Source organism: Pristis pectinata, chromosome 8 (genome assembly GCF_009764475.1).
Source record: "Pristis pectinata isolate sPriPec2 chromosome 8, sPriPec2.1.pri, whole genome shotgun sequence".
In the NCBI taxonomy this organism is placed as follows: Eukaryota; Metazoa; Chordata; class Chondrichthyes; order Rhinopristiformes; family Pristidae; genus Pristis; species Pristis pectinata.
This window is the reverse complement of record NC_067412.1, coordinates 12,179,444-12,286,006: the sequence shown is the minus strand read 5'-3', so window position 1 is coordinate 12,286,006 and position 106,563 is coordinate 12,179,444. Positions and strand designations below refer to the sequence as shown.

The following is a 106,563-nucleotide window of genomic DNA, read 5'->3' as shown; positions in this document are numbered from 1 at the left end:
TCTGCACCTGAAGAAGCCCCCAGTCTTTGCAAACTTAGCATGCATATTGCAAACATCTCCCGGATGTGTGCAGAGCAGGCAGATCATGCTATCAATTATCATGTAACACTGATTTCAGAATAGTGTTATAAATTTGGGGAGAGGTACATGCAGGAATTTAAATCTGATCACTCTTGATGGAGCACATCAAACAGAAGAGTATTTTCGGCCTACTTGCTTTCTTTGCCAGCTGGATTCTGGCAAATGAGAATGGATGAATGAGCAATGTCAGTAATGTACATTTATAACAGGGGATGGCAAGTTGTGAGATATTGAAAATCTCCAGTTCCATTTTGTTAAGAGCTAGGCTATTAAAAATTCAACGCCCCATACTCTGCAACTGGTACTGGCAATGCAATCCTTGCCCTGCTCCAAAGTTATGGCTGTGGCTGCAGCACATCAACGTAATAACTCTCCGTGAATTATCTCCATTGCAAGTATATTAAGAAATTGACCAAAGAATTGATTGTGGACTTCAGGAAGGGGAAGTGAGGAGAACACACACCAGTCCGCAAGTTCCAACATCTCAGAGGATCTATCCTGGGCCCAACGCACTGATGCAATCATGAAGAAGGCACACCAGCGGCTCTACTTTGTTAGGAGTTTGAGGAGATTTGGTACGTCACCAAAGACTCTTGCAGATTTCTACAGATGTACGGTGGAGAGCATTCTGACTGGTTGCATCACCGCCTGGTATGGAGGCTCCAATGGGCAGAATTGAAAGAGGCTGCAGAAGGTTGTAGACTCAGCCAGCTCCATCACGGACACCATCCTCCCCACCATTAAGGACATCAACACAGGCGCACCTCAAGGATGTGTGCTTAGCCCACTGCTCTACTCTCTCTACACTCATGACTGTGTGGCTGGGCACAGCTCAAATGCCATCTATAAATTCGCCAATGACACCACTGTTGTTGGCAGAATCTCAGGTGGCGATGAGGAGGCGTACAGGAGTGAGATAGATCAGCTGGTCGAGTGGTGTCACAACAACAACCTCACACTCAATATCAGCAAGACCAAGGAAATGATTGTGGTCTTCAGGAAGGGGAAGTCAGGAGAACACACACCAGTCCTCATTGAGGGGTCAGCGGTGGAAAGGGTGAGCACTTCATGTCCCTGGGTGTCAACATCTCAGAGGACCTATCTTGGGCCCAACACATTGATGTAATCATGAAGAAGGCACGTCAGCGGATCTACTTCACTGGGAGTTTGAGGAGATTTGGTATGTCACCAAAGTCTCTTGCAAATTTTTACAGCTATATGCTAGCGAGCATCCTGACTGGTTGCATCACCACCTGGTATGGAGGCTCCAATGAGCAGGATTGAAAGGGGCTGCAGAGGGTTGTAGACTCAGCCAGCTCTATCACAGGCACAACCCCCCGCCCCCGCACCCCCCGCTGTTGAGGACATTTTCAAGAGGCGGTGCCTCAAGAAGGCAGCGTCCATCATTAAGGACCCTCACCACCTGGGACATGCCCTTTTCACATTACTACCATTGGGGAGGAGGTACAGGAGCCTGAAGACCCACACTCAATGTTTCAGGAACAGCTTTTTCCCCTCTGCCATCAGATTTCTGAACGGTCCATGAACCCATGAACATGACCTCATTAATCCTCTTTTGCACTATATATTTATTTTTGTAACTTATAGTAATTTTTACATCTTTATGCCTTGCACTGTACTGCTGCCACAAAACAACAAATTTCATGACATATGTCAGTGATCATAAACCTGATTCTGATTCTATCCCTCCTTAACTAAGACTAAAATTGTCTGTATCCATTACACCTGATGCAGTCTCTCCGACGTCCTGTACAGCTGCAACAAGGCTCACCTAGTTTTATTCTCCTTCCACTTTCCAATATCTGTCAATACTTGTCGCTTCAAGTTGGCTGCGACCTCCTGACTGTAATTTCAATTATTAGTCCAACTAAGAATTGACAATTTCCCTGAATAAACCCCAAAACTTGGAGAATCACGAAGTGTGGAGGAACAGAGGGATCTTGGGGTCCACATCCATAGATCCCTCAAGGTTGCCATGCAGGTTGATAGGGTTGTTCAGAAGGCATATGGTGTGTTGGCCTTCATTAGTCGGGGTATTGAGTTCAAGAGCCACGAGGTGATGTTGCAGCTCTATAGAACTCTGATTAGGCCACACTTGGTATATTGTGTTCAGTTCTGGTCGCCTCATTATAGGAAGGATGTAGAAGCCTCAGAGAGGGTGCAGAGGAGATTTACCAGGATGCTGCTTGGATTGGAGAGCATGTCTTATGAGCATAGGTTGAGTGAGCTAGGGCTTTTCTCTTTAGAGAGAAGGAGGATGAGAGGTGACTTGATAGAGGTGTACAAGATGATAAGAGGCATAGATCGAGTGGACAGTCAGAGACTTTTTCCCAGGGTTAAAATGGCTAACACAAGGGTAATTTTATGGTGATTGGAGGAAGGTATAAGGGGGATGTCAGGGGTAAGTTTTTTACACAGAGAGTGGTGGGTGCATGGAATGCACTGCCGGAAGAGGTTGTGGGGGCAGATACATTAGGGATATTTAAGACTCTTAGATAGACACATGAATGATAGAGAAATGGAGGGGCTATGTGGTTGGGAAGGGTTATATAGATCTTAGAGCAGGATAAAATGTCAGCACTACATTGTGGGCTGAAGGGCCTGTACTGTGCTGTAATGTTTTATGTTCTATGATATTATCTATTAACAAACATTTTTCCCTCTATGGCAAGAGTAGCTTCTGCATTGTTTCATCTTTTAAGGGGAAACATAGAGAAAGGCGTGTACTGTCCTTGTCTGGAGCCCACCCTGACGTATGCACTATCTTTCCTCCAAGTTGCAGAGGGACTGGTCAGAATCGTCCCAGTCAGTTCCGTACTTGCAGATGTTCAACGTAATGTTAACTTAACGCAAACCATTTCTGGACAGTTATTGTTTTCCTTTCGTGGAGACTTGGGTGGCTTACATCCCCTTAACAATGAGGCATCGGTGATAATTCTCCACCTCCACCGCCCCCCCCCCCCCCCCACTTCGGTGTCACTCCACTCAATGGCCTGAGAGATTAGATTAGAGTATGGTCATATACACCAGAGTGCAATGAAATTCCTTGCTAGCATGAAGCTCACAGAGTAAACAGTATTCATGGTGATAATAAATAGAACAATAAATGCAACAATGAGCATTAAGCAGCAGAATGGTGCAACTGAACCCGGCTTTCTCGCAAACCTGGACATCACAGTTCAGATCAGGTTCCCAACTGGCAGTGTCCCGTGTCAGCTGAGCAGCAGACAGGACCTTGCGTTCGATGTCCACAACCCAGAAGATCCTGACATCACACAACATCGCCATGTGACCTCAGGAGAGAGTCACCAGCAGGTAAGGTCCACCACGCCCTCCCCCTCCCCTTAACCTGAGCAGGCCACCAGTTCAATGGAGCGGGTATTGAACAACCGACTGGTTTATTCCCGGAAGTCTGTTTGTGTTATTGCTCCGCGCAAAGAAATGGCAAATGAGTATAATTAGTTTGAAACCCCTGTGTATATAGTTCACCTCTTGCAACTTCCTCATTTAGCTCTGGTTAATTGTGTCGGTTCTGTTTGTAGGCTGCGATTGCGATCCTACCAAGGATTAATATTGTGAAAGGGATGCTGCGCGCAAACCCTTAACCTGGAGTTGGGGAGGAGCCAGGGTTTGCACCGGGTCAGGCAAGTAACCGCGAATACGGCGAATGGACTCAACCGGTGGACCTTAAACGCGCGTTCACCGGCGTTCCTTGAAGGATCTTTGTCATTTGTGTCGGAATTATTTTTTGAGAACATGTTAGCATGACCCTTATCCCCCAAAGTGGTGGGCACAAACCATAAAAGTGAAGAAATCCGCTCCTAAATGAATGTGTATGAGATGCAAGACCCCGGGGCAGAAACAATCAGCTTACACCGCGATCACGTCACAATGGCAACATGACGTCACAGTGACAACATGACATCACAGTGACACCATGACATCACAATGAAAATAGGATATCATAATGACACCATGACATCACAGTGACAACGTGACATCGTAACGACAACATGACATCACAGTGACAACATGACATCATAATGACAACATGATATCACAACGACAACATGACGTCATAATGACAACGTGATATCACAGTGACAACGTGATATCATAATGACAACATGACACCGCAACGACAACATGACATCACAATGACATGACATCAGAATGACAACATGACATCACAATGACGACATGACATCATAATGACAACATGATATCGCAACGACAACATGACGTCATAATGACAACATGACATCACAATGACATGACATCAGAATGACAACATGACATCACAATGACGACATGACATCACCGACTGGCTTGTTATGATTTTTTCCCCTCTCGTTAAAGCTAAAGTGGGTCGTCACCACGTTTCCATAAATCGTTCGTCATGGAGATACCAGGGACCAGGACAGTCTCTCCCATCGGAAGCACACATGCCAGCAATGGATGCCCTGCCATCCCTTTCTCTGCCCAGGGTTGTAGGAGCTGGAGAAGAATTTACCTCCTGAGAGCAGGGGATGTTTAAATGCAGAGTTCGTCTGATCAGACATCCAATTCAACCACTCCTCCCCTGCCCTGATTTTTCGCCTTAAACCAAGTGCACCAGAGAATGTTTAAAACCCCCTCTGGGAGAAGCAGTGAGCTTACCAGCAGTTTGCAAATTTAACCCAGCATGCGTGGGTTTGCCAAGCACGTTAGACAAGCATAAGAGTGTCAGTAGTAGCACCAGGCTACTCCTGATCCACTAGCTCCCCTTGTTAGAAAACTGCTTAGAATTCATTGAACTTAATTGCTGCAATCAGAAAGTAAGGTCAAATATTTTTATGAGGCTACAATCAATGGAAGCTTAATACTAACATTGGGTAAAACAAATTTACCACCATAAACCTTCATTCTACCTTCTCCTAAAAGTCTGACATGGTGAACCCTCTGTGACTGCAGCAGAGGTGGAGGGTGGTTATCTGGCTGCTGAAATGCTCCTGGTGGATAACTTCTGGAGCCGGTGAAGTCCCCTCTTGTGGCATTGCTCTTCCTGCATTGGTGTAGGCAGCATGTTGGATTCACGCTGAGAGGAAGATGTTAGCTGAGAAAGGGAAGCATTATGATCAGAGGCCACTGCTTCCAGGTCCTTGGCACCACTTCCCCCTCCTGGCCCTTCTATACCCCCCGACTAGCCTTGAGCTATTGTGCGCTTTGCTGAAGGTCAGTGGGATACTGATGGGTCAAGACTAGCCTGCACCTAATGCATTCTTTGTTGCTGCAGTGGCTATAAGGCTTCTGAGGTACCTAGATCCAATTGAACAGAGCTTGGACAATACCTACCGTTTTATTAAAGGCAGCATTCACAATCTCCAAGTCCTCATTGAAGACCTGCCAGCACACATTGGATTGTCACATCCAGACAGACGCTCTTTCTACATACATACTATTGCCATGACCTGCGGCACCAAGGCATCATGTACCTCATGCCCCTCATTCCTGAGGACACTTCCAGCCTCTCCACAAGAGTGCACTGTGTGGACAGAGTGCCCCATGCATCCTCTTGCTCTCTTCTCCTGAGGTGCAGCACCTTCATTCAGTTGAGCAGAAGTTGGAGGATCCTCTGTCCTGGGACGGGGGCTCACTGCGCCTGTTCCTGTCTCCACCACTCGCTTTTTCTCATTGGCAATGCATCTCACAGTCCATCTTACTGAGTTCATCAATCGTCCTGATAGAGGGCCTCAACCTGAAACGTTGCCTGTTTATTTCCCTCCATAGATGCTGCCTGACCTGCTGAGTTCCTCCAGCATTTTGTGTATGTTGTAGTTAAGTATTGCCACTATACTAAAATTATTATTATTAAAAACACCCAAAGTTGCTTCACACGAATGTTAACTAATGAAACTTGACTAAGTCACTTTGGGACATATATGGGCTCAACCAAGCACTTGGTCAAAGAGGCAGATTTTTAAGGATAGTCTTAAAGGAAGAAAATGAGGCGAAAAGGCTTAGGGAAGCAAGTCCAGATCTTAAGGCCTGGGCTGCAGAAGGCACAGCCGCCAGTGAGGAAGTGATTAGAGGTGGGGATATGTAAGTGGCCAAAACTGAAAGAATGCAGATATCTGGGAGGGTTGCGGGGTTGGAGGAGATGGTGTCCATTATGAGAGCTGAGACTGGTTCGAAAACAAGAATGAGAATTCTGCAATCAATGTCCTGCACAACCGGGTGCTGGGTTCAGAGACTCTCGAGGTGATTGAGGTTAATGGCAGTAGCGTTTTGACAACTAAGTTTGTAGGGACTGAAATATGGGATTGGAACAATCAAGTTAGGAGGTACAAAGGCTTGGATGAAGGTTTCAGAATAGGTGAGCTGAGCCGGGTAATGTTACTGACAAACTACAGTTTAGCACATTGGAGAGTGGGGAAAGGGTTAATAGATTGTTTGTCACTCCACCCTTTAAGAAGGGAGGGAGGCAAAAGGCAGGCAATTATAGGCCAGTTAGCCTGACTTCAGTGGTTGGTAAGATGTTAGAGTCCATTATTAAGGATGAGGTTTTGGGCTACTTGGAAGCACATGATAAAATAGGCTGAAGTCAGCATGGTTTCCTTCAGGGGAAATCTTGCCTGACAAATCTGTTGGAATTCTTTGAGGAAGTAACAAGCAAGACAGACAAAGGAGAGTCAGTGGATGTTGTTTGCTTGGATTTTCGGAAGGCCCTTGACAAGGTGCTGCACATGAAGCTACTAAACAAGATAGGAGCCCATGGTATTACAGGAAAGGTACTGCATGGATAGAAGATTGGCTGACTGGCAGAAGGCAAAGAGTGGGAATAAAGAGGATCTTTTCTGGTTGGTTGCCGGTGACTACTGGTGTTCCACGAGAGTTGGTATTGGGTCCACTGCTTTTCATGTTATATGCTAATGATCTGGATGACGGAATTGATGGCTATGTGGCCAAGTTTGCGGATGATACAAAGATGGGTGGAGGGGCAGGTAGCGTTGAGGAAGCAAGGAGTTTGCAGAAGGACTTGGACAGGTTGGGAGAATGGGCAAAGAAGTGGCAGATGGAATACAGCGTAGGGAAGTGTATGGTCATGCACTTTGGTAGAAGATATAAAGGCATAGACTATTTTCCAAATGGAGAGTGAATTCAGAAATTGGAGGTGCAAAGGGACTTGGAAGTCCTAGCGCAGGATTCCCTGAAGGTTAACTTGCAGGTTGAATTGGTAGTAAGGAAGGCAAATGCAATGTTAGCATTCATTTTGAGAGGACTAGACTATAAAAGCAAGGATGTAATGCCGAGGCTTTATAAGGCGTTGGTCAGACCACATTTGGAGTATTGTGAGCAGTTTTGGGCCCCATATCTAAGGAAGGATGTGCTGGCATTGGAGAGGGTCCAGGGTAGATTTAGGGTTAATGTATGAGGAGCGTTTGATGTCTCTGGGCCTGTACTCGCTGGAGTTTAGAAGGATGAGGGGGGATCTCATTGAAACCTATTGAATATTGGAAGGCCTGGATAGAGTGGACATGTAGAGGATGTTTCCAGTAGTGGGAGAGTCTAGGACCAGAGGCCACAGCCTCAGAATAGAAGGATGTCCCTTTAGAACGGAGATGAGGAGGAATTTCTTTAGCCAGAGGGTGGTGAATCTGTGGAATTCATTGCCACAGACGGCTGTGGAGGCCAAGCAGTTGGGTATATTTAAAGTGGAGGTTGAGGGGTTCTCCCTTAGTAAGGGCATCAAAGGTTACGGGGATAAGGCAGGAGAATGGGGTTGAGAGGGAAAAATAAATCAACCGTGATCGAATGGCAGAGCAGACTCAATGGGCCGAATGGCCTGATTCTGCTCCTATATCTTTTAGTCTTATTCTGTCTGGAGTGGGACAGCTGGATAGCAATTCCTCCAAATATTTCTACATGACTGCATTTCATGACTCAATGACAGTCTTGGGTCCATTAGCCCCAATAACTAAATGAGCTGAGGATAAGCAGTGACTACACAGGGCATATTGGACAGGATATAAACTGTATTTTGGTCTTTCATTTAATTAGTCATTTAATGTCAAAGTAATAATTTCCTAAAAATTTTATAGGCCTTTGGTCAAACTGTATCAGGGAACTCAGATAGAGAACATTGAAAAAACTGTCTGGCTGGAAATCCATAACACTCCTACCCCGCTACTACTCCTAACTGCTATCAATAATTAATTGATATTAATTATTAGTATCACCACTAATATTTTAAAATCAAAGTCAGCAGGCAATATTGCATTTTTTGAAGTGAGGGATGTTTGACCTAAAATGAGACAGGAAATTTTGAACTAAAATTAAGAGCATGATAGAAATGGGATAAAGAAAATAAAATTCATTACAGAGCAAAAGCTGTTTGTTTTGCTGTTAATGCAGGAGCAATTTGCTCATTGTTGCTGGTGGTTGAGGTCTATAGTTTCAACGTTTCGCGTAGATTTTGCAGTTGAAGTCATGGGCCTTTGCCATCATTAAGACGGTCACCATTGTTATATTTGACATAGTATACCTTTGACAAGGTAACATGCATTTGGGCTAATTGACTGCTTCTTATGAAAATAACTTGCCCGCAACATGTATGGGGAGGTGCAAGGAGTACTTCTGCAAAGCAAAAATATTTTCATGGAGTAGAACGGTAATGAAGAACCCAGTTTACAGATTTTAAATGATTTGTTACTTTAAGAAAAAACTTCTATAAAAATTTTCTATTCTAATTTGAAATATTTAAGCTGCAATCCAGCACTTTTTGTGTACTGCTCCAGATTCCAGTATCTGTAGAATTTTTTGTGAACACAATTCCAAAGATTTTTGAAGAATTTTTTAGAAATTAGGAAGTTTCTGAGGACATTTAAATAGTATGGCTCAGGCTCAGCCTGAAGGATGTCTTCACATCTCTCTGCAACTTAACAACCTCATTTTCCAGTTCTGGAAAAGAATCTTTGATCCTAAACCTCAACTCTGTTTCTCTTCCTACTGATGCTGCTCGATCTGCTGAGCACTTCCAGCATTCTCTGTTTTTTTTAAGGATCTCCAGCATCTGCAGTTCTTTGCTCCAAAACCCTCCTGATAATTCTTTCTGATTTTGAGGGTAAGTCTAGTATTAACCATCTGATATGTTGTCACTTTCAATTCCACACAAGTCAACAACAGCTTGTCACTGACTTGCTGGGTGGATCGCTGATGTGCGGTAAGTGGCAATTTCTGTTGAGGTCAGTGGTGAACACGGTTCTACTCATTGCTGACTGCAAAATCTGGGCCTGTAGGTTTCTAGCGCACTTAAGTCTATTGAGAATCTCAAGAGAGTAGGAAAAACAGATGATGTAAGAAACTGCTATGTTTAAAGATTTGTATGTGTTCTGTAGAAGGCTTGTGTGTGGCTGGTTCGAGAAGTCACTAGAAGACTGCCAAATGATTTTCATTATAAATTTTAATAAGTCCTTTGAGATTTTCCTTCTATTTTGGACATTCTGTTCTAATCACAGGTTCAGCTGAAAGAATTTATGGAAATGTATTGACATGAATGCTGATTAAGCATCATCATTTTTTCCAGAGTGGGTCTTAATGCACTGTGGAATACTTGTCGTCTTAGTAGCCTTCTTCCTGACACTAGTTGGGCCATGTCAGCCGCTGGATAATGGTTTGGCAAGAACACCCCCAATGGGCTGGATAGCCTGGGAACGCTTCAGGTGCACGACAGATTGCAACTCATACCCTGACCACTGTATTAGGTAGGCACTTTACGCAGCATCTGGACATTAGTGAACTCTGTGACTTCTCTTTTCATATGTGTTTCATACCAAACAAAGCAGATTTATGCAAACCACAGTTTGTGAGCCAAAATGTGAGCCACCAGATTTTGCCAACAAAATCCACAAACTCCAAGCAACCAAGCATGATTTATCACTATCTTCCTTGCTCCCTCTGTTAAAAACAAGAAAATGCTGGAAGTACTCAGCAGGTCAGGCTGCATATGTGGGAAGAGAAACAGAGTTAACATATCAGGTCAAAGACCCTTCTCTTCCCACAGATGTGGCTTGACTTGCTGAATATTTCCAGCATTTTCTGTTTATATTTTAGAACTTCCAGCATCTGCAGGTTTTTTTTGATTTTAATTAACTTCCTCATTTGTTGTTTGTGGTTGTTCATGGTGCTGTTAACTCATTGGTGAATAAATCCATATCAAAATGCCAGATTTAAAGAAAGACATATTTACATAACACTGATCACAATCTAGACCACCCCAAAGCAGTATGGAGCCAATAAGAATCTTTACTAAAATGGTCATGGTTGTAATGTAGGAAATAGCTTGAGAAATATGCAACTTCATGTGAATAACGATTTAAACTTTATATGTGATCCTTGAGCTGATAAAAACAAACTTCATGATGTGTCTAGCCTTGTGGCTTTTACAAGACCAAGGATTGAGGTTGTTTCTACAAATTTCAAATTATGTTTTGCTGTTATGTATTGTAATCTGTTTTAATTTTAATTGATTTATAAGTTGTGGGTCTCACTGGCATGGCCAGCATTTATTGCCAATCTCTATTGATCTTGGGAAGGTGGTGAGGAGCTGCCTTCTTACACTGCTGCAGACCTTCTGGTGAAGCTACTCCCACAATGGGCAGGGAATATTGGGACTTAGATCCGGCAACAATGAAGGAATGGTGACATATTGTGCGTGACCAGGAGGGAACTTGAGGGTCGAAGTCAAAGTTGAGTTTATTGTCATATGCACAAGTACGTGTATTCACAGGTGCAACAAAAAACTTACTTGCAGCACCACCACAGGCACATAGCATCATATAAGCAGCATTCGCAGGAAAAACATAAATTAAGCACAATTTTTACAAGAAGGAACACAATTAGAACAAAAAAAAAGTCAATTTCAGTGCAAAGTGGTCAAAGTGGTCATAGTGTTGCTAAACTCTAGTGACCTTGTACCAGTCGGTTCAAGAACCAAGTGGTTGAAGAGAAGTATCTATTCTTGACCTGGTGGTGTGGGACTTCAGGCTTCTGTACCTCCTGCCCAATGGTAGCTGCAAGAAGTGGTTCTGGGTTGAGGAGATGTTATCGATGAAGCCTTGGCAGATCGTTGCATTTTGTAAATGGTACACACTTCTACCATAGTGGGGTGGTAGGAGTAGGAGTGAGTCTGTGGGATGGTTTGAGGGACTGAATATTTAAATGGAGGATATAGTGCCAATTTATTTTGTAGTTTGGTCTGGCTTAATAACAAGGGCCAGTTCAATTTTGAGCATGTTTATTCCTCTCTAAGACATTGTGAAATCTTACCACTGCAAAATAGCAGATGGTGCAAAGTATATTACTCAAAGTAGCGCAGTGAAGAATACAAACAATGTTCACTAGCAGTGCAAGGAGTGTCACAAGGAAACACTGCTATTGTACTCATTGATGTGTCTCCTATAAATGAGTCAAGAGAAGCAAATGGGCTAGCTTCTGGAGACCAATGACCCATTAATTCAGGATCATCTGTATTTTACATTTTGGAAAGAGTCCAAAAGCTAGGCTATCTCTTGCTGATATTCCAATAAGAAACATTTATCAGTTTCCAGGAGTTCCTCATAATACAGGATCAAGGGATTTCTAGGAAATTCTTTGCACTTTTTTCACATCACCCGCACACCAAAATGTTCACATTGAGGTTACCTCTCATGTTTTATTTTAGAAATCCTGCAAGCTCATGGGTGGATAGCTCAAGGCACATCTGCAGGTACAGGCACTAGTCAGGAGTGTAATGGAATATTGCCTACCTGTCTTGATAAGTGCAATTCCAAAAATACTCAGGAAGCTTTGATGCCATCTGGGACAAAGCAATCCATCTGACTGGCACAGAATGTTCATTCCTTTCACCACTGGTGCACAATAGTGGCAGTGTGTACCATCAAGAAAACGCACTGCATTTACTTGTCTAGGCTACTCTGATGGCATGTCCCATATCCACAACATCTACCATTAAGGAGGACAAGAGCTTCAAGTGCGTGCAAACACCACCATCTCTGGGTTCCCGTCCAACTTGCACACCATTCTGACTTGGAATCTCCTTTCGTTCATCCTGGAACTTCCCATGCAACAGCACTATGTGGCTCATGAAGGTGGCTCACGACCACCTTCTCAAGGGCAGTTAGGGATGGGGAATAAATACTGGCTTTGCTGGCAACACCTGCATCATGTTGAAACAATATTCATAACTATAAAGAAATCATTTTATATCCTCTTGGCTTTTCCTCCCCAACAGTGAAGAATTGTTTAAGGTGATGGCAGACAAGCTAGTAGAAGATGGCTGGAAAGACCTGGGATATAAATACGTAAACATTGATGATTGCTGGTCAGCCATGGTGAGAGATGTCAATGGGAAGCTTCAACCAGATCCAGAACGATTCCCAAGTGGTATTAAAGGACTGGCTGATTATGTGAGTGACTTTCTCTTCTAACGTCTGTGGTCACAAGGCTCAGATCACAATGTTTTGTCTGTGATACTCAGCACAGCTCTGAAATATGATCCAAAGGAGAAGGACATCAAATAGCATCGACTTTAATGGGCTGGTGTCATTTGTATGAAGCATTAGAGTTGTATTTCAAATGCCAGGGTAGAAATGACCTGACAAATACCTAGAAGACTAACTTGGCTATTCTTTGCTTGTTTACGGATGAGGTACAAAAAAAAAGCAGAGAAAATTGCAATCCATGGGGAACTCCCATTGCACCAGAATCGAGAAAGCAGTCGGGCTAGTTTATCAACTTCATTGTCCCACAGAGTGGATTGATGACCCATTGTAAAGCTCACCTGATTTTCACCTCAGTGAAATCATTTTTATTTTCATTCATGTCATGTGTTTTGCTTGTTATAAATTTTGATTTTAATATTACCACATCAGACAATTGTAGTAGAATCTAAAATAGAAAAGGTTCTATTACCAAGTAATGGACAGTAATCCAGAAGTCTCTTGCACAATTGTTACAGATAATTGAAATTAGTTAAAACTTTATACTTTTGGACAAATATATTTGGCAAAAGTAATTGAAACTCTCTTTTAAATGCCCAGATTTGATCTTGTTTTAATGCATTTAATTTTAATTGTTCTTGCTTCACCTTTGGGATCAGCTAAGGATGACAGAAAGGTTTAGCTGGAATTAGCCATTAACCATTTGTCCCATTAGTCCTTGTCAATGTACCAAGACTCCTCCACTCATCCCATGAGACACTTTGTACCAGGACTCATTGTCAACAAATACTTTAGTCCCCATTATTCTGTAAAATGTTTAAAAAGTACGGAGTGCTTAAAAAGTTAAAACACCATTTGTTTACTACAGTGAAATGAATCGTGTTGATAATCTTCTCCAGTGAGTCAGACACTTTCTTAAAGTGGCAGATGAAGTATGTATTTATCTTCTGACTATAAGTACAGCAAAAGGACTAAACAAAGTGATGTATTTATTCAAGTTGAAGCTTTATTTACTCCCTGACCTTTATTTATGCTAGGTTCATTCTAAAGGGTTGAAGCTTGGGATTTATGGAGACTTGGGTCACTCAACCTGTGGTGGGTATCTTGGTACCTTACTGGAGACAGTTGACGTTGATGCGAAGACATTTGCAGAATGGGAAGTAGACATGCTGAAGCTCGATGGCTGCAACTCCAACTCCACTGAAAGATCAATAGGTACTTCTCTGAGACTTTGTAGTGGCAACATGCCATTTAATCTACCTTACTGAATAAAATGGAAGATGCTTGTTAAAAGATCATTCCCATTTTCAAAAACTTGAGTTGGTTGTGCACTAACATCCTAGTAATTGAATAACTCAATATTTTACTCTATGTTTCAGTTTGCAATATTGTAAATAACATTGAAATTCTTTTCCTTCAGAAGTCTGTCATCAGAATGAAAACAAAACATAAGTAGTGACTAAGTTGCAAATTATTGGCAAGGACTATAATTAGCACCAAGATTGCTGTTATTTCTTGTTCATCAAAGCTAATGTCAGTATTCTATTCCCCAGGTTATCCAAAGATGAGCCATGCTCTCAATGCTACAGGGAGACAAATTGTCTATTCTTGTAGCTGGCCAGCTTATGAAGATGGTTTACCACCAAAGGTTGGAGAAAGAAGTCTTTTATTTCCTTCTCTTAACACTTTAACAACTCTATCTCGATGTATTTTCAACTATATGAGTGTGACGCTGTATCATTTTGGCTCAGTGTTGTCAAGCAGTATTTGTGTTCATCTTGCCAGTAAATTATTGCTTTCATTTTGTGCCTAAAAGTAGTTTCTTTTTAACAAAACAGGAATAATTACAAATAAAATGTAAAAAAAATGTGCAGATACCCTTGGTGATCTATCACTTTCACATCAATGACAAGCGTTTTCAGATGAACAGATATGAGTGATTGTTGTGTTGCTTGAGCACACTAACATCAAGCTACCCAGGGTCACTGTAGGGTGGTGTGAAGCTGTTAAGAAACTCCCAGTTGTTTAACCAGAACAGCCAGAACCTTTAGCAGTCAAACCCATCAATATTTTAGCCTCTTTCTCATATTCTTTAATATCTCCATAACTCCTTGAGCTTTCTGGCATTTCATCATCTCGACCTCTGAGTGCTCAGTTTTAAGCTCTTCAAATAAATCGATGTGGGGCTTTTCATTAGGATTAGTTGCCCAGAACCATCCTCTATTGGTGCTGCTGTTGCATAGTGGCAATAGCACATTGTATGCAGCCCCAATATTCATTTCATTGAAATCAGTGGAAGGATTAGAGCACAATGGGAATTAGATGGTAGTATGTAGCACTTCAATTGTACAGACTGGGGATGAATTCCTAGGCAGTTATCTTCTGTAAAGGGTTATAGTGCTCTACTTAATGTCCCCCAATTCCAGACGAAAGTCTGCATGATGGAAAATTAAAGTAACCTATCACCTGAGTTCACTTGCAGCTTGTGTCTTAACTTACACCCTGTCCCATTCACCCATCACCCAGTCCCAACTAGTCTGCATTGGCTGCTGCTCTGGCAATGTTTTGAACTTCTCGTTTTTGAGGTCCTTCCAGAGCTTCACACTTCCCAGTCCCTATAATTTCTACAATACTCTGCATTCTTCCATTTCAGCCTCTTGCATATCTCCAACATGTCTTCCTCCACAGTTACATCCATGCCCCAGGTTGTGTTGGCCCTATGATCTGGATTTTTTGCCCAAGACCACACTGCCTCTCTCTTTCTCCTTTGCTCCAATGCATTTATGACACTAAAGCCTCCATATAAGTTGCATTGCTGCTAGCTACCCATTATTGTACTAAACACTTTCTTTGTATTCTACCTTCCTTCAGGTGAATTACACTCTAATTGGTGAACTCTGCAACCTTTGGAGAAATTATGATGATATCAATGACTCATGGAGTAAAGTGTTAGCGATTATAAATTGGTTTGGAGATCACCAGGAAGATTTGCAGCCAGCAGCAGGTCCAGGAAGATGGAATGATCCAGATATGGTACAACAACCGTGCACACTTTGCAACAATTTAATTGTTAGTCACCTGTTGGGGTATGCTCTTCCTATTCCCGACACCTAGGTACACAGTGGACAGATGGGCAAGAGAGGGACTTACTATGAGACAAAATCACATGTTTAAAATCAAGTTGCTAATGCAAACTATTATAATAGGAATTAATTCAGTGGAAGGCAGGTCATAAATAAGTCACAGGATATATCAGTTGAGGTATTATGCAATGCCTCAAACTATTTATTATCAAGGGTACTAATTTACACAGCATTTTATGGTTCCCAGTGCATTGGAAATTGAATTCCCTTTATTCCAAATTTAACCTTGAATGTACATAACAATGGAGCATCCACAGGCTTCTAGAAGGAGATTTCCAAAGATCTACAACCTTCAGAGTAAAGAAATTCTTATTATCTTTTTTCTCAATGGCTTACCTCTTATCTTATGACAGTGGCTCCTAATTCTCGATTCTCCAGCCTGAGGAAACCATGACTCAGGCTCGACTCTGTCACTGCATCTCAGAACCTTGACTGTCTCAGTGTCACTAAGTGTAAAATGTGAAATGGACTCCCATAATCCTGGCTATTGTCCATGACAAGTGTGGATTATTGGCAAGCATGCGTCACATTGTAAGAATATGTAAAAAGAAAAAAGATTAGCGAGGGCAGGCATGGGCCCCTTACAGACAGAGACAGATACATTTATAATGGGAAATAAGGCATTGACAGATAAATTAAGCAATTACTTAGTGTCTGTCTTCACAGAAGACACACAGAACCTGCCAGATACATTAGAAAATCAAGGGTCTAGGGAGAATGAAGAACTGAAGGAACTATTTGTTTAAAAATAATACTAGAGAAAAGTTGGTGAGTTTGAAAGCTGCTAAATCCCAAGGATGTGAAGACTTACATCCCACAGTTTTGATAGAAGTGGTTTTAGAAATGGTGGGTGCTCTGGTTATCATCTTCCAGTATCCTATTGATTCTGTACTTCTCCCTATAAGTTGGAGGGTAGCAATTATGACCCTGATCTTTAAGAAAGGAGGGAGAGAGAGAAAACAGGAACTACCGACCTATTAGCTTAACATAGGTGGTAGGGAAAGTGCTGGAATCTATAATGAAGGATGTATAGTAGAACACCTTTAATAGAATGAGATGATTGAGCAGAGTCAATATGGATTTATGAAAGGAAGATCATATTTGACTGATCTGCTGGAGTTCTTTGAGAATGTGACTAGTAGAATAGATGAGGGGGGAAACAGAGGTAGCTGTATGTGTTTTTGTTTGGAGGGCATTCAATTAGGCCGCACGCAGGAGGTTGATCGATAAGATTAGAGCAAAAAGAAATGGGGATGATATACTATCATATATATCGGACAGAAAAAAAGAATGGGAATAAATGGGTCATTTTTAGACTGGCAGGCTGTGACTAAGCTGGGTACCTCATAGATCAGTGCTTGGGCCCCAGCATTTCACCATCTATTGTTGGGGGGACTCAATGTCACAGTTCAGTGTTTGCTGATAATCGAAAACTAGATGGGATTGTGAATGTGGCAGAGGATGTAAAAAAGCTTCATGGGGATATGGACAAGCTTCTTACAAGTTGGTAGGAATATGAAAGCTGAAATATAATATGGAAAGATGTGACATTATCTACTTTGGTGAACCTACCTGAAAAGCAGAGAACTTGCTACGTGATGAGAGACTGGATAGTGTTGATGTTCAAAGGCACAAGGTGCGTTTGTACTGGTCACTGAAGACCAACATGTAGGTACAGCAAGTGATTAATAAAGCAAATGGTACATTTGTCTGTATTAGGAGAGGGTTGAATACAGGAGTAACGAATTTTCAGTGCCTCAGTGAGGTCACTGGAGTATTGTGTAAAATTTGGTCTCCTTATCTAAGAAAGTCAAAGTCAAAATTGAGTTTATTGTCATACACACAAGTACCTGAAAGGATGTACTTGCTATAAAGGGAGTGCAGCAAAGCTTCACCACATTGGTTCCACCGATGGAGAAACTGGATAGACTGAGACTGTATTCTCTCAAGTTTAGAAGAATCAGGGGAGATGTCATCAAAAAATACAAAATTCTCAAAGAGCTTGACAGGCTAAAGTCAAAGTCGAGTTTATTGTCAGATGCACAAGTACACATATGTACAGGTGCAAAGAGAAACTTACTTGCAACAGCATCACAGGCACATAGCATCAGAGACACAGCATTCACAAGAAAAACATAAATTATTCAAAATTATACAAGGAAGAACACAATTAGAATGAAAAAAACAAAGTCCATTGTAGCACGAAGTGGTCATGGCGTTGCTCTACTGAAGTAATGGTTAGGGTTGTGCAGGTTGGTTCAAGAACCGAATGGTTTAAGGGAAGTAGCTGTTCTTGAACCTGGTGGTGTGGGACTTCAGGCTTTTGTTCTCCCTGCCTGATGGTAGCTGCAAGTAGATGGCATGGCCTTGATAGTGGGGATCTTTGATGATAGATGTTGCTGGATGCAGGGTGGAACTTAGTGCTGTCTGAGGAGTCTAAGACCAACAGGCCCAGTTTCAGAATAATGGGTAGGCCATTTTAACACTGAGTAGAGGAGATATTTCTTCATTCAGTGGGTGGTGAACATTTGGAACTTCCAGAAAGCTGCAGAAGTTATTACGTTCATTCAAAACTGAGATAAGTAGATTTCTGGACATTAAGGGAATCAATGGGAAACAGGGATAGTTTTTGAAAATGGTGCTGAGGTAGAAGATGCCGTGATCACTTGAAGATTAAATCAGGCTTGAAGGCTCAGGTGGATTACTCCTGCTCTTATTTCTTATTGTGCGGTGCATTTATTGGTTAAAAGACTGGGAAAATTCCTTTTGTTATAAACCATGTTCCCGCACAATGTCTCCCATACTTTAGGAACATAGAACATTAAAGCACAGGAATAGACCCTTTAGCCCATGATGTCTTTGCCGACCATGACACCAATCCAAACTAATCCCATTGGCCTGCACATGGTCTATATCCCTGCATTCCCTGCCTGTTCATGTGTCTGTACGATTGTCTCTTAAATGTTGCTCTTATATCTGCTTCCACCAGCTCCCCAGGCAGCAGATTCCAGGCACGTACCACTCTCTGTGTAAAAAAAAAAATTTGCCTCATAAATCTCCTTTAAACTGTGCCCTCTAATATTTGACATTTCCACCCTGGGAAAAAGATTCTAACTATCTACCATATCTAAGGAAGAAACATTTTTTCACGTGAATTCTAAAATTAAGATTTAGAGCCAACATTTCAAAGTATCTAATTGACCCTTGTCCTTCTGTTGTCTACAGTTAATAGTTGGTAACTTTGGCCTGAATCAAGACCAGTCTAAAGCACAACTGGCAATCTGGGCAATATTGGCGGCACCTTTTTTTATGTCTAATGATCTTCGTACAATCTCTGCTGATGCCAAGTCACTTCTGCAAAACAAGTTGCTTATCCATATAGACCAGGACAAGCTAGGACAACAGGGTGTTAGAATTAAGAAGGTAACCATAGTTTTGTTTTCATTTGTATGTTGAGAAGATTGGGGTAAGGGGGGGGGCTGAATTAACAACACCACTTTATAAAATCATTGAAGTTTAAGGCACAAAAGGAGGCCATTTGGCCCATTGTGATCATGCTAGACAAAAATGGAACTGTAGGTTACTCCCATTTCCCAACTCTTGATCCATAGCTTTGCAGATTACAGCTCTTCAGATCCTTGCTAAATGTGACTAAAGTTTCTGCTTCCACCACCCCTGCAGACAGTGAGTTCTGTACTTTAACCACTCTTTGGGCATTTAAACAAAATTCTCAACTCCCCCCGATGCATCTATCAATCTGGTAAGGGAACTAGGTCCTTTCTGTTCACTCTAACTAGACTTTTCATAATTTTATGCATCTTAATTAAATCTCCCCTTGTTCTCACTTGTTCCAAATTAAAAATCCCAGCCTTGTCACTCTTTCTTGATAACTACAAACTGTGTGTATATATATAGCTGGCTATTTTGATATCTTAGTTTTAATGACTTAGGAGATATTTCTTATTATTTTTTTTACAGATTATGAGTTGCACATAATGGTAATGAAACTGGAGAATTGAGATGTATTTGAAGTATAAGGCTCCTGACAATAAATTGTACCTAAACTATAATTATTGGCCATTGGATGAAGTTTGGACCCATAAAGGAAATGTGAAACCAGCTTGCATTCCATTACTCAAGTTCTTCCACTAATTGCTGTTACTGTGCCTAAGTAGCTCATCAGTATTACCTTGTCATAGTAACCCAAAGCTGAGCAAACCTCAACACTTTAATGATAGCACCATCATAAAACAACCTAACCAACTAATAATCTAAATTCATCATAATTCAACTAATGACTCAACATTTCCTCCTGTGTAATTCGTTCATTTATGCCAATCAGGTTGTTCCCACTTGCTTAATTTGCTTCACATTTTTGATATCCTCATGCATTGTTGTGAAAGTTAGCGAACAGCCCGATCTTGTACCCCTTGGTGCCAGGAAGTGAGGAGGATTAATTATCCTGTCGTTTCTCTTCACCCTTCTTGCCTATTTCTGCTGTGTCCTTCAGACCAAGAACCAGCTATGTAAAGATGTGGTAGAAAAACACAATTCCTTTGTCTTTTTGGCTCCGAATGTAACCAGATTATCAGTTTTTGTGACATTGTTTACCCCTATACCATATAATGGTGCAAGTTGATTTAAAGCCCTAACTCTTAATTGTAGTAACAACACTCACGTAATGCTGGCGGAACTGAGCAGGTCAGGCAGCATCTATGGAGAGAAATAAACAGTTGACCTTTTGGATCGAGACCCTTCATCAGGACCATCCTGATGAAGGGTCTCGATCGGAAAGGTCGACTGTTTATTTTCCTCCATAGATGCTGCCTGACCTGCTGAGTTCCTCCAGCGTTTTGTGTGTGCTGCTCCAGATTCCAGCATCCACAGAATCTCTTGTGTCTTAATTGTAGGATGAAGATTTCCAACTCTGGAAGAGGAAGCTCTCTCATGGACAATTTGCTCTGGCCTACCTCAACACAGCGGAACTAGGTGAAGCTAAGTCTTTCACACTGAGCTTGCCTCCTCTGCGTATTGAGGGCTGTTCTCATGGATACAATATTTATGATGTTTTTGACAAGAAGCTTGTCGCTTTTCTTACTTCAAACCATACCCACAGTTTTAGAGTCAATCCAACAAGTGTTGTTCTTTTCTTTGTTCGACCCATTTGTTAACGGTCATGACTTTTATATCTGAATATTTGATATAAAGCTAAACGAAAAAAAATGCTGCTTAATTTATTGATGCTTTAAATATGTAATACACTAGAGCAGTGTTGTTTCTTAGTCTACTGTTTATTTGGTCTTCTAATAATCATGATAAGACACAATGAAAACATAAATGTCCACATATGTAACATTTCAATATTTCATGTTATATGCAGGTTGAAATTCTAATGAAATATGTTACTCAAGTGGTAACTTTTCTTGTCTGCCTTGAAATTTTATACCGGAATGGAAATGGCAGCTTGGAGGTTAACTATTTTGTCAATGGAAGATAGATGAAGGTCTGGATGCTGTAATATACAGTAATCGAGCCCAGAGATGCTGATAATAAAGTCTGATATGTCATGAAAATGCCAGATGTATCTAAAGAAAATGGTCCCTAGTTAATTTGAAAGCCTTCCCTGAAACTGTTTCCTCCAAATCACTGACTAGTAAAGACCATGTTAGATCTACCCAGTATTTCATTGATGTTTCAACAAGAGATTTTTTGAAAAGTCTTTTTCCATTTTTGATCTAAATGATACACAGACAAAAGGAAATGCTTTACACAGATCCATTTATAACATATACTTTTTTTTTCTTTTTGTGCCATCAACCCTGCCATTGAAATGAATAAAAACAGCAGCATGTGATAAATGTATTATAACATCACCAAATATTTTATTACGCCCGAATTGAATATATAAAGAAATGAACAATGATTATTCATGCCAAAATATTATTACAATAGAATGCCAGACAGTATTTTAATTATTAAACAGTTATTGTAAAGCCTTTTTTACTTTGACTGAACTCACTGACATTAGTTTCATACCATGTTCTGAATTTTAATTATATTTGATCCATATACCATATGTAACATCAGTGTTTGAGAAATAAATACACCAACCCTATTTATCTGCCAGATGGTGGGAGTATGTCACTTTGCTTGTCATATGTAAATTATATTGTACTGAATAAACTGATGTATATATGTATCAAGTCTCTTGTAAGTCAAGATCTGAAAAGAATAAATCTTTGAAATTGACACAGATAACTTTTATCCCACATGATGTGGTTATATTAACATCATGTGATCTGTTCCATAAGCCATATCTAAATTTATGTAGTTTTGAAACAAAATAGCTTTGACATCTGTTTTTCTATAGGTTTCACTCCCTAGAATTCAATGTCTAAACCACAGAAATAAAACAAATTATTTAACAGCTAATTCTCTCTTTGTCCACTATTTTAAACAGTGAATATTTTACATTGACTGGGCAAATTCCTCAATTTACTGAAAAGGATTGATACCAAAGTGAGATCTGTCATAACAGGTCACTCTGATCAGATTTTTATTGTGAATGGAACACTTTGTATTAATCTCATAGCCTTTATCCGAACTGAAATGGAATTTCACAGTGCTACACATATTTGGAGTAATGGTAGATTAGCAATCTCAAGCAATAGGTCGTGTATTGTCTATGCTGGCACACTAACAGCCCTTCACTGAAGAGGATGGTATGTGAATGAAGACTATTTTCATCAGTACCCATAACCAAGCTGGTGAACAAATGAACTTTGCATTTAGGGGTAAGCTTAATGTGTTTATTCCACTATTGAGATATTTTTCAAACACTACCTTACTAATGTTCAGTATCCTGTGTATTGCAAAATATGTTCTCACAAAATCATCCCAGTCAATGCACCCATTTCTTGGTGCTAAAATCCCGATTCTATTCCTCATGTTCTTGCGACATATGACATTTATTGGGATGACCAGTCCTGACCAGATTCCACTGTCTTCTTCTCCTTTGATTTCCTCAGGCAAGGAGCCCCTCCCTATCTTTTGCCCCCTTTCTCCTGCTCACGGTCACACTAGATGTTCAGCAGGAACACACCCAACGCTCCCATTTTTAGGGCTGAAATTGCAGCCGTCTCCAAACACCTCAAATCTGCAAACTTGGCTAAAGATAATTCTGCAGCTCAATTTCTCTGACTAAGCTTACCTGGGATAGTTGTCAACACACAGCCAACTGATTCATGCTCCCATATCGTTGCTACAGAACAGAAGAAGGTCTCACAGAGCAATCATCTCTGTTCCATACCTCTGCTTTGAAAATTATTCCCCCTCAAACACCTATCTAATTCCTTTTTGAATGCCCTGATAGATTCTCTTTCCATCATCCCTACAGCCAGATCATAACAACATTTTGTATAAAAACAAAAGTTTATGCTTATATCCCCCTTGTATCTTTTGGCCAAATATTTAAACCTTTGACTGCCCCATCATCCATGAACCATCTGCTTCTCTGCATCCACCTGATCTAAACCATCAGGGAATTGAATACCTGTAACAAATCTCTTTCAACTTGCTCCAAGAAAACATACCCAACTTCTCCTTTTCTCAACACCGCAGGTACCAATTTATTTGGAATTTCGGATGCAAACTGGTTACATATTGAAGCAGATTTCATGCCTGCTGTTAAATTGAATGGCTTCGAACCATGCAAAGGTGTTGGGGATTAGGAGTTTGTGAGGGGCAGTTGTGTTGTTCAGACCAGGTTTCCTATGTGTGTGTGTGTGTGTATGTTGTATGTGTGCGCATGTGTGGTCTACACATTGCATTAGCCAGTTTTCAGGGCAAGTGCCAAATCAGTATTAGTTAAGGACTGATGTTGCCAAATCTTCAGGATTGCATGTGTAAGGAACTGCACTATTGAACTTAACAAGAGGCGTGAAATGTGTCACAACAACGCAATTGTAATTCACATCCAATATTTCAAATAAATTGGCATCTCCATTGCAAAGGAGAGGGTGCAATGATCCAATTTCTCAGCCCATGTCTAAAAAATAGTGTCATATTACATTGACAAATGCCCTCTTTATTGCTGAATGAAACAATGCAGGACTTAATTGAAATTTCCGATGACTCTATTGACAGGCTGTGTTTGGAATCTTTTGCTATAATCTGGCCACTGTTTCCAAAACAAAAACCCAAAATAATATATCATTAATTAATTGAACGCATTACAAAAACAATTGCAAGTAAATAGATTTTCCTTCCCTCAAACCTTCAGTAGTTCACAGTTTAACTGGCTACAATCCAAAGTAATCCTCTTGCTTAATGACTTAATAAGTTTAAGACGCAAAGCTTTTTGATCCTTATATGTATTTGCTACTGTACCAGAAGGCTGCAGCTTCAATTCCCACTTGAGACTTGACTGTAAAAATCCAAGCTGACACTTCAATGTAGTCTCTTCTTCGTAGGCCATGTTTAAAAGTGGTGTCATGTTACATTTATAATTGTCCTCTTCATTATAATTACTTTGCTGAATCAAATTACGCCACATGACTTAAGTGAAATTTCTGATGTGTTTGATAAGTTGAGTTTGGAGTCTGGGGGACTTGCTTCCATTCCATTTCTATGCGTTTGGATGTGATTGATGAGGCCAATGTGGAACCTGCAGCTGGTACCACAGATGGGGCAGGACACACGGGTGGGTGGTTTGTGAGGTGGCGCACCTCTTCCACCACTTACATTGGGCTTCTATGTGCACCTATTGCACGGATCCCTGGTTCTCAGTTTCTTCCTCACCATTAGGCCTAACTATTTTATGCTCCACATTCCAACCACTCTGGATTAAAGAAGTTTTTCCTGAATTCTCGGCTGGATTTATTGGTGCCCACCTTATATTTCCAAACTATGTTTGGCTAAACTGACCCAGCTGCTTCTCCCAGTGACAATCAGTTGTCACCACCACATTCCCCTCACAACCCCCAATTAATCACCCTGATCCTCTCTCCCCAGGATGCCTCTGAGCTCACCCCAATCCCAGATGCAATATTTTTCTTTGTACACTCCAGTACGAGATGGAAAGTGTGCGCCAGGCAAACAAGTAGCACCCTGAATTTTACTGCATCAGTACCATAGCCTAATGGTTATTGGAGCAACAATTTAGTGTACTTTCAATGGTGCTGATCAGGCTCTCAGCCTTTCCATTTTGACATGAAGGCCCTCCCCACCTTATGAACACCCGACTTATGTACAGCCCATACATACGAACGAACATTTGGGAGACTGGCGGGTGAATTTACCGGCTGCTGCAGGGATGCAGGCATGTTCTGCCGCTTGGGAACTTGGTTTGTGGCTGCATTTCCAACTTGCAAACTGTTCGGGCTATGTATATAATCTGAAACACATTGTGCGGAATAAAGCAATTGTTTTTTTCTCAGAGGCTTTTGAGTCTTTGGAAGTCTCTTCCACAAAAGGCGGAAGGGCAGAATCTTTGAATATTTTTCAGGCAGAGATAGACAGACTTTTGATAAGCAAGTGGGTGGAAGTATAGATTCAGATTAGTTTATTGTCATATACACCAGGGTGCAATGAAATTCTTTGCTTGCATAAAGCTCACAGAGTAAACAGTATACATGGTAATAATAAATACAATACAGCGATGAGTGCAAAACAACAGAATGGTGCAAAGATAGTCGTGCAACCTGAAGTAGTGCAGAAAGAAATCATAAAATGACAATGACGGAATAACTGAGAGAGGTAGAATTTAGAGTTTGAGAAAGCAGCAGCCCCACCAGGAAGGGGATGTGAAAGAGGTGAGACAGAGATTCACCTGCACCTCCCTTAACATCATCTACTGCGCTCGGTGCTCCGAGTGTGGTCTCCTCTACGTTGGTGAGACCAAACGCAGACTAGGTGACCATTTTGCAGAACACCTGCGCCCTGTCCGTAACCGCCGTCTGCATCTCCCCGTTGCCAGTCATTTCAACTCCCCCTCCCACACTATCACTGATATGTCAGTCCTCGGCCTCCTCCACTGCCAGAAGAATCCCACGTGCAAACTGGAGGAACAGCAGCTCATTTTCCATCTTGGAACCTTGCAGCCTAATGGTATGAACATTGAATTCCCCCACTTTAAGTAATCCCCACCCCCCTTCCCAACAACATGACACCCCCACCATGCTTCTTTCCCAGCCTAGCTCTGTTTTTTACCCTTTTTTTCCCCCTTCCTTCCTCACCTTTGACCCATCCCCCAGTGGATCTGCTCTCCCCTCCTCCCCTGCATCTATCACCATCTCTTACCTGCATCACCACCCTGTGCCCACCCCGCCTCCCTGTTTTTGTCCACCTATCACTGCTCTGCTTTCCCCTCCTATATATTGGGCTTCCCCTTTTCCTATCTTCAGTCCTGAAGAAGGGTCCTGACCCGAAATGTTGACCGCCTGCTTTTCTCCATGGATGCTGCCTGGCCTGCTGAGTTCCTCCAGCATCATCGTGTTTTTCATCTAGATTCCAGGATCTGCAGTCCTTTGTTTCTTCTTTATGTGAAAGAGGTGATTGGTTCAGAAGTCTGATAGCAGTGGGGAAGAAGCTGTTCTTTAGTCCGGTTATCCAAACAGTGGGTAGAAGGGAATGCAGAGTTGAGGTTATGATCAGATCAGTTGCGATCTTTTCGATTGGTGGAGCAGACTCAAGGGGTTGAGTGTCTGACTCCAGTTCCTAATTTGTGTGTCAGTGTGGATATTGGCAGAATTTAACTGGCACAAGGGCACAGTTCTCTCTCCCTCTGTAGCCAGGCAATATAAATAAATTTATTTTTAATGGAAAGCAGTTTGAGGTTAGAAACTATGGTAAATTACATCGAATTGAAAGACTGACTAGCGTGTACCAGTAGTAAAAATGAAAAATGATGTAAATGCTCAGGCAACAACAGTAGAGAAAGATCATGATTAACAACCAATCTGCTGGAAGAGCTCAGCAGGTCGAGCAGCAACTGTGGGGGGAAGGAGTTGTCGACGTCTCGGATCGAAACCCTGCATCGGGACTGCTCAACCCGCTGAGTTTCTCCAGTAGACTGTTTGTTGCTCCAGATTCCAGCATCTGCCGTCTCTTGTGTCTCCAAGAAAGACCATGACTTGGATGTTAGTACCCTGGGCCCACTGCCCTGATTGGGTGCCTTTTGTCACCACTCATCCACGATGCTAGTGGTCCCAGAGTTGAGTGAGAGGTCCTTTGTGGCAGCAGGGTCCTGAAGTAATGAAATAGAGCCACAACAGGACCCACCCATTGAACTTGTCTGAAAGCCTCTCCACCTCCACCTTTGTCAAATGTCAAAGCTGTCAGTGCTTCTAAATGTCCCTGTCAAACAGAAACATTAAAAATGAAATTAACAAAACATTTTTAAAGCAAAAATGAACTAAAAATGTTCAAATGTTTTAAGAAGAATGTTTAAATTATTTTTAAAAAAAATTAAACACAAATAATTCGTTAAAGAAGAGCTTTGCTTTACCTTATCTTTCTCTCGGAGGCCACACAATCCTCATCGGAATCAATAGGCTCGAGGACTGCCATGGGATCTGGGAACAGACTTCCCAGCGGGAATACTGAATTCCGGGAACTCTGCCTCTGGACTCCACAGGGTGTCTGGCAGTGGGGCTGAACCAGGAAATGGCCACAGGTTTGGCCAGGAAATCATGGAGCAGTCCTGAAACACAGCATACCTGGGAAATGTCAGGCGTTCCGCAATTCCCAGCAAAATTCAGACTAAGGTCATTTGAACAGGAAAAGCATAGGAATAAGCAAATTGTAAGGTGTGGATAAAGGGGATGGGGAGGCCAGAAGAAATGTGAAGTGTATCTCCCTCATTCCAGCCAGTCACAGACTTCCATTTTGCTCTCTCTTGACCTCCTGCCCCATTTTTGTTTCTTAAAACTTACCTCTAACTTAAGTTCTGTTTCCCTCTCCACAGATGCCTCCTGTCCTGCTCAGGTTGCCAGCATTTTGTCTCTTTTTTTCTCAAGTTTCCAGCATCTGCTGTATTTAGATTTAGCGAAGCTCTCGCTTCACTTCATCCACCTTATAAGCACATCACAGCACAGAACCAGGCCCTTTGGCCCACCACGCTCATACTGACCCTCAGTCCCGTTCCTTTCTCCCTCATGTGCTTACCCAGTGTCGCTTTAAATGCATCAGTACCATTTCCCTCAACTACAGCCAAAGACTGTAGCCAAATTATTCTTCATTTCAAAAGCCGAAAACTTTATTAATTTTAATTACTTTTAACATCATTTACTCATCCTTCATCCCAATGCGCTGGGCCGCGTCCACAACTCTCTGCCCAGGACCGCAAGAAACTGCAGAGAGTTGTGGACACAGCCCAGCGCATCACGGACACTAGCCTCCCCTCCTTGGACTCTGTCTATACTTCTCGCTGCCTTGGTGAAGCAGCCAGCATAATCAAAGACCCCACCCACCCGGGTCATTCTCTCTTCTCTCCTCTTCCATCAGGTAGAAGATACAGGAGCCTGAGGGCACGTACCACCATACTTAAGGACAGCTTCTATCCAACTGTGATAAGACTATTGAACGGTTCCCTTATATGATGAGATGGATTCTGACCTCATGTTCTATCCTGTTGTGACCTTGCACCTTGTTGTACTGCACTTTGTCTGTAGCTGTGACACTTTACTCTGTACTGTTATTGTTTCTACCTGTACTACATCAATGCACTCTGTACTAACCCAATGCAACTGCACTGTGTAATGAATTGACCTGTACTCTCAGTATGCAAGACAAGTTTTTCACTGTACCTCGGTACAAGTGACAAATAATAACCCAATACCAATACCGAGTCACTGCCGATGCTTTCTTTTGAGGAATAAAACACATAATTCATAACAACGCGATTATGTGGCGAGGGAATTGTAACGAGTCAGAGGATCAGTTAGAAGTAAGAAGGTGAAGTAGTGAAATTCTGCAAATGGTCGGGGAAAGAGATTTGTTGCAAATTGAAACTGGTGCAACATTTCCAGTGCAAATTGGTTTATGATCAGGTTACGGTGATGCGACGAAGAGGAATGGGGGTTGCAGTGTGGGTTTTGGTGTCAGTGGTAAGGGAAGGGGGATTGTTTGGCGGGAGCTCGGTTACCTGGTCGGATTGAAGAGGGAGCTGGACTCCTCGGTGGGATCAGCCCAGGGCTCTCTCTCTCTCTCCCTCCCTCTCTCTGTGTGTGGGAGATGCCTTGAGCTTCGGTTCTTTTGTCTGGGGCTCGTCGCTCGGCGATGGGGAAGACTCGGAGCCCGGGGGTCGCGCCGGGGGAGCTTTGTGCCGCCGGCTGGCGTGTGGTTGCAGCGGTCCCGGGATGTTTATTGTTCTGAAGCCCAGCGCTCGGGACCTGGGGCTGGGGGCGGCTTGATCGCTCGGATTCGGCCCCGGCTGCGAGGGGACGGGGAGGAGGGGGCTGGGGAGGGAGGGAGGTGGGGGGACATGTACCCGGCTCAGGGCCCCTTCTACTGGGCTCCCGTGGCCGTGAAGGGGTCCCGGACGGGCTGGGAGCTGTGCCGCTCGGAGGCCGGCGGCCGGACGCCCCTGGAAGGGGGAGCGGGGGAGGGTACCTCGGCCACGGCGGGCGGCGGGGGAGAGCGCACGGCCAGTCCCGGTCCCGGGAAGAGGAAGGGCTGCAGCCCCGAGGAGATCCACTTGGCCGGGTGGGGGTCCGAGATCCTTCAGCGGGAGAGGGAGGCTGCCAGGGAGGTGGAGAGGCAGCAGAGGGTCGAGCGGCAGGCGACCGACATCGCCCTCAAGTACATCCGCCCGGATCAGTGCCTGAAGTACATCAGGGTGTGCGTGGACCCGGGTGAGTGAGCCTTTCAGTCTGCCCTTTGTTTTGCCTCCCCCCCCCCCCATTAAGGCAGCAAATACTCAGCAGGTCGGTCAGCGTCTGTGGAGACACGGAGAAAGGGAGCAACAATCCGCTGGAGGAACTCGGCGGGCCGAGCAGCCTCTTGGGTTCCTCCTGCGCATCGTTTGATGCCGCAGATCCCAGCATCTGCAGTCTCCTGAAGGAACAGTCTTCAGGTCAACGGTTCCAAGTTTTTGCTGTGTTACTGTTTCAGATTTCCGGCGTCCGTTTTGCTTTTGTAACTTATCCTGGTGATGGGTTACTTTTTTTATAAGGGGGGGGGGGGTGTCCCATGTAGGCGGGTTTAGGAGAGGAGTTTAATTGGTAAATTGGTTTATTATTGTCACATGTACCGAGATACAGTGAGAAGCTTTGTCTGCATGCCATCCAGACAGATCATTCCATGCATAAGTACATCAAGGTAGTACAAAAGGAAACAAAAACAATGCAGGATATAGCGTTGCAGAGAAAGTTCAGTGCAGGCAGACAAGTGCAAGGGCCACGATGAAGTAGATCAGGAGATCAAGAGTTCATCTTTATCATATAAGATACTTTTGGAAGCAATCAATTGACATAGATAAAGAAAGTCAGAACTTTTTGTGACTGATTTTCATTTGGTGGGACCTTCCTGAAATAGTTCAAGTTTTTTTTTCAGTTCTGGATGGGTGAATTCTCCACTTGACCTGTATTGCTCCTCACTTAGCTATTCTGCAGGAGACTGGTGGATATGTGCTGCTGGATGTGTTGAACTCGCTGGAATCAGAGTATAGCATTGAACCTCAGTCAGTACCTTCCACCATTACATGGAGAAGAGAATTGCCTCAAGTCATCTTAGATGAGCTGTCTGAAGAGGTAAGCATATAGGAATGATGACAGGACATCTCTCTCTCTTTCCAATGATGCCTTGGAATACAGTTCAATTATTTCAGGTTTACTGTTACAGATGCAGAATGATCATAGTGTGACTCTGGAGTCAGCTCCAGTTCTAACTCAACATTGCAGGAGGGCAGTCTTACACAGCTTGTACTTAACTCTGCAGGATAAAGGAAGTATTTCATATGATGCCTTTTACACCCTTCCCAAAGCATGTTATAGCCATTGGCATATATTTTGAAAGATAGTGACTGTTCAATCACAGAAGATGTTGCAGCCAGTTTTCACACAGCAAACCTCCACAAATTAATCTTTTTACCAGTGATGTTGGTTGAGAAGTCTCTGGTACGAGATTATGCTTTATAAATGCTTTATATTTTGCTCACTAACCAGATTGAAGAAGTTTCTTTTAAGAACAAGAAAATCAAATAACATCACACCAGCTCTGAAAATATTTAATAGCCAGCAAGTGAGCCCTGTGTAAGTGTGCAGGTAGGCACCAGCACAGTGCAGAGACAATAGTGTGAATTTCCACATCATATTCTGAATTGGTTTCCTCATTCACTACAGTTATTAATATCAGAAAAAAATGCACCATGACCTCAGCCTTAAACTGAAGTCATTATGAAGAACACAGAACATTACAGCACACTACAGGCCCTTCGGCCCACGATGTTGTGCTGACATTTTATCCTGCTCTATCTAACCCTTCCCTTCCACGTAGCCCTCCATTTTCTATCATTCATGCCCCTATCTAAGAGTCTCTTAAATGTTCCTAATATACCTGCCTCCACTACCTCTGCTGGCAGTGCGTACCATGCACCCACCACTCTCTGGTAAAAAAACTTACCTCTGACATCCCCCCCATACCTTCCTCCAGTCACCTTAAAATTATATCCCCTCATGTTATCCACTTTCACCCTGGGAAACTCTGACTGTCCACTCGCTTTATGCCTCCTATCACCTTGTACACCTCTATCAAGTCACCTCTCACCTGCCTTCTCTCCATAGAGAAAAGCCCTTGCTTGCTCAACCTATCCTCATATCTTTTTCAGTGTTTATGAGAGCAACAACATTGCAGGCTAAAAATCATGTTGTAAACAACACATCCTGTGTTGACTATTGCGTCATCAACTTGCACAGATCTATACATCTAGGGTGGATAGATCAGAGTATTCAGAGGACACAGGAAAATAATGGACACTTTAAAAAATAACATCCTTCTCAGATGTATTTCTCTGTGGTCTGAAGTAATTAGACAATCAATGCATCTTTTCACTGAATTTAAATTGTTGTTTACTTGGTGATATTGGTTTGTGCTTTCAGAATAAAAATGTGTACAAGTCTAAGGAAGAAAATCAAATTTTAGTGCTGCTTTCACCAAATTACTTCCTTAACATGGTGTGGTCACATAAACAGGTAAAGATCAAATTCAAGTGTCTGACCTGCATGATATTTTGTTAGTGTAGAGAGAGACAGAGAGAGACAGAGAGAGTAGGTATGGTGGGGAAAGGAGTGTGTGTGTATGTTTGAAAAAATAACATGAAAATACAGGAAACAACATTCAAATAGAAGAACATTTAGTCAAGATGATTTTTAGATATAAAGGGAATCAAGGGATAGGGATTAATGCAGAAAAGTGGAGCTGAGGTAAAAGATCTATGAACTTGTTGAATGGAAATGTTCTACACTTGTGTCAATGATGTACTATTGTTCTGATAGAAAAATGGCTGGCGGAAAAGATCAGTAGGAGGTAAGGATACAAGATGGCAATAAATTACAAATCAATCTGCTGTGATGTTGACAGAGGATGAGGCCTCTGTATTTGCAATCTAAAACTTTAAAACTTTATTTATACAGCACGGTAACAGGTCCTTACAGCCCAACGAGTCCACGCTGCCCATTTAAACCCACGTTAACCTACTAACTCGTATGCCTTTGGAATGTGGGAGGAAACCGGAGCACCCGAAGGAAACCCACGTAGACATGGGGAGAACGTACAAACTCCTTACGGACAGCGACGGGGATTGAACCCCGATCGCTGGCCCTGTGATAGCGTCATGCTAACCATTATGCCACTGTGCCATTTCTTTATGCCTTGCCTCTTCTGTTTCTTGCTTGGCTCTCTACTTCCCTTTCTGGTCTTCATTCTTCTTTGTCCCTCTGAATTTTCTGAATGATGAGTTGTGGGAGATGGTGTAGCGTGTTCGGGAAAGGAGCCTTCAATGGCTCTGGTTCTGCATTTGGGACAAGGGTGTGTGTCTCTTCCTATGCCTTCCTCAACCACATGCTCCTTCACGTCCCTATTGTCCATGAACTTCTCTACTGTCAACCCTTTACCTGTTCTCCTGAAATTCTTGTTAATCCAGCCCTGCTAGCTCTGATGCCCCTTGTTACGTTTCAGTCTCAATCCCATTCTCACTTCTCCCCCTAATGAAATGTTACAAACTCTCTCAACCTCAACCAGGGTTTCTTCCCTCTTCTCCTTCTCTACCTCCTTATAGGTTTGCTGCAAAGAGCCTTAAACAAAATAAATCATGCTTTTGTTTACGAAGTAGACCAACTTTTTGCCCTCCTTTCTTTTGTGCATTTCTCTCCCTCTCCCCCTCCCCAATATCACTTATGGTACACTCAGAACATTTAAGAAATATCCAGACACACACTTGAATTACTAAGGCATAGAAAGCTAGGGACCAAGTGCTGGTAAATGGGATTAATGCAGATGGATAATTGATGGTTGGCATGGACATTTTGGGCTGAAGGGCCTTTACCGAATGACTCTGTGACACTTATGTTAGCCATTTAATAGCATCAGTTTAAATCATTTTTATTTGCTTGACAGAAAATGAAAGGCATTTTCATGGAAAACATCTGTGAAACATTTGACAGTTTTATAATGAGAGTTCTGGGCAAGCGGTTTCATAGAACAGCCACGCTGGCTGTCATTGGATTGGATACCTACACAAGGTAAGTGTGAGCTCACGGCGTTTGCCAGAGATCTATACTCTTTTCAAACTTGCAACAGATTTGAGAACTTCTTTGTAACTTGTCACCTTCTGCTTACATAATTGTTGAGGTAAAGATTGAGGTAGTCTCTTTTACCCTCAAGTGGCTAAGAACATTCCCATAATCCATTGATCGATGCATGCATCTATGTTGGTACATTGGAGGTTTCAAGCCTTTCTTAATACTGTGGCAATAATGGGATGAGGAGGGAATTATTTTTTGATTTTTTATTTTTGGTTCAGTTCATAGTTCTGCCATTGAACATGCAATGCCCACCCTGCCTCCCCTCTTTTGTCTACCTATCACTGCTCTGCTTTTCCCTCATATATATTGGGCTTCCCCTTTTCCTATCTTCAATCCTGAGGAAGAGTCCTGACCTGAAACGTTGACCGCCTGCTTTTCTCCACGGATGCTGCCTGGCCTGCTGAGTTCCTCCAGCATCGTAGTATTTTTCTTCTAGATTCCAGCATCTGTAGTCCTTTTGTTTCTCATGAATTAGCGCAGATCAACAAACAATCTGCTGGAGGAACTCAGTGGATCAAAGAGCATCTGTGGGAGGAAAGGAACTGTTGACATTTTGGGTTGAAACCCTGCATCAGGTTTTGATCTAAAACGTAAACCATTCCTGTCCCCCCACAAATGCTGCTAGACCTGTTGAGTTCCTTTAGCAGATTGTTTGTTGCTCCAGATCTTCAGTTAGAACAAATGACTGGCTTTAACTCGCTCAGAACTTCTAAGCCAGTCCCTTTCCACGGAAAATCCCCTTTTTACCATGTTTTACAGACTGATTTTATTTTGAAGGTATCTAGTACATTGATTTGATGTATTGCTGAAAGCACAATTGGTATCTATTCATGCAAGTTTGTACATAATTATTGTTTCATTACTTAACATAGAACAGTAACTGTTTTCTTAAATTATTTAGGGAGAAAGGGCTCTACAGTCCAGTGAAACGGCAGCAGAATTCAGAAAACAACAGGGATGAAGATTCAGAGTCTTGGGTTAGCAAGGAGCTTGGGTTGACCTGCACAGATTTGGATGAGGTCTGTATTGCTTTTCAACATGAATTGGTTTCTCAGGGCCCCAAACTTGGTTGACAATCGGCTTTGAAGACTAATGATAAAACTTGGGGCAAAGGGCACGTGGGAGAATGAGGAAAAATGTTTCTACGCATGGAGTAGTTCTGTTCTGGAATTCACTGACTGTGACTGGATGGGAACAAAATCAATCCGTGTCTTCAGAATGGAATTGGATAAACCTGTGGGGAATGAGTAGGGGAGTAGGATTGATGGGATCGGTCTGTTAAAAGTGGGCCAGACTCAGTGGCTGAATGGTCTCCAGTCTGTGCCTTAACAAATCTATGATTCTACGATCAAGCTTTTTCTTGAATAAAAAGTAGATTTCTTTTTCTTGAGGCCTTGCTGTTTAAATAAATCAGTCCACCCCAAAATAAATTAAAGCATTAAAAATTGCAAAGCATGTAAAATTTCCATGTGCACGTTACTTTAGTAGACAAGAATGAGAAATAGCAGCTGGTTCCACTGTCTTACTCTGGGTCAGGCTCACCTTTTTCTGTTTTGTGTTCAGGTACAGGTGGCTTTACAGCTGCAAACACACACAACAGTTTGGTTCTTAGAGAACTGGCAACAATTTGCCGATCACGTTGCAACGCTTACAAAGGCTATAGCTCGATCCCCTTTCAAGTAAGTTAAACTGCCGTGAATACTCACACATCAGAGAAATGAATGTTTAAAAACCAGTTTGGAAAAGTTTTTTTTCCTGTTGAGTACAAATTAAAACCTGACTTTTTTTTAGAAAATGCCTGCTACAGCTCATTTTTGCTTTTGAGGATTCCTTTGTTGATACTGCTATATGGTTTCTCTCGAAAGCCATAGGTTGGCTGGGTAGCTATGAATAGAGCATCAAATCAGTGCTAGGGAGTTGGCTCTCGTGTTTTTCTAGATTGTTTTTACTACAACAATATCACGTGTTTTAGAGGAATTTTTTGTCTGATAGCATTACTCTGAGGGAGGAAATGTGCACACATCATTCTTACACAAGCAACTCAAAACCTCTGTTTTCATATCCTTGAAAGATTCCTGGTTTACTTCCACAACATTCTTCAGTTGATTGGGGAAAATACTCCTCCTAAAAAAGTTAATGCAACAACAGAATCAGTTTAGTCTTCCTACAAGATACAACATAACATCTAATCAGCTTTGCTGAAGTTTCACCATGTATATGTTCAGCAGGTTGGGTTATTGGCTTCACAATATATCGTCCACATGGCTTGATGGTTTGTTCAATCTTACAAATAAGATACTTAATATAAATATAGTTTTCTTTTGGATTTATCTGTGGTGCACTGCATTTGAAATTGACCTTTAAATGTCTAAGACAGTGGTTAAGGGAATGTGTTTTCAAAATAAAAACTTCTTTTGACAAGACGTTCTTGTGAAAATAATTTTGTTTAGAAAGCAGACTGAGAAAATGACCTTCTCCTTCTGCCCTGATGGAACGTGGTCCACTGGTGTGAAAGTGGATAAGGATGGAAAGGGCCTCCTGAAATTGTGGAAAAAACAGCTTCAGCAGCTCAACAGGATCACCCAACCAGTGGCAATGGCAATAGCCCAAGCCTACCCTACACCACAGCTGCTCCTACGGGTAATGGCAGCTATATCTAAATATCTGCCATTTGTTCTCATTCACATCTCTGCTAATAGTTTCCACTCCTTCCATCCATCTTAATAGTTTCCACTATTCATCTCGCTGACTAATTAATATACAGTGAAACCTTGATTATCCATAGTCTTTATTATCCACAGAAGTTACCATGGAATTAGGTTACCATCAAGAGTTGGAGCAAAAATCATGTATTTTTTTTAAAACTGTTTTTTTCTTGATCATCTGGATTCTTGTTCCAGCCGGGTAAGTAGCAGTGATTTGGCTGTCCATAGAGACAATTTTCCATGCTTCTTCAGTGTTTAACTTTAGGCTAAGTTGGAGATCGGCAGCAAGCAATTTCCCAAGAATGTATCATTTTAAAAAAAGGGAAATGTTGGTCTAATCTGCACATACCAGAAACTAAATGAAAAAATAGATGAATCATAAGCCGGAACCCAAGCAAAGGGTAAGGGGACTTGGTTATATGTCAATATCAATTATTTCTCAAAGATTAGTTAACAGTTCAATTATTATTGGAACACGTCTACTAGGATGATAGAAAGAGTTGATATCCTTGGCATTTTTCCATGTAGATATTCCCACACTCCTATGAAACTTTTTCTTTTTGAGGGATAATCAAGGTTCTACTGTGTTTGCATTGCAGATTACTAATAACAATGCTTCAAAAAAATGTGGTCATCCAAATCTCTTGCCGCCCATATTCTAATGCACACCAAGTCCTTTTCGCCCATTTTCCCTTTGCTGACTGCTGACTTTATTCGCTTTCGGTTGAGAAATGCCCGTTTTAAAACTCTCATCCTTATTTTCAATTCCCATCAATTTGTTCCTCTTTATCTCAATTTTCCTCTAGCCCATAACTCCCACATACCAATGCTGCTCTACTTCTGGGTTCCAACATCTGAGAACTTAATCACTTCCTTGGTAGCTGTGTCTTCAGCTGCTTAGGCCTTGTGATCTGGCATTCCCTTCTGCTCTCTAATCTCACTTTCCCCTCTGACTTTGCTTAATCTTTTGAATGTCTCCTTTAATATCTCCTTATGTAGCTCACTTTTATATTTTATAACGCTGCAGTCCAATGTTTTAGGATGTTTTGTGACAATAAAGGTGTTATGTAAATGTAATTAGTTGTTCAGTTTTAAAATACAAGCAGTTTAATACCTATTTTTACTTTGTCAATGTATCAGATGTACTGTTGGCAGATGAGCCATTAGCAAAGAAAATAGCCACTTTACTGCAGGGTGACATGAGGAGTAATATTGAACTTTACTGCCATTTAATCCATTGAATCTGTGCAAGTTCTCTGAAGGAGATTCAAACCTGGTCCCATTCCCTATATCCTCCTCTCATTATTTCATGTAAGGGATACTATGTGTAACAATTGACTGCACTAACAAATAAGATAACCTAATTTTGCTCTTTGTTTTTATGCTGATACATTTATGCTCTGCCCTGCTGAAAGGGTTCTTTCTTAACACAATCAAAACCCTTCCAGCAACTTCCAGTTCATTTCTTAAACTTTGTTCCTGTGAAAAGACCCTCAGCTTTCTCATAGTCTCTCCTAAACTAAAACTACTCATTAAATTGAGTAGATGTATTCTCTCCCAACAAAAATAGTATCTTTCAACTCACTAAATGTACCACTTTTCATCTCCAGGCTGGTCAGTGATGTGTAGGGGTTCAGCACTGAATCAGCTTCTATCTTCCATTTATAAAGAGTCAAATCATTTTACTTTGTCCAGATTTTCTTTACTATCCAAATCCTTTTGAAAATGTGTGCTCTGAACAATGAAATCAGTCTGTTCCTTTAAAATACAACTGAATATCCTGGAAATATGGAGAGAAACAGTTAATTTTTCAGTTTGATCACCTTTCTCTGTTATTTGACTCATTTTAAACTTCTACCATTTAAAATGCATTTCCTTTTCTATCTTCTCAATGCACAATTCTTTATTACTTTAGAGTTCATCTGACATTTGTTGGTCCAATTTGCTGACTTTGTATTTTTGAAATGATACTTGATTTATAGAACGTTTACAAAGAAGTAGGCGTTAAGCTCAGTGTCTGCACCAACTCTTTCTAGAGCAACCCAAGATTGATCATTGATTTATTTGATAATTTCCTGTTTGTATGTTTTACATGATTGGGGAGATTCTGTTTCCTCTTGCTGCAGAATCCTCATTAAGTGAAGACCCTAAGCAGAGTCATTAAAAACTGTTTCCTCTTGCTCTTGCTGCATTCTATTATGATATGGTTCTCCCAGAGAATTTCAATCATTTGCGCATATAAAGGGAAAGAAAGCTCAAACTGTCAAACTACTCTTTTCCTTCTGCAAACACCCAAGACAATAGTGTTTACGTTAATGTGGTCTGGAAGACATCTAGTAATCAGTATACTTCACAGCTTGTAACCAACAAACCTATCCATTCAGCTGCATTTTTAAAACCTTTACCTTGATTTTAAACACAGAAGTTGAGCCTCTACAACACTTCTAAATGCTTTTCAAATGTATGTTATCCCCACCAGATCTCCTTCATCAAAACAAACTAACTTCAGAAAACCATTAAATTGCCATCTATGGTTTCTTTTACACATCTGTAGTGGCTGATTTTAATTAGTCCATTTCTTTCCATCTTCTTAATTTATCCCAGATTATGCCCTCAAGAAACTTGCTGCTACTTGTTTAAAGTGATCAGTGTTTAATTACTGGATTTGCCCTTTCCTAACTTGGTTGCATTGGCCTTCCAACATTTCTCCAGCACCACACATTTGCCCTCCAAGTTCCCTCAGCGTGCGAGGAACTATGCTTTCAGGGACTGGTGCTTTTTCCACTCAAGGGTTCCAATTTTTTTCCAGCACTATTGCCTTGTATGTGACTATTATATCCTCTTACTTCACACTCTTTTAGTCACACTTTTTGCAGGAAAGTACAGGCACGAGGCACTCATTCAGTCCCTTTTCTGCAAAGCTTCTTTTATCATCTCCACCATTCTTTTAACTATTATTGTATAGGTCAATTTTGTTTTAAACCTTTTGCTACCATCAGTTTTTATTCATGTCCTCTCAACTCTTGCTTAACGTATTGTTTCTTTCAGTTTTGTATTTGATCCTAAATTTTTCATTAATAAAATTTTAATCCTCATTGTAACTCCAGCTTTTTGGCAATCTTTTTGAAGAACAATTTAGTTTGTGCAGAGGATAATTAAGGTTCCCCAATTTGTTTAGACAGCAGTTGATTCTACTTCCATGTAGTTTTATCCTTTGATGCTGCTGCTCTTATCCAATTTGTTTTTTCCCCCCCAAACAGGACCAACTATCTACAGTCACAGTTTTAGATGTTTCATTGCTTGTGTTCTATGCATCTTAGAACAAGATGAAACAGCATTGTTAAACTGAAAGCATTCGTTTGCAGATGGCTTTCTCGGATATGTAGCATTCCATTAGTCTTAATCCAGTTTTCATTGGATAGTCAGTCATCCATTGTTTTAGTCCTGTTGTTTCTTAGTTCTTCCCACCCCCCCACCCCAATTTGCTTGCCTCTCTTTTGCATCCTTTTCCTCTGTATGCAATTGAATAACAGTTCTCTTATTCCTCACCCTAAGCAAATAGATTCAGTTTTTCTACTTTCATTCCTCTGGCCCATCATTTCCAATCTTAACATGTTAACAGAGCTGTAAAAAAAAGTTTACTGCCTGTCAAACAAAATTCACAGTTGTACCTTAACATTATGCATTTAAAGGCTTATAGACAATGTACTACAGAATGGGAGAAGCAGAACCTGTTATCAGAGGTTAAAGTACAAGCTGGAGGAAAACGTGTGGATCGGCGAGTTGGACCAGACATATCCCGCAGGTTGTATATTTTCATGACTTCAGAAAATTCTGACATAGTCTTGGATAAAAGTGGTTAAATAGATCAGACGAAAGCAAAACTTGCTGCATTTTACCATTTGTCTTTATGAACTTTTTATATAAAAAATACATTAACAGAAGGTTTGGTTGTATTTGAAAACTTATACAGTTTAGAATTAGGGGTACTGTTATTTGAAACTTTATATTATTTGCTAGCTCTAAGCTGATTTTATTAAACCAGTATTACTTTTAATTCACAATTTCTTGTAATGGATTAACAAACAAGATGTCAACACCAGCCAGTTTTCAAAATGGATTCTTTCTGCACATTTAATATATTCCCCACACACAAGAAACATTGTATGATGGAAATGAAAATTGTGGAATTTTAATGCAAGTCACAATTCTAGAGTTTTATTTTCATAAAATTGTGGTGTGGGTCCAGTAGGAACATGATATGGAAAGGATAAAAGATTTGCCAATTAAATGATTAGAAAAATCAAAAATTATTGCTAGTTGCAGAGAATACCACAGAAACCCTTGTGATTGACATACAAGTCTTCAGTAGGAAGTAAGCAGTAGTGAGATGATGCACAGAGGATGATGCTGATGGGCACAACGTTGTCGGCAAATTAAAGTCAGCACACAATGGAGGAGGTTGTAATTGTTGAGGACATTTTTTCCAGCCACAGGATCTCACTGCAGAAGTTCCTCAGGGCAGTGTCTTAGGCCCAACTGTCTTCAGCTGCTCATCAATGACCCTTTCTTCCATCATGGGGTCTAAAGTGGGGATGTTCACCAATGATTCCACACTGTTCAATTCCATCTGCAACTCTACAGCAAATGAAGCAGCCCTAGATTGTATGTAGCTTAACTAAGACGACATTCAGGCAGGGGATGATAAGTGGCAAGTAACAGTCACATTAGGCAATAGCTCCAACAAACATCAACCCACTTACCTTCGACATTCAATGCCATTACCAAGTTCCCTCAACATCTGAAGGGGTGGGGGTCACTATAGAACAGAAACTCAATTAGACCAGCTAAATAGTGGCTACAAGAGCAGGTCAGAAGCTGGGTATCAAAAGAGTTAGAAAGGTTAAAGGAAAAACAGATGATATGGGTATGAATACTGTGGTTACAAGAGGCTGGGTATCATGCAGCAAGCGAATCACTTCCTGACACCACAAAGCAGCCTTTCTATAAAAGCACAAGTCAGGAGTGTGGTAGAATTCTCTCCACTTGTCTGGAGGGTTGCAACACCAACAACGCTGAAACAGCTCAGCGCCATCTGTAACAAAGCCATCTGCTTGATTGGAAGCCTATTCCATCACCTTAAGTATTCACTGCATCCAACTTTCACACAAAATTTACTTCAGTCACTCACCCAAACTTCTCCCAAATGCAGAATCTTTACCGCTAAGAAAGACAAGCATTTTAGGTGCATGGAGAGTTCCTGCAAGATCCCCGTATCACACATGAGCCTCACATGGAGATATCACTTTACTAATGCTGGATCTAAATCCAGAACTCACTCCCTACAGTGCTGTGAAAATACCTTCACCAGGACTGCAGCAGTTCAAGGTGACCACTCACTTACCTGAAGATGTGATATAGCCAGGTTCACCTTCCTGCTAATGCAAAGCACCGACTCATTGTGGGATATTACCAACAGATAGGATATATGCTTTTCAAAGGTTAGGAATCATTGGGTGGCATCTTCATGGAGTTTGTTGCAAGTCATAAAACACTAGGCATTTGCTGTGTTGCTGTCTGGTACAAGTGGAGAAAAGCTATTAAGCTATCAATTGTATTCAGCAGTTATACCCCCACCAGGTACAACACGCTATACAGGGAAAATACTTTTCAGTTAAAAAAGACACTTTAATCCTACATAGAAATTGTATGACATCATGTTTAAAAACTTCAACATGGCATTTCAATGGAAAGTCCTCAAAGATAAATTTAATAGAACTTAGGTATCATAATCAGAGTTTTAATTTTGAAGTCTGATCATTTAGACCATATGAAAAACTACTTCACCAATTGGAAGAGAGGAATGTTCCAAGTTTCCACACTTAAGTCTGAAGAATTAGACAGTATGAAATGTTGGACTGGAGGAAGTGAGTAGCTGGCCACAGTGAGCTTTAGCAAATTAATCCAATTTTAAAAATCAGTGAGAGTATTATTTTCAGGTATTGGCTTTGGTTTTCAGTTCAAAATAAGAATGATTTATGAAAAAGTAAATTTTGAAAGGCTGCTTAAATTACAAATGCATGAATACTAAAATACTTTTCATACTTTTGTGTCTTAAATGATTTTAAAATGTAATCACTTTCATATGGTCACCATCTAGCATTAGAACACTAAACTACTTAGTGAGAACCTGCTACAAGGACAGCTCTGCTCCAATGAGGGACAGATGACTTTTACAGCTTTCCACCACAGGATTATCACCCACAAAAGTGAACTATATTCTGGAGCTGAGGCAGCATAAATGCCTGAAGTGGATAAAATGATACTGTTCAAAAATCTGAAAGAAGTTTTACAGTCTAAAATACTTCCATGTCCTCCATTGCTGCCAGATTTGCAAGCAGATGAACAGGAAACAGAAAGTAAAATTTAAATGAAACTAGGAATTAAAAAAAAGATTGAATTAAAGTACAATTTGATTAAATACATTTATCTGTGGAATAAAAGATAGTTAATTACCTTGAAAGCAAGAATAAAAGGTTTGCTGGAGAAGAGTTGTAAGCACATTAGTAAGAAATATTGGAGGAAACTCCTTTATTAAATTTCTGTGAACAAATACTTAAGTTAAACTTGAAAAACCAATTTGAAAAAAGTGGGATTAAATATGATAAAAGCAAATAAGCAAGGAATTGTTCACAGAGACGAAGTTCAAAAGTTACCATGACAATCAGTGATGTTATTCCCTTTCATTCCAACAAAGGAGACTACAACTCAAAAGCAATTGAAACTCCAGTGGGAATGACCTATTTGATTGGGAGCTGTCTAAAGTTTGTCCAGAACACAAAGATGGGCTAACAGTTGCTATAAGTTATGGTTTTAAAATTGATCCACTTATTCTGGAGTGCCAAAGGTTATAAACTTGACCAAGATAAGGTTTACACACAGACAATGCTACAAGAGAAAAACAAATTATTTGAAGGTGCTAAGAGTTGTGAAAAAGAGTCTCACAGAAATTAAGGAAGCTAAGAGCGAGAATAACTTTAAAACTGTTTTAGTTTAGATCTGCTCAGGAATAAAGTTAAATCTGTCCTAAATCAAACCTTGTCACGGTCAGTCTTAGCCTGAATTCTTTTTTTTGCCCTACCAACTAGACCTGAATCAAGTGCATAATCAGGAGCAGTAAGGTTCGGGTCAAGTAGCCAGCGTCAATTCCTGTAATGATTTTATAAAATCTGGGTCTCTAAGGTAGCAATGATAATAGCTGAGAAAGTTATTAATAAAATTTAAGTGAAGAACCTAGTTCGATGTGATTTAAAGCAGGAAATGGAAAAAAAATTAGACTAATAGGAGAAACTCACTGAAGCACAATAAATCCCATTGACATTAATTGAGGAGATTCTACCCTGAAAGAAAATGTTTGGAGCAGCTGTTAAAAGACATAATCAACATAACAATGAACAATTAAAGAAAACAAAAATGACGAGAAAAGCCTTTTCTCTTTAAAAACACCAGATCCCTTATGGGAGGGTAGTGTTCAAGTTTCCCAAATTTCTTCAGTGTGGCAGACAACCTCTGGAATTATTTTTGGCCTCCATACAATAATTAACTCTGACCCAAAGTTCAAAATGTACATGAATTGTCAAATGGTAAAATTATCACATATACTTACCTTACAGCTAGAGGAAGTGGTATATAAAATAGTTTGCCAACATCGTAATAGGAAATTTTGAGTGGTGTTAATAATATACTGCCATTTATTGACATGATACCATATTTGAAATACTGTGCGATACTATTATAAAACGTATCAGTTATTTATTTAGCACTTGACTAGTCAGTATTTGTATGCATAACAATCGTGTATGTGTTATGAGTTGATGCAATCTGATTTAGAATAGCCATGGCATAATGTACTCGAGCTAGAGATATTTTGCAACATGGACAAGAAGTATTCCCTTTGAAAAAGGGGACTTATAGAAATTGTAGAAATCTTATGCTTAAAGTATTTTGTTTGATATTAGCACCAGGAAAAGGTATTGGAAGTTCAATGGTGATAGTTAACTAATAAAAATCAAGAATAAAATCCATTCTCTTTCAGTCTCGGAACAAAATGCAGCATTTGAGACCATGAAATGTAACTTGCACTTTCAACTGGAGATGGGCAGAATATTTTGGCACTAAATTAGAACTACCAATTCAGGATTAAGGGCATTGTTGTGTACCTTTAATTGCTATTCTAACTTTGATTAAGAAAGACTTCATACTAAGTAAACATTCAGCTGTGATAAAGTTTTACACATTAGACTGCAAGTTGGAGTATAAATTTTAGGTCAAGCACAAGGAAAAATTGAGTGTCACACAGCAGTAAGGCAAACAGAAGTGATAAAAAACACATTACAAACATGCTTGAAAAGCACAAATAAGGCATCACACAGAATGCTACAAAGTCCGAGAGCACAAAATGGTTTTCTTTCTGTACTGACAATAAAGTTTGTGGAGTATTATTGTAATCCTGAAAAGTGAGACTAGATTTGTGACAGCTTGACAAAATGTATTATCTTTGTATTAATGGATGTGGTCAAATAAATAGTAACCTGTGATGTGCAATGTGTTGAATCATTTGAAATATTATAAGGTTTGAATTGCCACATAATGCCATGTTAGACACACTGCTACACAAGGAGAACTTCAGAGTTATAAATATCATAGCCTGACTGTTAAAAGAAATATTGCAGAATTTCTATTTTAATTTTAAACATTTATCAGATTATTACTATGAAACATAAAGACAGTATGCTTGCTAAACTGTAGGAGGCAGAGGGAGATTATAAAGCTAAATATAGAAGACAAAATGTAACTCAACCATAATTTTTTCCAGAAAGAAATTAAAATGTGGCACAACTTCTGTAAGGAATGGAGTTTCATTTATCTATTTTTTTTTAAAAAGTCAGACTCCTCTCTTTGGACTTTCTTTTTGCCCAGGCATCTTTCCCATCCTTGTAGCAGTTAACATTTATCAAAGATTAGATTATCACATTTGCTCTATTAAGTTGCTGTTCATTTTGAAAACCTTAAAGTTGTAAAAGCACGATTCCAACAATAAAAAAAGATACAATGGTGACTACATTACAACAAAAATATTCAAAATTGCATTTAAACTTTACAACACAGATCTGGAACCAGAATAGAAAAATCAGAATTCAAGTTACACTCAAAAATCTAGTTTGAAGTGCTGAACATTGCACGTTAATTATGCTTCCACACATTCATACAAATCAAACCTTACTAGTCGTTTGCATTATTACATACATGCTTAAAGAAGCCATTTTCACTCAAACTATCTTCTGCAAGGCAGAACGGGTGGTCAATGGGAGGGAAATATTCCATACTTCTATTCTTAGCATGCACAGAATGTATATTGGAATATTAAGCAAATGTGCATTCTTCCTGATTTTTTTATTTCAATGGGCATAACGTAGGGCAAATTGTTCAGCAAGTGTGCTAACTTCCATATTAGGCAAAGCAAAATTCTTAGAACCAAACTTTATTGAGAAATAACCCACTAAAGCCAAAATATGACTGATGTTGGGATATGATTTAAAGTAAAACTTCACAATGTGAGACCAACCATCCTTATGGAGCTGGAGGTTGACAGCAATTACTTGTATTGTTATAATATCTTTAGTAACCAATGACCATGATCAAACATGTCATACAGTTGATAAGCATTACGTGTATAAATTTAGCAGAATGAAATATCAAGAAGCATTGCAAATCTGCTCCATTGCCTGTAATAGGAAAGTCTTGGGGATTATAACTACTAAACGTCAAATGAAAACCATCAATATATGTTTTACTCGATTATTTTAGATTGCTTGGATAGTGAACACTTCTATTGCATATACCAGCAATCAACGTACTTAATTACATTTGTACATCACAGAAATTAGGTTTAGATCAGATTTAAAGTTGACATTGACAACTATTTTCATTAATCACACTCTTACCAATACAAACTTTACAACAGCATCGACTCCACCACCTCTCCTCCTCCCTCTCCTGAAGGAAGTTAATTTCAGAAGGATTTTATGATTTACTTTGCTCACCTAAATTACAATAAAATGTAAGTGCAAGCCCAAACTGCTGTCATTTGTAAAATAATTTGCTGAAAAAGACTGATCTGATCCTCAACAGATGTTTACTTATACATTTCAAGCACCGCTCAGTTATTGGGAATGGGAATTAGTACATTTTTCCCTCTTCTAACTCAAGATTAGCATGATGATCTTTGCTCCAGCTAAGAACTAAAGCACAAAGAAGCAACTCACATAATTTCCCTGGTCTACTTGGATAAAGACTCAACCAATGAGGTAGAGTTTGCTCAAGATTTCTTAAGAAATGAGATATGCATGTTATAAATATTTTAGACAAGCTGATTATTTAATATTTTTAGGCGAAAGCACTAAATAACCTACAAAAACTGTGTAGATTGAGGAAAAAAAATCTTTGTACACAGGTAACTTTATTGAGAACACCAGCTTAAACCATCATCTTGCACTTCTGCCAGTCTGAGCTCACAAGTAACACAATCCTTGTTAGTTTGCTTCAAGGAGCTAGAACCATTGAAAATGAAGTAGAGAGCTTCAGTCATCTTGCACTTATTGTACAGCAGTATGGTCCATGTCCATACTAAATAAAATTTTAAACTGCCATAGTTGCAATAGTCATGATCTAAAAATAAGAAATCAAACCAGAAGCGTTAAGTCCATCGACATCTTTTCCGTTGGCAAGTGTCAGCATCTACTGTGGAAGAACTGTCGGAATCGCTGCCCGATGAGCTGCATGTAGCCTCACTGCCACTGCTCTCTTGATTCATAGAGAGGACCCAACCCAACCGATTACGTAGCATGCGCTTCAGACCTGGGGGTAGTGGAAGAACCTCCAATTTGTCAATGTGATCAGGCAATAGTTGCTGGAGCCGCAGACAGCAAAGATACTGGAGAGACGTTGGAGAAAAACATGAACGAATCACTTTCATACTGCTTCTTGCTGCGGTGGAACAAACCATTGGAAAGAACTTCTTGTTTTGCAGTTTGGTAGCTGCAACTCCTTTATGAAGGAAAAATACTTGTTAATGCCAGCTACGCACATACACCATTATCATACAGTATTTCATAATACATTGAGTGTTTGAGATTACTGAAGTGCATGTCATATTCAAACAGTCCCTTCAATGAGATTTCACCAGATCAGCTACCTGCCATAAAGTCAGAATCAGGTTTATTATCACTGACGTGTCGTGAAATTTGTTGTTTTACGGCAGCAGTACAGTGCAAGACACAAAAATTACTAAAATACATAAAAACTACTAAAAGTCTCCAAATTGAAAAAAGATAAATCATAAATTTTATAATAGTCTCCCAAAACCATAAACTATTGGCCAGTAGGCCATATAAAATGGAACTTTGAATACATCTAAAGATTTTCAACAGAATACAGAAAAATTATACACTTTTGAAAAAACTATTCTTGAAGCTTCTAAAAACATAACTGCAAAGCCAAACATTTACCCCTAGGATCTAGAAACAATGCATACATTCAGAAAACTGAATTTTATGAGAAGTAAACTAAGCTGCACTTTTGGAAATGATCTTAAATGGTACTGCCAATTTATTTTGTTTTCAACATACGTTTTAAGACTCAAATTTCAAAGCTATTCAGTTGTTTGTTTTCAGGCTGCTGGCAATATAAAAGATTTTAGATGAACATTTAAGCTTTTGCAGCTGAACTCCAGTTCATTGGAGTCATCCAGGTCACTTGGTTTGTATAATATCACAAGAAAAACTTGTAAAATCCTAACTCACTCCTGTTCCCCTTGGTGAGCACACAGTTTAAAAATATATAATTTAAATCCCATGAATGCTGAGTGTCTTTTTATATATTTGACATTTTAATATTTTTAATCAAAACTGATGTTTCTGAAATGGCCACAATTTGTAGGTCAGCATTAAGAGAGCACCAGATACTAACAATAAATAACATGTTAAATATCTAATATTTCATTTAAGCAAGCAATGTAAAATTTAATTACATATAGCTAGGTCATACCTATACATTTCCTATTTTTGAAGAATGTCAAGACACCATGCCAAGTATCCAGATGAACACCTATGATGGATCCCTGACCAAATCTTGTTGAGAAGTGACTTTTGGCACCTTTGTGATGGAGTACACCTACAAAAAATTGTACATATTTTCAAGTTATAAAAAAGTTATAAATTCATGGAGATTAGATAATTTTCAAGGTGATCAAACACAAGATTTTAAATAAATTTTACGTGTAATACATTCCAATGGTAATTTGAGATGTTTAAAAAGTTAGGAAGGGTCCCAAGTTCTTAGCTGTGTTCAAAATGTACAAAACTTCAAGATGTCCTTTAGTGCGGGATCAGCATTTGATAATTTTTCTCAAGGATATTTAAAAGAAGGGCAACCAGAGAACGGGTACATGCATATTTTGCGCAGACAATTTATCTTGTTAGCACAGGATTCTAATTTGTTCACTGTAAGCTCGTATGCAAACTTTGTCAAAAGAACAATTTCACTTTTGTCTCCCGAAATGCCATTATTTGTCCATCATTAGTCATTTTTCCAGGAGAATGTCAGAACCTAAACACATGTTAATTATGCAAAACATTCTTATAATAAAGCTTTATCAGCACTAGTCAGCAGGGGGAAGGCAATTCCTTTCACACTTGAAGTCTTTCACTGAGGATGGTTAACAATGAGGAATTAAACAGTAGAATATTTCTACAGAATGGTTAGGTGGATGGAAAAATGGCAAATGGAATTCAATCTGAAGAACTGAGTTACTGCATTTGGTGAGAGCAAGTGAAGGAATACATGGTAAGTGGTTTGATACTGAGTATTATTGAGGGACAGATGCAATACATGGAAATGAAGACAGCAGGACAGTTTAGATAATGTTTGTGACTTAAGGCGACATATAGGTTGCTTTATCAAAAGGGACACAGGAATATAAGGGTAGGGAGGCCATGTTTGGACTGTATAAAGGAATACTTTCCCCAGAGCTTAATTACTGTGTAGTTTTGATTATCACATTACAAAGAGGAAGGGAGAGACTAGTTACAGGATAAATTTGAGCATGTTGCCAAGATTGAAAATAATTAAGTCTAGGCTGAGGTTCATTTATTTACAATAGAGAAGATATAATCAAGGTGTATAAAATTATGAGAGGCCAACACAGGGTAAATAAGAAGGATCTAGGTTACCATAGATGAATAGTCAATTACTAAGGTATGCTGATTTATATAATCAATACAAGGAATAGAGTGAGTTGAGTGTCAGAAATCCCAAGATGTGCTGGGATTTGGAATATTGTCAGAAAGGATCATCACATTTAAATGACACCTGCAAGAACACTTGAAGAACAATCACTGATATAGCCATCTTTAGCTGGGAGTGAAGATAGGCACAGGTAAGAGTGAACATGCCATTGAGTCCACACCAGTGTGTGCTATCATCCACCAAAGACAAACCATCTTAAATTTAAATGGGGGACTGTTATACCCCATTTGGAAAGTGACAAATAATTCTCAAGAATAGTACCTGTATAGGAGAGACCCCAACTATTTTCATCCTTTCCCAGTAAGCTGCAAAAGGTATGACGAAATTTGTCCAGTTTGACATCAGTTGTTCCTATTCCTACCATCTAAATGGTGCACAAAAATGAAAGAGTGGGCGGGTTAGACAAGCTAGCAAATACTTTAGTTGCAATGGTTAGAGATGCATGATTATACTCAAAGAATGCAATGGGAAACATTGCTGCTACAAGCAACCACAGGAAATCTTTCTTCTGCATTTTTCTTTAACGGAAATCATAATTATTTGCCGTGATACAATGGATATTAATTTATTGTAACAAATAACAGTACAAAACCCCCACGTTGCTGCATTTAACAATATTAAGATTTGACCAAAGATGTGATCAAAGGTGGTGGATTTCAAAGAACAACTTGGAGGAAAGAGGTGGAAAAGCTAAATGCAACCACTTTTTGAGTCAGGGTAGAAGTGCAGGAATTCAGACAAATGATGGGCAAGGGCAGGGGTGCACAGCAAGAAATTCTCTGCAGAGCCGATTATCTGGGACTCATCTCAAAAATTGATGTACAAAGACTTAAAAATTTTTATAGGCAGCTAATAGAGCAAGAGATTAACATCATTTTTAATGAACATTTTATTGAAGTTCAAAGATCGAGTCACTCAGTATCAAAAACAACTGAACTTGATGGCAGTTTTCTGCAATGATAAGTTAATAGACAGTTCATAACTTGATGACTCTCACTGCTTAGAATGGTATTAAATGATTTGTATTGATTATGAACTTCAGTTCAAATTATTGGATTGTTTTATTTGACCTAATGTGCATTGCTGGACAGCCAAAGACCATCGAACTCCATTCAAAGAATTCAGTGTCGAGTTCAGTTCTGATAAATCTTGGACTGAAAGTAGAATATAAGCTTCTGATGTTGATAAGTTGGCTATGCAACATAGAACCTTTGCTTTAAGCAGCCATATTGAGCATTCATTTTAACTGGCTGTACTGTGGTAACTAATGTCAATGTCAAAACTCATGCAGATTGTTTATTGACAGTTTATTACAATCTGGAAAAACAAGGTTTAGATATCACCCAATATGGCCATTTTTAATGGTGAAATATTGTGGAACGGCAAATGCATGTAATGCAGAAGACAACAATCAATACATTAATGTAGGAAAAAACATTTGAGTAGAAACAGAATGAATGCAGAATTGATTAGAAGTGATAGACAATGCTTTGATGGTAGTGCTTAAAAGAGGTGACAATTAATTGAAAATAATCTCAAGGCACAGCATAACAGAAAGTCAACATAAAATTAGTGACAAAGTGACTTCAGTACATAAGTTTGTGAAAATGAATATGGGTGTAAAACTGGTTACCAAGTCTCATAATCCATAAACTGACTTTTGAGCACTGCTCTTTCATAACAGTGCAAAATATACTTTTCTTAAAATGATCCCACATGTTGTTAAACTTGTTAATAATCGTTAATAAAAATGTAACACTTTTTTTTAAAACTGTTTTACTATACCTACCATGTCTGTACCATATACGGGGGAGGTCATTTTTATTTCCCAGAAGTGTTGTCCCTCACTCATTTCCTTGTCCCCACGAACAGCTGCTGTTCCACAACTGTAATCCATGTGGAAATTAACTTCTCTGTTCTCACAGCTCAGCAGTGTAGCAGAAGATTTGGTTGAATCGTCCCACATCCATTCAAAATCTGCAAGGAGGATTTGTTTTTGAATTTAAGATGACCAGTAATAGTCGTATTCTACTCAATTTAACATTTTACTGGAGCTAACATTACTTGCAGCAAACCAGAGCTCAATGTGTTCATACTTAAAGGCTGACACAGATTTGTCTTTATTAGACATACACAAAGACGTACAGTGAGATCCAGTAACAATCTGATTGTATTCATGCTGAAGAAACTGTTGAAAGCCTAATTGATGCGATGCAAGTTTTTCCACATCACTAGAAAATACTCGGAATTATTTTAGGGTGGAGGGAATGAAAGAATACATAATTACCACCCAATTCTCCATTTACTTTCAATTGATTACAAATATGAAAAACCTGCAGTGGTTACATCACAACTATTGCAGGTTCTTCAGTTTGAGTATGATCAGGATGTACTTAAATTGTACAGATCTTACTTATGCATGGCTAGTTTAGTCAACAAAGCAAAAACAAATGGCAATAAATCTAGAAAAACCTAATATACCAGGAAAGATGGGGGAAAAGCTAGCAGAGTAAAAATCAAAATCAAAAGGTAGCAACATAATTAGAGGAACAAAAATATTTGTAAGGTGCATCAAATTAGCACAAAAAATTGCAATAGGAATGAGGGTAATCAGGAATAGGAAGTGCAATAAAAATAGAAAATGCTGGAAATACTCAGCAAGTCAGGCACATCTGTGGAGAGAGGAAAAGTTAACATTTTAGATGAATAATCATTAGAACCTGAGTATCCCCAGCACCATCTCATTTTATTTCAGATGTCCAGCAAATAGGTGGTGCAAATTTGCTAATTTCCCATAGATGACTTATTGCTGATTATCAGAACCCTGAACTAAGGTTAATTAATGCAGACACTAATTTTGGAACAACTTCAGAGAAAAAGCAACAGTTTCCATATGATCGGTTTACATCCCCTACAGGCCTACTAACATCTACAATAAAACTCCAATAATCCACTATCCGATTGTTCGGAAATCCCAATGATTCTGCACGTGGCTCATTAGGTGCCGTTCTCCCTGCTGCCTTTAAACCCAACCAGGGCTCCCGATTCCCACGCTCCCTTTAAACCCAACCAGGGCTCCCGATTCCCACACTCCCTTTAAACCCAACCAGGGCTCCCGATTCCCACACTCCCTTTAAACTCACTGGGTTCACTAGAACATTAATTATGCTACAATGTAACATTGAAAAAAAGTGATTAATACCTCACACATTTTTAATAAATATCCAATAATCCAGATAATGGCTAGTCTGGCACCAAAGTCCTGAAGTGCTGGATTATTGGAGTTTTACTGTGCAGCCTTAAGTAATCCCCAATCCATCAAAGAAGAGGACGACGGTTACTGAAACTTACATTCATCTTCCTCTCCACAGTGACAGTCCTTCATACGATGAAAACTACGCATACTACCACAGTATCGGGTATCATTTTGGCTTACGCAGTCACAGTATGATTCGCCTGTCACCGGTAATGCAGTTGGTATTGATGGTGGCAAATGGAATTCTGGCTCAGAATCCGAGTCACTGTGCTTTAAGAGATGGGAAAAAATCCACTTTAAACATTATAGTTGTACAGTCTTCTAGACACTATTTCTTCTACAAATTAATTTGCAAAGAACTGTGAGCAGTTTTTCTAAGAATTACTTTGGAAGAGGAATTTATAGCAAATAGAAAGGGTTTCCTGATTTAAAACAAAAATCTCCCTAACAATTTGATACAAATCTGTTTGGGTGAGAAATGCTCACCTGCAAAAACAATGAATGCTGAGTAGAATAGAAGGATTACTGAAAATCAATCTTTGATCAAGAATACCCATTTCAAAATGCCAACAGTTAAGGCTTCTCAGCTTTGTTCTTCGATACTAAAATTAACAAACTTCACATTACTGGAATGTCAACTCTCATGAATTTGTTGCAGATCAATCTATAGACTGAATTTGTCTAAACTGATGTTCTAAAGATGGGTGTAAAAAGAAAAGAGAAATTAAAATTGTATTCGTAAGAAAATTTAACTTTGCTTTTCATTGCTACAGTTGATAATTAATGCATCTCTGAATTATGTCTATTACAGAAAAAACATAATAGAACCTCTGGAATTTATCAATGGCAAAAAATATATTCTGCTAACGATTTCACAATATTTTAATTGCAGGTTTCGCAGAAGTTTCATGATTAAGTATTCAAACCAAATTTGGTACCACAGGAATTAATTTAGAGACCAAAATGATGAAGTTTAATATCAGACTATTTCTGGTCAAAATACAGAAATTCATATCTGTCACTCTAGCTTTTCCTGAACTAAAAAGACTAAGCATTCTGTCTCCCCACAGATTTTCTGACCTGTTAAGTACCTCCAGCATTTTCTGTTCCTATTTCAGATTTCCAACATCTGTAGGCTTTGTTTTTTGGATTAAGAGACCTTATCTTTTTGCATACAAAGAGCAATAAAATGTTTTGTTACCTACCTGACCATCTGAGTCATAGCCAGGGACAGGACCTGCTGAGCCATCAGGCAATACTACAGCCACAGCATCTGTTTCTCGAATACCACTGTACACATACCGCCAGGCACGATTATTTCTGTTACTCCGAGACATGGTCTTTCTAAAATCTGGCCTGTAATGAGATTTGTACAATAGCTTAGTCAAGAAATGGACAGTTTTTATGTATTTATGTATTTCAAAAAAATTGTTAGTCATTTTCTAAAGTGACAACAAACCACCATCCAATTGTGCCACTTTGATGAGATGCTTTCAGTGGTCATTGTATATAAAGCAGAAACTAATTAAAAATTAAATTCAAGGTATCAAGAATTATCAAATGAAGTATTTATTTAGCTATATACCATGGATCTCTGTGCCACGAGATACGTATACACAAGGTGGGATTGTCTTTTCTGTTTTCAATTGCAGCCCGTTCTCACTTGACCCAAAGTGTGGTGATAGTGGTGGGAGGGTGAGGGTGAATAGGCTCAAGTGTCTGTTAGAATCAAGTTTATTTTTCCAGAATCTGTTTCAAGATCTGTCTTTGCAGTGTTCAATATTTATAGTCTTTAGTCAGCAATGAAATGCAGTGTCCTCTTGACAGTGTACCAAAGCCATCTTTTGTTCAGCAAACAAATGTGCATTCTATTTACAGAAATGATTTTATTTCTTGTCCATAATAGAGACCAAGACTGCATTCTCATTTTGATAGCTAACTGAAGACTTTTCCAGAAATTATGGGTCATATATTATCACTGCTATTGATATGACTTGACCTTTTACAGCTTGTGTGATGAAAGAAAATTGCTGTTGCTGACCGACTTCCGAAAGAAGGTTGAGGGCTCGAATATCACTCTCGAAAAGCATAAAAAATATCTAGGCAGACATTTCAGTACAGTATGATGCTAATAGTGAGCTCCATTGATTGATGTATTACCTTGTGGATCAGACATTAAACCTTCTTAAGTGAATGTAAAGGATCCCAGGGGATTATATTGAAGAATGCTAGAGTTATTCCTATGCTAATTTGGACATTTTCACTTTTGCTGTCACTGGGTCTAAGATCTGGAACTCCCTACCACACAACGCCATGGAAGTTCCATCACCAGAAGGACTGCAGTGGTTCTCCTGATCCCCACCTTCAAGGGAATTAGAGTTGAGCAAAAAAAAAATGCCAACATCACCCATATCCTAATAATGATTTAAGTCCCAGCTAATATTTATTCATTCCATAACCAACATTTGAGCTTTGTTATTTGTGGGTGCTTGTTGTTTGTGGCTGCTGCATTTCTCAGCTCCTATTGTGGTAACATATCAAAAAGTACTTCATTGACCAAACAATTTGGGACGACACAAGGTGGTAAAAGATGTCAGATTAAACATGAATTTTGTCCTGACTATAATATACTTATAATTTATGATTGATCTTTCATTGACTTGGAAGTTTTATATACTGATGGTGATTTATTTCATAGGGTGAGGGGGTATGCCATTGCCTTTTAATGAAGTGAAGTAAAATGTTGAATAAACGATGAGTCATTAATCTGATGAGCAGTACTAAAAGACAAGCTGTTTACATAGATCATTAAATCAATAATACTGTTCCAAAAAAAGTACCTAAATGGAAAATAAATGCATTTTGATCAATCTTAGTGTTATTTATACTGCAAGTGTCGTAGGCAGATGATAGATGCCTTATCACATTAGCACAAACACCAATGCTGCCATTAAGCAAGGGAAACTAAATGTCTAGGAATCTGTGACTGTAAAATCTATTCTTAATATGCAAACATTGTAATATTTAAGGCTGCAGTAATGAAGTCCTTGCCAAATATGCATTGAAAAATTAACAAAAAAAATCTGAACTTGACAATCAAAGAAAATAAACCAAAACATATGTACAAAGTCAATGCCTCTAACCAAGCAACAATTGCAAAGGGTTCGGATAGAACATAGAACAATTACAGCACAATCAGGCCCTTCGGCCCACACAGCTGTGCCGAACATGTCCCTACCCTAGAAATTACTAGGCTTACCCATAGCCCTCTATTTTACTCAGCTCCATATACCTATCTAACAGTTTCTTGAAAGACCCTATCGTATCAGCCTCCACCACCGTTTCCGGCAGGCCATTCCACACACTCACCACTGAGTAAAAAAACTTACCCCTGACATCTCCTCTATGTCCTTTATGTTGAATAAAAATCAACTCCAATTAGCTTGGTGAAAGGTAAAATTTAGAACCAGTTCTAAAATATTCAATACACTTGCATTTTTATTAGGAACAAGGCACTAGCCTTCCACATAACAACTTGCCTTCATGAGTTTAAGCATTGCATATCTGATTAGTGGCTCAGATTGTGTGACAACATTCATTGTTTCATGGCACTTCAACAATAGATAAAACTATGTGAACAAGCAGTGTTTATGCTTAACAACTACCTACCAAATATATCCTGGCATTAAAGTTGACAGCTTGAGTATTCAGGTCACTGATGTAACTTAAACTACATATATTCTTACCCTGGCGAGGATAGTGGTTAATGTTACAACACAGCTAAAGGCCCAGTAAAACATTGCATTAGCATAAACGCTCAGTCAGATCCAATGGAAGTTCTGAATATTGTTAGGAGGAATACTGTTAGGAAATGCAGCTACAGCCAAGAGCATTCCTCAGCCATATTGGGAGTGAGGAGGAACAATAGACAGAAGAAGGGAAGTACAGCAGGGGGATTTTAAGCAGATAGGAAAGAGATTAAGAAGTATGATCTCAGAAAAGGCTAATGAGTGTAGAAATAGGAGGATAACACAGATAAATGTATGGCTGGGGATCAGTCCAAGAGGGAGGACTTTAGACTAGTTCTGGTGGAAGTGGGATGTGTACTCGTTGGATGGAGCTGAAGACTTTGGAAGTTCTCTAGTACTGGGGGACAGAGGGTGGCATTTAAACCAATTTGATAGGAGATACACACAGGAAAGTAACATTGAAAGGGAGGAAAAAGAACATTTCCAAAAGGATTGGGAGAAATAAGCAGCATCAAAACAAGAAATACTAAGTTTTTAAGACTGGATAAGAGTATGAGAGAGTCAAAGGTGAGCTTGCATACATACACACTGTAAACATAAGCAGTATACTAAACGTGTTGGTGAACTGCTGGCACAATTAATCATGTGGGATTATGTTAGGCTAGTAAAAGACACGTGGCTAACAACAAAGGGTGGAAATGAGTTCTAGACATTTCTGACTGCTCGAAAGATCAGCTGCACTAAAGTGAATGGAAGAAAAGGACAAGGATTGGCAGTATTGATATAGAATACTCAGTGCTGGAGAGAGAGGATGTCCTGGAATAATCTTTTAAAAATTAAGAAAAAAGACAAGGTTCAATTATACTACTGACACCAATCTTTAAACTACTGACTAGCCAGAAGAATATTGAGCAGCAAACTTACAGCGAAATTGCAGATATTGCAGATGTGTGTAAAAATAATGGAGAAATGATAATGGGGGACTTTATCCAAATAAGACTGTAATAACGATTACATAAGGGACAAAGATGGTGAGCTTCTATTCAGCACAACTTTATTGATCTATTAGTTACTAGCATTGTTGGTCTTGGTTCTGGGAAATCTGGCAGGTAAATGATGCAAGTATCAGTAGGAAACATCGAGGAAATGGTGATTATAAGCAAGATTCTGAATATAGAAATGGATTAGACTGCCAATATAAAAAGGAAGTCAACCAGTGAAGGTTCAATTTCTGCAGGATGAGAATAAATCTGGCCCAGGTAAAGTGGAATTAGGCAAAAATGCAATAGAACAATGTAAGGCTAAAGTGAAGAAGTTTCAACTATGGCCTGGTTACATTCTCATGAGGGAGAAGAGTAGCAAAATTACAACCAGAGCTCCAAAAGCAATCAAAAAGAGAGTAAAACACAGCAGAAAAAGATCATAAAAACAGATGCCTGGTTGCTAACACAAGTGAAAACCAAAGGAAGAATGAGGAAAAAAATAAGGCAAAGAAAGGGCATGAAAAAATATAAAAGAATCCAAAAATATATTCTATAGGCATGTAAACACAAAGGGTTGTAAGAGAGATTGAGGCTGTAAGATCAGAAACCAAAAATGAAAAGTAGTCATGAAGGCAAAGGACATTGTTGAAGTATTAAAAAAATATTTTTCATCAATCTGCACCAAGGAAGACGATGCACCTGGAACCTCAAAGGCAGATGTAAATGAGATCTCAGATAGTTGAAATTTGATTAAAAAGGAGACATTAAAGACTAACTGCACATGAAGTGAATAAATCACCTGATTCAGATGGGATAGATTGTAGTTTAAGGGAAAGAAGGGAAAGGGGCTCTACTCATAATTGTCCTGACTTCGACAGAGGATGCAAGGGTACTGCTCCAGGAGGGGAAAACTGTGTGGGGGTGAATCCAGTAACTACAGATCAATCAGTTTAACAGCAGTGGTGGAGGAAGTTCTAGAGACAGTATTCAGGGACAGAATTGGAAGTCACTTCACCAAGTGCAAATTCATTAAGGAAAGTCAGCATGAATTTCTTAAAGGTAAATCATACCTATAGTGATCATTTTTATTCTTTCAAGGGATGTGGGCTTCGCAGGCAGAGCCAGCATTAAACTGTCCATCCCCAATTGCTCTTGAGGTAGTGGTGGTGGTAAGCTGCCTTCTTGAACTGCTGCAGTCCTTGAGGTATGGGTACACCAACAATGCTGCTAGGGAGGGAGTTCCAGGATTTTGACCCAGTGACAGAGAAAGAACAGCAAATTATTTAAGTCAGGATGGCGTGTGGCTTGGAGGGCAATTTCCAGGTGGTAGGGTTTCCCATGCTTTTGCTGCCCTTGTCCTTCTAACTAACTGGTAAAGGTAGTGAGTTTGGAGGGTACTATCTAAGGAGTCTTGGCGAGATGCTACAATAGATCTTGTAGCTGGTACAAACTGCTGCTACTGAGTGTCGGTGGTGGAGTGAGGGAATTGTTGTGGATGGGGTACCTGTCAAGTCAGCTGCTGTTTCTTGTAGGATGTTGAGTGGTATTAAAAGTAGACTCATCAAAGCAAGTAGAGTGTAGGCAGTGCCCAGGTTATGTAAGGGTTCTATTCCTGACCGCCGTCTGCAAGCTGTTTTCTCCTCAAGTAAGAAACATCAATTTTCTATAGCTACCCATATTGTAGTGCTCTACATACACTTGCTACAATTATTTCATTTGATTAAATAATTATTCTAACAATACCCATAATTAAACTAATGGAATATATACTGTGTTCTGTCATTAAACATTTTATTATTACTAGCCTGATAAAGGCTTTAAAAATGTATGGGACAAATGGAGTGAAATTGGATTTCCATTAGTCAGATCATCTGTAACCCGGGGAACCCCTGTATTTCATTACACTTTAATTTTATTTTTAATGAAGAAACAGAGGGTCAATGAGAGAAATGGTACATACGGACTTCCAAAGGCATTGTGATAAGGTAACACAAAATAGACACGACTTCAAGATCTAATGCCTTAGAATACAAATGATTGCATCTTCAGACTACACAGAAGTGTACAGTGTAGTTACGCTGGTATTGGTACTGAGAACACAAGAAATAGGAGTATGCCATTCATCCCTGCTCTAACATTCAGTAAAATCATGGCTGATTTTTACCTCATCGCCACTTCTAGCTTAACCATCTATCCCTTGATTCTAGCAATATCTGAAAATTAGTTTTCAGTTTCGAAAATATTCAGCAACTGAGTCTCCAGACCACCTGGATACTAAATTCTAAAGATTCACCAGTCCCATTGGGTGAAGAAATGTCACGTCTTGGTTCAGAGTGCAGACTCTTTAATTTGAGACTGTGATCCCTGGTTCTAGATGCCCCACCCTAGAGACACATCAACCCTGCATCTTGGTATTGGTATTGGTACCGAGGTACAGTGAAAAGCTTGTCTTACAAACCGATTGTACAGGTCAATTCATTACACAGTGCAGTTACATTGAGTTAGTACAAAGTGCATTGATGTAGTACAGGTAAAAACAGTAACAGTACAAAGTGTCACAGCTACAGACAAAGTGCAGTGCAATAAGGTGCAAGGTCACAACAAGGTAGATCGTGAGGTCATAGTCCATCTCATCGTATAAGGGAACTGTTCAATAGTCTTATCACAGTGGGGTAGAAGCTGTCTTCAAGTCTGGTGGTACATGCCCTCAGGCTCCTGTATCTTCTACCCAATGGAAGAGGAGAGAAGAGAGAATGTCCCAGGTGGGTGGTGTCTTTGATAATGCTGGCTGCTACACCAAGACAACAAGAGGTAAGGACAGAGTCCAAGAAGGGAAGGCTGGTGTTCGTGATGCACTGGGCTGTGTCCACAACTCTCTGCAGCTTCTTGCAGTCCTGGGCAGAGCAGTTGCTGTACCAAGCCATGATGCATCCAGATAGGATGCTTTCAATGGTGCATTGGTAAAAGTTTGAGAGAGTCAAAGGGGACAAACCAAATTTCTTTAGCCTCCTGAGAAAGTAGAGGCGCTGGTGAGCTTTCTTGGCTGTGGCATCTACACGATTTGACCAGGACAGGCTGTTGGTGATGTTCACACAGTGAACATGTGGATGTATCTACCCAGTGAATTCTACCCAGTAAAACATCCACATAAATTTAAGGTTTCAATAAAATTACCTCTCATTTTTCCTAAGAAACAATGAAGTCAGGTCCACTTTGTGTTTCAACATATGACAAATCCACCCCTATCCCCCAATCCCAGAAATTAATCTAATGAACCTTCACTGTACTTCCTCAGTTGCAAGTATACACTTCCTTTAGGTAGGTAAATTGACTTGCACACAATATTCTAAATGTGGTCTTACCAGATATCTAGAAGTTTGAGCAAGGCAGCTCTACTATTGTACTCAAATCCTCTTGAAATAAGGGCAACATACTGTTTGACTTCCTAAATGCTGTACTTGCATGTTACCTTTCAATCTCTCACCATTTAAAAATACCTTGCACTTCTATTTCGTTCTTCCAAAGTGGATGACCTCACATTTTCCCAAATCATGATCTATCATGACCTTGCCCATTCACTTAACCTGTCTATATCCTTTGAAGCCTCTCTGCATCTCTTTCACCATCAAAGTACCAACAATAAGGTTGGATTTATTACATTTGACACCCTCATCCAAATCATTGAGATAGATTGTGAACAGAAAGTGGGCCAAGCACCGAGCTCTGTAACATCCCACCAGTCAAAAATGACACTTTATTCCAAATATCCTTTAACCAATCCTCAATCAATGCTTGAGAGAATACTCCAACAATGTGCATTCTAACCCGTTAGCTATAGCAACTTATTGAATGCCTACTGAAAGTCCAAATGCCCCATGTTAACAAATCCAATCTTTTAATTGTTTTCTAAATAACTTCTTACAACTTGTTTAATAAATCCCAACAGTTTCCTATGACTGATGTCAGGCTATTGCAAGAAATCAGAGACAGAGAAGGCAATTTGGCTCTGATATTCTTCTGTCATTCATTTAAGATAATAGATGATATTATATCTCAACACCATTTTCCTGCACTAATTCCCAATCTATTCCCTTAATATCCAGGAATCCATCTACTTTGAATTAAATCAGTGATTGAGCCTTCAAAACCCTTGGGATAGAGATGTACAAAGATTCACGTCTCACTGAGTGAAAGAATTTCTTCCCACCTCAGTCCTAAAAATGGCCTTCCCTTATTGCGAGACTAAGCCTTATGGTTCTAGACTAAGCCAGGAGAAACATCTTCAAGCCATATAATAACTTTGCAAGTTTCAATGAGATGTCCTCTCATTATTCTTAGCTCTAGAAAATACTGGCCCAGTCTATTCAATCTCTGGACATGGAGAAAACCTTCCATCCTTGTGAATTTTCACTCCCTTCATGACAAGAAAACAATCTTTTTTTCTTTACAGAAGTATGGAGGCCAAAACAATTCTTGATACTTCAAGTGCAGTCTCAACAAGGCCCTATATAATTGCAGCAAGATGTCTTCCTCCTATACTCAAATGCTGTCATAATAATGCCTAACCTACTATTTGCTTTCCTAAATGTTTGCTGACCCTGCATGCTGGCTTTTTGTGATTTGTGTACAAGTACATTTAAGTCCCTTTGAAAATCAACATGCACAATTTTAAAAAATATTCTGCTTCTCTGTTTTGTACACAAAGTTTTTCCACTTTATAGCCAGTCTACCAATGATTTATAGCTCCCATTTTCCCTCCTCTCTTAATCTGTGGGATTACTTGGGGTACAATGGACTCAGGTTTCCTTAACAGTTAGTGATTTACAGGATTCATTTTCAAATTTACAGATGGTAAATTAAGGCATCGCAGTGGACTGCAAAGAGATAAATAGATTGCTAGTAGAAAATAAGTGGCAGATGACATTTAATACCAAGGCGTGGAACAGAGAAAGTTGCAAGGAGATCTGATTGAGGTGATGAAAGTCATGGTGTAGATACAGTAGATAAAGTGAAAAAGTTTCCAGCGGCAAAAGTGTCAAAAATAAGGTTCACAGAACTACGTGATGGGCAAAAGAACCAAAATAGGAAAAATATTTTTCACAAGTGGTAATAAACTAGAAGTGGAGGCAGATTCAGAACCATTAGGAGAGCGTAGGGGTGATCTTCTTCTGATCTGGAGATCCGGTAATGTTTCATTCTACAGTGATATCATTTCATTTTAAAAGGGAATGATAACAGTTTGAAATCTAAATAAAAACATACGCAAATTAAGAAGGTCATGTTGCCAGTACTGACCTATCTATCGCAGTACAATGAAATTAGTAAACACTGAATTACACTCTCAATCTAGTAAGCAACAGACCTGTGTTTTATTGGAACCATTATAATTAACTTCAGACATGTTGCCTGAATAAGGATGGCACTACTACTCACCTGAACAAACTTTTTTTAAAATGACGGGCCATCCCGACCAATGCGCTTGTCACCTCGAATAGTAGGGTCAAGCACTTCAGAGCGTTACAAGGACACGTCAACCAGTAAATTTACAATTATTTTAATATACAACAAAGCGATTATGAGAAAAGGTGAACACACATTAAATGGGGACACTTTTTCTTAAAGCATTCGATTTGAAAAGGAAAAGTGCCCATTATTGCAATTACGTTTGCGCAGTTTGTTATGCATTTGTTTGCTGGTGACTTTGCGTTGCAACAAAAACTCAGCTCCAGCAAAAAAAGATCAGCCATGTCCCTCCCTGCTCCAAATCAAATGGCGGGCGGTACATCTACCTGAAGTTGATGAGGAGGGCGAGGCCAGTTTCTACCAACTGACCGCGGAATCGGTACTGTTGTGACAAGCGCCCGGCTGGCCACAGGGAAGGAGGACAGGCGCTTCGCAGGGAGGCGACACCATCCCCCGGGGGATGGGCGAGGGCGGGGGAGGGGGGGGGGTGGGTGGGGAAGGAAATGAGGTGCGGCCGGCCGAGAGGAAAGGGAGTGAAGGGGACCAAGGTCGTGGGGTGGGGGGAACAAAGCCGAAAGCCAGGGTGAGGGGGCCGAGAAGGAGAGGCGCTGGGGTGGGGGGGGGGGGGGGCGGCAGCCGGCCTGCGAGGCCAGCCCCCGACCCGCAGGCCTCAGGCTGAAAGCACCGCCGTCCCCCACCAACCTTCCTCCCGCATCCGGTCGCTGCCCCAATACCCGACAGTCACCCACCTGGGTTAATAACCTGACATTTCGCTGCCTGCGAATAAAAGTCGCGCAGCTTCCAGCCAGGGGGCTCGGCCAACGCCGCTCACTGTGTTTTTATTGTGCATAGAGCAGCCCTCTCAACCACACTTGAATCCCCTCCCTCCCCGTCACATCCAGTCGTCTTTCCTATACGTCCACTGGACCTAACGTCACAGCGATCTACTCAGTGAGTGGACAGCGTCCGCGTCAATCACGCCGGGTTGACAGCCCTCGGGTTTTGATGCCGGAACAGCTCGCTCTGAGGTGGCAGAGCGCGCGCGCACACACACGCACACGCCGCCGACCGCAGGGTGCGCGCGCGTGCGCACACACACACCGCCGACTGCAGCGCGCGCGCACACAGTACGTTGGCACGTACGTGACCGCAGGGGTGCGCGCGCACGCACACGGTGGCGGGCGTTGCGCGGAGAAACGAGCAAGATGGAGGAGGCGGAAGGTAAACCTTGTGTGGAGCGGGAGTGTGAGGTGCCCCCGGGGGGCCAGGGTGAGACCGGGGGTCGCTGCCCCGAAAAGGAAGGCTCGCCACTGTTAACCATAGTCGCCGGCAGACTTTTGGCGGGCCCGCGGTCCTGGTTGTGGTTGGGAGTTTTAAGGCCCATGTGCCCGAATGGATTGACCGGCACGATGATCATTTCCATTATGTCATTGTAGTTGCTGCCTGGTTTTGTATGTGAACGTGTGTCATGTGCAGATAACGAGAGCTCATTGTCTTAAATTGAAACTCAGAGAGGCATTGGTTGATGTGAAAAGATCTCACAGAGGCAACGAAAAGGGATAATACTTTAGTGCTTCAAACTTCAGCGATGAGAGTCAATACCACCCCTCACCTGCTTGTACAGAATACACCTGAACGTAACATTGGGCGTACATCAAGCTAAGCGAAACTAGAAACGAATGTTCTACTTTGGAACTGTGCCCAGTCATGCCCAAAATTGTGCCCAGTTGTGGAACTGGGTGTAATTTAGTCCAATATTTGCAAAGCACAATTTACCTTGTTGTGACCTTGCTCCTTATTGCACTGCACTTTCTCTGTAGCTGTGACACTTTACTCTGTACTGTTATTGTTTTTACCTGTACTACCTCAATGCACTTTGTACTAACCCAATGTAACTGCACTGTGTACGATCGGTATGCAGGACAAGTTTTTCACTGTACCTCGGTACAAGTGACAATAGTAAACCAATACCAATACTTTTTCCTTGCCCCCTCTAATTTCAGCTCCTGTTCCTTTTCTGACTGCTCCAAACAGGCTCACTTCATCTTTCAAGGTTAATAACATTTCTTCTCCTGGGCGTTCTGAAGGCTTAACTTAGTAACTTAAGGGGTATCTCATTTTCTTTTTAATGGCAGTTGCTGTGGTGTTTTGTAAGCCATACTTTTGTTCTGGGAAGTCACCAGGAAAATTGAATGCATGGGGGATTCAGCTCAAATATTCAGAGAGGATACTTCAATTGGATGGGTTGAAGAGCCTTGTTGTAACATCCTAATGAAGGGTCTTTGACCTGAAACTTTAATTAGTTTCTCTTTCCAGAGATGCTGCTTGACTGGTTGAGTTCTTCAGCACTTTTGTTTTTGTTTCAGATTCAAGCATCTGCAGTTTTCTTTGTTTTTGCTGTGACATTACCTGTTCATACATGACACAATATTAGCAAAGTGGGTGGCAGGTTAGCAGATTTTACTGATAAAAAACCTGCAATAGAGGTCTGTTGGCAAGCTGAACAGTGTAAGCTATTTCTGTTTATCAGTTAAAGAAAGTTTGCAGGCCATTTTGGCTACCTGCCTGGATTATCATCTCAGTGACAAGAGGGACAGTTTTATATGCTTACTATTACCATATGATCTCTTGATTCTTCATCCTTGGGCAGATCAATTGCAAGTTAGATGTTGTTATATTTACAACACTGGTTGGATTGGGCCAGGTGGGGGAAAAAAGAATTGTATGTCCTTTGTCTCAGGTCAGGTTTGGATTGGCACTGTTCAGATTGGGTTGCTTTATACTCTAGAAGAATTCTAATGCTCACAATATCACAGCAAATTTGGCCCACTAACTTCTCTTCGGGCTTGAAGTATTTGTTTTTTCCCCTCTCCTATCCTGTCTATTTCTGATGTAGGGTGTTTTCACCTGTATCATTTTAAATCTTAAATAAGTGTACACATGAGAATGGTACATAGAACATAGAACAATTACAGCACAATTCAGGCCCTTCGGCCCACAAAACTGTGCTGAACATGTCCCTACCCTAGAAATTACTAGGCTTACCCATAGCCCTCTATTTTACTCAGTTTGTTTTTTTTTGCAGATGCTGATATATCTGGCATATGCTCCCAGCATTTTCTACTTTTATTGCTTCAGATCTAGGAAGGTCCACTGAATTGTACTGATCCTTGGGGCAAATAGCACTTCAGCTACCTCTGCTGCCCTAGCTTAGGAAATTGGCTAGATCTCCTTTCTGAGTTTTGAATGCTGTCAAGTCACTCTTGCTGAAATGACGCTTTTGTGAATCAAGAATAAGTGTAGGGGTCAGATGAAAAGCTTGCTGAAGCTGATTGAATTCAGCTGGGATAGCAAATATCATTTGGGTTCCACAAGGATATCATTGACCAATCAGCATTCAGCAACTTCAGGAAAATCTAAAGTGGTCAAGAAAGGATAATTTGATTGTAATTTTCTTTTACCATTTAAGGGTGCACTATCTTTATTTTAAAATGTAGTTTAATTAATAATATTATTTGGCAAGGAAGGAAACCAAAAATTACTTTGATACTAAAATTAACTCATGGAAACAATGTATTGGGAGTAATCATTGGAGTTTTAATTAACTGTACTATTTGTAATCAAAAGAGGTTTGCCAAATGCCTTAAGGCAATGTTGAGCATTGTATTAGATATTTCTGTGAATTCAGAGCCTCGGATTATAAATTCTATTCCTTACTTCTTCATTTACATTAATGATGTTACCAATAAAAGTTTTGCTATGGTAGTTGCTATAATATGTTCTGTTTCTGAAAATTCTCAGCTGAACATCAATCCAACAAAGTTAAAACATTAGGTTCTGCACAAAATATTTAAATGGATTTATTAGGATATAAACCTGTACAAGTTCTCATCAGGAGAGGGAGATTCCTTATTTAAGTATTGCATTGTATATACTTCCAGTGTAATAGTCGTGAAATATGCATGGGGCTAAATGTTTCTAAACCACCAGAATTACTGTGCACACATTTATCCTGCAAACTAGATTGAGTCTTGACCTGCTTCTTTATTTAATCAAGTACTTTACTCTTTCACAAAGATAACTTGGCATCTGTTGATCATATTCTGCTGGTTCTATCTGGCAAAGGAGGAGTAGGAAAAAGCACCATAACAACAGAGTTAGCACTGGCACTGAGGAATGCAGGGAAAAAGGTAAGGAGGAAAAAAAGCAATGTAATGAATACTCTACTAAAAACTCAGCAGTGCTGGCCAGGCATAAACATATGTCTGTGAAAATTGAAAAAATGGCAGATGCTGGAAATCTGAAACAGAGAAAATGCTGGAAACACTTAGCAGGTCAGGGAGCATCTGTGGAAAGAGAAACTGTTAATGCTTTAGTTCAAAGACCCTTCCCCAGAACTGGGAAAGAGAGAAAACAAGTCAATTTTAAATTGCAGAGAGAGTGGAGGAGGGATGGATTGGATAAAGGGCATTTTTGATGGTGTGAAGCCAAGGCTTCCTTGGGATAAGTTGTTGAAGTTATCGGGATGATATGTTAATTAGACCATTTAGAGAAAGAGAACACAAGTAAGGGAACTGAAAAGTTGCTAAAAGAGGGCAGTTAGAGGGAACACCAGAACAAAACATAAAAGCTGTGAATTGCAGAGCTGGAGGAAATGCCCAGCAGATCATGGCATGCTTGTGGAGAGAAAAAAAACTGAGCCAATAGTACACTCCACTTCCTTACCTTTCAGTCCACCAGCTTCTGCGTTCAACAGATTATCCTTTGGATTTCCTGCTTCCTTCAACGAGATTCCACCATGCAAAACAACTTCCCCTCGCCTTTCAGCATTTAAGGGAACAGTCCCTTTGAGACTCTCTTGTCTGCTTTTCCAGCACCACCAATTGTTCCCCTTCTCATGGCACTTTCCTATGTGACACCTGACCTTTTATACCTTCCCAACATCTAGTGACCCAAATAGCCCTGGGTGAAGCAGTGATTCACTTGCACTTCTTCCAATGTAGTTTACTGAATTTCATTTAAAGGTAACGGAAATTGTGGAGTACATACATTGAATGTAGAGGTTGATGTGAAAAGATAATAAATGGGATGTAATATTGATTCAGATTTTCTCCCTTCATCTCCCTGACCGGACCTGATGGGTATTTATTACAATCCTGCATTTTCAGCTTTTATGTTCATTTGTTTGTGTTCCCTCTCTCTAACTGCCCTTGTTACCCTACCAGCTAGATCATGTTGTCAACAGTTGATCCCATAGCATTCCTGGCATTACCCTATCAGAGATATTCCCTTTATCCTATCCCCATCCTCTCCGCAACTTAAATCTTAACATATTTTCTTTTCTCAGTTCTTAGGAATGATCATTGACCTGAAACGTTAACTTTGTTTCTCTTTTCACTGATGGTGCCTGACCTGCTGAGTGTTTTCAGCATTCTCTTTTTATTTCTAATCGTATGTTTATTTGTGTGCTTTCTTTTTTAAAAAAAAATCCACCCTTTATGTGACATTTCATGATGAGCCTGTTAAGGAGAAAGCACAATAGCAGAAAAGCAAAAGGTCATGCAAAGCCTGCATATAATAATAAAAGAAACAAACCCAATCATTGAAACGCCTTTGCACTGTCCACTGTAAAAGCCAGGATCTCCTGGTGGCCAGCCACTTCTATTCCACATCCCACTCCCATACTGACATGTCTATCCACAGCCGCCTCTACTGCCAGGTTGAGGCCAGATGCAGGTTGGAGGGGCAACACCTCATATTCCGCCTTGGTAGTCTCCAACCTGACGGCCTCAATGTCGATTTCTCTAACTTCCGCTAACGACCCCCCTTTTCCCTTATTCCTGTGACCCCCCCCCCTCCTCCTCTGTCCCCTCCCCCCCCTCCTCTTTCCCCTCCCCCCCCCCTCCTCTTTCCCCTCCCCCCCTCCTCCTCTTTCCCCTCCCCCCCTCCTCCTCTTTCCCCTCCCCCCTCCTCCTCTTTCCCCTCCCCCCCTCCTCCTCTTTCCCCTCCCCCCCTCCTCCTCTTTCCCCTCCCCCCCTCCTCCTCTTTCCCCTCCCCCCCTCCTCCTCTTTCCCCTCCCCCCCTCCTCCTCTTTCCCCTCCCCCCCTCCTCCTCTTTCCCCTCCCCCCCTCCTCCTCTTTCCCCTCCCCCCCTCCTCCTCTTTCCCCTCCCCCCCTCCTCCTCTTTCCCCTCCCCCCCTCCTCCTCTTTCCCCTCCCCCCCTCCTCCTCTTTCCCCTCCCCCCCTCCTCCTCTTTCCCCTCCCCCCTCCTCCTCGACCCCCCCCCCCCCTCCACCTCTTTCCCCTCCCCCCCTCCTCCTCTTTCCCCTCCCCCCCCACCTCCTCTTTCCCCTCCCCCCCCTCCTCCTCTTTCCCCTCCCCCCTCCTCCTCTTTCCCCTCCCCCCCTCCTCCTCTTTCCCCTCCCCCCCTCCTCCTCTTTCCCCTCCCCCCCTCCTCCTCTTTCCCCTCCCCCCCTCCTCCTCTTTCCCCTCCCCCCCTCCTCCTCTTTCCCCTCCCCCCCTCCTCCTCTTTCCCCTCCCCCCCTCCTCCTCTTTCCCCTCCCCCCCTCCTCCTCTTTCCCCTCCCCCCCTCCTCCTCTTTCCCCTCCCCCCCTCCTCCTCTTTCCCCTCCCCCCCTCCTCCTCTTTCCCCTCCCCCCCTCCTCCTCTTTCCCCTCCCCCCCTCCTCCTCTTTCCCCTCCCCCCCTCCTCCTCTCTTTCCCCTCCCCCCCTCCTCCTCTCTTTCCCCTCCCCCCCTCCTCCTCTTTCCCCTCCCCCCCCTCCTCCTCTTTCCCCTCCCCCCCCCTCATGACCTGCCCATCTATTCCTCTCTACTGTCCTCTCCTACCGGATTCCTCTTTTTTTTAAGCCCTTTGCCTCTTCTACCTATCATTTCTCAGCCTCTTACATCACTCCCTTTCAATACCCCCTCCCCCTCCCACTAACCTTCTCCCTCTCACGTGGATTCACCTCTCACCTGCCAGCCTGTGCTCCTCCCCCTCTCAACTGCTGATTCCAGAGCGATCAACTTCCAGCTCATTTTCTTGCTTTTTCCAAAATGTATCTGATGATAGATTTCTCTTGTGTAAAAGTGATTCAGGCATACAAAACAAAGAGCAAAATAGACCTTGTGTTTTAAATAGAATATTTAGGTGCATTTCCACTCAAATTCAATCACCATGAACCAACACAACTGAGCTAACTTTTAGAATATAGTTATTTTAATTTTGTTTCCTTGCATTTAAAGAATACTTGTTGATACTTCTTAAGAATCGTGAACTAGAATAGTGTTTTTAATAGAGTTGGAAGTTGTTTTAATCCCAATTTAAAGATTAGCATTTCTGTAGGAGAGTCTAATCTTCCATCTGTGAGTAACCTGATATTTAAAAAAAACCCGAATAGCTTCATAAAAAAGTTTTTCTAGTTTAATTGATGTGCAGTGATCATTTTTTTCTAGTAAGTTAAATCATTTGACCAGTAATTCAAAGGTCTAACATGTTATCTTTTTAACAATAAAAGCTATCTTTCAAGAACCTCTGCTGAATCTCATGATGTTAGTGGAATTCAGAAGTATATTTAGGGAGAAACAGTTCCTATTGGCAGATGGTTAAGAACAGAGGTCATAGAGTTAAAGTTTAGGGCAAAAGATAAGGTGGATGTGAGGAAAACATTTTTACTCTGAAAGTAGTAAGATTGATGGAAACAGAATGAAGGGAATAAGATTGTTCTACTAAGATTCAGTATTTTCTTGATGGGCTGAATGGTCTGTGCCTTAAAAATTCTATTTTATTCAACTTTTGAATATATTCTGTAGAATTTATATTAATAGATATTTGGAAGTTAAGAGAATTGGGGAATGTCGGCATATGTGGGAATGTTAAGTTGAGGTAGAAGATCAACCACTATTTTATTGAGTGGTGAAATGTGCTCAAATAGTCTGAATGGTCCACTCCTGCTCTTTTTTTCTTTATTCCATATCCAATTTGGCAGGCAGCTGGTTCACCAAACTTTCTTTGCAATGCGCTTGAACAATCTGCCAGGGCATATGCAAGAGTGCTGAACATCCCATGACCAATATAATTGAAACAAGGAATTCACTGTTGGGAATTTGGTCATTTAAGGCAACTTTGTTCCAGGATTCCACAGTGCATCTGGGTAATTTGCTAACATGAAATTCTTCCAGATGACTGATGCCAAGTCATTTATATTTATTTTGGCTGATCAGATATAATTATTTTTGTCAAGTTTGCTTCAGAGAGTGAAAGTAGAGCATAACTAAGAAAAAGATACTGGTTTAAAACATTTAAAGAAAAATAGAATGAAATGTAAAAAGATTGATGACACTGGAATCCGTTCATTTTTATTATAAGTATTATGCAATTCATTTTTTTTCTTTCACTTGCTGTGTGTGTTAAAAACATGCCATGTTTCAATAAAGCTCTGTGAAGGTTGAGGGGAAGGAGCTGGGGGAGAGCTTCTCTCTATTTTTGTGATAATTCTGAGCCCGATCTGAATCGGTAACAATCTTTCACTGTTGTCTCTGAAACCTTGCAAACCTTTATATGATCTTTTGTATATAATGTATTCAAATGATAAAAGCCTGTATTCATTCGTGATTGAAATCTCTAGTCTAATTAATCTGTGCTGCCAAACTCAATTGTTCATTTAACTTTTGTTGATTTTGTTTTATTTTAGGTTGGAATTCTGGACATTGATCTATGTGGTCCCAGCATCCCTCGGATGCTGAATGTTCTCAATAGTGCTGTGCACCAATGTGACGCTGGTTGGGTACCAGTTTATGTAGACAACAATAAAACAATATGCTTGATGTCAATAGGCTTTCTTTTGGAGAGTCCAGATGACGCAGTGATATGGAGAGGGCCAAAGAAAACAGGTGATGTTATATTACTTCACAGCACAAAACGACCTTCCTCTGTGGCCCAATAATCACTGATTATTTAGAAGTGATTTATTACTGGCTAGAACTTTCCTTCAGCAGGTTGGTGACCTGTTCAATCAGTGTACAGTGCTATTAATTTTGATGAGAAATTGACTTTTGGTCATGCCATGTAGTGATATTAGGAAATGATTGGAATAAAATTCAAGCAAGGGATGCTTGCTACAGTGGCTTCCTTGAAGCTCGAAAGGTTTCTCTTTAAATTGACATTTCCATTTCAGCAAAGTTGGCTGATTTTATAAAAAAAAGTTCAGTCAGTTGCACTTCAAACGTAGCATTTGAGCATCCAGTCTGTATTAATAAATAAAGAATTCATTCATAATGTTTTAGTTTTCTGACTGAGAGCCAAAAGTTTACAAATGTTTGCCAGCCCACAAATTTTGTTCAAGAGCCCTTTGTAGATCTTGTGTTATGCACAGACAGAAATGTATTGTCCAAGTTTAATGCAGCTGGAACTTGGCAACAGGATACATTGTGAACAGCTTGCTGTTATGGTCTTGTTAGAACATTGCTTCATCTTGTAATCTATTTTGAGAAATGGAGAGAAGAGCCAATCATTGCACTGAAATTCTGCAGGTTCTTTATTGATCTCATTGATATAATGTGTGTGGCACAGTGGTGCTGCAGGTAGTGTGTGACTGTCTCACATCTCCTGTGACCTGGGTTTAATTCTGACTTCTAGCACTGACTATGTGGAATTTGCATGTTTTCTCTGATTTCAGAGCAGCCGGGGGGAAACTCATGGTTAATTGGTCCCTGTAAATTGTTCCTTATGTACGTGCGTAGTAGGAGGATTGGAAGATGTTAATGGGCATGTGTAAGAGTTGGTTACAGGGAAATAAGTCAGGAATGGGATTGATTGGATTACTCTGAGAGCTGGCATAGACCCTGTGGGCAAATGGTCCCTGATTATATAAGGAAATGTGAAATATGAGTGGAAGACTAGTAAAACGATGCAGTTGTTGCAAACAGCATACTTCTTTGTCTTGCAAGTTAAGAGTAGAACCCCCATACAGTTTCCAGTTACTTGCTTCCATGCATTCCCTGTTTATTTACAAGAGGGGATAATTGCACTTGAATATAGGTTTACAATGGCTGTTTCCTTTATCAATGTGGGCAAAGAAAAGTATAGATAACAGCTTGGAAATGTCAAATATAGAAAGTTAACCAATAAAACCTAGACAGAGCTCTGTTTGCAGGGTCCTGCCAACCATGTACAAAAAAAGAACCAACTGGTTCACCAAACTTGACCTGATATTCAAGGTGTTGATAGCACTGTGACTGGACAATTCTGGCTCCTTCAGTAGCCATGTACTTGCCTGGAGAGACAAAAATCACCCCACTTAACCTCATTTCACCTTGAGGATACACTTGGCCTTGAATGCCAGCATGCTGTATATGTGAAAAAACACTTGAGCTGGAATTTTATTTCTTAGCAGAAAACTTGGCCCCAAACAATTGGTTTGCTCTATGTAAAAAAAAACTAGTCCCTTTAAAGGACAGATAACAGTTTAGTCCTATAAAAAGACCAGAAATTATGTTTTTTTCTAGAATTGTATCAAGTAGCCCTCATGAAATTGATATTGGGACGGTCAGATGACCAATTCTACAGACTAATGTTGGATAGAACGTGAAACTCAAATTGAACTGTGAGGCTTTAAATGTCCTCTAAATTTATAAAATAACTACATGTGTTTGCTCCATTTAGCTCTTATCAAGCAATTTCTTTCTGATGTGGCATGGGGAGAGCTTGACTATCTCATTGTAGACACTCCTCCTGGAACCTCTGATGAACATATCTCGGTGGTGGAGGCCCTTCGCCAGCATAAACCTGATGGAGCTCTGTTGGTCACAACACCTCAGGTGCATTTTCTAAGGAATTTAAACGTTCTGTTTTAGGTGTTTTTCCTCATTAAGCCAGGATAATTAAGGCTGATAGTTAAAAATAGTGTAGAATAATTGTTACCTGCATTAGGTATTTGCATTCTTAACTCTAGAGATAGAGCTGTATTCTGTCTTTGTGAAATATACACTCTGTCCCAAAGAGAGCCATTGTATTGCCTAGGAATGGGCAGGAAAATGGAAATGATCAGCTTTAATCTTATTAAATAGCCCAGCAGGCTTGATGAGCCATATAACCTATTCTATTTCGTGTGGAAAATTTAGAAAGCATGTTTGGAGACACGAGATTCTGCAGATGCTGGAATCTGGAGCAACACACACAAAATGCTGGAGGAACTCAGCAGGTCAGCCAGCACTTTTTTTTTTGCTGCCTGATCTGCTGAGTTCCTCCAGCATTTCGTGTGTGTTGAAAACATGTTTGGGTTATGTTTCCTGAGGGAAAAACTTTGCTGTTCCCCATGAACTGTAGATGGTAATGTGGTCTGTAATGAATGCAGACTCTGCCCTCATCTGGAGCCTTTGTGGGACAGTTTGTAGGGAAATTCTGATTAAATTGTTAAGCGGTGGTTTGTTCATTCATTCATCAATTTAATAAGAACAAGGCAAAATGATAGAGCTCGCACAGATGATTTTTTTTTGTTGGATACAAGTTTTTTGTTTTCTACAATCTACATATGGCTGTTTCAAAATAATTTAAGATTTTTTTCTCAGAATTTGTATTCAACACCAGTGTCTGATACCTTCATTTAATTTAGCTGCAAGTTTCCACAGTGGTCAGAAATGAAGCAGGGTCTAATCTTCTCCTGCCCAGCAGTTGTATACTTCTCTCAAACTCTGATAGTTTACTTGCATACAATGGCTGGGTATCTGTCATTTCCTGTGTAGATTCAACTGGGGAATCTATCTCTGGTGGGAAATATATATGGTAGCATAGGGATCCTTGGCCAAAAACAGTTAAAGAAAATACTTGGTAGCTTTCTTCCCAGTGAATTTGTTGTCAATATTGCAGTCTATTATCTGCATAGATAATGGTAAGGATACTGCTTGTTTAAAACTTAAATGCCTCTCCTATTCTCGACAATAGTGGATGTCAGCCTTGTGCCTGAGCATATTGTGACCCATTATTGGTGATGGACTAACTCCAGGTATCTCAACAGATTGCCTGTATTTCTTGCCTACTTGTGAATTGATGGATTAAAGAGCTGTTATTGTGGCCAGAATTTCAAGCCAGAATAATGTTTGGGAACTAAGATATTTGTGTTCTGCCCCAAAATCTACTTTGCCTAATAGGCTCCTGATACACCAACAACTTGTGAGTCCCAATTTACCCTTCCACTTTTGTGAGAGAAACATGCTAATGAAACATTTTTCTAGTTTGAAGTTAAATTTTTGGTTCAGAAAGATCCTTACTCCTGGAATTTTCCCATAAGTTTTGCTTTTCTCTATTTCATGCAATGAAACCTGTAATGTATACTGAAGTGATATAATGTAAGTGGTGTTTAATCTTTATTAGTGATTGTGATGTTAAGGAAGTTGGGACTTTTTTGGGTATTGCTGTAAAGATGCATTTTTGTTAAATGGGATTCACCATGGTGTTCAGCATGATCCTAGTCCTAGATTTTGTTGAACTGCCCTCTAGTGTCATCAATGGTCACTGCAACAATTCCACTGAGCTGATGTTATTTCTTCCTGTTTAAATCAAAAGTATTATTAGATTAACTACCTTTCATTTCATAAATCAGTTCCACTCCTGTCTGGTAGTGTAATTCAGCCAATTGAAAGCAAGCATTCATTTTCTGCTTTTCTTTTCTCTCCAGTAACTTTAATTTTTGTAGAAAGTGAAGTTATTCTACCAACTATTGAGAGATTCATTCCTCTCAGTTTCCTCTCCATAAGACATGGTTTGGAGCATCATTCAATTATGACTGATCTCCCTCATTTAAAACTGTGCTCTTGACGTTGAGGTCAGGCCTCCCAATTCAACTTTATTTCTATTCTTAATTTTAATGAACTCAGAATTGGTGCTACTAAATGCACCTTAAAGATGAGTCTATATTTTTCTTTGTCTTAGAACTAATGCACAAGGTATTAAATGGATGAATCTTTATTTCATACCTCTGTGCCCTTTTGTAGCTAACTTTCTCCATATTTCACTAAATCTAACCAGTGTTCTCAGGAATTTCCTCTCTGCTTCAAATAAGCTGCATTAGACTCCTCTTAATATGTTACACTGCAGTTCCATTCTGTAGTTCATTTCTTCACTGAATCTCAAAACAATGAAACCCCTGTCCCCTCTTAATAAAAACTGGAAACTTCCAAATGTAAAGATTGGTGCCAAATAATCATTACCTGTTAAAACACTTCCAGCTCATTTGGTCGAGGAAAAAAAATCTGTTCATCCTGAATTGTGATTCAGTGAACACTGATGAATCCATTCATATATGATCCTTGATAATATTGACCAAAAAGGATATTTTATGTGAAAGCAACTATGTATTACCTAAATACTTTGTGGGATGCAGTTTTTAAATGTTTCTGTTTTAATAACAGGCAGTATCAATTGGAGATGTAAGAAGAGAACTGACGTTCTGCAAGAAAACTGGGTTACCTGTCATGGGAATAATTGAAAACATGAGTGGCTTTGTCTGCCCAAACTGTTCAGTGAGTACGATATCAGAAGTTTTATTGAAGTGTGGGTTTATTAAACTGCAGTGGACATGTTTTATGAAGTTGTATATTGAGTAATGATGATGCCCTGAATTTTGCAAACAGCAGCTAGAAACAAAAAAAAGCTGCCCACAGATATTTAATAACTTCTGCATTGTGGACTTCTCTTTACTGATGTTCGTTACTGCCAGGCATTGCTTTATAGGGATCTTTGATACCCTGCAGCAGTCCTGTCATTAAACTGTTTGAACAACCAATTGCGTTGTAAGAATTCTCTCAGACAGAAAGAAAGTATAATTGTTTTACCACTGTAATATTTTAAACATTTTACAGAGTACAAAGCAAAGATTGGAACATAGCAAGGTTAAAGTGGAAGCTTAAATATCGTTTTTTGTGAAAAAAATTAAAATTTATTACATTCTAATATGTTCATGAAGGAATTATAATCCATATATGTAATTTGATTTAAGGGCCAGAGTTTTCTGCTTGGTAATTACGGCCTAGAACAACATTTTAAAAACTCAGTTAAAGCTCATGTAACAAATTATTATGGCCTGAAGATGCCTTGCATCAAGAATAGTTTGTGAAGCAAGAATATGAAGCAAACCAGAAAGTTTCCTCCACTTAATTGATTTTGTTCAAATGCTTTAGGGAAAGAAGCAATCAATATTGAGTCATCTTCCGGATTTTCTTGTCATGAAAATACCAAAATTTCTGTTAATTTCACGATGCAGGGATGGCACATGCTGATGATTTCATCATTGTTTAATGGCTCATAAAGGGATATTGTTCAGCTACTTCAGGTTCTTGACTTAAAGTAAATGATTACTTTTCAGGAATGCACTAATGTATTTTCCAGAGGAGGTGGAGAAGCACTTGCTGAACAGTCTGGGGTTCCATTTCTAGGTGAGCATCTGAATGTGAACTTTGTGGTCATAAATCACTTGTCAGTTTTGGAATTTGATTAATCTCAGACAATTATCTTTTTTTCCAAATATGATCCATTTAGATAATTTTACAATTAATGCATGACAGAATTTCTGTCGATTCAAGGAACAGCATTGAGAATGATACATTTTGTAATTGATGAGTACTTCTGTCTTTTATATTTCTTTTGGCCCATTCAGTCTTTGCTGGCTCTCAGAGGAATGCAACCAGTCCGACTTCACCCACTTATTTCCCTGTAACCTATTTTCTTGTACGTATCCAGCAATTGAACGCCTGCTGCCCAAACGTGGGTGCAGGGAGAATGTGCAAACTCCACACAGACTCAGAACCTGTGGTCAGGATCGAACCATGGTCACTGGAGCTCTGCGTCTTGTTGTGGTTGTGTAGTTAGTTTAATTATTGTTTAATAGTCTTAACTTTTAACCAGATTTTTATGCAAGATGTGTCCCTTGGGTTCACAGCATGCTTTTTAGTGAATGATTGAAACTTCATTTGCAAGATCACAAATAAAGAAATTCAATGGATCTAAGTAAAATCAAGGCTGGAAATTTCCCCATATCTTTGAAGGTTTCAAGCATTACTGCATATTTGAATATCCATTCTGATTGTTGATTGCTTTTTTGATACGTCAAAGGTTTTAATATTGGTCCTAAAAAATAAGGGGCATAGAATGTGAGAGCAGGAGGTTATGGTATAAAACTATCTGCGTCATTGGTTTGGCCACATCCTGCGTGCAGTTCTGGTCACCACACCATTAGCAAGGACATGATTACACTGGAGAGGTGTAGAGGTGATTCACCAGGATGTTACCTGTGACGGAGCATTTCAGGTATTCAGAGAGAATGGATTGGCTGGGTTTGTTTTCCTTGGCATAGAAGAGGCTGAGGGGTGAGTTGATGTATATAAAACTATGAGGGGCAGGGATGGGGAGGTAGTAAGAAATGTTTTCCCAAAGCAGAAGTGTTTCAGACCAGAAGGCAAAGGTTTAAGGTAAGGGGTAGGAGGTTTAGAGGGAATCTGAGGAAGAATTTTTTTCACCCAAAGTGTGGTTGGAATCTGCAGTGTACTGCTTGGTGGGTGGTGAAGGTAAAGACTCCCGAACCATTTAAGAAGCATCTAGATTGAGTCACCAAGGTATGGAAGGTTGTGGGCATTGGTACAGCTGTAGAGCTGCTGTACTCACAGCAGCCCCACCGACCTGTGTTCAATCCTGACCTCCGCTGCTATGTGCAGTTTGCACATTTTCTCTATGCTTGAGTTTCCCCTGCGTAGCCCAGTTTCCTTCCACATCCCAAAGCCATGGGTGGTATGTTGATTGACCGCTGTAAAAGTGAGTGGTAGAATCTGGATCTAGTTGATGGAAACCTGGGGTGAATAGGCTACGGGGAAAATTAGTGGGAGAATGGGATTGCTCTGTGAGCCGGCTTTGGACTCGATGGGCCGAAATGGCCTCCTGTATCGAAAGGAGATATTTAAAACCTCGGAAATACTAGAAAATTGGGATTGGTGTACTTGTGTACTTCATGGTTGATGTAGATAGGGTGGGACAAGGGCCTATTGCTGTGCTGTAGAAATCCTGTAAATTGACTCTTTAAATTTGCCACCCTATATTCACTTGTCCTGTATTTATACTTTTAGCAATGCTGGAGATGCTTTTTATTTAGTTCCATTTATCATTCTCCAAAATTGGGGATCAGCTTTATCACTTTAAAAAAAAAATTATCACCCTAAATGCTATGCTTGAATTTCAGTTTTACAGAAGTGGTTTTAGTAGTCAGCGACTCTGACTAGAGTACTGTACAGCTTTAGCATGCCTCATTGTCTCATTATTAGGATGCAGCTCTTTACAGTTGGGCCAGAAGTGAAGACAGTGGAAACTCTAAGACGATGATGATGAAAAAATTGTCAGCATTTTGTAGCTCTATGCTGACAACATTTCTCTGCTATTAATAATCCTGTTTCTCTTTCATCTTCTCTTTTGGGCAAATGCTTTTAAAACGTCGGTCAATTATTTTCTTATAAGTACTGTCTTTCACTTTGTTGCATTTGATTCATTCATTTATCTAATTCCTTCTATAGATCTGCCTCACTGAAGGGATCCCTCTTATGCAATACATTTCCAGATCTAAGCTGGAGATTCCTCTTTGTTGCACCATGTATTCCACTCACATAAATGGGGCTACAGACCTTAATGTTGTCTATTCTGCAATATGTTCATGACTGGGAGTTCATTGGAAGCTCCATGTTGCCAATTTTTGTTGCTGTTGATATATCTGAGTTCAGTATCCCATGGTGTTGCTTTTCCTTTCTTACTCTATAGAAGTTTGAGCCAGAGTAGGACTGAGATTGACAAATAGAGACATGAGAGAAATTGCAGGGAAATGCAAAGCACTTAACGCAAATAGACATTTAAAAGAAAATTAATCTCGGGAAGTAAGCTCACGAGGGCGAAGAGACAGTTCAGATTTCTGTGAGCATCTCTTGGGATGATCACTGATCTTCCATACCCTGTTTATTAATTACAAACATTCCCCTTTTGTATATCTCTACACCAAATTATGTGGTTCTTCAGACAGTTTTCATTTTGACATCCCTGTCCGGTGAAGTGAAATGAAAAGCTGGGCAATTTAGTGATGCTCCTGTTTGATATTTATGTGAACTAATTTCTTTTAATGTGCTCTACTAAAAAAGCAATACTCTAACTTTAATCTTAAAAATATAATTGGGTATGAGCTCCTAATATGCTTGGCTGCATTTTTTTTCTCTGCCTTTTTTTATGGAAAGGGGAATTTCAGACAAACCCAAGTTCAAACCTATTGATTTTAAGACAGACACAAGAGACTGCAGATGCTGGAATCTGGAACAACAAACAATCTGCTGGAGGAACTCAGCAGGTCAAGCTCGAAAGGAAATGCCCCCCACCCCCCACAGGTTCTGCTCGACCCACTGAGTTCCTCCAGCAGATTGTTTTTTGCTCTATTAATTTTGTCTAATTTTGAAGCCAATGGGTTTTTGCCTCTTCTCATTTGCAGCAGCAATGTCCATGGTCACTATAGATAGAGTCACACAGCATGGAAACAGGCCCTTTGGCCCAACTTGTCCATGCCGACTGTGTTGCCCAGCGAGCTAGTCCCATCTGCCCACATTTGGCCTATGGCCCTCTAAACCTTTCCTATCTATGTACTTATCTAGATGACTTTTAATTGTTGCTAATGTGCCCTCAATCACTATTTATGGCAACTCTTTCCAAATACACACCACCCTTTGCGTGAAGGAACTACCCCTGATGTCCCTTTTAAACATCCTGCCTCTGATCTTAAACCTATACCCTCTTGTTTTTAGCATCCCTCCCTGGGAAAAAGGCTCGTGCTTTCACCCTATCTTTGCCCCTCATGATCTTATATACCTCTATCAGGTCACCCCTCAATCTCCTACATTCCAGGGAATAAAGTCCTAGTCTAAGTAACCTCTCCTTGTAACTCAGGCCCTCAAGTCCAGGCAACGTCCTGGTAAATCTTTTCTGTACTCTTTCTAGTTTAATAACTTCCCAACTCCTATACTCAATGCTCTGACTGATGAAGGCCAGCATGCCAAACGCCGCTTTCACCACCTGTGAAGCTGCTTTCAGTGAACTATGCACTTGTACTCCTAGGTCCCTCTGTTCCATAACACTCCCCAGGGCCCTATCATTCACTGTATAAGCCCTACCCTGGTTTGATCTCCCAAAATGCAATACCTCCCATTTATCTGGATTGAAAGCCATTTGCCAGTCCTCAGCCCACATACCTAGCTGATCAAGATCCCCCTGTAATTCTTCATAACCTTCTACACTGTCTACAACACCAGCTATTTTAGTGTCATCTGCAAACTTACTAACCACGCCTTATACATTCACATCCAAATCATTTACATAAATTACAAACAACAAAGGTCCCAGCTCCGACCCTTGTGGCACACCACTAGACACAGGCCTCCAGTCTGAGAAAGAACCTTGACCATCACACTCTGTTTCCTACCACTCAACCAATTATGAATCCAGTCCGTTATCTCCCCCGGATCCCATCTGATCTAACCTTCCAGACTAGCCTGCCATGAGGGACCTTGTCAAAGGCCTCGCTAAAGTCTATGTAGCCCTACTCTATTGGTGACTTCCTTGAAGGACTCCAAGAGACTTGTCAGACATGACTTCCCACACATAAAGCCATGCTGACTGTCCCAAATCAGACCCTGTCTCTCCAAATGTTGGCAGATCCTGTCCCTCAGAATCCCCTCAAGCAATTTACCCCCACTACTGATATCAGACTCACTGGCCTGTAGTTTTTGTTAACTTTTGTTAACTTTTGTTGCTTTTGTTAACTTTTTTAAGCAATGGTAGCACATTAGCCACTCTCTGGTCCTCTGGAACCACGCCTATGGCCAGAGGTGAAGCAAAAATCTCTGCAATGGCCTCCGCAATTTATTCTCTACCTTCCCATAGATCTGAAAAAGCACTAGGTCAGGTCCTGGAGATTTATTCACCTTAATACACTTTAAGGCCACCAATATCTCCCTCCTGCTAATTCATATGTGGTCCAAGGCATCACACTCATTTCCTGTATTTCCTTAGCTTCCATTATTTTCACAGTAAAAACTAAAAATATCTGTTACCATTGATTTAGTTAAGGCTTTGTTTAATGATAGAATTAGTTTGGTAAGTAAGTGATACTTTTTGCTTTTGGAGCATCATTGTATATCTTTTTTTCCTCAGGATGTGTTCCTCTAGATCCTCAACTGGCGCATAGTCTGGAAGAAGGTAGAGATTTCATCCAAGCCTTTCCAAAGAGTGCAACCTTCGATGCCATTAATAAAATAGTGGAGAAGATTTTAAACAATGTTAGTGAATTCTCTGGACATAACACATGACCATAGAAACAGTAATAGGTTATTTAGGCTCTTGAGTCTGTTACCCCATTAAGTGTAATCATGGCTGACCTGTGAGCTAACTCCTTTGTCTAATAGCTCTTGATAACTATAATGTACCAAAATCTATCAATCCTGTATTTAAAATTCATAATTGACCAGGCAGCAGTTGGCATTTATGAAGGAGGGCTATGCACTTCTGTAATACTTTGAGTGGAAAAGTGTATCCTAACACTCAATTGGGCTGCCTCTAATTTTTAGATGATGTCCCAACTCTTAAGTTACTGGAAATAGTTTTTCTGTCCCCAGTGTCAATTACTCTCTAATACCTTGAAAACCTTGATCAAATTTTCTCATAATCCTTAATTTCCTGGGAATACAATCCTACTTCAGTTAAAAGAAATTAAGAGCAGAAGATTGTTCTTCATATATTTGTATTGGACAGCAGGAATGGGGGATTGGGGAACAGAAGCATTTGGATTCCCACTCCTGGAATGTAGTAACATGATAATCAATATTTATTCCAGAAATGGAAATATGTTTTATAAATATGGAACAATAATACCTTTGTTTTGCATACTGAAATGTGTAATGACAAATAAATGCTTTGTACCCAGTTAATTTTGTGAATATGTTTGAAGATCTGTAACTTGATGCACTTTGTAGTAAAGAATATCTGCAATGGCAGACATCGTGTTCTGAGTGCTAATTTAAGGGAGCTAGGCATGGCTGTGTTACCCTAAGAGTGGTTGATTCAGGAGGTTATCTGCAAGGGCAGAACTAGCCTAGTATTTTTAACGGCCAGTATACGCTATAGAACAACGGTTCACCTAGCAATTTGAGCTGTTTCAATATGGTGAGTTTAAGTAAGTATAAACTTTGGGAATTAAAGACGTATTGTAGTTGATTCCTAATCAATAGGCTTTCAAATTCAATCTACATATTGCAATTAATACTTTCCATATTCAAAACTTTCTTTGACTGAAGCATATGTAAAAATAGTATGTTATGTGACAGACTGTCTTGTGCATATCTCTTATTAAGAATGCCACATATAGAACATGGAACATACATAGATGACTGGGTTATTCATTTTGCTGAGGCTCGTTTTGACAGTAGAATTTGTATACTATAATCGGGAAACAAAAATCAGTGATCATTTCTGAAGTGAAGATTTTTAAATTCACAAGAAACAGCATCATGAGCTATCGCAATTTATTGAAGCATGAAATATCGGTGCTATAACATAGATAGAGACATTATTTTGACTGCAGTTCAGTTGAGACATTTTGACTGAGATTGCTTATGATCAGATTCAACTTTATGGTAATAGGAAAAGCTCTTGCAGGTGATATTAATTTTCATTTGTTCACGACACGGGTCCATCCTTAATTTTCCTTGAATTGACTGATTTGGTGGTCATTCAAAAGGACAGTTACGAGTCGAACACGTAGATGTACAGGTCTGGAGCTGCACCTCGGTCAGATCGAATAAGAATAGGAGTCGACATCGCCTAAAGTTTGTTAGTGAACAAAATGACTTGCAATGACAATCCAGTGATTTTGTGGTCATACGAGCTTTTATATTCACTCCTCCATCTGTGGTGATGGATTTGAACTGAAGATGTCACTGCTATGGTATTGTATTCGCTGAATAACTGATTAGAATTCTGAAGTTTGAGTTCCACTTAAGGCTAATTTGCAATTGAGGTTTCATCTGAAGGAATATTTTATTGTACTTGCTCTGTTGTACTTGCAAGTGAAGGGAAAAAATATGAATGAGTCCTCTGGTGGGATTAAGGAGAATCTTATTCGGCAGTGAAATTCATTAACCTCATGTCTCCGTGAACAAAGAAACAAAATTAAATAATGCAAATTGAGAAATATTATTCAAAGGATTCTGAAATTACTGTAATTAAATATGTACTGATATGTCTACATTTATAAGTATCTCAAATTAAAAAAAGAGGGAGTCATGGAAATGACCAGCAGATTAGGGAGCATCTATGGAGGGACTGGAGGTAACATTTCAGGTTGATGACTTTTCATTAGAAAGGCCAACTAAGTTGTAAAATGCAGGAAAAAGAGGAAGTTCTGTGATGGGGAGGAACACAGGACTGTACAGAATGTAAATTTCCATTGAAGCTGAACTAGTCACCAGTGACCACAATTCTATTACTTTTAGAATGGTTATGGAAAAAGATAGGACTGGTCCACAAATTAAAATCCTAAATTGGGGCAAGGCAAATTTTTCAGGCATTAGACTGGAACTTGTGAAAGGTGATTGGGATAGGCTGTTGCAGATAAAGGAGAGGAGAGCTTACAGTCAACATATTCCTGTTAGAGTGAAGGGCAAGTCTTTTTCCCAGGGTAGGGAAGTCTAAAACTAGAGAACATCTAAGTTGAAAGGGTAGAGATTTGAAAGGGACCTGAGGGGACAATTTCTCACATAGATGGTGATGGGTATATGGAACAAACTGTCAGAGGAAGATGTAAAGGTGGGTACATTTACAATGTTTGAAAAAAACATTTGGAGATGTACGTGGATAGAAAAGGTTTAGAGGGATATGTGTTGTCTAAGTGAAAGTGTAGACTTAAAACTGTTCTGAATTCTGTGAAATAAACTAATCCATAATTTCCTTTGGGTGTTACTGGGATATATGCTTAGTTAACTATCACTGATGATTCCAACACTCCTACTTATGCCTCCATTAGATCAATCTTTTACTTCTTTACTTTGCTCATTACAACTTATTATCTCCCACCCTACCACAGAGCTACTTTTTTGTTCTTTCCCTGTTCCTCGGCATCTTAAAACTTGTTTAGTTCTTAATCTGTTCCAGTTCTGATGAAAGGCACAAACCTGGAATGCTGCCTCCTTGTTTCCATAAATGCTCTCTGACCCACTTAGCACTTACAATGTTTTCTCTTTTTTATTTCAGATTTCCACCTTTTTTCAGTATTTTCATTTAGTAGCACTTTTTACTCATTAGTATAATTCACAAAATGGTTAATTTTTCTTCTTACATTCCTAACTCACACATCCACCAGTTTCAATTCTGTTTTTGGTTCACCTAACAAGTAAAATCATTTCTCCGATCACTGTGAAAACTTTGGGGGGAGAAAAGTAGAGCTTTTTACTACCCTTTATGCTGTTTAATGTTCAAGTCAGTGCAGTTATTGTTACTGTAGCTCAATCAGCTAAGCATTATTTGCAGAAACAATTATAATAAGCTAATTCATATGTTCACTGAGCCAGAAAGGAATATTATATCAGTAACAAATTATGCTGGCCAGAATTGTCTGGGCCCCCCTTAACTAACATTAATTTATTGTTGTAATTGCATATGCAAATAATATGTGCTTGTAAAAGATAAAGTAATCGCAATATAGCTATGTGAATAATCTGTGTGTGATAATTGTTGGCAGGATCTCATGTTGCACTTGATGTTAGCAGTTAACAAAATAGTCCTCGCTGATGTCTCTCAGATCTATACTAGCAATGGCTTGCGGGCTTGCACATGTGATGTTATTGTATGTATACACGATTATATGACTTTCATCTCTTTCTATTGTTGATTCAAGGTAACGGGGTACAACATGGGGATTCTCCAGGCAGTAATCTCTGAGAGACTTCAACAAGCAGTCACAATGCCACTTATTACCATCCAGCAATAATTGTTCAAGTTCTGATGACTGTTTCAAGAATTGATCTGGGAAATGCCTTAAAGAATTGCTCTTCAGGTTCAGATATTTTAACCTGGTCAGTGGTTTAAAAGTATGATTGTAGAAAAACTCAATAAAGTTCTCTGATAAATCAAGCCAAGAGAGCTGCTGAAGAGGCTGAAAGGTGATATCGGGAATGTGTGCAAGTTTATTGCACTTTAACAGAAGATATTCCAGATTTGATATACCTGTGAAGGCATGAGGAGATAGCTGTATGAGTTTGTTGTACCTGAAATCCAGTTCCAAAAGCTCTCGTAAATCACTGAGGCTCTGGTTGTCGATAACAGAAATGTGATTCTTTTGCAAGAAAAGTCTTCGAAGGCTGATCAGTCCAGAAAATGTGTTTGGTTGAATTTTTGTGACCGCATTATTTTCTAAATGCAAGCTATGAAGATTAGGAAGACCTTTAAAGGTATATTCTGGTAAGTTCTTCAAAGAGTTGCTAGATAGATTAAGCACAGCTACATCACAAAGACCAACAAATGCCCCTGGTGTGATCTCCTGTATCTGATTATTATTCAGAGTGAGGACTTCCAAATGGACTAAGCCATCAAATATGTTTTCAGGAAGGCTCTTGATTTTGTTGTACCCAAACTGGAGTTCTTCCAGAAATTGGAGTTCTCTGAAGGTCCTGTGCTTTAATCTTGTGATGGAATTGTTGAGCACTCGAAGTACATGGAGGTTTACGAGTCCAGTGAATGTCTCTTCATGTAATGTGATAATGCGATTGTGGGACAAGTCTAACCATCTAAGAGATTTCATTCCCATGAAAGCTCTGGGTACGATGGTGCTGATTTGATTGTAGCTCAAATAAAGTTTCTGAAGTTTTTGCAGTTCTACAAAGATGTTCCTCTTTATGATTTTCAACAGGTTTCTGGACAGATCAAGTTCCTTTAACTCTGTCAATCTGCCAAACAGATGTGTCTGCAGGTAAATTAACCTATTTCCTGCTAAAATAAGCTCCCTTAATTTAGGCAAATTATGAAAGCTTGCTGTAGGCAACACTGCAAGATTATTCCAACCCAGATTCAGGTACCAGAGATGGGAGAGGCCAGAAAATAACATTTCTTCAATTTTGCCAAAGTTGTTGTTGTTCAGACTAAGTGAGCCCAGAAACGGAGTGTGGTGGAACACATTTGGTGCCAGGTTTTTCAGTTTGTTCCTTTCCAAATGGAGGTGGACCAGTTGCTTCAAACCATAGAAGGCGTGTTGCTCTATGCTAACTATCTGTCCTTTCTCCAGGTTCAAGAAGTTCAGATTTGGCAGGTTTCTGAAAATATGGGATGGAAGAACTGTAAGGTTGTTACAATCAAACCAAAGTGCTTTGGCATTAATTGGTACATCTTTGGGAATGCTGGTAAGATTATGAGAGCTGCAATAGACATTCAGTTCTTCACTGTAGTCGTCGAAAATGCAGGTGCACATATGAGGACATGTGAAATTTTCATTATCTGTTTGTCCTTCTGGTGGTAACTGTGATTTTGCTCCCATCAGCGAAATGAACCTCAGACAAACGATAACCAAAACCAAAGAAGTTTCTAAAAAAAAACACAAAATACAATAAAAAGTACATAAAATATTTGGTTTTGGATAATATTGTATTCTTATCCTTTTAATTGAAATAAGACGAATCATGATCTTCATTGCGATGCTTAGAACAGGGCAGAAGAAATTTACTGATGACAGGAGCATTATTAATGTATCTTACAGCCAAGGTACAACAGAGTGCAACTTGTCCTGTTCTTTTAACACCATGTTATCTGGGAACACATGCTGTGGGCAATAAAGTGAATTCAGAGATAGGTGAGAGATGATTGTCCTACAGCAAATGCATATTCCTAACAAAAATGTGTCCTTCATGTCTAAATGTGAAACATATCGAAAGCAATTAACTGCTATCATGCAGTAAAATAGCAATTTTTTTCCCCCCTAAAATAGTGAAAATAACTTGGAAGATTGAGTTGATTCTATTCTGCTATTGTAAATCACAGCCCTTTTACTTAGGGCCATGTTGAATTTTTCAGTTCCTATTAACAGATTCTGAACAATTCTTTTGATATGAAAAATCTTACCCAATTTACTAAATACAATTTAATATTAATAACTGTCCAGATAGGACCATTGTGATGAACTGTGCCAATTTTGATCATCCTTAATAATTGTAATAAAAGTGACTGATACACAGACCGATTAATCTCTGAGGTACTACTTCGACAGTTTAGATGAACATTAACGATCTCAGGGTTTTGGGCATCTGCATCAAGCAACATCATTAAAAGTGAAAAACATTAACAAGCCGTTCATCTTATTGCTGTGTTGTGAGATGGTGATGGTGTAGAATGGTCGCTGCGTTTACGTGTTCATGGAGTGGCAAGTGCAGTTTTATGCGTTAGGAGCCGATTGGTGGCCTCAAGCACACCAGTGATGTGTTTTAATGATTTCAAATGTATGGATGCAGTGTCTTTAATTACACCTTTCCAGAGTCCCCACAAAACAAAAGTGTGTGAAATACTCTAAAGCATTTCATAGACATTGCAGCCTGGTATTTTTAAAACTTCATCTGTAATTACAGTTATTATGAAGATGGACTTTTGTCAGATAAATGTCAAAGCATCACCCCATGAAGAAATGGTGCCCTTGGAGCATTATTCATTCAAATTGGTTTCTAGTTTCTGAAAAGCAAATAACTCTGAAATGACTCGATCAAAAACGGCTTTTTTCCAACAGTTTCTTTATCATTTGAAACATTCACAAGGCCTTGTTAACTGTGGGAGTTTTTATCTTTGACAAGTACTGTGAAACAGTGGATAGGAGGAAAAAAATGTAGCACTCAACAAAATGTGCACAATATAGAACTCTATTGTGCTTGCTCTATGGTCTAGAAAATAAGTAATTGCTATTGATTAACCTTCCTTATTTTCCACTCCAGCCACCTTCCCCACCACCACTCCCCACCCCCACCCCCCCAACCACAATAAGGATCTTACCCACAGATCTGCTCATTTTGTTACGAAGCTTTTCCTACTGTATATTTTCTGAATCGTCTTGTGTCCAGATTGGATAATGTAGGTGGAAAATAGAATTATTCTATACAACTTCAGTTTCATGGGATAGCTTCAGACCACTGGTTGATCAGCATGACATTCCAAATGTCTCATTCTTTTCTTAATACATAATTTTTTAACTCCCTCACTGATCAGTGACTGTGTTGATGACCAAATGGCAATGAGCCAAAATAGGGTCAGCAGAAAAATAAACATCTGGCGCACAGTAAAGAAAGAATCAATAGTATTTACTTAGAGCATCCACATGTAGCAATATTTAGCTACTTTGCTGCCACAAAGCGTGCTGCCAATGCAATGTTCTTCTCGAGGCCGGGTACATTCAGTTTATAAAAATCTGATAAGACCTCTGTCTGGCCAGCGCACAATAATTAGTTATGCAACCTTTCAGTTTTGTCCCCATTTAGCAACAATGTGAATGATAAAATTGGTAAATTGGTTTATTATTGTCACATGTACCGAGGCACAGTGAAAAACTTTGTTTTGCACGCCATCCATACAGATCATTTCATCACAGTGCATTGAGGAAGTACAAGGGTAAACAGTAACAGAACGCTGAATAAAGTGTTATACTTACAGAGAAAGTGCAGTGCAGGCAGACAGTAATGTGCAAGGCCATAACGAGGTAGATTGTGAGGTCAAGAGTCCACTTTATTGTACTGGGGGACCATCTTATAACAACCGATAGAAGCTGTCCTTGAGCCTGGTGGTATGTGCTTTCAGGCTTTTGATACTGTTAGATATTGATATTTGATATTGAATGATATTATTAGAATTTGTAATAACAGTAACTGTGATACTACCTGGTGTGATTTTTATCTGCAGTTTTTTTTTTATTCAGTTATGTGTTTTGGGTGCCAGCGTTATTTCCAATCCTTGATTGCTCTTGAGAAGGTGGTAGTGAGCTGTCCCCTTGAAGTGCTGGTGAAGATGCTCTCAAAATGTTGTTGGATGATAGGGAGGTCCAGGAGTTAACCAAACCACAAAGGAATGATGATCTATTTCTTAAGTCATGATTGTGTGCGACTTGGAGCACGGCCTTCAGATGCTTACCTTCACATTTACTTGCTACCCTCCTCCCCTGAGGAAGAGATAATGAGTTTGGGAGGTGCTGTCAGATTAGCCTAGGCAAGTAACCAGACTGCATTTTTACAGATATACTGAAGCTGTAGTGTGCTACCCTTGGAGGGACTGAATACGTAGGTTGGTAAATTGGTTGCCAATCCTAGATGATGTCAAGGTTATTGAGTGTCGTTGCAGACAGTATAAGTTTTTATTAGTTATGATGATAACAACAATGTGCATTCAAGTGCTCTGTGAGGATGTCAGAATAGCAATAGGTTAAGGGGTGAATTGAATTAATTTTTTGGAGAAATTACCTTCCTGTTATCGTGAGAAGTCACTGCAGTTTCTGTTTTCTCCATTCTTTAAGTCAAGCTCTTCTCAGGATAAATTCACTTATTTTGCCATCCAATGACTCTTGCTGTTGGTCATATGACTTTCCAATCATGCACCACTTCCAATATGTTGGCTGATTCTGTACAAAAGGGACGGGTTACACCTGAACTGCAGGGGGACCAATATTCTTGCGGACAGGTTTGCTAGAGCTGTTGGGGGGGTTTAAACTAGTTTGGTAGGGGGATGGGAACCCAAGTGATTGGTTAAAGCTTGGTGCATTTAGTGTACAAGTAGATTCAGAGTGTAGAAAGACTGTGAGAAGGATACGCAGTTGAAAGGGCAAAATTGCAGTCAGTCAGATGGGTTGAAGTGTGTCTACTTTAATGCAAGAAGTATCAGGAACAAGGGTGATGGACTTAGAGCATGGGTAAGTACATGGAACTATAATGTGGCCATTACAGAGACTTGGCTGTCACAAGGGCAGGAATGGCTGCTGGATATTCCAGGGTTTAGATGTTTCAAAAAGGACAGGGACAGAGGTAAAAGAGGTGGGGGAGTGGCTTTGCTGATCAGGGACAGTATCACAGCTGTAGAAAGGGAGGACGTCATGGAGGGATCGTCTACTGAGTCAGTGTGGGTGGAAGTCAGAAACAGGAAGGAAGCAATCACTCTATTGGGAGTATTAAACAGACCTCTCAATAACAGCAGAGACACTGAGGAGCAGATCGGGAGGCAGATTTTGGAAAGGTGCAAAAATAACAGGGTTGTTGTCATGGGTGATTTCAAATTCCCTAATATTGATTGGTCCCTCCTTAGTGTAAAGGGGGCAGACAGGGTAGAGTTTGTTAGGTGTGTCCAGGAAGAATTCCTGACACAGTAGGTCGACAGGCCGACTAGAGGAGCAGCCATTCTGGACCTGGTACTAGACAATGAACCTGATCAGGTTTCAAATCTCTCGGTGGGGGAGCATTTTGGAGACAGTGCCCATAACTCCCTGACCTTTATCATAGCCTTGGAGAGGGATAGGAGCAGATGATATGGGAAAGTATTTAATTGGGGGGGGGAATTATGATGCTATTAAGCAGGAACGTTAGTGTAAATTGGGAACAGATGTTCTTGGGGAACTGCACAACAGAAATGTGAAGGTTGTTTAGGGAGTACTTGCATAGGGTCCTGAATAGGTTTGTCCCATTGAGGCAGGGTAAGGATCGTAGAGTGAAGGAACCATGGTTGACAAGAGACATAGAATATATTGTCAAGAGGAAGGAAGAAACTTACCTAAGGTTGAGAAAGCAAGGATCAATCAGAGCTCTGGAGAGTTACAAGGAAGCTAGGAGGGAGCTTAAAGATGGTCTTAGGAGAGCTAGAAGGGGGCATGAGAAGTCTTTGGCAAGTAGCATTAAGGAAAATGCCAAGGCGTTCTACATGTATGTGAAGAATAGGAGGATGACTAGGACTGATCAAGGATAAAAGAGGAAACGTGCCTGGAGTCAGAAGTAGGGGAGATCCTTAATGAATACTTTGCTTCAATATTCACTAGTGAGAGAGACCTTGATGTTTGTATGGATGGCGTACCACATGTCGACATGAAGAAAGAGGATGTGCTGGAACATTTGAAAAACATTGGGATAGATAAGTCACCGGGGCCGGACGGGATATATCCAAGGTTGTTACGGGAATTGAGGGAAGAGATTGCTGCACCTTTGGCGATGATCTTTGCATCCTCACTGGCCACAGGAGTAATGCCAGATGATCGGAGGGTGGCAAATATTGTTCCTTTGTTCAAGAAGGGAGTAGGGATAACCCTGGGAATTACTGGCCAGTGAGTCTTGCTTCAGTGGTGGGCAAATTACTGGAGAAGATTCTTAGATACAGGATTTATGGGCATTTGGAGAAGCATAGGCTGATTAGGAACAGTCAACATGGCTTTGTGAGGGGCAGGTCGTGCCTCACGAGCCTGATTGAATACTTTGAGAATGTGACAAAGCACATTTGATGAAGGTAGAGCAGTGGATGTGGTGTACATAGATTTTAGGAAGGCACTTGATAAGTTTCGTCATGGAAGGCTCATTAAGAAAGTCGGGAGGCATGGGATCCAGGGAAACTTGGCTGTGTGGTTTCAGAATTGGCTCGCCTATAGAAGACAGAGAGTGATTGTAATTGTAGATGGAGTGTATTCTGCCTGGAGGTCGGTGACCAATGGTGTTCTTCAGGGATCTGTTCTGGGACCCTTGCTCTTTGTGATTTTTATAAATGACTTGGATGAAGATGTGGAAGGGTGGGTTAGTAAGTTTGCAGATGCCATGAAGGTTGATGGTGTTGTGGATAGTGTAGAAGGTTGCTGTAAGTTACAACAGGACATTGATAGGATGCAGAGCTGGGCTGAGAAGTGGCAGAGGGAGTTTAACCTGGAAAAGTGTGAAGTGATACACTTTGGAAGATCGAATTTGGAGGCAGAATACAAGGTTAATGGCAGGACTCTTAGCAGTGTGGAGGAACAGGGGGATTTTGGGGTCCACATCCATAGATCCCTCAAGGTTGCCGCGCAGATCGATAGGGTTGTTAAGAAGGCATATGGTGTGTTGGCCTTCATTAGTTGGGGTATTGAGTTCAAGAGGCATGAGGTAATGTTGCAGCTCTATGGAACTCTGGTTAGACCACATTTGGAGTATTGTGTTTAGTTCAAGTCACCTTATTATAGGAAGGATGTGGAAGCTTTAGAGAGGGTGCAGCAGAGGAGATTTACCAGGATGTTGCCAGGATTGGAGAGCATGTCCTATGAGGATTGGTTGAGTGAGCTAGGGCTTTTCTCTTTGGAGAGAAGGAGGATGAGAGGTGACTTGATAGAGGTGTACAAGATGATAAGAGGCATAGATCGAGTGGACAGTCAGAGACTTTTTCCCAGGGCAAAAATGACTAACGTGAGTGGGCATAATTTTAAGGTGATTGGAGGAAGGTATAGGGGGGATGTCAGAGGTAATTTTTTTTTTACACAGAGTGGTGAGTGCGTGGAACGCACTGCCGGCAGAGGTTGTTGGGGGCAGATACATTAGGGACATTTAAGAGACTTAGATAGCCACATGAATGATAGAAAAATGGAAGGCTATGTGGGAGGGAAGGGTTAGATAGATCTTAGAGCAGGATGAAATGTCGGCACAACATTGTGGGCCAAAGGGCCTGTACTGTGCTGTAATGTTCTATGTTCACTATTCCTGGCTCCTAAATGGGCTGCAATGAATTGACAATATTGAATTATGTTTCAAGTTTTCACTTCATTATCATCATATTTAATTATTTGCAATACCAAGGAGGAATTGAGCTCTAATTAGCCTCAAGATATTGATTTAAACCAAAAAGTCAAAAGACTTGCTAATTTACAGCCACAGCATAAGATTACACATATCTTGCATGTTGATTTTTCTATTCTTAGAAAACATTATATCGCTGGAGTACAATTAATCTTTTTTAAGTTACATTTATATAAAATTGATCTTTAACCTTTTGTTTTAGGTAAAGGAATTTGCTGTATCAAATTTATTTATGTTGAAGTGTTAACCGGTGGGTACTTTTCAAAAGCAATTTAGCCATCTTTAGATTTGAAAAACTCATAAATGAGTGGAATCATTCCAATAAAATGAGTAACTTTCCATCATGTACAATAACTGAATAAATATACCAGGGAAGGTCAACATAATTAAGTTCATATGTAGTTTCATCATTAAGTGTGATCCAGCTTGTTGGTAATGACGGTAAAATATTTATGATTATTGTACTTCACTGTCCACAAAAGGAGTAATCTATTGAGATTATTCTAGTTGCTATGCCCTCAAACATGAGCAATATGTCACTCTCATTATATATCTGCACTTGCATCAGACTTGAATGGGAGCAGGAATTATGTGTAAAGCACAAGCGTGTTTTTCAGTTTCAAGATTGAAAGGAGAAACAGAACGAAGAGCTTTGTCTTGAAGTAATGTTCTATTTCACTACATTCATTCTGTTAAAATTCAAAGCATAAAAATAAGTTAAAGGAGACAAAGAACTGCAACTGCTGGAAATACAAAAAACAACCAAAAATGTCAGAAGCACTCAGTAAGTCCGGCAACATCCTTGGAGAGAGAAACAGAGTCAACCTCAGGTGAGTCATAGAATATTGATCCTGTTTTGCTCTCCCCAGATACTGCCTGACCTGTTCAGTGCTTCTGGCAGTTTCTATAAAAATACTGAAAAAGAGCAAATGAAATGATTAGTATTTTATTTAATGCATTATATTGTGTAGTTGATTGGATCAAATTCAAGTGACTGGAGACATGAGACACTGTAGATGCAAATTCAAATGATTATTCTTCTTTAGAATATTAAATTGGTAAATTGGTTTATTATTGTCACATGTGCCGAGGTACAGTGAAAAACTTTGTTTTGAATGCATCCATACGTATCATTTCATTACAACAGTGCATTGAGGCAGTACAAGGGAAAACAATAACAGAATGCAGAATAAGGTGTTACAGTTACAGAGGAAGTGCGGCGCAGGGAGACAATAAGGTGCAAGGCTATAACAAGATAGATTGTGAGGTTAAGAGTCCATCTTGTCTTACTAGCGGACTGTTCAATAGTCTTATAACAGTGGCATAGAAGCTGTCCTTGAGCCTGGTGGTATGTGCTTTCAGGCTTTTGTGTCTTCTACCTGATGGGAGGGGAGAGAAGAGAGAATGTTTGGGGTGGATGGGGTCTTTATTATGTTGGTTGCTTTACCGAGGCAGCGAGAAGTGTAGACGGAATTCACAGAGGGGAGGCTGGTTTCTGTGATGTGCTGAACTGTGTCCACAACGCTCTGCAGTTACTTGCAGTCACGGGTAGAGCAGTTGCCACACCAAGCCGTGATGCATCCAGATGGGATGCTTCCATGGTGCATTGATTTAAAAATTGGTGAATATAACTCTATGGCTAAGTGAATTGCTGTCTGTCGGAAGGTTGTGGGTTAAATCCATTCCAATAACTTGAAGGCAAATACAAGCTGAAACTGTGTGGGAGATTTGGTCATTAGATGTGATATTACACCAAAGTTGCTTTTGGTTTCTCATGGGCATAAAAGATACAAAGGTATTACTTCAACGAAGGGCAGGGGGTAAGTCCCAGCTAGTATTTATCACTCAGGAGTCATAACTAAAACAGATTAGTTGTTCTGAATTGTAGTGCTATTCTGTGGAACCAGTTGAGCACAAACTAACCCATGTTCAGAAAGCCTTCATGGCTTTAGACCAGACATTGTGAAACATGCTGTACAATTGCAAGTTTGTTTTTGCTTCAATTCCTTTATGTAACATCTGTTTATCAAAAACATTTTTCTAATTCAGGCTAAGTCATTTCAAACTTGCATTTGTGATTAGGTTAACCATGCAACATTAGCAGAAACTCCTGCCCTGATAATAATCTAGTGATAACGTGATAAAGTTCAGTCAATGTTAGGAAAGCACCCCGCTAATGGTCAAGGTTACGAATGTTAAAAAAATGCTGAAAAGATCACTGTGATAATGCAGTACATGAGGACAGCACTTGCACAATTATTCTTAAAGTTAAGTGTTTTCCCTTTAATTTTACACCTGATTCTTGACTTTCCTCTTGATTGAAGTGACTCATACTGGATGAAAAATTACTTAAGCATTTTTTTTTCAACTGTACAAATCAATATGGTAAGGACAATTTTTATAACTTGAATATAGTTTTGCTCAAAACTGTTACTCTCCAGTATCTGCAGAAGGGCATGTCAGCAGAGACCATTTGATAGTGTTTGGCATTGAGATTCCTTGTGGAATTTTCCCATGTCATTGACCATGGTCACTGAGGGCAAACATAAAGATGCTACTTAACCCCTTGTCCATTATAGCTTAATACAAGGACAGTCTAGCCCATCCCAGACCTCTGCCCATAGCCCTGCATTTTATTTCCCTTTCAGGTACTTATCTAGTTCCATTTTTGAACACCATGCTTGAATCTGCCTCCACTGACCACTCTGGTAGTGCATTTCCATGTTCTAACCACCTTTTGCATATAACCTTGGGTCACTTTTTCTATTCTTGCTTCCATGCTACAGCCCTTTTTATTTCATTGTGCTGACATATCCTAATGAACCGCATTTGTCAAAGTGACTGCTAATTTTGTGCCTGAATATTGTTTCCAAAAGATTCCCTGCAGCCGAGGTTAATCTGACTGGCTTGTTGTTGGGTTTGCTCTTACATCCTTTCCAAAAAAAAATTTACACTTCTCCCTTGACCATCGCCCCTGCATCCACAGATGTTTGGAAGATTATGGTCAGTACTTAACAATATTACTTCCCTCAACAACCTGAACTGTATCCTATTTAGACAAGGTAATCTATCCACTTAAATGTAGCTGACCTTTCTAGTACAGCTCCTCTTTATCAATTTTTAACTCAGACTATTTCCCCTACAACTTCCTTTGCTCAGACCCAAGTAGCATCCTTCTCGGTAAAGACTGATGCAAAGTATTCATTTAGTATCTTGGCTACGTTCTGTGCCTCCATGAGTAGATCTTTGTTTGGATTGCTGATCTACTGATTAGTGCCTATTTTGGAATATGTTTTTATGTTTGCTGCAGTCTTAACTAAAGATCTCTCTTTGCTCCTCTTAGTTCCTTTTTCACCTTCCCCTCCAAACATCTCAGATAGCTTACTTCTCACCAGTAGCAACTATCTGACATTTGTCATAAACCCTTTATTCTCTGCTTTATTTTACTAACTCTTTGATCATCCAGGGAAATCTGCCTTTGATTGTCCTACCTTTCTCCCACCTAGGCATGAACTAAGACTGTACCTGAGCCACCACCTCCTTAAAGGTCTTTTGTTGTTCATTTAGTTTTACCAGCCAATCTTTGATTTCAGTTTACCCAGGCTGAATCCATGCAACAGAATAATGGGATATAGAAAGATTAATTGAATGGACAAAAACTTGACAACTGGAATTTAATGAGGAAAAATGTGAAGTCATCAAAAGACAGATTATTGTCTAAATGGAAAGAGACTGCAAATGAGTGAAGTATAGAGAGATCTTGTGCGTGAATCATAAAATGTTAGCAGGCTAGTGCAGCAAATATTTAAGAAGACGAAAGGCATATTGGCCTTTATTGCAAAGGGGTTGGAGATTGGAAATAGGTTGCCATACCTGGAATATTGTGCACAGTTTTGGTTGCCTTACTGCATTCCAAGGGAAATTCATCAGGCTAATTCCAGGGTTGAGAGGATTGCCCGGATGAGAGAAGCTAAACAGCTTGGGTCTGTATTCTCTCGAGTTTAGAAGAATGAGAGGTGACTTTATTGAAACATGAGAGGATCCTAAGAGGTATTGGTTTATTATTGTCACTTGTACCGAGGTACAGTGAAAAACTTGTCTTGCATACTGATCGTACAGATCAATTCATTACACAGTGCAGTTGCATTGGGTTAGTACAGAGTGCATTGATGTACTACAGGTAAAGACAATAACAGTACAGAGTAAAGTGTCACATCTACAGAGAAAGTGCAGTGCAAAAAGGTGTAAGGTCACAACAAGGTAGATCGTGAGGTCACAATCCATCTCATTGTATAAGTGAACCGTTCAATAGTCTTATCACAGTTGGGTAGAAGCTGTCCTTGAGCCTGGTGGTATGTGCCCTCAGGCTCCTGTATCTTCTACCTGATGGAAGAGGAGAAGAGAGAATGACCTGGGTGGTTGGGGTCTTCAGTTATGCTGGCGTGACTGTGTAGATGTTGAGATGTTTTCATAAGTGGGAGGATCTTGAACGAGGGGATATAGTTTCAAGATAAGGGGTCGGTCATTTAAAACCAGAGTCTGTAGAAATTTTTTCTCACAGAGGATAGTGACCCCCTATAACATTCTGTTCCAGAGCATTGTAAAGGCTGGAACATTCGAAGTATTAGATGTGGAGGTTGAAAGATCAGGGAGTTGAAGGCTGAGGGGACCTGGTACAGAGGAGGGCTAGATCAACCATAATTATATTGAATGACATGGTCGGGTGACCTCCTCTTGCTCCTATTTGCTTGTGTTCTTGTGTGCTTTGATCCCATTGAAATTGCTCTTTGTATTAACTGCTTACTTATATCTTACTGTGGCCCATATTCCTTTAAGTAGCTGCTCTGAGCCTATCGATACTATGATTGCTGATCCCTAAATGTTTCCACACTGTCATTTGCTCCACTTCTCTTGCTTTGTTCTCCAAAGCCAAGTCCAGTGATTCCACCTTCCTTGTCATGATGTAAATGTACTGGTCAAGGAAGCTCACACCCTTAAAACATTTCAAAGGTTCCTTCCCCTCCTTGCCTCTTAAATTATCATTATAAGATATCTTTATTAGTCACATGTACATCGAAACACACAATGAAATGCATCTTTTTTGCGTGGAATATTCTGGGGGCAGCCTGCAAGTGTCGCCACGCTTCCGGCGCCAACCTAGCATACCCACAACTTCCTAACCCGTACGTCTTTGGAATGTGGGAGGAAACCGGAGCACCCGGAGGAAATCCACGCAGACACGGGGAGAACGTACAAGGTCCTTACAGACAGTGGCCGGAATCGAACCCGGGTCACTGGTGCTGTAAAGCATTACGCTAACCACTACACTAATTGAAATCTTCCATTAACTCCACATTATGCCTTTTGCACATCTCTAATTTCCTTCCACTCCTTCCTGTTTCAAAAGAAGTACTTGAGGAACTTAGAATGGGAAGTTTCCTCACTGCTGAAGAAAGTTGTGGTTCTTTGTAAAAATACAGTGAGGCTAGTATTATAAATGCTGCATCTGATGAGGGCAGATGCATGGTTGCGTGGAAGTCCTAATGTGGCACTTTGAATCCACCTACTCTGATTTGTATTTCCTTATGTTAGTAATTTCACACTACTTCAGTCTGGCAGGCAGGCAAGCCCCATTGCTTATATTGTTCACTCGTGTTTTGGGTACTTTCTCCACGCATCATCAGTTTGTACTTTTAGCAACCTGTGATGCCCAAATGGGCAAGGATATCCCCAACTAAGGTTATGTATAAAAAAAATTGTCTTTTTTTTATGGATTAAACTTACTGAACCGTCAAAGTGCTGACTATGACAGGGAGCTATTAAAATAGCAGTACATTTACCTTTAATAAGACTTTGGCTCCAATGGGCAGTAAGAGTAAATATTTAAAATTTCTTTCTGCATTGCAGATTCTAACAGCTTTCAAACATAAAGGAGACCTTAACACAACCCTTTATTTATCCTTGCAACAGCATTCTTTACATGCATTCACTGCCTTATCTTAAATATTTAAATCTATTGTTAATGAACTTTGATCAAGTAAAACATCTCTTTGGCTCCCAATCAACTTTTTGTACAGGATTTATGATACTTTTTCTATTTTTTTTAGGATATCTTATCTCCTTGCCTGTGCAAGAATGTAACAAAAGTTCACTGGAGAAATGCTGGTGGTGAGACGGCTGTCAAAGAGCAGAGATTGAATAGAATGATCGTATGTTCTCAGGGTAAAGGTTGGCTCTTTAGGAGTGACACGAGGAGAAACTTCTTCATGCAGAAGTTTGTTGTCATTGACATATTCCAGATCAAGATAGATGTATTTTTAGACACTGCGGCAGGAAGGTGAATAAAATAGAAGGTAATCAGCTATAATTTTACTGAATGGCAAAGCTGGCTGAGGAGGCTGCAAGTCTACTCTCTTATTTTCTACTTCCTATAATGCAGAGTGGCAAGGTGACTGATGGTGGCCATGAGAGGGAAAAGTCCAGAGAGAGAGGTTTATTTTAGTGATTCAAGAAACAAATTTATCACAGCAAAAATGCAAGGATAAAGGAAATGTGAATCTACAAACAGGCTGCTTAAAAACTCACCCGATTGTCTTAGTTTGGAATGCTGATTGAAAGCTCACAGGGAAAGGAATAACATGGAGTTGCAATTATATAATTTGCATTCAAAAATTGTCTGTCCCATTCTCAACAAACCTGACTCTCCAACCTTTAGCATTTGTGGAAATCCTGATGTTGTGCTTTGAATCCACCCTCCAAAACTCAAATGCTAAAGATGGAAAGTGCACCCAAAATGCCCTCCAAAATCAATTGTTTGTTCAAAATGTCTTTTATTCTATTTGAAATGAGTATATAAAATAAGTATTTGGCTTTGATTGTTTTGCCTTTAAAAATGCAGTTATTTTATCATTCTTTATGTAAATGTGAAACTACTTGAAAGCAAAGTGAACACAAAAATTCGCAACCATAGAAATAAAAAGAACAGGTGTTTTTGGAATTGTAGAATAGAATAAGTTAGAAAGAGTGTTTGAAATGTTACTTAGATGTAGATACTGTAAATGGTATTTACAAATCATTGAAGATTGCATTCATTTCATCCACTTTGTGCAAATATTCAGAATCCAAATTCAACACAGAAGCACAAATTGACACATTGGGAATAAAACATCCACGCAAATGATTTAAACACACCAGGGGAGAGTCAGCAAGGTTGACCAAGGGTTGATTAAGCAAGTACAAAGTCAATAGAGAGCATGTCAGCCAGGGTGCACTCAGGGCATTGGCAACAATTCAGGTTGAAGATGATTGCTTAAACCCAGGAACAGGAGTAGACGATTTAGCCTCTTGAGCCTGCTCCACCATTCAATGAGAACATGGTTGATCTGAGATGTAGCTCCATATCCTTGTGTTTTCCTCAGATCCTTTAATAGCATTGATTAATAAAGATCATTCAACCTCAGAATTAAAATTAACAATTGATTCACTATCACTTTCTGTTTGGAGAAAAGCATTTGAACCTCTGCCACCTGTTCCACCTCAAAGCATTTCTCAATATCAAAGGAACAATTGCTTAGAAATTGCAAAGCATAACTTATTCTTCTGCATGGTGTGGATTGAAAATCAATTAACCACAGAGTAATTCATGTTTGGATCATTTTCAGACTGGAAATCAGGAAATACAACCGGGAACTTCTTGCTACCCCAACACGATTTCTGTGTCAGGGATGTTCGTGGTGACATCATTCCCCATGCAGTTCCCCTTTTGGACCATTGCAAGAAATTTGGATCATGTTGACCAGACTTAATATGGTCATAAAAATGTAGGTCAATTTGGGAAGCCTGCAGGTGAGTAAAATGTTACTTAAATTTTCAGCCTCGCCGTCCCCTGAGATCCCAATCTCCAGTCTGCCTCTGATTACCAGTTTTATTGTCCCTGCATCTACATCTTCCCTTGCATCTACATCCTGGTTCTGCTGTCAGTTCCCAGCCGGAACAAACTAACCTCCCAAATGCCAGGTTGATCCTCAACCACTAACTTGCGAAATGCCTGGCTGAGCTCCCTTCCCTTCCAAGTCCGATTGCAAGAAACATCTCTGATCCTTCCCTCCTCCCTCCCCCTCAAAGTACCGATGCTGGTAACACAGGATCCAACTTGAAGAATTTGGGTCCAGTGACCCAATGTTTTGGACGGTTATACCTGCTCAATTCACACTATAAGGATGCACTTGGCTTGTTCTTGAAGGTGATTACTTTGTTGTCTGATATTCTTGATAATTTTAGGAGCTATCTGCACTATTTAGTGCTGGTTATTTGGGCACTGAAATGGTGTCCAAGCTGGACTCTTGAGCTAATAAACGCTGGCTTATCTTTATCTTGGTTAAAGAGGTCAAGCGTGCAGTATGAATCGCTGTCCAGCTGTTTGTTAGACTACTAGTTGCTCTTTAAAATGCTTTCTAGTTTTCATTAAGTAGGATTCGTGATACATTGGCATCAAGTGTTTAAATGAGCACTCTTCTAACAGGAGCCTTCAGTTTGGCCGCATTGTGAATTCCAAGCAACAATCTGCTGGAGGAACTCAGCGAGTCGAGTTCTCCAGCAGATTATTTGTTGCTCCAGATTCCAGTATCTGCAGTATCTTGTGTCTGCATTGTGAACTCCAAGTGCTCCTAAAAAGGATACTTACAATGGGTATTTGTCATTTCATTATGACCAAGGACCTGACCAATTGTATCCTAAGATATTGTGGGAAGCAAGGAAAGAAATTGCTGGGGCCCTGGCAGAGATTTTTGTATCTTCCTTAGCCATGGATGAGGTATTGGGAAGACTGGAGGGTGGTTAATGTTGTGCCTTTATAGAAGGACTGCAAGGGCGAGGCAGAGAACTACAATCTGATGAGCCTAACACCAGTGGTGGGAAAGTTACTGGAGGAGATTCTGAGGGACAGGATCTACCAACATTTTGGAAAGGCAAGGACAGATTAGAGACAGTCAACATGGCTTTGTGTGTAGGAAGTTGTGTCTCACAAATTTGATTGAGCTTTTTGAAGAGGTGACCAAGAGGATTGACAAGGGCAGGGTGATAGATGTTGTGTATGTGGACTTTAGCAAGGCCTTCGAGGTCCTGCATGATAGGCTGATCTGGAAGATGAGATCACATGGGATCCAGGCTGAGCGAGCCAATTGGATACAAAATCGGCTTGGTGGAAGGAGACGGGGTGGTAGTGGAGGGTTGTTTTTCAGATTGGAGGCCTGTGACTGGTGGTGTGCCGCAGGAATCAGTTCTAGGTCCTCTATGGTTTGTCATATTTATTAAGCACTTGGATGAGAATGTAGGTGGCATGATTAGTAAGTTGGTGGATGACACCAAAATTGACCAGGCAAGAAGGTTGTCTAAGGTTACAACAGGATCTAGATTAGCGGGAAAGTGGGCAAGGGAATGGCAGATGGACAAATTGATGCATTTTGGGAAGTTACACCAAGAATGGACAAACACAGTGAATGACAGGGCCCTGGAAAATGTAGAACAGAGACCAAGGGGTACGACTACATAATTCCCTCAAAGTGGCAACACAAGTAGACAAAGGTGGTGAAGAAGGTATATGGCGTGCTTGCTTTTATTGGACAGGGCGTTGAGTACAAGAGTTGGGGTGTCATGTTACAGCTGTACAAGATGTTGGTGAAAACTGCATACAGTTTTACAGATACGGCGCCTGTAAAACTGTGTGCAGTTCTGGTCACCAGACTATAGGAAGGATGTGATTAAGCTGGAGAGGGTGCAAGAAAAGGTTCACAAGGATATTGCTGGGACTGGAGGGATTGAGTTATAAGGAGAGACTGTATAGGCTGGGACTTTTTTCTCTGAAGCAAAGGAGGCTGTGCTTCTCAAGGTTTATAAAATTATGGCGGGCATAGATAAGGTGGATCATTACAGTCTTCTCCCCAGGGTAGGGGAGTCTATAATGAGAGGTGAGAATGGACAGATTTAAAGGGGTCCCAAGGGGTAAGATTGTTTCACACTGAGGATGGTAGGTATGTGAAACAAGGAAGTGGAAGAGGCAGGAACAATTACAACTTTTAAAAGACATTTGGACAGTTATATTGATAGGATACTTTTAGAGGGATGAAAAACACAATGATGCTAGAGGAACTCAGCAGGCCAGGCAGCATCTGTGGAGAAAAGCAGACGGTCAACATTTTGGGTCAGGACCCTTCTTTTTTAAGATAAGATATCTTTATTAGTCACATGTACATCGAAACACACAGTGAAATGCATCCTTTACGTAGAGTGTTCTGGGGGCAGCCTGCAAGTGTCACCACACTTCCGGTGCCAACATAGCATGCCCACAACTTCCTAACCTTTACGTCTTTGGAATGTGGGAGGAAACCGGAGCACCCGGAGGAAACCCGCGCAGACACAGGGAGAACATACAAACTCCTTACAGACAGTGGCTGGAATTGAACCTGGGTCGCTGGCACTGCAATAGCATTACGCTAACCACTACACTACCGTACAGCGTCAGGACTTTTAGAGGGATATGGGCCAAATACAGGCAAATGAGACTAGCTCAGGAAGGCAACTTGGTTGGCATGGATGAGTTGGGCTGAAGGGCCTGCTTCCATACTGTATAACTCTGACTCAAGAATTATTGCTGCTGTAATGGTGAAAGGCCAAGAAGAGACATTGGGAGACTTTTCCCGTCCCACACAAATTTAAACACTCGAACAACATTTAATCTGGAAATTCCAGGAGAGCTTTAATAAGGATTAAGTGCTGTGCCACTGTCCCATACAGGAGATAATAGGAGAAAGAGTGTGCTTGCTTCATTTGCATTGTGCTGGGGGCTTCTGTTGGTGTGCAGGAAGTATGAGAGGAGGTGAAGTCAGGCAAAAATCAGCAGCAGTAGCTGCTATGGGAGAATGGGGCCGGAGGTAAGGTGGACCCCTTCCAACTTGCAGGCACAGAAAATTCCTCTTCACCAGGACCAGGTCTGGCACATGTTGGGCTATATCTGGGAACCTGTACAGTCTCTTCCTGCGTCCCATAGCTTCCAGGAATGTGGCAAGGCAGCATCCCCTATGCCACTGGTGGAAGTAGTTATAGGAAGCTGACATGTAGTGATCCATGAAAATTGAGAGTTAACAGTTTCTGAATGTTAAAGCTACTGGTATCTGGTAACCCAGGCAAATTCAAATGACAGCAATCTTCCAAGCAGGGTGTCTTTTTGGCAGCGGACCCATTTAATGTCCTTTATCCAAGTAATCCAAAGTTATCCCATCAGGTTCATTTGTGCCAATGAAAAGCAGTTGTGGTTGACTTTTAATGGCCATCTGAAATGGCCTCATGTCTCTTAGTTCAGGGTGTAATTGGGGTTGGATGCTAAATGTTAGTTGTGCCGCCTCATGATTGAATTAAAAAAAAAGTTGACTTGATTCTGTCCTTTTCCAAAGTCAACATGCGTAGGTGATGAAACTGAACTTTGATAAAGTAGGTACAGCAACAACTGCCCATTACACAACCTAACCCATTGAAATGAACCAGTAGGAATATTATGCTGGTGTAGTGGGGGAGGCCCTTTACCCATCTTATGCACTTTCCAAAATTGAATTTCAACTCTCCGCACTTTTCAGCAGGAAACACTGTGTAGCGATCAGTAGCCTGTAGCCTGACTCACTTGCTTCTTTCCAGTACAAGAAACCTTCCCACCCTTGTCTTGATTGAGAATGAATTACACCGAAAATCTGCCTGGCCTGTGTGAAGCAGTCCTATAGCTTGTGGTGTACCCATTTACCAAATCATTCAGACAGATTCATCTTTGTTATCTTTTTCTTTTCCTCTTATATTTGACTAATTTCATTTTGGTCTGCAGCACTAATGGGTTAATGGAAGTTCTTTATAGAGAGTTTTGCAAAATTTTTTTGTGTATGGAACTTGGAGGGTAATGGATGGATGAAATCTCTTTTCCTGGAATTGATAATCTAAACTCCATTTGTTGTTCGCTATGTTTGCCATCACTTGATATCCTGATTTATTTAATGTGTACAACTTGGGACTTGTATCATTTCAGGGCAAGATTTGGACAGTTTTAAAACTTTGGAATTGAGAAGAGAATCTCTTGTGTTTTGTTTTTAAATTGGAGACATAATTAATTGACCCCAATTTACTTAGTTTAATTATTAATTCACTTTAGATAAACTGTGTTCTGGGTATTGAACGTTTCCAAGAGTTAGCACATTATTTCACCCCAAGGACCTTGGCTTAAGTCCATTCTCAACCAAGAGGGTGAAAGTTTTCATTCTTCTCTATCTAGAAGTTCCAAACTTGCCAGAGGCTTTCAAATGTTAATTAATGGTGAACTCTGACATTCAAGGGTAGTGGGTTCTGGCGGTTGTTGTTCTAATGTCTGGTTATGTATTTTATAGAAAAATCTGGCATGTGTATGGGGTCCGTAATTCATTCTAAGCATTTGATGATTATTAGGCCTTGTTCAGCCTTTCATTGAGATTTCATCTGAACTGTGTCCTAACTCCTTGTAACTCAACTTTCCCCATAGATTGGTTAACAACAAGCTGTCAACCGCAGATTTAAGATTAACAGTTGACCCAGCATCAAATGCTGTTTGTTGAAGTGTTCCGAGCTTCCCCTACCCTATGAATG

General features: G+C 40.2%; 5 protein-coding genes across 6 annotated transcripts; 3 read left to right on the top strand and 2 right to left on the bottom strand.

Moving 5' to 3' along the window:
• Positions 1-9,678: 9,678 nt before the first annotated feature.
• LOC127573233 (alpha-N-acetylgalactosaminidase-like) lies at positions 9,679-20,895 on the top strand. The gene is made up of 7 exons (XM_052021256.1): positions 9,679-9,845; positions 12,374-12,548; positions 13,619-13,796; positions 14,135-14,229; positions 15,453-15,614; positions 18,950-19,147; positions 20,635-20,895. The coding sequence occupies exons 1-7, from the start codon at positions 9,679-9,681 to the stop codon at positions 20,893-20,895; spliced, it is 1,236 nt and encodes a 411-aa protein (XP_051877216.1).
• Positions 20,896-26,919: 6,024 nt separating this feature from the next.
• On the top strand, positions 26,920-46,593 carry LOC127573232 (probable crossover junction endonuclease EME2). The gene is made up of 10 exons (XM_052021255.1): positions 26,920-26,941; positions 28,774-29,577; positions 30,326-30,474; positions 31,822-31,914; positions 33,338-33,462; positions 34,427-34,544; positions 35,089-35,204; positions 35,976-36,165; positions 39,923-40,035; positions 42,391-46,593. The coding sequence occupies exons 1-10, from the start codon at positions 26,920-26,922 to the stop codon at positions 42,458-42,460; spliced, it is 1,800 nt and encodes a 599-aa protein (XP_051877215.1). The 3' UTR covers positions 42,461-46,593.
• A 137-nt stretch (positions 46,594-46,730) lies between these two features.
• Positions 46,731-63,958, bottom strand: LOC127573707 (SPRY domain-containing SOCS box protein 3-like). 2 transcript variants are annotated; one of them, XM_052022146.1, is made up of 7 exons: positions 63,796-63,958; positions 54,057-54,207; positions 52,947-53,121; positions 51,385-51,572; positions 49,857-49,959; positions 48,336-48,461; positions 46,731-47,336 (listed from the first exon to the last, which is right to left on the bottom strand). In XM_052022146.1, exons 2-7 carry the CDS (start codon positions 54,186-54,188, stop codon positions 46,987-46,989), a joined length of 1,074 nt encoding a protein of 357 aa, XP_051878106.1. In that variant the 5' UTR covers positions 54,189-54,207; positions 63,796-63,958; the 3' UTR covers positions 46,731-46,986. The 2 variants fall into 2 exon arrangements, with proteins under 2 accessions (XP_051878106.1, XP_051878107.1); XM_052022147.1 differs by having other exon boundaries at positions 52,947-53,116; positions 63,796-63,928.
• A 254-nt stretch (positions 63,959-64,212) lies between these two features.
• Positions 64,213-83,102, top strand: nubp2 (nucleotide binding protein 2 (MinD homolog, E. coli)). Its single transcript, XM_052021638.1, has 7 exons — positions 64,213-64,267; positions 67,124-67,236; positions 71,739-71,937; positions 73,709-73,863; positions 76,453-76,563; positions 77,406-77,475; positions 82,265-83,102. Exons 1-7 carry the CDS (start codon positions 64,252-64,254, stop codon positions 82,417-82,419), a joined length of 819 nt encoding a protein of 272 aa, XP_051877598.1. The 5' UTR covers positions 64,213-64,251; the 3' UTR covers positions 82,420-83,102.
• A 514-nt stretch (positions 83,103-83,616) lies between these two features.
• Positions 83,617-89,263, bottom strand: igfals (insulin-like growth factor binding protein, acid labile subunit). The gene is made up of 2 exons (XM_052021594.1): positions 89,129-89,263; positions 83,617-87,679 (listed from the first exon to the last, which is right to left on the bottom strand). The coding sequence occupies exons 1-2, from the start codon at positions 89,142-89,144 to the stop codon at positions 85,866-85,868; spliced, it is 1,830 nt and encodes a 609-aa protein (XP_051877554.1). The 5' UTR covers positions 89,145-89,263; the 3' UTR covers positions 83,617-85,865.
• Positions 89,264-106,563: the final 17,300 nt, after the last annotated feature.

Excerpts from the sequence above, each read along its gene's own strand:
- LOC127573233 (XM_052021256.1), top strand. The coding sequence starts at position 9,679 with ATGCACTGTGGAATACTTGTCGTCTTAGTAGCCTTCTTCCTGACACTA. Across the intron at positions 12,549-13,618 it reads TTAAAGGACTGGCTGATTAT|GTTCATTCTAAAGGGTTGAA; the intron begins GTGAGTGACTTT and ends TATTTATGCTAG. Across the intron at positions 13,797-14,134 it reads CTCCACTGAAAGATCAATAG|GTTATCCAAAGATGAGCCAT; the intron begins GTACTTCTCTGA and ends TCTATTCCCCAG.
- LOC127573232 (XM_052021255.1), top strand. The coding sequence starts at position 26,920 with ATGCTAGTGGTCCCAGAGTTGA. Across the intron at positions 31,915-33,337 it reads TGGTGTGGTCACATAAACAG|AAAATGAAAGGCATTTTCAT; the intron begins GTAAAGATCAAA and ends TTTGCTTGACAG. Across the intron at positions 33,463-34,426 it reads GGATTGGATACCTACACAAG|GGAGAAAGGGCTCTACAGTC; the intron begins GTAAGTGTGAGC and ends TAAATTATTTAG.
- LOC127573707 (XM_052022146.1), bottom strand. The coding sequence starts at position 54,188 with ATGTCTCGGAGTAACAGAAATAATCGTGCCTGGCGGTATGTGTACAGT. Across the intron at positions 49,960-51,384 it reads CCGTATATGGTACAGACATG|ATGGTAGGAATAGGAACAAC; the intron begins GTAGGTATAGTA and ends TGCACCATTTAG. Across the intron at positions 47,337-48,335 it reads CAAAAATAGGAAATGTATAG|GAGTTGCAGCTACCAAACTG; the intron begins GTATGACCTAGC and ends TCCTTCATAAAG.
- nubp2 (XM_052021638.1), top strand. Across the intron at positions 73,864-76,452 it reads TGTTGGTCACAACACCTCAG|GCAGTATCAATTGGAGATGT; the intron begins GTGCATTTTCTA and ends TTTTAATAACAG. Across the intron at positions 76,564-77,405 it reads TTGTCTGCCCAAACTGTTCA|GAATGCACTAATGTATTTTC; the intron begins GTGAGTACGATA and ends ATTACTTTTCAG.